The sequence below is a fragment of the Anser brachyrhynchus genome (genome assembly GCF_964034855.1).
Source record: "Anser brachyrhynchus genome assembly, contig: SCAFFOLD_39, whole genome shotgun sequence".
NCBI classification, from domain to species: domain Eukaryota; kingdom Metazoa; phylum Chordata; class Aves; order Anseriformes; family Anatidae; genus Anser; species Anser brachyrhynchus.
This window is the reverse complement of record NW_027663823.1, coordinates 488,860-633,038: the sequence shown is the minus strand read 5'-3', so window position 1 is coordinate 633,038 and position 144,179 is coordinate 488,860.

Genomic DNA, 144,179 nt, shown 5'->3' with positions numbered 1-144,179 from the left:
GCAGTGAGTCCAGAGAGTGCACTGGCACCACTGGGGATGCCCTGCAGTGAGTCCAGAGAGTGCACTGGCACAACTGGGGATGCAGCGCAGTGACTCTAGAGAGTGCACTGGCACCACTGCGGATGCGGTGCAGTGAGTCCAGAGAGTGCACTGGCACCACAGGTGATGCAGTGCAGTGAGTCCAGAGTGTGCACTGGCACCACTGGGGATGCAGTGCAGTGAGTCCAGAGAGTGCACTGGCACCACAGGTGTTGCACTCCAGTGAGTCCAGAGAGTGCACTGGCACCACTGGGGATGCACTGCAGTGACTCGAAAGAGTGCACTGGCACCACTGGGGAAGCAGTGCAGTGAGTCCAGAGAGTGCACTGGCACCACTGGGGATGCACTGCAGTGAGTCCAGAGAGTGCACTGTCACTACTGGGGATGCAGTGCAGTGAGTCCAGAGAGTGCACTGGCACCACTGAGAATGCACTTCAGTGAGTCCAGAGAGTGCACTGGCACCACTGGGGATGCACTGCAGTGAGTCCAGAGATTGCACTGGCACCACTGGGGATGCAGTACAGTGAGTCCACACAGTGCACTAGCACCACTGGGGATGCAGTGCAGTGAGTCCAGAGAGTGCACTGGCACCACTGGGGATGCACTGCAGTGAGTCCAGAGAGTGCACTGGCACCACTGGGGATGCCCTGCAGTGAGTCCAGAGAGTGCACTGGCAGCACTGGGGATGCAGTGCAGTGAGTCCAGAGAGTGCACTGGCACCACTGGGGATGCAGTGCAGTGAGTCCAGAGAGTGCACTGTCACCGTTGGGGATGCACTGCAGTGTCTGCAGAGAGTGCCCTGGCACCACTAGGGATGCAGTGCAGTGAGTCAAGAGAGTGCACTGGCACCACTGGGGATGCAGTGCATTGAGTCCAGAGAGCGCACTGGCACCACTGGTGATGCACTGCTGTGAGTCCAGAGAGTGCTCTTGCACCACTGGGGATGCAGTGCAGTGACTCAAGAGAGTGCACTGGCAGCACTGGGGATGCACTGCAGTGAGTCCAGAGAGTGCTTTGGCACCACTGGGGATGCAGTGCAGTGAGTCCAGAGAGTGCAATGGCACCACTGCGGATGCACTGCAGTGAGTCCAGAGAGTGCACTGGCTCCACTGGGGATGCACTGCAGTGAGTCCAGAGAGTGCACTGGCACCACTGGGGATGCACTGCAGTGAGTCCAGAGAGTGTACTGGCACCACTGGGGATGCACTGCAGTGAGTCCAGAGAGTGCACTGGCACCACTGAGGATGCACTGCAGTGAGTCCAGAGAGTGCACTGGCACCACTGGGGATGCACTGCAGTGAGTCCACAGAGTGCACTAGCACTACTGGGGATGCAGTGCAGTGAGTCCAGAGAGTGCACTGGCAGCACTGGGGATGCAGTGCAGTTACTCCAGAGACTGCACTGGCACCACCGGGGATGCAGTGCAGTGAGTCCAGAGAGTGCACTGGCACCACTGGGGATGCAGTGCTGTGACTCCAGAGAGCGCACTGGCACCACTGGGGATGCAGTGCAGTGAGTCCAGAGAGTGCACTGGCACCACTGGGGATGCACTGCAGTGAGCCCAGAGAGTGCACTGGCACCAGTGGGGATGCACTGCAGTGAGTCCAGAGAGTGCACTGGCAACACTGGGGAAGCAGTGCAGTGAGTCCAGAGAGTGCAGTGGCACCACTGGGGATGCAGTTTAGTGAGTCCAGAGAGTGCACTGGCACCACTGGGGATGCAGTGCAGTGAGTCCAGAGAGTGTACTGGCACCACTGGGGATGCACTGCAGTGAGTCCAGAGAGTGCACTGGCACCACTGAGAATGCACTTCAATGAGTCCAGAGAGTGCACTGGCACCACTGGGGATGCACTGCAGTGAGTCCAGAGAGTGCAGTGGCACCACTGGGGATGCAGTGCAGTGAGTCCAGAGAGTGCACTGGCACCACTGGGGATGCAGTGCATTGAATCCAGTGAGTGCACTGGCACCACTGGGGATGCAGTGCAGTGAGTCCAGAGAGTGCACTGGCACTACTGGGGATGCAGTGCAGTGAGTCCAGAGAGTGCACTGGCACCACTGGGGATGCACTGCAGTGAGTCCAGAGAGTGCACTGTCACTACTGGGGATGCAGTGCAGTGAGTCCAGAGAGTGCACTGGCACCACTGGGGATGCAGTGCAGTGAGTCCTGAGAGTGCACTGGCACCACTGGGGATGCAGTGCAGTGAGTCCAGAGAGTGCTCTTGCACCACAGGGGATGCAGTGCAGTGACTCAAGAGAGTGCACTGGCAGCACTGGGGATGCAGTGCAGTGAGTCCAGAGAGTGCACTGGCACCACTGGAGATGCAGTGCAGTGAGTCCAGAGAGTGCAATGGCACCACTGCGGATGCACTGCAGTGAGTCCAGAGAGTGCACTGGCTCCACTGGGGATGCACTGCAGTGAGTCCAGAGAGTGCACTGGCACCACTGGGGATGCACTGCAGTGAGTCCAGAGAGTGTACTGGCACCACTGGGGATGCACTTCAGTGAGTCCAGAGAGTGCACTGGCACCAGTGGGGATGCAGTGCAGTGAGTCCAGAGAGTGCACTGGCACCACTGGGGATGCACTGCAGTGAGTCCAGAGAGTACACTGGCACCACTGGGGATGCAGTGCAGTGAGTCCAGAGAGTGCACTGGCACCACTGGGGATGCACTGCAGTGAGTCCAGAGAGTGCACTGGCACCACTGGGGATGTGTCCAGTGAGTCCAGTGAGTGCACTGGCACCACTGGGGATGCAGTGCAGTGAGTCCAGAGAGTACACTGGCACCAGTGGGGATGCAGTGCAGTGAGTCCAGAGAGTGCACTGGCACCACTGGGGATGACCTGCAGTGAGTCCAGAGAGTGCACTGGCACAACTGGGGATGCAGCGCAGTGACTCTAGAGAGTGCACTGGCACCACTGCGGATGCGGTGCAGTGAGTCCAGAGAGTGCACTGGCACCACAGGTGATGCAGTGCAGTGAGTCCAGAGTGTGCACTGGCACCACTGGGGATGCAGTGCAGTGAGTCCAGAGAGTGCACTGGCACCACAGGTGTTGCACTCCAGTGAGTCCAGAGAGTGCACTGGCACCACTGGGAATGCACTGCAGTGACTCGAAAGAGTGCACTGGCACCACTGGGGAAGCAGTGCAGTGAGTCCAGAGAGTGCACTGGCACCACTGGGGATGCACTGCAGTGAGTCCAGAGAGTGCACTGTCACTACTGGGGATGCAGTGCAGTGAGTCCAGAGAGTGCACTGGCACCACTGAGAATGCACTTCAGTGAGTCCAGAGAGTGCACTGGCACCACTGGGGATGCACTGCAGTGAGTCCAGAGATTGCACTGGCACCACTGGGGATGCAGTACAGTGAGTCCACACAGTGCACTAGCACCACTGGGGATGCAGTGCAGTGAGTCCAGAGAGTGCACTGGCACCACTGGGGATGCAGTGCAGTGAGTCCAGAGAGTGCACTGGCACCACTGGTGATGCACTGCTGTGAGTCCAGAGAGTGCTCTTGCACCACAGGGGATGCAGTGCAGTGACTCAAGAGAGTGCACTGGCAGCACTGGGGATGCAGTGCAGTGAGTCCAGAGATTGCAATGGCACCACTGGGGATGCAGTGCAGTGAGTCCAGAGAGTGCACTGGCTCCACTGGGGATGCACTGCAGTGAGTCCAGAGAGTGCACTGGCACCACTGGGGATGCACTGCAGTGAGTCCAGAGAGTGTACTGGCACCACTGGGGATGCACTGCAGTGAGTCCAGAGAGTGCACTGGCACCACTGGGGATGCACTGCAGTGAGTCCAGAGAGTGCACTGGCACCACTGGGGATGCACTGCAGTGAGTCCACAGAGTGCACTAGCACTACTGGGGATGCAGTGCAGTGAGTCCAGAGAGTGCACTGGCAGCACTGGGGATGCAGTGCAGTGAGTCCAGAGAGTGCACTGGCACCACTGGGGATGCAGTGCAGTGAGTCCAGAGAGTGCACTGTCACCGTTGGGGATGCACTGCAGTGTCTGCAGAGAGTGCCCTGGCACCACTAGGGATGCAGTGCAGTGAGTCCAGAGAGTGCACTGGCACCACTGGGGATGCAGTGCATTGAGTCCAGAGAGTGCACTGGCACCACTGGTGATGCACTGCTGTGAGTCCAGAGAGTGCTCTTGCACCACTGGGGATGCAGTGCAGTGACTCAAGAGAGTGCACTGGCAGCACTGGGGATGCACTGCAGTGAGTCCAGAGAGTGCACTGGCTCCACTGGGGATGCACTGCAGTGAGTCCAGAGAGTGCAATGGCACCACTGCGGATGCACTGCAGTGAGTCCAGAGAGTGCACTGGCTCCACTGGGGATGCACTGCAGTGAGTCCAGAGAGTGCACTGGCACCACTGGGGATGCACTGCAGTGAGTCCAGAGAGTGTACTGGCACCACTGGGGATGCACTGCAGTGAGTCCAGAGAGTGCACTGGCACCACTGGGGATGCACTGCAGTGAGTCCAGAGAGTGCACTGGCACCACTGGGGATGCACTGCAGTGAGTCCACAGAGTGCACTAGCACTACTGGGGATGCAGTGCAGTGAGTCCAGAGAGTGCACTGGCAGCACTGGGGATGCAGTGCAGTTACTCCAGAGACTGCACTGGCACCACCGGGGATGCAGTGCAGTGAGTCCAGAGAGTGCACTGGCACCACTGGGGATGCAGTGCTGTGACTCCAGAGAATGCACTGGCACCACTGGGGATGCAGTGCAGTGAGTCCAGAGAGTGCACTGGCACCACTGGGGATGCACTGCAGTGAGCCCAGAGAGTGCACTGGCACCAGTGGGGATGCACTGCAGTGAGTCCAGAGAGTGCACTGGCAACACTGGGGAAGCAGTGCAGTGAGTCCAGAGAGTGCAGTGGCACCACTGGGGATGCAGTTTAGTGAGTCCAGAGAGTGCACTGGCACCACTGGGGATGCAGTGCAGTGAGTCCAGAGAGTGTACTGGCACCACTGGGGATGCACTGCAGTGAGTCCAGAGAGTGCACTGGCACCACTGAGAATGCACTTCAATGAGTCCAGAGAGTGCACTGGCACCACTGGGGATGCACTGCAGTGAGTCCAGAGAGTGCAGTGGCACCACTGGGGATGCAGTGCAGTGAGTCCAGAGAGTGCACTGGCACCACTGGGGATGCAGTGCATTGAATCCAGTGAGTGCACTGGCACCACTGGGGATGCAGTGCAGTGAGTCCAGAGAGTGCACTGGCACTACTGGGGATGCAGTGCAGTGAGTCCAGAGAGTGTACTGGCACCACTGGGGATGCACTGCAGTGAGTCCAGAGAGTGCACTGTCACTACTGGGGATGCAGTGCAGTGAGTCCAGAGAGTGCACTGGCACCACTGGGGATGCAGTGCAGTGAGTCCTGAGAGTGCACTGGCACCACTGGGGATGCAGTGCAGTGAGTCCAGAGATTGCACTGGCACCACTGGGGATGCAGTACAGTGAGTCCACACAGTGCACTAGCACCACTGGGGATGCAGTGCAGTGAGTCCAGAGAGTGCACTGGCACCACTGGGGATGCAGTGCAGTGAGTCCAGAGAGTGCACTGGCACCACTGGTGATGCACTGCTGTGAGTCCAGAGAGTGCTCTTGCACCACAGGTGATGCAGTGCAGTGACTCAAGAGAGTGCAGTGGCAGCACTGGGGATGCAGTGCAGTGAGTCCAGAGAGTGCACTGGCACCACTTGAGATGCAGTGCAGTGAGTCCAGAGAGTGCAATGGCACCACTGCGGATGCACTGCAGTGAGTCCAGAGAGTGCACTGGCTCCACTGGGGATGCACTGCAGTGAGTCCAGAGAGTGCACTGGCACCACTGGGGATGCACTGCAGTGAGTCCAGAGAGTGTACTGGCACCACTGGGGATGCACTGAAGTGAGTCCAGAGAGTGCACTGGCACCACTGAGAATGCACTTCAGTGAGTCCAGAGAGTGCACTGGCACCACTGCGGATGCACTTCAGTGAGTCCAGAGAGTGCACTGGCACCACTGGGGATGCAGTGCTGTGACTCCAGAGAGTGCACTGGCACCACTGGGGATGCAGTGCAGTGAGTCCAGAGAGTGCACTGGCACCACTGGGGATGCGGTGCCGGGAGTCCAGAGAGTGCTTTGGCACCACTGGGGATGCACTGCAGTGAGTCCAGAGAGTGCACTGGCACCACTGGGGATGCACTGCAGTGAGTCCAGAGAGTGCACTGTCACCACTGGGGATGCAGTGCAGTGAGTCCAGAGAGTGCACTGGCACCACTGGGGATGCAGTGCTGTGACTCCGGAGAGTGCACTGGCACCACTGAGAATGCACTTCAGTGAGTCCAGAGAGTGCACTGGCACCACTGGGGATGCACTTCAGTGAGTCCAGAGAGTGCACTGGCACCACTGGGGATGCAGTGCTGTGACTCCAGAGAGTGCACTGGCACCCCTGGGGATGCAGTGCAGTGAGTCCAGAGAGTGCACTGGCACCACTGGGGATGCGGTGCCGGGAGTCCAGAGAGTGCTTTGGCACCAGTGGGGATGCACTGCAGTTACTCCAGAGACTGCACTGGCACCACTGGGGATGCAGTGCAGTGAGTCCAGAGAGTGCACTGGCACCAATGGGGATGCACTGCAGTGAGTCCAGAGAGTGCACTGGCACCACTGGGGATGCACTGCAGTGAGTCCTGAGAGTGTACTGGCACCAGTGGGGATGCACTGCAGTGAGTCCAGAGAGTGCACTGGCACCACTGGGGATGCACTGCAGTGAGTCCAGAGAGTGCACTGGCACCACTGGGGATGCACTGCAGTGAGTCCACAGAGTGCACTAGCACTACTGGGGATGCAGTGCAGTGAGTCCAGAGAGTGCACTGGCAGCACTGGGGATGCAGTGCAGTGAGTCCAGAGAGTGCACTGGCACCACTGGGGATGCAGTTCAGTGAGTCCAGAGAGTGCACTGGCACCACTGGGGATGCAGTGCAGTGAGTCCAGAGAGTGCACTGGCACCACTGGGGATGCACTGCAGTGAGCCCAGAGAGTGCACTGGCACCAGTGGGGATGCACTGCAGTAAGTCCAGTGAGTGCACTGGCACCACTGGGGATGCAGTGCAGTGGGTCCAGTGAGTGTACTGGCACCACTGAGAATGCACTTCAGTGAGTCCAGAGAGTGCACTGGCACCACTGGTGATGCACTGCAGTGAGTCCAGAGAGTGCAGTGGCACCACTGGGGATGCACTGCAGTGAGTCCAGAGAGTGCACTGGCACCACTGGGGATGCACTGCAGTGAGTCCAGAGAGTGCACTGGCACCACTGGTGATGCAGTGCAGTGAGTCCAGAGAGTGCACTGGCACCACTGGTGATGCACTGCTATGAGTCCAGAGAGTGCTCTTGCACCACAGGGGATGCAGTGCAGTGACTCAAGAGAGTGCACTGGCAGCACTGGGGATGCAGTGCAGTGAGTCCAGAGAGTGCACTGGCACCACTGGAGATGCAGTGCAGTGAGTCCAGAGAGTGCAATGGCACCACTGCGGATGCACTGCAGTGAGTCCAGAGAGTGCACTGGCACCACTGGGGATGCACTGCAGTGAGTCCAGAGAGTGCACTGGAACCACTGGGGATGCACTGCAGTGAGTCCAGAGAGTGTACTGGCACCACTGGGGATGCACTTCAGTGAGTCCAGAGAGTGCACTGGCACCAGTGGGGATGCAGTGCAGTGAGTCCAGAGAGTGCACTGGCACCACTGGGGATGCACTGCAGTGAGTCCAGAGAGTACACTGGCACCACTGGGGATGCAGTGCAGTGAGTCCAGAGAGTGCACTGGCACCACTGGGGATGCACTGCAGTGAGTCCAGAGAGTGCACTGGCACCACTGGGGATGTGTCCAGTGAGTCCAGTGAGTGCACTGGCACCACTGGGGATGCAGTGCAGTGAGTCCAGAGAGTACACTGGCACCAGTGGGGATGCAGTGCAGTGAGTCCAGAGAGTGCACTGGCACCACTGGGGATGCCCTGCAGTGAGTCCAGAGAGTGCACTGGCACAACTGGGGATGCAGCGCAGTGACTCTAGAGAGTGCACTGGCACCACTGCGGATGCGGTGCAGTGAGTCCAGAGAGTGCACTGGCACCACAGGTGATGCAGTGCAGTGAGTCCAGAGTGTGCACTGGCACCACTGGGGATGCAGTGCAGTGAGTCCAGAGAGTGCACTGGCACCACAGGTGTTGCACTCCAGTGAGTCCAGAGAGTGCACTGGCACCACTGGGGATGCACTGCAGTGACTCGAAAGAGTGCACTGGCACCACTGGGGAAGCAGTGCAGTGAGTCCAGAGAGTGCACTGGCACCACTGGGGATGCACTGCAGTGAGTCCAGAGAGTGCACTGTCACTACTGGGGATGCAGTGCAGTGAGTCCAGAGAGTGCACTGGCACCACTGAGAATGCACTTCAGTGAGTCCAGAGAGTGCACTGGCACCACTGGGGATGCACTGCAGTGAGTCCAGAGATTGCACTGGCACCACTGGGGATGCAGTACAGTGAGTCCACACAGTGCACTAGCACCACTGGGGATGCAGTGCAGTGAGTCCAGAGAGTGCACTGGCACCACTGGGGATGCACTGCAGTGAGTCCAGAGAGTGCACTGGCACCACTGGGGATGCCCTGCAGTGAGTCCAGAGAGTGCACTGGCAGCACTGGGGATGCAGTGCAGTGAGTCCAGAGAGTGCACTGGCACCACTGGGGATGCAGTGCAGTGAGTCCAGAGAGTGCACTGTCACCGTTGGGGATGCACTGCAGTGTCTGCAGAGAGTGCCCTGGCACCACTAGGGATGCAGTGCAGTGAGTCCAGAGAGTGCACTGGCACCACTGGGGATGCAGTGCATTGAGTCCAGAGAGCGCACTGGCACCACTGGTGATGCACTGCTGTGAGTCCAGAGAGTGCTCTTGCACCACTGGGGATGCAGTGCAGTGACTCAAGAGAGTGCACTGGCAGCACTGGGGATGCACTGCAGTGAGTCCAGAGAGTGCTTTGGCACCACTGGGGATGCAGTGCAGTGAGTCCAGAGAGTGCAATGGCACCACTGCGGATGCACTGCAGTGAGTCCAGAGAGTGCACTGGCTCCACTGGGGATGCACTGCAGTGAGTCCAGAGAGTGCACTGGCACCACTGGGGATGCACTGCAGTGAGTCCAGAGAGTGTACTGGCACCACTGGGGATGCACTGCAGTGAGTCCAGAGAGTGCACTGGCACCACTGAGGATGCACTGCAGTGAGTCCAGAGAGTGCACTGGCACCACTGGGGATGCACTGCAGTGAGTCCACAGAGTGCACTAGCACTACTGGGGATGCAGTGCAGTGAGTCCAGAGAGTGCACTGGCAGCACTGGGGATGCAGTGCAGTTACTCCAGAGACTGCACTGGCACCACCGGGGATGCAGTGCAGTGAGTCCAGAGAGTGCACTGGCACCACTGGGGATGCAGTGCTGTGACTCCAGAGAGCGCACTGGCACCACTGGGGATGCAGTGCAGTGAGTCCAGAGAGTGCACTGGCACCACTGGGGATGCACTGCAGTGAGCCCAGAGAGTGCACTGGCACCAGTGGGGATGCACTGCAGTGAGTCCAGAGAGTGCACTGGCAACACTGGGGAAGCAGTGCAGTGAGTCCAGAGAGTGCAGTGGCACCACTGGGGATGCAGTTTAGTGAGTCCAGAGAGTGCACTGGCACCACTGGGGATGCAGTGCAGTGAGTCCAGAGAGTGTACTGGCACCACTGGGGATGCACTGCAGTGAGTCCAGAGAGTGCACTGGCACCACTGAGAATGCACTTCAATGAGTCCAGAGAGTGCACTGGCACCACTGGGGATGCAATGCAGTGAGTCCAGAGAGTGCAGTGGCACCACTGGGGATGCAGTGCAGTGAGTCCAGAGAGTGCACTGGCACCACTGGGGATGCAGTGCATTGAATCCAGTGAGTGCACTGGCACCACTGGGGATGCAGTGCAGTGAGTCCAGAGAGTGCACTGGCACTACTGGGGATGCAGTGCAGTGAGTCCAGAGAGTGCACTGGCACCACTGGGGATGCACTGCAGTGAGTCCAGAGAGTGCACTGTCACTACTGGGGATGCAGTGCAGTGAGTCCAGAGAGTGCACTGGCACCACTGGGGATGCAGTGCAGTGAGTCCTGAGAGTGCACTGGCACCACTGGGGATGCAGTGCAGTGAGTCCAGAGAGTGCTCTTGCACCACAGGGGATGCAGTGCAGTGACTCAAGAGAGTGCACTGGCAGCACTGGGGATGCAGTGCAGTGAGTCCAGAGAGTGCACTGGCACCACTGGAGATGCAGTGCAGTGAGTCCAGAGAGTGCAATGGCACCACTGCGGATGCACTGCAGTGAGTCCAGAGAGTGCACTGGCTCCACTGGGGATGCACTGCAGTGAGTCCAGAGAGTGCACTGGCACCACTGGGGATGCACTGCAGTGAGTCCAGAGAGTGTACTGGCACCACTGGGGATGCACTTCAGTGAGTCCAGAGAGTGCACTGGCACCAGTGGGGATGCAGTGCAGTGAGTCCAGAGAGTGCACTGGCACCACTGGGGATGCACTGCAGTGAGTCCAGAGAGTACACTGGCACCACTGGGGATGCAGTGCAGTGAGTCCAGAGAGTGCACTGGCACCACTGGGGATGCACTGCAGTGAGTCCAGAGAGTGCACTGGCACCACTGGGGATGTGTCCAGTGAGTCCAGTGAGTGCACTGGCACCACTGGGGATGCAGTGCAGTGAGTCCAGAGAGTACACTGGCACCAGTGGGGATGCAGTGCAGTGAGTCCAGAGAGTGCACTGGCACCACTGGGGATGACCTGCAGTGAGTCCAGAGAGTGCACTGGCACAACTGGGGATGCAGCGCAGTGACTCTAGAGAGTGCACTGGCACCACTGCGGATGCGGTGCAGTGAGTCCAGAGAGTGCACTGGCACCACAGGTGATGCAGTGCAGTGAGTCCAGAGTGTGCACTGGCACCACTGGGGATGCAGTGCAGTGAGTCCAGAGAGTGCACTGGCACCACAGGTGTTGCACTCCAGTGAGTCCAGAGAGTGCACTGGCACCACTGGGAATGCACTGCAGTGACTCGAAAGAGTGCACTGGCACCACTGGGGAAGCAGTGCAGTGAGTCCAGAGAGTGCACTGGCACCACTGGGGATGCACTGCAGTGAGTCCAGAGAGTGCACTGTCACTACTGGGGATGCAGTGCAGTGAGTCCAGAGAGTGCACTGGCACCACTGAGAATGCACTTCAGTGAGTCCAGAGAGTGCACTGGCACCACTGGGGATGCACTGCAGTGAGTCCAGAGATTGCACTGGCACCACTGGGGATGCAGTACAGTGAGTCCACACAGTGCACTAGCACCACTGGGGATGCAGTGCAGTGAGTCCAGAGAGTGCACTGGCACCACTGGGGATGCAGTGCAGTGAGTCCAGAGAGTGCACTGGCACCACTGGTGATGCACTGCTGTGAGTCCAGAGAGTGCTCTTGCACCACAGGGGATGCAGTACAGTGACTCAAGAGAGTGCACTGGCAGCACTGGGGATGCAGTGCAGTGAGTCCAGAGATTGCACTGGCACCACTGATGATGCAGTGCAGTGAGTCCAGAGAGTGCACTGGCTCCACTGGGGATGCACTGCAGTGAGTCCAGAGAGTGCACTGGCACCACTGGGGATGCACTGCAGTGAGTCCAGAGAGTGTACTGGCACCACTGGGGATGCACTGCAGTGAGTCCAGAGAGTGCACTGGCACCACTGGGGATGCACTGCAGTGAGTCCAGAGAGTGCACTGGCACCACTGGGGATGCACTGCAGTGAGTCCACAGAGTGCACTAGCACTACTGGGGATGCAGTGCAGTGAGTCCAGAGAGTGCACTGGCAGCACTGGGGATGCAGTGCAGTGAGTCCAGAGAGTGCACTGGCACCACTGGGGATGCAGTGCAGTGAGTCCAGAGAGTGCACTGTCACCGTTGGGGATGCACTGCAGTGTCTGCAGAGAGTGCCCTGGCACCACTAGGGATGCAGTGCAGTGAGTCCAGAGAGTGCACTGGCACCACTGGGGATGCAGTGCATTGAGTCCAGAGAGTGCACTGGCACCACTGGTGATGCACTGCTGTGAGTCCAGAGAGTGCTCTTGCACCACTGGGGATGCAGTGCAGTGACTCAAGAGAGTGCACTGGCAGCACTGGGGATGCACTGCAGTGAGTCCAGAGAGTGCACTGGCTCCACTGGGGATGCACTGCAGTGAGTCCAGAGAGTGCAATGGCACCACTGCGGATGCACTGCAGTGAGTCCAGAGAGTGCACTGGCTCCACTGGGGATGCACTGCAGTGAGTCCAGAGAGTGCACTGGCACCACTGGGGATGCACTGCAGTGAGTCCAGAGAGTGTACTGGCACCACTGGGGATGCACTGCAGTGAGTCCAGAGAGTGCACTGGCACCACTGGGGATGCACTGCAGTGAGTCCAGAGAGTGCACTGGCACCACTGGGGATGCACTGCAGTGAGTCCACAGAGTGCACTAGCACTACTGGGGATGCAGTGCAGTGAGTCCAGAGAGTGCACTGGCAGCACTGGGGATGCAGTGCAGTTACTCCAGAGACTGCACTGGCACCACCGGGGATGCAGTGCAGTGAGTCCAGAGAGTGCACTGGCACCACTGGGGATGCAGTGCTGTGACTCCAGAGAACGCACTGGCACCACTGGGGATGCAGTGCAGTGAGTCCAGAGAGTGCACTGGCACCACTGGGGATGCACTGCAGTGAGCCCAGAGAGTGCACTGGCACCAGTGGGGATGCACTGCAGTGAGTCCAGAGAGTGCACTGGCAACACTGGGGAAGCAGTGCAGTGAGTCCAGAGAGTGCAGTGGCACCACTGGGGATGCAGTTTAGTGAGTCCAGAGAGTGCACTGGCACCACTGGGGATGCAGTGCAGTGAGTCCAGAGAGTGTACTGGCACCACTGGGGATGCACTGCAGTGAGTCCAGAGAGTGCACTGGCACCACTGAGAATGCACTTCAATGAGTCCAGAGAGTGCACTGGCACCACTGGGGATGCACTGCAGTGAGTCCAGAGAGTGCAGTGGCACCACTGGGGATGCAGTGCAGTGAGTCCAGAGAGTGCACTGGCACCACTGGGGATGCAGTGCATTGAATCCAGTGAGTGCACTGGCACCACTGGGGATGCAGTGCAGTGAGTCCTGAGAGTGCACTGGCACCACTGGGGATGCAGTGCAGTGAGTCCAGAGATTGCACTGGCACCACTGGGGATGCAGTACAGTGAGTCCACACAGTGCACTAGCACCACTGGGGATGCAGTGCAGTGAGTCCAGAGAGTGCACTGGCACCACTGGGGATGCAGTGCAGTGAGTCCAGAGAGTGCACTGGCACCACTGGTGATGCACTGCTGTGAGTCCAGAGAGTGCTCTTGCACCACAGGTGATGCAGTGCAGTGACTCAAGAGAGTGCAGTGGCAGCACTGGGGATGCAGTGCAGTGAGTCCAGAGAGTGCACTGGCACCACTTGAGATGCAGTGCAGTGAGTCCAGAGAGTGCAATGGCACCACTGCGGATGCACTGCAGTGAGTCCAGAGAGTGCACTGGCTCCACTGGGGATGCACTGCAGTGAGTCCAGAGAGTGCACTGGCACCACTGGGGATGCACTGCAGTGAGTCCAGAGAGTGTACTGGCACCACTGGGGATGCACTGAAGTGAGTCCAGAGAGTGCACTGGCACCACTGAGAATGCACTTCAGTGAGTCCAGAGAGTGCACTGGCACCACTGGGGATGCACTTCAGTGAGTCCAGAGAGTGCACTGGCACCACTGGGGATGCAGTGCTGTGACTCCAGAGAGTGCACTGGCACCACTGGGGATGCAGTGCAGTGAGTCCAGAGAGTGCACTGGCACCACTGGGGATGCGGTGCCGGGAGTCCAGAGAGTGCTTTGGCACCACTGGGGATGCACTGCAGTGAGTCCAGAGAGTGCACTGTCACCACTGGGGATGCACTGCAGTGAGTCCAGAGAGTGCACTGTCACCACTGGGGATGCAGTGCAGTGAGTCCAGAGAGTGCACTGGCACCACTGGGGATGCAGTGCTGTGACTCCGGAGAGTGCACTGGCACCACTGAGAATGCACTTCAGTGAGTCCAGAGAGTGCACTGGCACCACTGGGGATGCACTTCAGTGAGTCCAGAGAGTGCACTGGCACCACTGGGGATGCAGTGCTGTGACTCCAGAGAGTGCACTGGCACCCCTGGGGATGCAGTGCAGTGAGTCCAGAGAGTGCACTGGCACCACTGGGGATGCGGTGCCGGGAGTCCAGAGAGTGCTTTGGCACCAGTGGGGATGCACTGCAGTTACTCCAGAGACTGCACTGGCACCACTGGGGATGCAGTGCAGTGAGTCCAGAGAGTGCACTGGCACCAATGGGGATGCACTGCAGTGAGTCCAGAGAGTGCACTGGCACCACTGGGGATGCACTGCAGTGAGTCCTGAGAGTGTACTGGCACCAGTGGGGATGCACTGCAGTGAGTCCAGAGAGTGCACTGGCACCACTGGGGATGCACTGCAGTGAGTCCAGAGAGTGCACTGGCACCACTGGGGATGCACTGCAGTGAGTCCACAGAGTGCACTAGCACTACTGGGGATGCAGTGCAGTGAGTCCAGAGAGTGCACTGGCAGCACTGGGGATGCAGTGCAGTGAGTCCAGAGAGTGCACTGGCACCACTGGGGATGCAGTTCAGTGAGTCCAGAGAGTGCACTGGCACCACTGGGGATGCAGTGCAGTGAGTCCAGAGAGTGCACTGGCACCACTGGGGATGCACTGCAGTGAGCCCAGAGAGTGCACTGGCACCAGTGGGGATGCACTGCAGTAAGTCCAGTGAGTGCACTGGCACCACTGGGGATGCAGTGCAGTGGGTCCAGTGAGTGTACTGGCACCACTGAGAATGCACTTCAGTGAGTCCAGAGAGTGCACTGGCACCACTGGGGATGCACTGCAGTGAGTCCAGAGAGTGCAGTGGCACCACTGGGGATGCACTGCAGTGAGTCCAGAGAGTGCACTGGCACCACTGGGGATGCAGTGCAGTGAGTCCAGAGAGTGCACTGGCACCATGGGGATGCACTGCAGTGAGCCCAGAGAGTGCACTGTCACCACTGGGGATGCAGTGCAGTGAGTCCAGAGAGTGCACTGGCACCACTGGGGATGCAGTGCTGTGACTCCGGAGAGTGCACTGGCACCACTGAGAATGCACTTCAGTGAGTCCAGAGAGTGCACTGGCACCACTGGGGATGCACTTCAGTGAGTCCAGAGAGTGCACTGGCACCACTGGGGATGCAGTGCTGTGACTTCAGAGAGTGCACTGGCACCACTGGGGATGCAGTGCAGTGAGTCCAGAGAGTGCACTGGCACCACTGGGGATGCGGTGCCGGGAGTCCAGAGAATGCTTTGGCACCAGTGGGGATGCACTGCAGTTACTCCAGAGACTGCACTGGCACCACTGGGGATGCAGTGCAGTGAGTCCAGAGAGTGCACTGGCACCACTGGGGATGCACTGCAGTGAGTCCAGAGAGTGTACTGGCACCACTGGGGATGCACTGCAGTGAGTCCAGAGAGTGCACTGGCACCACTGGGGATGCACTGCAGTGAGTCCAGAGAGTGCACTGGCACCACTGGGGATGCACTGCAGTGAGTCCACAGAGTGCACTAGCACTACTGGGGATGCAGTGCAGTGAGTCCAGAGAGTGCACTGGCAGCACTGGGGATGCAGTGCAGTGAGTCCAGAGAGTGCACTGGCACCACTGGGGATGCAGTTCAGTGAGTCCAGAGAGTGCACTGGCACCAGAGGGAATGCACTGCAGTGAGTCCAGAGAGTGCACTGGCACCACTGGGGATGCACTGCAGTGAGCCCAGAGAATGCACTGGCACCAGTGGGGATGCACTGCAGTAAGTCCAGTGAGTGCACTGGCACCACTGGGGATGCAGTGCAGTGGGTCCAGTGAGTGTACTGGCACCACTGAGAATGCACTTCAGTGAGTCCAGAGAGTGCACTGGCACCACTGGGGATGCACTGCAGTTAGTCCAGAGAGTGCATTGGCACCACTGGGGATGCACTGCAGTGAGTCCAGAGAGTGCACTGGCACCACTGGGGATGCAGTGCAGTGAGTCCAGAGAGTGCACTGGCACCACTGGGGATGCAGTGCAGTGAGTCCAGAGAGTGCACTGGCACCACTGGGGATGCGGTGCTGGGAGTTCAGAGAGTGCTTTGGTACCAGTGGGGATGCAGTGCAGTTACTCCAGAGACTGCACTGGCACCACCGGTGATGCACTGCAGTGAGTCCAGAGAGCGCACTGGCACCACTGGGGATGCAGTGCAGTGAGTCCAGAGATTGCACTGGCACCACTGGGGATGCAGTGCTGTGACTCCAGAGAGCGCACTGGCACCACTGGGGATGCAGTGCAGTGAGTCCAGAGAGTGCACTGGCACCACTGGGGAAGCACTGCAGTGAGCCCAGAGAGTGCACTGGCACCAGTGGGGATGCACTGCAGTGAGTCCAGAGAGTGCACTGGCACCACTGGGGAAGCAGTGCAGTGAGTCCAGAGAGTGCAGTGGCACCACTGGGGATGCAGTTTAGTGAGTCCAGAGAGTGCACTGGCACCACTGGGGATGCAGTGCAGTGAGTCCAGAGAGTGTACTGGCACCACTGGGGATGCACTGCAGTGAGTCCAGAGAGTGCACTGGCACCACTGAGAATGCACTTCAATGAGTCCAGAGAGTGCACTGGCACCACTGGGGATGCACTGCAGTGAGTCCAGAGAGTGCAGTGGCACCACTGGGGATGCAGTACAGTGAGTCCAGAGAGTGCACTGGCACCACTGGGGATGCAGTGCATTGAATCCAGTGAGTGCACTGGCACCACTGGGGATGCAGTGCAGTGAGTCCAGAGAGTGCACTGGCACTACTGGGGATGCAGTGCAGTGAGTCCAGAGAGTGCACTGGCACCACTGGGGATGCACTGCAGTGAGTCCAGAGAGTGCACTGTCACTACTGGGGATACACAGCAGTGAGTCCAGAGAGTGCACTGGCACCAATGGGGATGCACTTCAGTGAGTCCAGAGAGTGCACTGGCTCCACTGGGGATGCAGTGCAGTGAGTCCAGAGAGTACACTGGCACCAGTGGGGATGCAGTGCAGTGAGTCCAGAGAGTGCACTGGCACCACTGGGGATGCAGTGCAGTCAGTCCAGTGAGTGCACTGGCACCACTGGGGGTGCAGTACAGTGAGTCCAGAGAGTGCACTGGCACCACTGGGGATGCACTGCAGTGAGTCCAGAGAGTGCACTGGCACCACTGGGGATGCCCTGCAGTGAGTCCAGAGAGTGCACTGGCACCACTGGGGATGCAGTGCAGTGAGTCCAGAGAGTGCACTGGCACCACTGGGGATGCACTGCAGTGAGTCCAGAGAGTGCACTGGCACCACTGGGGCTTCAGTGCAGTGAGTCAAGAGAGTGCACTGGCACCACTGGGGATGCACTGCAGTGAGTCCAGAGAGTGCACTGGCACCACTGGGGATGCAGTACAGTGAGTCCACAGAGTGCACTGGCACCAGTGGGTATGCAGTACAGTGAGTCCAGAGAGTGCACTGGCACCACTGGGCATGCAGTGCAGTGAGTCCAGAGAGTGCACTGGCACCACTGGGGATGCGGTGCTGGGAGTCCAGAGAGTGCTTTGGCACCAGTGGGGATGCAGTGCAGTTACTCCAGAGACTGCACTGGCACCACTGGGGATGCAGTGCAGTGAGTCCAGAGAGTGCACTGGCACCACTGGGGATGCAGTGCAGTGAGTCCAGAGATTTGCACTGGCACCACTGGGGATGCAGTGCTGTGACTCCAGAGAGCGCACTGGCACCACTGGGGATGCAGTGCAGTGAATCCAGAGAGTGCACTGGCACCACTGGGGATGCACTGCAGTGAGCCCAGAGAGTGCACTGGCACCACTGGGGATGCAGTGCAGTGAGTCCAGTGAGTGCACTGGCACCAATGGGGAAGCAGTGCAGTGAGTCCAGAGAGTGCAGTGGCACCACTGGTGATGCAGTTTAGTGAGTCCAGAGAGTGCACTGGCACCACTGGGGATGCAGTGCAGTGAGTCCAGTGAGTGTACTGGCACCACTGGGGATGCACTGCAGTGAGTCTAGAGAGTGCACTGGCACCACTGAGAATGCACTTCAATGAGTCCAGAGAGTGCACTGGCACCACTGGGGATGCACTGCAGTGAGTCCAGAGAGTGCAGTGGCACCACTGGGGATGCACTGCAGTTACTCCAGAGACTGCACTGGCACCACTGGGGATGCAGTGCAGTGAGTCCAGAGAGTGCACTGGCACCAGTGGGGATGCAGTGCAGTGAGTCCAGAGAGTGCACTGGCACCACTGGGGATGCACTGCAGTGAGTCCAGAGAGTGCACTGTCACCACTGGGGATGCAGTACAGTGAGTCCACAGAGTGCACTGGCACCACTGGGGATGCAGTGCAGTGAGTCCAGAGAGTGCACTGGCACCACCGGGGATGCAGTGCAGTGAGTCCAGAGAGTGCACTGGCACCACTGGGGATGCAGTGCAGTGAGTCCAGAGATTTGCACTGGCACCACTGGGGATGCAGTGCTGTGACTCCAGAGAGCGCACTGGCACCACTGGGGATGCAGTGCAGTGAGTCCAGAGAGTGCACTGGCACCACTGGGGATGCACTGCAGTGAGCCCAGAGAGTGCACTGGCACCAGTGGGGATGCACTGCAGTGAGTCCAGTGAGTGCACTGGCACCACTGGGGAAGCAGTGCAGTGAGTCCAGAGAGTGCAGTGGCACCACTGGTGATGCAGTTTAGTGAGTCCAGAGAGTGCACTGGCACCACTGGGGATGCAGTGCAGTGAGTCCAGTGAGTGTACTGGCACCACTGGGGATGCACTGCAGTGAGTCCAGAGAGTGCACTGGCACCACTGAGAATGCACTTCAATGAGTCCAGAGAGTGCACTGGCACCACTGGGGATGCACTGCAGTGAGTCCAGAGAGTGCAGTGGCACCACTGGGGATGCACTGCAGTGAGTCCAGAGAGTGCTTTGGCACCAGTGGGGATGCACTGCAGTTACTCCAGAGACTGCACTGGCACCACTGGGGATGCAGTGCAGTGAGTCCAGAGAGTGTACTGGCACCAGTGGGGATGCAGTGCAGTGAGTCCAGAGAGTGCACTGGCACCACTGGGGATGCACTGCAGTGAGTCCAGAGAGTGCACTGTCACCACTGGGGATGCAGTACAGTGAGTCCACAGAGTGCACTGGCACCACTGGGGATGCAGTGCAGTGAGTCCAGAGAGTGCACTGGCACCACCGGGGATGCAGTGCAGTGAGTCCAGAGAGTGCACTGGCACCACTGGGGATGCAGTGCAGTGAGTCCAGAGATTTGCACTGGCACCACTGGGGATGCAGTGCTGTGACTCCAGAGAGCGCACTGGCACCACTGGGGATGCAGTGCAGTGAGTCCAGAGAGTGCACTGGCACCACTGGGGATGCACTGCAGTGAGCCCAGAGAGTGCACTGGCACCAGCGGGGATGCACTGCAGTGAGTCCAGTGAGTGCACTGGCACCACTGGGGAAGCAGTGCAGTGAGTCCAGAGAGTGCAGTGGCACCACTGGTGATGCAATTTAGTGAGTCCAGAGAGTGCACTGGCACCACTGGGGATGCAGTGCAGTGAGTCCAGTGAGTGTACTGGCACCACTGGGGATGCACTGCAGTGAGTCCAGAGAGTGCACTGGCACCACTGAGAATGCACTTCAATGAGTCCAGAGAGTGCACTGGCACCACTGGGGATGCACTGCAGTGAGTCCAGAGAGTGCAGTGGCACCACTGGGGATGCACTGCAGTGAGTCCAGAGAGTGCTTTGGCAGCACTGGGGATGCACTGCAGTTACTCCAGAGACTGCACTGGCACCACTGGGGATGCAGTGCAGTGAGTCCAGAGAGTGCACTGGCACCAGTGGGGATGCACTGCAGTGAGTCCAGAGAGTGCACTGGCACCACTGGGGATGCACTGCAGTGAGTCCAGAGAGTGCAGTGGCACCACTGGTGATGCAGTTTAGTGAGTCCAGAGAGTGCACTGGCACCACTGGGGATGCAGTGCAGTGAGTCCAGTGAGTGTACTGGCACCACTGGGGATGCACTAAAGTGAGTACAGAGAGTGCACTGGCACCACTGAGAATGCACTTCAATGAGTCCAGAGAGTGCACTGGCACCACTGGGGATGCACTGCAGTGAGTCCAGAGAGTGCAGTGGCACCACTGGGGATGCACTGCAGTGAGTCCAGAGAGTGCTTTGGCACCAGTGGGGATGCACTGCAGTTACTCCAGAGACTGCACTGGCACCACTGGGGATGCAGTGCAGTGAGTCCAGAGAGTGCACTGGCACCAGTGGGGATGCAGTGCAGTGAGTCCAGAGAGTGCACTGGCACCACTGGGGATGCAGTGCAGTGAGTCCAGAGAGTGCACTGTCACCACTGGGGATGCAGTACAGTGAGTCCACAGAGTGCACTGGCACCACTGGGGATGCAGTGCAGTGAGTCCAGAGAGTGCACTGGCACCACCGGGGATGCAGTGCAGTGAGTCCAGAGAGTGCACTGGCACCACTGGGGATGCAGTGCAGTGAGTCCAGAGATTTGCACTGCCACCACTGGGGATGCAGTGCTGTGACTCCAGAGAGCGCACTGGCACCACTGGGGATGCAGTGCAGTGAGTCCAGAGAGTGCACTGGCACCACTGGGGATGCACTGCAGTGAGCCCAGAGAGTGCACTGGCACCAGCGGGGATGCACTGCAGTGAGTCCAGTGAGTGCACTGGCACCACTGGGGAAGCAGTGCAGTGAGTCCAGAGAGTGCAGTGGCACCACTGGTGATGCAGTTTAGTGAGTCCAGAGAGTGCACTGGCACCACTGGGGATGCAGTGCAGTGAGTCCAGTGAGTGTACTGGCACCACTGGGGATGCACTGCAGTGAGTCCAGAGAGTGCACTGGCACCACTGGGGATGCACTTCAATGAGTCCAGAGAGTGCACTGGCACCACTGGGGATGCACTGCAGTGAGTCCAGAGAGTGCAGTGGCACCACTGGGGATGCACTGCAGTGAGTCCAGAGAGTGCTTTGGCAGCACTGGGGATGCACTGCAGTTACTCCAGAGACTGCACTGGCACCACTGGGGATGCAGTGCAGTGAGTCCAGAGAGTGCACTGGCACCAGTGGGGATGCACTGCAGTGAGTCCAGAGAGTGCACTGGCACCACTGGGGATGCACTGCAGTGAGTCCAGAGAGTGCACTGTCACCACTGGGGATGCAGTACAGTGAGTCCACAGAGTGCACTGGCACCACTGGGGATGCAGTGCAGTGAGTCCAGAGAGTGCACTGGCACCACTGGGGATGCAGTGCAGTGAATCCAGTGAGTGCACTGGCACCACTGGGGATGCAGTGCAGTGAGTCCAGAGAGTGCACTGGCACTACTGGGGATGCAGTGCAGTAAGTCCAGAGAGTGCACTGGCACCACTGGGGATGCACTGCAGTGAGTCCAGAGAGTGCACTGTCACTACTGGGGATGCAGTGCAGTGAGTCCAGAGAGTGCACTGGCACCACTGAGGATGCAGTGCAGTGAGTCCTGAGAGTGCACTGGCACCACTGGGGATGCACTGCAGTGAGTCCAGAGATTGCACTGGCACCACTGGGGATGCACTGCAGTGAGTCCAGAGAGTGCACTGGCACCACTGGTGATGCAGTGCAGTGAGTCCACAGAGTGCACTGGCACCACTGGTGATGCACTGCTATGAGTCCAGAGAGTGCTCCTGCACCACAGTGGATGCAGTGCAGTGACTCAAGAGAGTGCACTGGCAGCACTGGGGATGCAGTGCAGTGAGTCCAGAGAGTGCACTGGCACCACTGGAGATGCAGTGCAGTGAGTCCAGAGAGTGCAATGGCACCACTGCGGATGCACTGCAGTGAGTCCAGAGAGTGCACTGGCTCCACTGGGAATGCACTGCAGTGAGTCCAGAGAGTGCACTGGCACCACTGGGGATGCACTGCAGTGAGTCCAGAGAGTGTACTGGCACCACTGGGGATGCACTTCAGTGAGTCCAGAGAGTGCACTGGCACCAGTGGGGATGCAGTGCAGTGAGTCCAGAGAGTGCACTGGCACCACTGGGGATGCACTGCAGTGAGTCCAGAGAGTACACTGGCACCACTGGGGATGCAGTGCAGTGAGTCCAGAGAGTGCACTGGCACCACTGGGGATGCACTGCAGTGAGTCCAGAGAGTGCACTGGCACCACTGGGGATGTGTCCAGTGAGTCCAGTGAGTGCACTGGCACCACTGGGGATGCAGTGCAGTGAGTCCAGAGAGTACACTGGCACCAGTGGGGATGCAGTGCAGTGAGTCCAGAGAGTGCACTGGCACCACTGGGGATGCCCTGCAGTGAGTCCAGAGAGTGCACTGGCACCACTGGGGATGCAGTGCAGTGAGTCCAGAGAGTGCACTGGCACCACTGGGGATGCACTGCAGTGAGTCCAGAGAGTGCACTGGCACCACTGGGTCTTCAGTGCAGTGAGTCAAGAGAGTGCACTGGCACCACTGGGGATGCACTGCAGTGAGTCCGGAGAGTGCACTGGCACCACTGGGGATGCACTGCAGTGAGTCCAGAGAGTGCACTGTCACCACTGGGGATGCGGTGCTGGGAGTCCAGAGAGTGCTTTGGCACCAGTGGGGATGCAGTGCAGTTACTCCAGAGACTGCACTGGCACCACCGGGGATGCAGTGCAGTGAGTCCAGAGAGTGCACTGGCACCACTGGGGATGCAGTGCAGTGAGTCCAGAGATTTGCACTGGCACCACTGGGGATGCAGTGCTGTGACTCCAGAGAGCGCACTGGCACCACTGGGGATGCAGTGCAGTGAGTCCAGAGAGTGCACTGGCACCACTGGGGATGCACTGCAGTGAGCCCAGAGAGTGCACTGGCACCAGTGGGGATGCACTGCAGTGAGTCCAGTGAGTGCACTGGCACCACTGGGGAAGCAGTGCAGTGAGTCCAGAGAGTGCAGTGGCACCACTGGTGATGCAGTTTAGTGAGTCCAGAGAGTGCACTGGCACCACTGGGGATGCAGTGCAGTGAGTCCAGTGAGTGTACTGGCACCACTGGGGATGCACTGCAGTGAGTCCAGAGAGTGCACTGGCACCACTGAGAATGCACTTCAATGAGTCCAGAGAGTGCACTGGCACCACTGTAGATGCACTGCAGTGAGTCCACAGAGTGCAGTGGCACCACTGGGGATGCACTGCAGTGAGTCCAGAGAGTGCTTTGGCACCAGTGGGGATGCACTGCAGTTACTCCAGAGACTGCACTGGCACCACTGGGGATGCACTGCTGTGAGTCCAGAGAGTGCACTTGCACCAGTGGGGATGCACTGCAGTGAGTCCAGAGAGTGCACTTTCACCACTGGGGATGCACTGCAGTGAGTCCAGAGAGTGCACTGTCACCACTGGGGATGCAGTGCAGTGAGTCCAGAGAGTGCACTGGCACCACTGGGGATGCAGTGCAGTGAGTCCAGAGAGTGCACTGGCACCACTGGGGATGCAGTGCAGTAAGTCCAGAGAGTGCACTGGCACCACTGGGGATGCACTGCAGTGAGTCCAGAGAGTGCACTGTCACTACTGGGGATGCAGTGCAGTGAGTCCAGAGAGTGCACTGGCACCACTGGGGATGCACTGCAGTGAGTCCAGAGATTGCACTGGCACCACTGGGGATGCAGTACAGTGAGTCCACACAGTGCACTAGCACCACTGGGGATGCAGTGCAGTGAATCCAGTGAGTGCACTGGAACCACTGGGGATGCAGTGCAGTGAGTCCAGAGAGTGCACTGGCACCACTGGGGATGCAGTGCAGTGAGTCCTGAGAGTGCACTGGCACCAGTGGGGATGCAGTGCAGTGAGTCCAGAGATTGCACTGGCACCACTGGGGATGCAGTACAGTGAGTCCACACAGTGCACTAGCACCACTGGGGATGCAGTGCAGTGAGTCCAGAGAGTGCACTGGCACCACTGGTGATGCAGTGCAGTGAGTCCAGAGAGTGCACTGGCACCACTGGTGATGCACTGCTGTGAGTCCAGAGAGTGCTCTGGCACCACAGGGGATGCAGTGCAGTGACTCAAGAGAGTGCACTGGCAGCACTGGGGATGCAGTGCAGTGAGTCCAGAGAGTGCACTGGCACCACTGGAGATGCAGTGCAGTGAGTCCAGAGAGTGCAATGGCACCACTGCGGATGCACTGCAGTGAGTCCAGAGAGTGCACTGGCTCCACTGGGGATGCACTGCAGTGAGTCCAGAGAGTGCACTGGCACCACTGGGGATGCACTGCAGTGAGTCCAGAGAGTGTACTGGCACCACTGGGGATGCACTGAAGTGAGTCCAGAGAGTGCACTGGCACCACTGAGAATGCACTTCAGTGAGTCCAGAGAGTGCACTGGCACCAGTGGGGATGCACTGCAGTGAGTCCACAGAGTGCACTGGCACCACTGGGGTTGCAGTGCAGTGAGTCCAGAGAGTGCACTGGCACCAGTGGGGATGCACTGCAGTGAGTCCGGAGAGTGCACTGGCACCACTGGGGATGCACTGCAGTGAGTCCAGAGAGTGCACTGTCACCACTGGGGATGCGGTGCTGGGAGTCCAGAGAGTGCTTTGGCACCAGTGGGGATGCAGTGCAGTTACTCCAGAGACTGCACTGGCACCACCGGGGATGCAGTGCAGTGAGTCCAGAGAGTGCACTGGCACCACTGGGGATGCAGTGCAGTGAGTCCAGAGATTTGCACTGGCACCACTGGGGATGCAGTGCTGTGACTCCAGAGAGCGCACTGGCACCACTGGGGATGCAGTGCAGTGAGTCCAGAGAGTGCACTGGCACCACTGGGGATGCACTGCAGTGAGCCCAGAGAGTGCACTGGCACCAGTGGGGATGCACTGCAGTGAGTCCAGTGAGTGCACTGGCACCACTGGGGAAGCAGTGCAGTGAGTCCAGAGAGTGCAGTGGCACCACTGGTGATGCAGTTTAGTGAGTCCAGAGAGTGCACTGGCACCACTGGGGATGCAGTGCAGTGAGTCCAGTGAGTGTACTGGCACCACTGGGGATGCACTGCAGTGAGTCCAGAGAGTGCACTGGCACCACTGAGAATGCACTTCAATGAGTCCAGAGAGTGCACTGGCACCACTGGGGATGCACTGCAGTGAGTCCACAGAGTGCAGTGGCACCACTGGGGATGCACTGCAGTGAGTCCAGAGAGTGCTTTGGCACCAGTGGGGATGCACTGCAGTTACTCCAGAGACTGCACTGGCACCACTGGGGATGCACTGCTGTGAGTCCAGAGAGTGCACTTGCACCAGTGGGGATGCACTGCAGTGAGTCCAGAGAGTGCACTTTCACCACTGGGGATGCACTGCAGTGAGTCCAGAGAGTGCTCTGGCACCACAGGGGATGCAGTGCAGTGACTCAAGAGAGTGCACTGGCAGCACTGGGGATGCAGTGCAGTGAGTCCAGAGAGTGCACTGGCACCACTGGAGATGCAGTGCAGTGAGTCCAGAGAGTGCAATGGCACCACTGCGGATGCACTGCAGTGAGTCCAGAGAGTGCACTGGCTCCACTGGGGATGCACTGCAGTGAGTCCAGAGAGTGCACTGGCACCACTGGGGATGCACTGCAGTGAGTCCAGAGAGTGTACTGGCACCACTGGGGATGCACTGCAGTGAGTCCAGAGAGTGCACTGGCACCACTGGGGATGCACTGCAGTGAGTCCAGAGAGTGCACTGGCACCAGTGGGGATGCACTGCAGTGAGTCCACAGAGTGCACTAGCACCACTGGGGATGCAGTGCAGTGAGTCCAGACAGTGCGCTGGAACCACTGGGGATGCAGTGCAGTGAGTCCAGAGAGTGCACTGGCACCACTGGGGTTGCAGTGCAGTGAGTCCAGAGAGTGCACTGGCACCAGTGGGGATGCACTGCAGTGAGTCCTGTGAGTGCACTGGCACCACTGGGGATGCAGTGCAGTGAGTCCAGAGAGTGCACTGGCACCACTGGGGAAGCAGTGCAGTGAGTCCAGAGAGTGCAGTGGCACCACTAGGGATGCAGTGCAGTGAGTCCAGTGAGTGCACTGGCACCACTGGGGATGCAGTGCAGTGAGTCCAGTGAGTGGTGCCAGTGCACTCTCTCGAGTCACTGCACTGCATCCCCAGTGCTGCCAGTGCACTCTCTGGACTCACTGCACTGCATCCCCAGTGGTGCCAGTGCACTCTCTGGACTCACTGCACTGCATCCCCAGTGGTGCCACTGCACTCTCTGGACTCACTGCAGTGCATCCCCAGTGGTGCCAGTGCACTCTCTGGACTCACTGCAGTGCATCTCCACTGCTGCCATTGCACTCTCTGGACTCACAGCAGTGCATCCCCAGTGGTGCCAGTGCACTCTCTGGACTCACTGCACTGCATCCCCAGTGGTGCCAATGCACTCTCTGGACTCACTGCACTGCATCCCCAGTGGTGCCAGTGCACTCTCTGGACTCACTGCACTGCATCCCAAGTGGTGCCAGTGCACTCTCTGGACTCACTGCACTGCATCCCCAGTGGTGCCAGTGCACTCTCTCGAATCACTGCACTACATCCCCAGTGGTGCCAGTGCGCTCACCGGACTCACTGTACTGCATCATAAGTGGTGCCAGTGCACTCTCTGGAGTGACTGCAGTGCATCCCCAGTGGTGCCAGTGCACTCTCTGGACTCACTGCACTGCATCCCCAGTGGTGCCAATGCACTCTCTGGACTCACTGCACTGCATCCCCAGTGGTGCCAGTGCACTCACTGGACTCACTGCACTGCATCCCAAGTTGTACCAGTGCACTCTCTGGACTCACTGCAGTGCATCCCCAGTGGTGCCAGTGCACTCTCTGGACTCACTGCACTGCATCCCCAGTGGTGCCAGTGCACTCACTGGACTCACTGTACTGCATTCCCAGTGGTGCTAGTGCACTCTCTGGACTCACTGCAGTGCATCCCCAGTGGTGCCAGTGCACTCTTTGGACTCACTGAAGTGCATTCTCAGTGGTGCCAGTGCACTCTCTGGACTCACTGCACTGCATCCCCAGTTGTGCCAGTGCACTCTCTGGACTCACTGAAGTGCATTCTCAGTGGTGCCAGTGCACTCTCTGGACTCACTGCAGTGCATCCCCAGTGGTGCCAGTACACTCACTGGACTCACTGCACTGCATCCCCAGTGGTGCCAGTGCACTCTCTGGACTCACTGCACTGCATCCCCAGTGGTGCCAGTGCACTCTCTGGACTCACTGCACTGCATCCCCAGTGCTGCCTGTGCACTCTCTGGACTCACTGCACTGCATCCCCAGTGGTGCCAGTGCACTCTCTGGACTCACTGCACTGCATCCCCAGTGGTGCCAGTGTACACTCTGGACTCACTGCACTGCATCCCCAGTGGTGCCAGTGCACTCGCTGGACTCACTGCACTGCAACCCCAGTGTTGCCAGTGCACTCTCTGGACTCACTGCACTGCATCCCCAGTGGTGCCAGTGCACTCTCTGGACTCACTGCACTGCATCCCCAGTGGTGCCAGTGCACTCTCTGGACTCACTTCAGTGCATCCCCAGTGGTGCCAGAGCACTCTCTGGACTCACTGCACTGCATCCCCAGTGGTGCCAGTGCACTCTCTGGACTCACTGCACTGCAGCCCCAGTGGTGCCAGTGCACTCTCTGGACTCACTGCACTGCATCCCCAGTATTGCCAGTGCACTCTCTGGACTCACTGCACTGCATCCCCAGTGGTGCCACTGCACTCTCTGGACTCACTGCACTGCATCCCCAGTGGTGCCAGTGCACTCTCTGCACTCAATGCACTGCATCCCCAGTGGTGCCAGTGCACTCACTGGACTCACTGCAGTGCATTCCCTCTGGTGCCAGTGCACTCTCTGGACTCACTGAAGTGCATCCCCAGTGGTGCCAGTGCACTCTCTGGACTCACTGCACTGCATCCCCAGTGGTGCTAGTGCACTCACTGGACTGACTGCACTGCATCCCCAGTGGTGCCAGTGCACTCTCTGGTCTCACTGCACTGCATCCCCAGTGGTGCCACTGCACTCTCTGGACTCACTGCAGTGCATCCCCAGTGGTGCCAGTGCACTCTCTGCACTCACTGCACTGCATCCCCAGTGGTGCCAGTGCACTCACTGGACTCACTGCAGTGCATTCCCTCTGGTGCCAGTGCACTCTCTGGACTCACTGAAGTGCATCCCCAGTGGTGCCAGTGCACTCTCTGGACTCACTGCACTGCATCCCCAGTGGTGCTAGTGCACTCACTGGACTGACTGCACTGCATCCCCAGTGCTGCCAGTGCACTCTCTGGACTCACTGCACTGCATCCCCAGTGGTGCCACTGCACTCTCTGGACTCACTGCACTGCATGTCCAGTGGTGCCAGTGCACTCTCTGCACTCACTGCACTGCATCCCCAGTGGTGCCAGTGCACTCACTGGACTCACTGCAGTGCATTCCCTCTGGTGCCAGTGCACTCTCTGGACTCACTGAAGGGCATTCTCAGTGGTGCCAGTGCACTCTCTGGACTCACTGCAGTGCATCCCCAGTGGTGCCAGTACACTCACTGGACTGACTGCACTGCATCCCCAGTGGTGCCAGTGCACTCTCTGGTCTCACCGCACCGCATCCCCAGTGGTGCAAGTGCACTCTCTGGAGTAACTGCAGTGCATCACCAGTGGTGCCAGTGCACTCTCTGGACTCACTGCACTGCATCCCCAGTGGTGCCAGAGCACTCTCTGGACTCACTGCAGTGCATCCCCAGTGGTGCCAGTGCACTCTCTGGACTCACTGCAGTGCATCCCCTGTGGTGCCAGTGCACTCTGTGGACTCACTGCACTGCATCCCCAGTGGTGCCAGTGCACTCTCTGGACTCCCGGCACCGCATCCCCAGTGGTGCCAGTGCACTCTCTGGACTCACTGCAGTGCATCCCCAGTGGCGCCAGTGCACTCTCTTGACTCACTGCACTGCATCCCCAGTGGTGCCAGTGCACTCACTGGATGCACTGCACTGCATCCCCAGTGGTGCTAGTGGACTCTCTGGACTCACTGCACTGCATCCCCAGTGGTACCAGTGCACTCTCTGGACTCACTGAAGTGCATTCTCAGTGGTGCCAGTGCACTCTGTGGACTCACTGCAGTGCATCCCCAGTGGTGCCAGTGCGCTCTCTGGACTCACTGCAGTGCATCCCCTTGGTGCCAGTGCACTCTCTGGACTCACTGCACTGCATCCCCAGTGGTGCCAGTGCACTCTCTGGACTCACTGCACTGCATCCCCAGTGGTGCCAGCGCACTCTCTGGACTCACTGCACTGCATCCCCAGTGGTGCCAGTGCACTCTCTGGACTCACTGCAGTGCATCCCCAGTGGTGCCAGTGCACTCTCTGGACTCACTGCAGTGCATCCCCAGTGGTGCCAGTGCACTCTCTGGACTCACTGCACTGCATCCCCAGTGGTGCCAATGCACTCTCTGGACTCACTGCACTGCATCCCCAGTGGTGCCAGTGCACTCTCTGGACTCACTGAACTGCATCCCCAGTGGTGCCAGTGCACTCTCTGGACTCACTGCACTGCATCCCCAGTGGTGCTAGTGCCTTCTGTGTACTCACTGCAGTGCATCCCCAGTGGTGCCAGTGCACTCTCTGGACTCACTGAAGGGCATTCTCAGTGGTGCCAGTGCACTCTCTGGACTCACTGCAGTGCATCCCCAGTGGTGCCAGTACACTCACTGGACGGACTGCACTGCATCCCCAGTGGTGCCAGTGCACTCTCTGGACTCACCGCACCGCATCCCCAGTGGTGCCAGTGCACTCTCTGGAGTAACTGCAGTGCATCACCAGTGGTGCCAGTGCACTCTCTGGACTCACTGCACTGCATCCTCAGTGGTGCCAGTGCACTCTGTGGACTCACTGCAGTGCATCCCCAGTGGTGCCAGTGCACTCTCTGGACTCACTGCACTGCATCCCCAGTGGTGCCAATGCACTCTCTGGACTCACTGCACTGCATCCCCAGTTGTGCCAGTGCACTCTCTGGACTCACTGAAGTGCATCCCCAGTGGTGCCAGTGCACTCTCTGGAGTCACTGCACTGCATCCCCAGTGGTGCCAGTGCACTCTCTGGACTCACTGCACTGCATCCCCAGTGGTGCCAGTGCACTCTCTGGACTCCCGGCAACACATCCCCAGTGGTGCCAGTGCACTCTCTGGACTCACTGCACTGCATCCCCAGTGGTGCCAGAGCACTCTCTGGACTCACTGCAGTGCATCCCCAGTGGTGCCAGTGCACTCTCTGGACTCACTGCACTGCATCCCCAGTGGTGCCAGTGCACTCTCTGGACTCACTGCACTGCATCCCCAGTGGTGCCAGTGCACTCTCTGGACTCCCGGCACCGCATCCCCTGTGGTGCCAGTGCACTCTCTGGGCTCACTGCACTGCATCCCCAGTGGTGCCAGTGCACTCTCTTGACTCACTGCACTGCATCCCCATTGGTGCCAGTGTACTCACTGGACTCACTGCACTGCATTCCCCAGTGGTGCTAGTGCACTCTCTGGACTCACTGCAGTGCATCCCCAGTGGTGCCAGTGCACTCTCTGGACTCACTGAAGTGCATTCTCAGTGGTTCCAGTGCACTCTGTGGACTCACTGCAGTGCATCCCCAGTGGTGCCAGTGCGCTCTCTGGACTCACTGCAGTGCATCCCCAGTGGTGCCAGTGCACTCTCTCGAGTCACTGCACTGCATCCCCAGTGCTGCCAGTGCACTCTCTGGACTCACTGCACTGCATCCCCAGTGGTGCCAGTGCACTCTCTGGACTCACTGCAGTGCATCCCCAGTGGTGCCAGTGCACTCTCTGGACTCACTGCACTGCATCCCCAGTGGTGCCACTGCACTCTCTGGACTCACTGCAGTGCATCCCAGTGGTGCCAGTGCACTCTCTGGACTCACTGCAGTGCATCTCCACGTCTGCCAGTGCACTCTCTGGACTCACAGCAGTGCATCCCCAGTGGTGCCAGTGCACTCTCTGGACTCACTGCACTGCATCCCCAGTGGTGCCAATGCACTCTCTGGACTCACTGCACTGCATCCCCAGTGGTGCCAGTGCACTCTCTGGACTCACTGCACTGCATCCCAAGTGGTGCCAGTGCACTCTCTGGACTCACTGCAGTGCATCCCCAGTGGTGCCAGTGCACTCTCTCGAATCACTGCACTACATCCCCAGTGGTGCCAGTGCGCTCACTGGACTCACTGTACTGCATCATCAGTGGTGTCAGTGCACTCTCTGGAGTGACTGCAGTGCATCCCCAGTGGTGCCAGTGCACTCTCTGGACTCACTGCACTGCATCCCCAGTGGTGCCAGTGCACTCACTGGACTCACTGCACTGCATCCCCAGTTGTACCAGTGCACTCTCTGGACTCACTGCACTGCATCCCCAGTGGTGCCAGTGCACTCTCTCGAGTCACTGCACTACATCCCCAGTGGTGCCAGTGCACTCACTGGACTCACTGTACTGCATTCCCAGTGGTGCTAGTGCACTCTCTGGACTCACTGCAGTGCATCCCCAGTGGTTCCAGTGCACTCTTTGGACTCACTGAAGTGCATTCTCAGTGGTGCCAGTGCACTCTCTGGACTCACTGCACTGCATCCCCAGTGGTGCCAGTGCACTCTTTGGACTCACTGAAGTGCATTCTCAGTGGTGCCATGCACTCTCTGGACTCACTGCAGTGCATCCCCAGTGGTGCCAGTACACTCACTGGACTCACTGCAGTGCATCCCCAGTGGTGCCAGTGCACTCTCTGGACTCACTGCACTGCATCCCCAGTGGTGCCAGTGCACTCTCTGGACTCACTGCACTGCATCCCCAGTGGTGCCAGTGCAATCTCTGGACTCACTGCACTGCATCCCCAGTGGTGCCAGTGCAATCTCTGGACTCACTGCACTGCATCCCCAGTGGTGCCAGTGCACACTCTGGACTCACTGCACTGCATCCCCAGTGGTGCCAGTTCACTCTCTGGACTCACTGCACTGCAACCCCAGTGTTGCCAGTGCACTCTCTGGACTCACTGCACTGCATCCCCAGTATTGCCAGTGCACTCTCTGGACTCACTGCACTGCATCCCCAGTGGTGCCAGTGCACTCTCTGGACTCACTTCAGTGCATCCCCAGTGGTGCCAGAGCACTCTCTGGACTCACTGCACTGCATCCCCAGTGGTGCCAGTGCACTCTCTGGACTCACTGCACTGCAGCCCCAGTGGTGCCAGTGCACTCTCTGGACTCACTGCACTGCATCCCCAGTATTGCCAGTGCACTCTCTGGACTCTCTGCACTGCATCCCCAGTGCTGCCAGTGCACTCTCTGGACTCACTGCAGTGCATCCCCAGTGGTGCCAGTGCACTCTCTGGACTCACTGCAGTGCATCACCAGTGGTGCCAGTGCACTCTCTGGACTCACTGCAGTGCATCCCCAGTGGTGCCAGTGCACTCTCTGGACTCACTGCAGTGCATCCCCAGTGGTGCCAGTGCACTCTCTGGACTCACTGCACTGCATCCCCAGTGGTGCCAGAGCACTCTCTGGACTCACTGCACTGCATCCTCTGTGCTGCCAGTGCACTCTCTGGACTCACTGCACTGCATCCCCAGTGGTGCCAGTGCACTCTCTGGACTCACTGTACTGCATCCCCAGTGGAGCGCGTGCACTCTCTGGACTCACTGAAGTGCATCCCCAGTGGTGCCAGTGCACTCTCTGGACTCACTGCACTGCATCCCCAGTATTGCCAGTGCACTCTCTGGACTCACTGCACTGCATCCCCAGTGGTGCCAGTGCACTCTCTGGACTCACTTCAGTGCATCCCCAGTGGTGGCAGTGCACTCTCTGGACTCACTGCAGTGCATCCCCCGTGGTGCCAGTACACTCACAGGACTGACTGCACTGCATCCCCAGTGGTGCCAGTGCACTCTCTGGACTCACTGCACTGCATCCCCAGTGGTGCCAGTGCACTCTCTGGACTCACTGCACTGCATCCCCAGTGGTGCCAGAGCACTCTCTGGACTCACTGCAGTGCATCCCCAGTGGTGCCAGTGCACTCTCTGGACTCACTGCAGTGCATCCCCAGTGGTGCCAGTGCACTCTCTGGACTCACTGCAGTGCATCCCCAGTGGTGCCAGTGCACTCTCTGGACTCCCGGTACCGCATCCCCAGTGGTGCCAGTGCACTCTCTGGGCTCACTGCAGTGCATCCCCAGTGGTGCCAGTGCACTCTCTTGACTCACTGCACTGCATCCCCAGTGGTGCCAGTGCACTCACTGGATTCACTGCACTGCATCCCCAGTGGTGCTAGTGCACTCTCTGGACTCACTGCACTGCATCCCCAGTGGTACCAGTGCACTCTCTGGACTCACTGAAGTGCATTCTCAGTGGTGCCAGTGCAGTCTGTGGACTCACTGCAGTGCATCCCCAGTGGTGCCAGTGCGCTCTCTGGACTCACTGCAGTGCATCCCCTTGGTGCCAGTGCACTCTCTGGACTCACTGCACTGCATCCCCAGTGGTGCCAGTGCACTCTCTGGACTCACTGCACTGCATCCCCAGTGGTGCCAGCGCACTCTCTGGACTCACTGCACTGCATCCCCAGTGGTGCCAGTGCACTCTCTGGACTCACTGCAGTGCATCCCCAGTGGTGCCAGTGCACTCTCTGGACTCACTGCACTGCATCCCCAGTGGTTCCAGTGCACTCTGTGGACTCACTGCAGTGCATCCCCAGTGGTGCCAGTGCACTCTCTGGACTCACTGCACTGCATCCCCAGTGGTGCCAATGCACTCTCTGGACTCACTGTACTGCATCATCAGTGGTGCCAGTGCACTCTCTGGACTCACTGAAGTGCATCCCCAGTGGTGCCAGTGCACTCTCTGGAGTCACTGCACTGCATCCCCAGTGGTGCTAGTGCCTTCTGTGGACTCACTGCAGTGCATCCCCAGTGGTGCCAGTGCACTCTCTGGACTCACTGAAGGGCATTCTCAGTGGTGCCAGTGCACTCTCTGGACTCACTGCAGTGCATCCCCAGTGGTGCCAGTACACTCACTGGACTCACTGCACTGCATCCCCAGTGGTGCCAGTGCACTCTCTGGACTCACCGCACCGCATCCCCAGTGGTGCCAGTGCACTCTCTGGAGTAACTGCAGTGCATCACCAGTGGTGCCAGTGCACTCTCTGGACTCACTGCACTGCATTCCCAGTGGTGCTAGTTCACTCTCTGGACTCACTGCAGTGCATCCCCAGTGGTGCCAGTGCACTCTCTGGACTCACTGAAGTGCATTCTCAGTGGTGCCAGTGCACTCTGTGGACTCACTGCAGTGCATCCCCAGTGGTGCCAGTGCGCTCTCTGGACTCACTGCAGTGCATCCCCAGTGGTGCCAGTGCACTCTCTGGACTCACTGCAGTGCATCCCCACTGGTGCCAGTGCACTCACTGGATTCACTGCACTACATTCCCAGTGGTGCTAGTTCACTCTCTGGACTCACTGCAGTGCATCCCCAGTGGTGCTAGTGCACTCTTTGGACTCACTGAAGTGCATTCTCAGTGGTGCCAGTGCACTCACTGGACTCACTGCACTGCATCCCCAGTGGTGCCAGTGCGCTCTCTGGACTCACTGAAGTGCATTCTCAGTGGTGCCAGTGCACTCTCTGGACTCACTGCAGTGCATCCCCAGTGGTGCCAGTACACTCTCTGGACTCACTGCACTGCATTCCCAGTGGTGCTAGTGCACTCTGTGGACTCAATGCAGTGCATCCCCAGTGGTGCCAGTGCACTCTCTGGACTCACTGAAGGGCATTCTCAGTGGTGCCAGTGCACTCTCTGGACTCACTGCAGTGCATCACCAGTGGTGCCAGTGCACTCTCTGGACTCACCGCACCGCATCCCCAGTGGTGCCAGTGCACTCTCTGGACTCACTGCACTGCATCCCCAGTGGTGCCAGTGCACTCTCTGGACTCACTGCACTGCATCCCCAGTGGTGCCAGTGCACTCTCTGGACTCACTGCACTGCATCCCCAGTGGTGCCAGAGTACTCTCTGGACTCACTGCACTGCATCCCCAGTGCTGCCTGTGCACTCTCTGGACTCACTGCACTGCATCCCCAGTGGTGCCACTGCACTCTCTGGACTCACTGCACTGCATCCCCAGTGGTGCCAGTGCACTCCCTGCACTCACTGCACTGCATCCCCAGTGGTGCCAGTGCACTCACTGGACTCACTGCAGTGCATTCCCTCTGGTGCCAGTGCACTCTCTGGACTCACTGCAGTGCATCCCCAGTGGTGCCAGTGCACTCTCTTGACTTACTGCAGTGCATCCCCAGTGGTGCCAGTGCACTCTCTGGACTCACTGCACTGCATCCCCAGTGCTGCCAGTGCACTCTCTGGACTCACTGAAGTGCATCCCCCGTGGTGCCAGTGCGATCTCTGGACTCACTGCACTGCATTCCCAGTGGTGCCAGTGCACACTCTGGACTCACTGCACTGCATACCCAGTGGTGCCAGAGCACTCTCTGGACTCACTGCACTGCATCCCCAGTGGAGCCAGTGCACTCTCTGGACTCACTGCACTGCATCCCCAGTGGTGCCAGTGCACTCTGTGGACTCACTGCAGTGCATCCCCAGTGGAGCCCGTGCACTCTCTGGACTCACTGAAGTGCATCCCCAGTGGTGCCAGTGCACTCTCTGGACTCACTGCACTGCATCCCCAGTGGTGCCAGTGCACTCTGTGGACTCACTGCAGTGCATCCCCAGTGGTGCCAGTGCACTCTCTGGACTCACAGAAGTGCATTCTCAGTGGTGCCAGTGCACTCTCTGGACTCACTGCAGCGCATCCCCAGTGGTGCCAGTACACTCTCTGGACTGACTGCACTGCATCCCCAGTGGTGCTAGTGCAGTCTCTGCACTCACTGCACTGCATCGCCAGTGGTGCCAGAGCACTCTCTGGACTCACTGCAGTGCATCCCCAGTGGTGCCAGTGCACTCTCTGGACTCACTGTACTGCATCCCCAGTGGTGCCAGAGCACTCTGTGGACTCACTGCTGTGCATCCCCATTGGTGCCAGTGCACTCTCTGGACTCACTGCAGTGCATCCCCAGTGGTGCCAGTACACTCACTGGACTTACTGCACTGCATCCCCAGTGGTGCCAGTGCAGTCTCTGCACTCACTGAAGTGCATCCCCAGTGGTGCCAGTGAACTCTCTGGACTCACTGCAGTGCGTCCCCAGTGGTGCCAGTGCACTCTCTGGACTCACTGCACTGCATCCCCAGTGGTGCCAGTGCACTCTCTGGACTCACTGCACTGCATCCCCAGTGGTGCCAGTGCACTCTCTGGACTCACTGCACTGCATCTCCAATGGTGCCAGTGCACTCTCTGGACTCACTGCACTGCATCCCCAGTGGAGCCAGTGCACTCTCTGGACTCACTGAAGTGCATCCCCAGTGGTGCCAGTGCACTCTCTGGACTCACTGCACTGCATCCCCAGTGGTGCCAGTGCACTCACTGGACTCACTGCACTGCATCCCCAGTTGTACCAGTGCACTCTGTGGACTCACTGCACTGCATCCCCAGTGGTGCCAGTGCACTCTCTCGAGTCACTGCACTACATCCCCAGTGGTGCCAGTGCACTCACTGGACTCACTGTACTGCATTCCCAGTGGTGCTAGTGCACTCTCTGGACTCACTGCAGTGCATCCCCAGTGGTGCCAGTGCACTCTTTGGACTCACTGAAGTGCATTCTCAGTGGTGCCAGTGCACTCTCTGGACTCACTGCACTGCATCCCCAGTGGTGCCAGTGCACTCTTTGGACTCACTGAAGTGCATTCTCAGTGGTGCCATGCACTCTCTGGACTCACTGCAGTGCATCCCCAGTGGTGCCAGTACACTCACTGGACTCACTGCACTGCATCCCCAGTGGTGCCAGTGCACTCTCTGGACTCACTGCACTGCATCCCCAGTGGTGCCAGTGCACTCTCTGGACTCACTGCACTGCATCCCCAGTGGTGCCAGTGCAATCTCTGGACTCACTGCACTGCATCCCCAGTGGTGCCAGTGCAATCTCTGGACTCACTGCACTGCATCCCCAGTGGTGCCAGTGCACACTCTGGACTCACTGCACTGCATCCCCAGTGGTGCCAGTTCACTCTCTGGACTCACTGCACTGCAACCCCAGTGTTGCCAGTGCACTCTCTGGACTCACTGCACTGCATCCCCAGTATTGCCAGTGCACTCTCTGGACTCACTGCACTGCATCCCCAGTGGTGCCAGTGCACTCTCTGGACTCACTTCAGTGCATCCCCAGTGGTGCCAGAGCACTCTCTGGACTCACTGCACTGCATCCCCAGTGGTGCCAGTGCACTCTCTGGACTCACTGCACTGCAGCCCCAGTGGTGCCAGTGCACTCTCTGGACTCACTGCACTGCATCCCCAGTATTGCCAGTGCACTCTCTGGACTCACTGCACTGCATCCCCAGTGCTGCCAGTGCACTCTCTGGACTCACTGCAGTGCATCCCCAGTGGTGCCAGTGCACTCTCTGGACTCACTGCAGTGCATCACCAGTGGTGCCAGTGCACTCTCTGGACTCACTGCAGTGCATCCCCAGTGGTGCCAGTGCACTCTCTGGACTCACTGCAGTGCATCCCCAGTGGTGCCAGTGCACTCTCTGGACTCACTGCACTGCATCCCCAGTGGTGCCAGAGCACTCTCTGGACTCACTGCACTGCATCCTCTGTGCTGCCAGTGCACTCTCTGGACTCACTGCACTGCATCCCCAGTGGTGCCAGTGCACTCTCTGGACTCACTGTACTGCATCCCCAGTGGAGCGCGTGCACTCTCTGGACTCACTGAAGTGCATCCCCAGTGGTGCCAGTGCACTCTCTGGACTCACTGCACTGCATCCCCAGTGGTGCTAGTGCACTCTGTGGACTCACTGCAGTGCATCCCCAGTGGTGCCAGTGCACTCTCTGGACTCACTGAAGGGCATCCTCAGTGGTGGCAGTGCACTCTCTGGACTCACTGCAGTGCATCCCCCGTGGTGCCAGTACACTCACAGGACTGACTGCACTGCAACCCCAGTGGTGCCAGTGCACTCTCTGGACTCACTGCACTGCATCCCCAGTGGTGCCAGTGCACTCTCTGGACTCACTGCACTGCATCCCCAGTGGTGCCAGAGCACTCTCTGGACTCACTGCAGTGCATCCCCAGTGGTGCCAGTGCACTCTCTGGACTCACTGCAGTGCATCCCCAGTGGTGCCAGTGCACTCTCTGCACTCACTGCAGTGCATCCCCAGTGGTGCCAGTGCACTCTCTGGACTCCCGGTACCGCATCCCCAGTGGTGCCAGTGCACTCTCTGGGCTCACTGCAGTGCATCCCCAGTGGTGCCAGTGCACTCTCTTGACTCACTGCACTGCATCCCCAGTGGTGCCAGTGCACTCACTGGATTCACTGCACTGCATCCCCAGTGGTGCTAGTGCACTCTCTGGACTCACTGCACTGCATCCCCAGTGGTACCAGTGCACTCTCTGGACTCACTGAAGTGCATTCTCAGTGGTGCCAGTGCAGTCTGTGGACTCACTGCAGTGCATCCCCAGTGGTGCCAGTGCGCTCTCTGGACTCACTGCAGTGCATCCCCTTGGTGCCAGTGCACTCTCTGGACTCACTGCACTGCATCCCCAGTGGTGCCAGTGCACTCTCTGGACTCACTGCACTGCATCCCCAGTGGTGCCAGCGCACTCTCTGGACTCACTGCACTGCATCCCCAGTGGTGCCAGTGCACTCTCTGGACTCACTGCAGTGCATCCCCAGTGGTGCCAGTGCACTCTCTGGACTCACTGCACTGCATCCCCAGTGGTTCCAGTGCACTCTGTGGACTCACTGCAGTGCATCCCCAGTGGTGCCAGTGCACTCTCTGGACTCACTGCACTGCATCCCCAGTGGTGCCAATGCACTCTCTGGACTCACTGTACTGCATCATCAGTGGTGCCAGTGCACTCTCTGGACTCACTGAAGTGCATCCCCAGTGGTGCCAGTGCACTCTCTGGAGTCACTGCACTGCATCCCCAGTGGTGCTAGTGCCTTCTGTGGACTCACTGCAGTGCATCCCCAGTGGTGCCAGTGCACTCTCTGGACTCACTGAAGGGCATTCTCAGTGGTGCCAGTGCACTCTCTGGACTCACTGCAGTGCATCCCCAGTGGTGCCAGTACACTCACTGGACTGACTGCACTGCATCCCCAGTGGTGCCAGTGCACTCTCTGGACTCACCGCACCGCATCCCCAGTGGTGCCAGTGCACTCTCTGGAGTAACTGCAGTGCATCACCAGTGGTGCCAGTGCAATCTCTGGACTCACTGCACTGCATTCCCAGTGGTGCTAGTTCACTCTCTGGACTCACTGCAGTGCATCCCCAGTGGTGCCAGTGCACTCTCTGGACTCACTGAAGTGCATTCTCAGTGGTGCCAGTGCACTCTGTGGACTCACTGCAGTGCATCCCCAGTGGTGCCAGTGCGCTCTCTGGACTCACTGCAGTGCATCCCCAGTGGTGCCAGTGCACTCTCTGGACTCACTGCAGTGCATCCCCAGTGGTGCCAGTGCACTCTCTGGACTCCCGGTACCGCATCCCCAGTGGTGCCAGTGCACTCTCTGGGCTCACTGCAGTGCATCCCCAGTGGTGCCAGTGCACTCTCTTGACTCACTGCACTGCATCCCCAGTGGTGCCAGTGCACTCACTGGATTCACTGCACTGCATCCCCAGTGGTGCTAGTGCACTCTCTGGACTCACTGCACTGCATCCCCAGTGGTACCAGTGCACTCTCTGGACTCACTGAAGTGCATTCTCAGTGGTGCCAGTGCAGTCTGTGGACTCACTGCAGTGCATCCCCAGTGGTGCCAGTGCGCTCTCTGGACTCACTGCAGTGCATCCCCTTGGTGCCAGTGCACTCTCTGGACTCACTGCACTGCATCCCCAGTGGTGCCAGTGCACTCTCTGGACTCACTGCACTGCATCCCCAGTGGTGCCAGCGCACTCTCTGGACTCACTGCACTGCATCCCCAGTGGTGGCAGTGCACTCTCTGGACTCACTGCAGTGCATCCCCAGTGGTGCCAGTGCACTCTCTGGACTCACTGCACTGCATCCCCAGTGGTTCCAGTGCACTCTGTGGACTCACTGCAGTGCATCCCCAGTGGTGCCAGTGCACTCTCTGGACTCACTGCACTGCATCCCCAGTGGTGCCAATGCACTCTCTGGACTCACTGTACTGCATCATCAGTGGTGCCAGTGCACTCTCTGGACTCACTGAAGTGCATCCCCAGTGGTGCCAGTGCACTCTCTGGAGTCACTGCACTGCATCCCCAGTGGTGCTAGTGCCTTCTGTGGACTCACTGCAGTGCATCCCCAGTGGTGCCAGTGCACTCTCTGGACTCACTGAAGGGCATTCTCAGTGGTGCCAGTGCACTCTCTGGACTCACTGCAGTGCATCCCCAGTGGTGCCAGTACACTCACTGGACTTACTGCACTGCATACCCAGTGGTGCCAGTGCACTCTCTGGACTCACCGCACCGCATCCCCAGTGGTGCCAGTGCACTCTCTGGAGTAACTGCAGTGCATCACCAGTGGTGCCAGTGCACTCTCTGGACTCACTGCACTGCATTCCCAGTGGTGCTAGTTCACTCTCTGGACTCACTGCAGTGCATCCCCAGTGGTGCCAGTGCACTCTCTGGACTCACTGAAGTGCATTCTCAGTGGTGCCAGTGCACTCTGTGGACTCACTGCAGTGCATCCCCAGTGGTGCCAGTGCGCTCTCTGGACTCACTGCAGTGCATCCCCAGTGGTGCCAGTGCACTCTCTGGACTCACTGCAGTGCATCCCCACTGGTGCCAGTGCACTCACTGGATTCACTGCACTACATTCCCAGTGGTGCTAGTTCACTCTCTGGACTCACTGCAGTGCATCCCCAGTGGTGCTAGTGCACTCTTTGGACTCACTGAAGTGCATTCTCAGTGGTGCCAGTGCACTCACTGGACTCACTGCACTGCATCCCCAGTGGTGCCAGTGCGCTCTCTGGACTCACTGAAGTGCATTCTCAGTGGTGCCAGTGCACTCTCTGGACTCACTGCAGTGCATCCCCAGTGGTGCCAGTACACTCTCTGGACTCACTGCACTGCATCCCCAGTGGTGCTAGTGCACTCTGTGGACTCAATGCAGTGCATCCCCAGTGGTGCCAGTGCACTCTCTGGACTCACTGAAGGGCATTCTCAGTGGTGCCAGTGCACTCTCTGGACTCACTGCAGTGCATCACCAGTGGTGCCAGTGCACTCTCTGGACTCACTGCACCGCATCACCAGTGGTGCCAGTGCACTCTCTGGACTCACCGCACCGCATCCCCAGTGGTGCCAGTGCACTCTCTGGAGTAACTGAAGTGCATCACCAGTGGTGCCAGTGCACTCTCTGGACTCACTGCACTGCATCCCCAGTGGTGCCAGTGCACTCTCTGGACTCACTGCACTGCATCCCCAGTGGTGCCAGAGTACTCTCTGGACTCACTGCACTGCATCCCCAGTGCTGCCTGTGCACTCTCTGGACTCACTGCACTGCATCCCCAGTGGTGCCACTGCACTCTCTGGACTCACTGCACTGCATCCCCAGTGGTGCCAGTGCACTCCCTGCACTCACTGCACTGCATCCCCAGTGGTGCCAGTGCACTCACTGGACTCACTGCAGTGCATTCCCTCTGGTGCCAGTGCACTCTCTGGACTCACTGCAGTGCATCCCCAGTGGTGCCAGTGCACTCTCTTGACTCACTGCAGTGCATCCCCAGTGGTGCCAGTGCACTCTCTGGACTCACTGCAGTGCATCCCCAGTGGTGCCAGTGCACTCTCTGGACTCACTGAAGTGCATCCCCCGTGGTGCCAGTGCGATCTCTGGACTCACTGCACTGCATTCCCAGTGGTGCCAGTGCACACTCTGGACTCACTGCACTGCATACCCAGTGGTGCCAGAGCACTCTCTGGACTCACTGCACTGCATCCCCAGTGGAGCCAGTGCACTCTCTGGACTCACTGCACTGCATCCCCAGTGGTGCCAGTGCACTCTGTGGACTCACTGCAGTGCATCCCCAGTGGAGCCCGTGCACTCTCTGGACTCACTGAAGTGCATCCCCAGTGGTGCCAGTGCACTCTCTGGACTCACTGCACTGCATCCCCAGTGGTGCCAGTGCACTCTGTGGACTCACTGCAGTGCATCCCCAGTGGTGCCAGTGCACTCTCTGGACTCACAGAAGTGCATTCTCAGTGGTGCCAGTGCACTCTCTGGACTCACTGCAGCGCATCCCCAGTGGTGCCAGTACACTCTCTGGACTGACTGCACTGCATCCCCAGTGGTGCTAGTGCAGTCTCTGCACTCACTGCACTGCATCGCCAGTGGTGCCAGAGCACTCTCTGGACTCACTGCAGTGCATCCCCAGTGGTGCCAGTGCACTCTCTGGACTCACTGTACTGCATCCCCAGTGGTGCCAGTGCACTCTGTGGACTCACTGCTGTGCATCCCCATTGGTGCCAGTGCACTCTCTGGACTCACTGCACTGCATCCCCAGTGGTGCCAGTGCACTCTCTGGACTCACTGCACTGCATCCCCAGTGGTGCAAGTGCACTCTCTGGACTCACTGCAGTGCATCCCAAGTGGTGCCAATGCACTCTCTGGACTCACTGCAGTGCATCCCCAGTGGTGCCAGTACACTCACTGGACTTACTGCACTGCATCCCCAGTGGTGCCAGTGCAGTCTCTGCACTCACTGAAGTGCATCCCCAGTGGTGCCAGTGAACTCTCTGGACTCACTGCAGTGCGTCCCCAGTGGTGCCAGTGCACTCTCTGGACTCACTGCACTGCATCCCCAGTGGTGCCAGTGCACTCTCTGGACTCACTGCACTGCATCCCCAGTGGTGCCAGTGCACTCTCTGGACTCACTGCACTGCATCTCCAATGGTGCCAGTGCACTCTCTGGACTCACTGCACTGCATCCCCAGTGGAGCCAGTGCACTCTCTGGACTCACTGAAGTGCATCCCCAGTGGTGCCAGTGCACTCTCTGGACTCACTGCACTGCATCCCCAGTGGTGCCAGTGCACTCTCTGGACTCACTGCACTGCATCCCCAGTGGTGCAAGTGCACTCTCTGGACTCACTGCAGTGCATCCCAAGTGGTGCCAATGCACTCTCTGGACTCACTGCAGTGCATCCCCAGTGGTGCCAGTACACTCACTGGACTCACTGCACTGCATCCCCAGTGCTGCCAGTGCAGTCTCTGCACTCACTGAAGTGCATCTCCAGTGGTGCCAGTGAACTCTCTGGACTCACTGCAGTGCATCCCCAGTGGTGCCAGTGCACTCTCTGGACTCACTGCACTGCATCCCCAGTGGTGCCAGTGCACTCTCTGGACTCACTGCACTGCATCCCCAGTGGTGCCAGTGCACTCTCTGGACTCACTGCAGTGCATCTCCAATGGTGCCAGTGCACTCTCTGGACTCACTGCACTGCATCCCCAGTGGTGCCAATGCACTCTCTGGACTCACTGCTGTGCATCCCCAGTGGTGCCAGTGCACTCTCTGGACTCACTGCACTGCATCTCCAATGGTGCCAATGCACTCTCTGGACTCACTGTACTGCATCCCCAGTGGTGCCAGTGCACTCTCTTGACTCACTGCACTGCATCCCCAGTGGTGCCAGTGCACTCACTGGATTCACTGCACTGCATCCCCAGTGGTGCTAGTGCACTCTCTGGACTCACTGCAGTGCATCCCCAGTGGTACCAGTGCACTCTCTGGACTCACTGAAGTGCATTCTCAGTGGTGCCAGTGCACTCTGTGGACTCACTGCAGTGCATCCCCAGTGGTGCCAGTGCGCTCTCTGGACTCACTGCAGTGCATCCCCAGTGGTGCCAGTGCACTCTCTGGACTCACTGCACTGCATCCCCAGTGCTGCCAGTGCACTCTCTGGACTCACTGCGCTGCATCCCCAGTGGTGCCAGTGCACTCTCTGGACTCACTGCACTGCATCCCCAGTGGTGCCAGTGCACTCTCTGGACTCACTACAGTGAATCCCCAGTGGTGCCAGTGCACTCTCTGGACTCACTGCACTGCATCCCAAGTGGTGCCAGTGCACTCTCTGGAGTCACTGCACTGCATCCCCAGTGGTGCCAGTGCACTCTCTCGAGTCACTGCACTACATCCCCAGTGGTGCCAGTGCACTCACTGGACTCACTGTACTGCATCATCAGTGGTGCCAGTGCACTCTCTGGACTCACTGCAGTGCATCCCCAGTGGTGCCAGTGCACTCTCTGGACTCACTGCACTGCATCCCCAGTGGTGCCAGTGCACTCTCTGGACTCACTGCAGTGCATCCCCAGTGGTGCCAGTGCACTCTCTGGACTCACTGCACTGCATCCCAAGTGGTGCCAGTGCACTCTCTGGAGTCACTGCACTGCATCCCCAGTGGTGCCAGTGCACTCACTGGACTCACTGTACTGCATCATCAGTGGTGCCAGTGCACTCTCTGGACTCACTGCAGTGCATCCCCAGTGGTGCCAGTGCACTCTCTGGACTCACTGCACTGCATCCCCAGTGGTGCCAGTGCACTCTCTGGACTCACTGCACTGCATCCCCAGTGGTGCAAGTGCACTCTCTGGACTCACTGCAGTGCATCCCAAGTGGTGCCAATGCACTCTCTGGACTCACTGCAGTGCATCCCCAGTGGTGCCAGTACACTCACTGGACTCACTGCACTGCATCCCCAGTGGTGCCAGTGCAGTCTCTGCACTCACTGAAGTGCATCCCCAGTGGTGCCAGTGAACTCTCTGGACTCACTGCAGTGCATCCCCAGTGGTGCCAGTGCACTCGCTGGACTCACTGCACTGCATCCCCAGTGGTGCCAGTGCACTCTCTGGACTCACTGCACTGCATCCCCAGTGGTGCCAGTGCACTCTCTGGACTCACTGCACTGCATCTCCAATGGTGCCAGTGCACTCTGTGGACTCACTGCACTGCATCCCCAGTGGAGCCAGTGCACTCTCTGGACTCACTGAAGTGCATCCCCATTGGTGCCAGTGCACTCTCTGGACTCACTGCACTGCATCCCCAGTGGTGCCAGTGCACTCTCTGGACTCACTGCACTGCATCCCCAGTGGTGCAAGTGCACTCTCTGGACTCACTGCAGTGCATCCCCAGTGGTGCCAATGCACTCTCTGGACTCACTGTACTGCATCATCAGTGGTGCCAGTACACTCACTGGACTCACTGCACTGCATCCCCAGTGGTGCCAGTGCAGTCTCTGCACTCACTGAAGTGCATCTCCAGTGGTGCCAGTGAACTCTCTGGACTCACTGCAGTGCATCCCCAGTGGTGCCAGTGCACTCTCTGGACTCACTGCAGTGCATCCCAAGTGGTGCCAATGCACTCTCTGGACTCACTGCAGTGCATCCCCAGTGGTGCCAGTACACTCACTGGACTTACTGCACTGCATCCCCAGTGGTGCCAGTGCACTCTCTGGACTCACTGCAGTGCATCCCAAGTGGTGCCAATGCACTCTCTGGACTCACTGAAGTGCATCCCCAGTGGTGCCAGTGCACTCTCTGGACTCACTGCACTGCATCCCCAGTGGTGCCAGTGCACTCTCTGGACTTACTGCACTGCATCCCCAGTGGTGCAAGTGCACTCTCTGGACTCACTGCAGTGCATCCCAAGTGGTGCCAATGCACTCTCTGGACTCACTGCAGTGCATCCCCAGTGGTGCCAGTACACTCACTGGACTCACTGCACTGCATCCCCAGTGCTGCCAGTGCAGTCTCTGCACTCACTGAAGTGCATCTCCAGTGGTGCCAGTGAACTCTCTGGACTCACTGCAGTGCATCCCCAGTGGTGCCAGTGCACTCTCTGGACTCACTGCACTGCATCCCCAGTGGTGCCAGTGCACTCTCTGGACTCACTGCACTGCATCCCCAGTGGTGCCAGTGCACTCTCTGGACTCACTGCAGTGCATCTCCAATGGTGCCAGTGCACTCTCTGGACTCACTGCACTGCATCCCCAGTGGTGCCAATGCACTCTCTGGACTCACTGCTGTGCATCCCCAGTGGTGCCAGTGCACTCTCTGGACTCACTGCACTGCATCTCCAATGGTGCCAATGCACTCTCTGGACTCACTGTACTGCATCCCCAGTGGTGCCAGTGCACTCTCTTGACTCACTGCACTGCATCCCCAGTGGTGCCAGTGCACTCACTGGATTCACTGCACTGCATCCCCAGTGGTGCTAGTGCACTCTCTGGACTCACTGCAGTGCATCCCCAGTGGTACCAGTGCACTCTCTGGACTCACTGAAGTGCATTCTCAGTGGTGCCAGTGCACTCTGTGGACTCACTGCAGTGCATCCCCAGTGGTGCCAGTGCGCTCTCTGGACTCACTGCAGTGCATCCCCAGTGGTGCCAGTGCACTCTCTGGACTCACTGCACTGCATCCCCAGTGGTGCCAGTGCACTCTCTGGACTCACTGCAGTGCATCCCCAGTGGTGCCAGTGCACTCTCTGGACTCACTGCACTGCATCCCAAGTGGTGCCAGTGCACTCTCTGGAGTCACTGCACTGCATCCCCAGTGGTGCCAGTGCACTCACTGGACTCACTGTACTGCATCATCAGTGGTGCCAGTGCACTCTCTGGACTCACTGCAGTGCATCCCCAGTGGTGCCAGTGCACTCTCTGGACTCACTGCACTGCATCCCCAGTGGTGCCAGTGCACTCTCTGGACTCACTGCACTGCATCCCCAGTGGTGCAAGTGCACTCTCTGGACTCACTGCAGTGCATCCCAAGTGGTGCCAATGCACTCTCTGGACTCACTGCAGTGCATCCCCAGTGGTGCCAGTACACTCACTGGACTCACTGCACTGCATCCCCAGTGGTGCCAGTGCAGTCTCTGCACTCACTGAAGTGCATCCCCAGTGGTGCCAGTGAACTCTCTGGACTCACTGCAGTGCATCCCCAGTGGTGCCAGTGCACTCTCTGGACTCACTGCACTGCATCCCCAGTGGTGCCAGTGCACTCTCTGGACTCACTGCACTGCATCCCCAGTGGTGCCAGTGCACTCTCTGGACTCACTGCACTGCATCTCCAATGGTGCCAGTGCACTCTCTGGACTCACTGCACTGCATCCCCAGTGGAGCCAGTGCACTCTCTGGACTCACTGAAGTGCATCCCCATTGGTGCCAGTGCACTCTCTGGACTCACTGCACTGCATCCCCAGTGGTGCCAGTGCACTCTCTGGACTCACTGCACTGCATCCCCAGTGGTGCAAGTGCACTCTCTGGACTCACTGCAGTGCATCCCCAGTGGTGCCAATGCACTCTCTGGACTCACTGTACTGCATCATCAGTGGTGCCAGTACACTCACTGGACTCACTGCACTGCATCCCCAGTGGTGCCAGTGCAGTCTCTGCACTCACTGAAGTGCATCTCCAGTGGTGCCAGTGAACTCTCTGGACTCACTGCAGTGCATCCCCAGTGGTGCCAGTGCACTCTCTGGACTCACTGCAGTGCATCCCAAGTGGTGCCAATGCACTCTCTGGACTCACTGCAGTGCATCCCCAGTGGTGCCAGTACACTCACTGGACTTACTGCACTGCATCCCCAGTGGTGCCAGTGCACTCTCTGGACTCACTGCAGTGCATCCCAAGTGGTGCCAATGCACTCTCTGGACTCACTGAAGTGCATCCCCAGTGGTGCCAGTGCACTCTCTGGACTCACTGCACTGCATCCCCAGTGGTGCCAGTGCACTCTCTGGACTTACTGCACTGCATCCCCAGTGGTGCAAGTGCACTCTCTGGACTCACTGCAGTGCATCCCAAGTGGTGCCAATGCACTCTCTGGACTCACTGCAGTGCATCCCCAGTGGTGCCAGTACACTCACTGGACTCACTGCACTGCATCCCCAGTGCTGCCAGTGCAGTCTCTGCACTCACTGAAGTGCATCTCCAGTGGTGCCAGTGAACTCTCTGGACTCACTGCAGTGCATCCCCAGTGGTGCCAGTGCACTCTCTGGACTCACTGCACTGCATCCCCAGTGGTGCCAGTGCACTCTCTGGACTCACTGCACTGCATCCCCAGTGGTGCCAGTGAACTCTCTGGACTCACTGCAGTGCATCTCCAATGGTGCCAGTGCACTCTCTGGACTCACTGCACTGCATCCCCAGTGGTGCCAATGCACTCTCTGGACTCACTGCTGTGCATCCCCAGTGGTGCCAGTGCACTCTCTGGACTCACTGCACTGCATCTCCAATGGTGCCAATGCACTCTCTGGACTCACTGTACTGCATCCCCAGTGGTGCCAGTGCACTCTCTTGACTCACTGCACTGCATCCCCAGTGGTGCCAGTGCACTCACTGGATTCACTGCACTGCATCCCCAGTGGTGCTAGTGCACTCTCTGGACTCACTGCAGTGCATCCCCAGTGGTACCAGTGCACTCTCTGGACTCACTGAAGTGCATTCTCAGTGGTGCCAGTGCACTCTGTGGACTCACTGCAGTGCATCACCAGTGGTGCCAGTGCGCTCTCTGGACTCACTGCAGTGCATCCCCAGTGGTGCCAGTGCACTCTCTGGACTCACTGCACTGCATCCCCAGTGCTGCCAGTGCACTCTCTGGACTCACTGCACTGCATCCCCAGTGGTGCCAGTGCACTCTCTGGACTCACTGCACTGCATCCCCAGTGGTGCCAGTGCACTCTCTGGACTCACTACAGTGAATCCCCAGTGGTGCCAGTGCACTCTCTGGACTCACTGCACTGCATCCCAAGTGGTGCCAGTGCACTCTCTGGAGTCACTGCACTGCATCCCCAGTGGTGCCAGTGCACTCTCTCGAGTCACTGCACTACATCCCCAGTGGTGCCAGTGCACTCACTGGACTCACTGTACTGCATCATCAGTGGTGCCAGTGCACTCTCTGGACTCACTGCAGTGCATCCCCAGTGGTGCCAGTGCACTCTCTGGACTCACTGCACTGCATCCCCAGTGGTGCCAATGCACTCTCTGGACTCACTGCAGTGCATCCCCAGTGGTGCCAGTGCACTCTCTGGACTCACTGCACTGCATCCCAAGTGGTGCCAGTGCACTCTCTGGAGTCACTGCACTGCATCCCCAGTGGTGCCAGTGCACTCTCTCGAGTCACTGCACTACATCCCCAGTGGTGCCAGTGCACTCACTGGACTCACTGTACTGCATCATCAGTGGTGCCAGTGCACTCTCTGGACTCACTGCAGTGCATCCCCAGTGGTGCCAGTGCACTCTCTGGACTCACTGCACTGCATCCCCAGTGGTGCCAGTGCACTCTCTGGACTCACTGCACTGCATCCCCAGTGGTGCAAGTGCACTCTCTGGACTCACTGCAGTGCATCCCAAGTGGTGCCAATGCACTCTCTGGACTCACTGCAGTGCATCCCCAGTGGTGCCAGTACACTCACTGGACTCACTGCACTGCATCCCCAGTGGTGCCAGTGCAGTCTCTGCACTCACTGAAGTGCATCCCCAGTGGTGCCAGTGAACTCTCTGGACTCACTGCAGTGCATCGCCAGTGCACTCTCTGGACTCACTGCAGGGCATCCCCAGAGAGAGCACTGGCAGCACTGGGGATGCAGTGCAGTGAGTCCAGAGAGTGCACTTTCACCACTGGGGATGCACTGCTGTGAGTCCAGAGAGTGCACTTGCACCAGTGGGGATGCACTGCAGTGAGTCCAGAGAGTGCACTTTCACCACTGGGGATGCACTGCAGTGAGTCCAGAGAGTGCTCTGGCACCACAGGGGATGCAGTGCAGTGACTCAAGAGAGTGCACTGGCAGCACTGGGGATGCAGTGCAGTGAGTCCAGAGAGTGCACTGGCACCACTGGAGATGCAGTGCAGTGAGTCCAGAGAGTGCAATGGCACCACTGGGGATGCACTGCAGTGAGTCCAGAGAGTGCACTGGCTCCACTGGGGATGCACTGCAGTGAGTCCAGAGAGTGCACTGGCACCACTGGGGATGCACTGCAGTGAGTCCAGAGAGTGTACTGGCACCACTGGGGATGCACTGAAGTGAGTCCAGAGAGTGCACTGGCACCACTGAGAATGCACTTCAGTGAGTCCAGAGAGTGCACTGGCACCAGTGGGGATGCACTGCAGTGAGTCCACAGAGTGCACTAGCACCACTGGGGATGCAGTGCAGTGAGTCCAGACAGTGCGCTGGAACCACTGGGGATGCAGTGCAGTGAGTCCAGAGAGTGCACTGGCACCACTGGGGTTGCAGTGCAGTGAGTCCAGAGAGTGCACTGGCACCAGTGGGGATGCACTGCAGTGAGTCCTGTGAGTGCACTGGCACCACTGGGGATGCAGTGCAGTGAGTCCAGAGAGTGCACTGGCACCACTGGGGAAGCAGTGCAGTGAGTCCAGAGAGTGCAGTGGCACCACTAGGGATGCAGTGCAGTGAGTCCAGTGAGTGCACTGGCACCACTGGGGATGCAGTGCAGTGAGTCCAGTGAGTGGTGCCAGTGCACTCTCTCGAGTCACTGCACAGCATCCCCAGTGCTGCCAGTGCACTCTCTGGACTCACTGCACTGCATCCCCAGTGGTGCCAGTGCACTCTCTGGACTCACTGCACTGCATCCCCAGTGGTGCCACTGCACTCTCTGGACTCACTGCAGTGCATCCCCAGTGGTGCCAGTGCACTCTCTGGACTCACTGCAGTGCATCTCCACTGCTGCCATTGCACTCTCTGGACTCACAGCAGTGCATCCCCAGTGGTGCCAGTGCACTCTCTGGACTCACTGCACTGCATCCCCAGTGGTGCCAATGCACTCTCTGGACTCACTGCACTGCATCCCCAGTGGTGCCAGTGCACTCTCTGGACTCACTGCACTGCATCCCAAGTGGTGCCAGTGCACTCTCTGGACTCACTGCACTGCATCCCCAGTGGTGCCAGTGCACTCTCTCGAATCACTGCACTACATCCCCAGTGGTGCCAGTGCGCTCACCGGACTCACTGTACTGCATCATAAGTGGTGCCAGTGCACTCTCTGGAGTGACTGCAGTGCATCCCCAGTGGTGCCAGTGCACTCTCTGGACTCACTGCACTGCATCCCCAGTGGTGCCAATGCACTCTCTGGACTCACTGCACTGCATCCCCAGTGGTGCCAGTGCACTCACTGGACTCACTGCACTGCATCCCAAGTTGTACCAGTGCACTCTCTGGACTCACTGCAGTGCATCCCCAGTGGTGCCAGTGCACTCTCTGGACTCACTGCACTGCATCCCCAGTGGTGCCAGTGCACTCACTGGACTCACTGTACTGCATTCCCAGTGGTGCTAGTGCACTCTCTGGACTCACTGCAGTGCATCCCCAGTGGTGCCAGTGCACTCTTTGGACTCACTGAAGTGCATTCTCAGTGGTGCCAGTGCACTCTCTGGACTCACTGCACTGCATCCCCAGTGGTGCCAGTGCACTCTCTGGACTCACTGAAGTGCATTCTCAGTGGTGCCAGTGCACTCTCTGGACTCACTGCAGTGCATCCCCAGTGGTGCCAGTACACTCACTGGACTCACTGCACTGCATCCCCAGTGGTGCCAGTGCACTCTCTGGACTCACTGCACTGCATCCCCAGTGGTGCCAGTGCACTCTCTGGACTCACTGCACTGCATCCCCAGTGCTGCCTGTGCACTCTCTGGACTCACTGCACTGCATCCCCAGTGGTGCCAGTGCACTCTCTGGACTCACTGCACTGCATCCCCAGTGGTGCCAGTGTACACTCTGGACTCACTGCACTGCATCCCCAGTGGTGCCAGTGCACTCGCTGGACTCACTGCACTGCAACCCCAGTGTTGCCAGTGCACTCTCTGGACTCACTGCACTGCATCCCCAGTGGTGCCAGTGCACTCTCTGGACTCACTGCACTGCATCCCCAGTGGTGCCAGTGCACTCTCTGGACTCACTTCAGTGCATCCCCAGTGGTGCCAGAGCACTCTCTGGACTCACTGCACTGCATCCCCAGTGGTGCCAGTGCACTCTCTGGACTCACTGCACTGCAGCCCCAGTGGTGCCAGTGCACTCTCTGGACTCACTGCACTGCATCCCCAGTATTGCCAGTGCACTCTCTGGACTCACTGCACTGCATCCCCAGTGGTGCCACTGCACTCTCTGGACTCACTGCACTGCATCCCCAGTGGTGCCAGTGCACTCTCTGCACTCAATGCACTGCATCCCCAGTGGTGCCAGTGCACTCACTGGACTCACTGCAGTGCATTCCCTCTGGTGCCAGTGCACTCTCTGGACTCACTGAAGTGCATCCCCAGTGGTGCCAGTGCACTCTCTGGACTCACTGCACTGCATCCCCAGTGGTGCTAGTGCACTCACTGGACTGACTGCACTGCATCCCCAGTGGTGCCAGTGCACTCTCTGGTCTCACTGCACTGCATCCCCAGTGGTGCCACTGCACTCTCTGGACTCACTGCAGTGCATCCCCAGTGGTGCCAGTGCACTCTCTGCACTCACTGCACTGCATCCCCAGTGGTGCCAGTGCACTCACTGGACTCACTGCAGTGCATTCCCTCTGGTGCCAGTGCACTCTCTGGACTCACTGAAGTGCATCCCCAGTGGTGCCAGTGCACTCTCTGGACTCACTGCACTGCATCCCCAGTGGTGCTAGTGCACTCACTGGACTGACTGCACTGCATCCCCAGTGCTGCCAGTGCACTCTCTGGACTCACTGCACTGCATCCCCAGTGGTGCCACTGCACTCTCTGGACTCACTGCACTGCATGTCCAGTGGTGCCAGTGCACTCTCTGCACTCACTGCACTGCATCCCCAGTGGTGCCAGTGCACTCACTGGACTCACTGCAGTGCATTCCCTCTGGTGCCAGTGCACTCTCTGGACTCACTGAAGGGCATTCTCAGTCGTGCCAGTGCACTCTCTGGACTCACTGCAGTGCATCCCCAGTGGTGCCAGTACACTCACTGGACTGACTGCACTGCATCCCCAGTGGTGCCAGTGCACTCTCTGGTCTCACCGCACCGCATCCCCAGTGGTGCAAGTGCACTCTCTGGAGTAACTGCAGTGCATCACCAGTGGTGCCAGTGCACTCTCTGGACTCACTGCACTGCATCCCCAGTGGTGCCAGAGCACTCTCTGGACTCACTGCAGTGCATCCCCAGTGGTGCCAGTGCACTCTCTGGACTCACTGCAGTGCATCCCCTGTGGTGCCAGTGCACTCTGTGGACTCACTGCACTGCATCCCCAGTGGTGCCAGTGCACTCTCTGGACTCCCGGCACCGCATCCCCAGTGGTGCCACTGCACTCTCTGGACTCACTGCAGTGCATCCCCAGTGGCGCCAGTGCACTCTCTTGACTCACTGCACTGCATCCCCAGTGGTGCCAGTGCACTCACTGGATTCACTGCACTGCATCCCCAGTGGTGCTAGTGCACTCTCTGGACTCACTGCACTGCATCCCCAGTGGTACCAGTGCACTCTCTGGACTCACTGAAGTGCATTCTCAGTGGTGCCAGTGCACTCTGTGGACTCACTGCAGTGCATCCCCAGTGGTGCCAGTGCGCTCTCTGGACTCACTGCAGTGCATCCCCTTGGTGCCAGTGCACTCTCTGGACTCACTGCACTGCATCCCCAGTGGTGCCAGTGCACTCTCTGGACTCACTGCACTGCATCCCCAGTGGTGCCAGCGCACTCTCTGGACTCACTGCACTGCATCCCCAGTGGTGCCAGTGCACTCTCTGGACTCACTGCAGTGCATCCCCAGTGGTGCCAGTGCACTCTCTGGACTCACTGCAGTGCATCCCCAGTGGTGCCAGTGCACTCTCTGGACTCACTGCACTGCATCCCCAGTGGTGCCAATGCACTCTCTGGACTCACTGCACTGCATCCCCAGTGGTGCCAGTGCACTCTCTGGACTCACTGAACTGCATCCCCAGTGGTGCCAGTGCACTCTCTGGACTCACTGCACTGCATCCCCAGTGGTGCTAGTGCCTTCTGTGGACTCACTGCAGTGCATCCCCAGTGGTGCCAGTGCACTCTCTGGACTCACTGAAGGGCATTCTCAGTGGTGCCAGTGCACTCTCTGGACTCACTGCAGTGCATCCCCAGTGGTGCCAGTACACTCACTGGACTGACTGCACTGCATCCCCAGTGGTGCCAGTGCACTCTCTGGACTCACCGCACCGCATCCCCAGTGGTGCCAGTGCACTCTCTGGAGTAACTGCAGTGCATCACCAGTGGTGCCAGTGCACTCTCTGGACTCACTGCACTGCATCCTCAGTGGTGCCAGTGCACTCTGTGGACTCACTGCAGTGCATCCCCAGTGGTGCCAGTGCACTCTCTGGACTCACTGCACTGCATCCCCAGTGGTGCCAATGCACTCTCTGGACTCACTGCACTGCATCCCCAGTTGTGCCAGTGCACTCTCTGGACTCACTGAAGTGCATCCCCAGTGGTGCCAGTGCACTCTCTGGAGTCACTGCACTGCATCCCCAGTGGTGCCAGTGCACTCTCTGGACTCACTGCACTGCATCCCCAGTGGTGCCAGTGCACTCTCTGGACTCCCGGCAACACATCCCCAGTGGTGCCAGTGCACTCTCTGGACTCACTGCACTGCATCCCCAGTGGTGCCAGAGCACTCTCTGGACTCACTGCAGTGCATCCCCAGTGGTGCCAGTGCACTCTCTGGACTCACTGCACTGCATCCCCAGTGGTGCCAGTGCACTCTCTGGACTCACTGCACTGCATCCCCAGTGGTGCCAGTGCACTCTCTGGACTCCCGGCACCGCATCCCCAGTGGTGCCAGTGCACTCTCTGGGCTCACTGCACTGCATCCCCAGTGGTGCCAGTGCACTCTCTTGACTCACTGCACTGCATCCCCATTGGTGCCAGTGTACTCACTGGACTCACTGCACTGCATTCCCCAGTGGTGCTAGTGCACTCTCTGGACTCACTGCAGTGCATCCCCAGTGGTGCCAGTGCACTCTCTGGACTCACTGAAGTGCATTCTCAGTGGTTCCAGTGCACTCTGTGGACTCACTGCAGTGCATCCCCAGTGGTGCCAGTGCGCTCTCTGGACTCACTGCAGTGCATCCCCAGTGGTGCCAGTGCACTCTCTCGAGTCACTGCACTGCATCCCCAGTGCTGCCAGTGCACTCTCTGGACTCACTGCACTGCATCCCCAGTGGTGCCAGTGCACTCTCTGGACTCACTGCACTGCATCCCCAGTGGTGCCACTGCACTCTCTGGACTCACTGCAGTGCATCCCAGTGGTGCCAGTGCACTCTCTGGACTCACTGCAGTGCATCTCCACGTCTGCCAGTGCACTCTCTGGACTCACAGCAGTGCATCCCCAGTGGTGCCAGTGCACTCTCTGGACTCACTGCACTGCATCCCCAGTGGTGCCAATGCACTCTCTGGACTCACTGCACTGCATCCCCAGTGGTGCCAGTGCACTCTCTGGACTCACTGCACTGCATCCCAAGTGGTGCCAGTGCACTCTCTGGACTCACTGCAGTGCATCCCCAGTGGTGCCAGTGCACTCTCTCGAATCACTGCACTACATCCCCAGTGGTGCCAGTGCGCTCACTGGACTCACTGTACTGCATCATCAGTGGTGTCAGTGCACTCTCTGGAGTGACTGCAGTGCATCCCCAGTGGTGCCAGTGCACTCTCTGGACTCACTGCACTGCATCCCCAGTGGTGCCAGTGCACTCACTGGACTCACTGCACTGCATCCCCAGTTGTACCAGTGCACTCTCTGGACTCACTGCACTGCATCCCCAGTGGTGCCAGTGCACTCTCTCGAGTCACTGCACTACATCCCCAGTGGTGCCAGTGCACTCACTGGACTCACTGTACTGCATTCCCAGTGGTGCTAGTGCACTCTCTGGACTCACTGCAGTGCATCCCCAGTGGTGCCAGTGCACTCTTTGGACTCACTGAAGTGCATTCTCAGTGGTGCCAGTGCACTCTCTGGACTCACTGCACTGCATCCCCAGTGGTGCCAGTGCACTCTTTGGACTCACTGAAGTGCATTCTCAGTGGTGCCATGCACTCTCTGGACTCACTGCAGTGCATCCCCAGTGGTGCCAGTACACTCACTGGACTCACTGCAGTGCATCCCCAGTGGTGCCAGTGCACTCTCTGGACTCACTGCACTGCATCCCCAGTGGTGCCAGTGCACTCTCTGGACTCACTGCACTGCATCCCCAGTGGTGCCAGTGCAATCTCTGGACTCACTGCACTGCATCCCCAGTGGTGCCAGTGCAATCTCTGGACTCACTGCACTGCATCCCCAGTGGTGCCAGTGCACACTCTGGACTCACTGCACTGCATCCCCAGTGGTGCCAGTTCACTCTCTGGACTCACTGCACTGCAACCCCAGTGTTGCCAGTGCACTCTCTGGACTCACTGCACTGCATCCCCAGTATTGCCAGTGCACTCTCTGGACTCACTGCACTGCATCCCCAGTGGTGCCAGTGCACTCTCTGGACTCACTTCAGTGCATCCCCAGTGGTGCCAGAGCACTCTCTGGACTCACTGCACTGCATCCCCAGTGGTGCCAGTGCACTCTCTGGACTCACTGCACTGCAGCCCCAGTGGTGCCAGTGCACTCTCTGGACTCACTGCACTGCATCCCCAGTATTGCCAGTGCACTCTCTGGACTCTCTGCACTGCATCCCCAGTGCTGCCAGTGCACTCTCTGGACTCACTGCAGTGCATCCCCAGTGGTGCCAGTGCACTCTCTGGACTCACTGCAGTGCATCACCAGTGGTGCCAGTGCACTCTCTGGACTCACTGCAGTGCATCCCCAGTGGTGCCAGTGCACTCTCTGGACTCACTGCAGTGCATCCCCAGTGGTGCCAGTGCACTCTCTGGACTCACTGCACTGCATCCCCAGTGGTGCCAGAGCACTCTCTGGACTCACTGCACTGCATCCTCTGTGCTGCCAGTGCACTCTCTGGACTCACTGCACTGCATCCCCAGTGGTGCCAGTGCACTCTCTGGACTCACTGTACTGCATCCCCAGTGGAGCGCGTGCACTCTCTGGACTCACTGAAGTGCATCCCCAGTGGTGCCAGTGCACTCTCTGGACTCACTGCACTGCATCCCCAGTATTGCCAGTGCACTCTCTGGACTCACTGCACTGCATCCCCAGTGGTGCCAGTGCACTCTCTGGACTCACTTCAGTGCATCCCCAGTGGTGGCAGTGCACTCTCTGGACTCACTGCAGTGCATCCCCCGTGGTGCCAGTACACTCACAGGACTGACTGCACTGCATCCCCAGTGGTGCCAGTGCACTCTCTGGACTCACTGCACTGCATCCCCAGTGGTGCCAGTGCACTCTCTGGACTCACTGCACTGCATCCCCAGTGGTGCCAGAGCACTCTCTGGACTCACTGCAGTGCATCCCCAGTGGTGCCAGTGCACTCTCTGGACTCACTGCAGTGCATCCCCAGTGGTGCCAGTGCACTCTCTGGACTCACTGCAGTGCATCCCCAGTGGTGCCAGTGCACTCTCTGGACTCCCGGTACCGCATCCCCAGTGGTGCCAGTGCACTCTCTGGGCTCACTGCAGTGCATCCCCAGTGGTGCCAGTGCACTCTCTTGACTCACTGCACTGCATCCCCAGTGGTGCCAGTGCACTCACTGGATTCACTGCACTGCATCCCCAGTGGTGCTAGTGCACTCTCTGGACTCACTGCACTGCATCCCCAGTGGTACCAGTGCACTCTCTGGACTCACTGAAGTGCATTCTCAGTGGTGCCAGTGCAGTCTGTGGACTCACTGCAGTGCATCCCCAGTGGTGCCAGTGCGTTCTCTGGACTCACTGCAGTGCATCCCCTTGGTGCCAGTGCACTCTCTGGACTCACTGCACTGCATCCCCAGTGGTGCCAGTGCACTCTCTGGACTCACTGCACTGCATCCCCAGTGGTGCCAGCGCACTCTCTGGACTCACTGCACTGCATCCCCAGTGGTGCCAGTGCACTCTCTGGACTCACTGCAGTGCATCCCCAGTGGTGCCAGTGCACTCTCTGGACTCACTGCACTGCATCCCCAGTGGTTCCAGTGCACTCTGTGGACTCACTGCAGTGCATCCCCAGTGGTGCCAGTGCACTCTCTGGACTCACTGCACTGCATCCCCAGTGGTGCCAATGCACTCTCTGGACTCACTGTACTGCATCATCAGTGGTGCCAGTGCACTCTCTGGACTCACTGAAGTGCATCCCCAGTGGTGCCAGTGCACTCTCTGGAGTCACTGCACTGCATCCCCAGTGGTGCTAGTGCCTTCTGTGGACTCACTGCAGTGCATCCCCAGTGGTGCCAGTGCACTCTCTGGACTCACTGAAGGGCATTCTCAGTGGTGCCAGTGCACTCTCTGGACTCACTGCAGTGCATCCCCAGTGGTGCCAGTACACTCACTGGACTGACTGCACTGCATCCCCAGTGGTGCCAGTGCACTCTCTGGACTCACCGCACCGCATCCCCAGTGGTGCCAGTGCACTCTCTGGAGTAACTGCAGTGCATCACCAGTGGTGCCAGTGCACTCTCTGGACTCACTGCACTGCATTCCCAGTGGTGCTAGTTCACTCTCTGGACTCACTGCAGTGCATCCCCAGTGGTGCCAGTGCACTCTCTGGACTCACTGAAGTGCATTCTCAGTGGTGCCAGTGCACTCTGTGGACTCACTGCAGTGCATCCCCAGTGGTGCCAGTGCGCTCTCTGGACTCACTGCAGTGCATCCCCAGTGGTGCCAGTGCACTCTCTGGACTCACTGCAGTGCATCCCCACTGGTGCCAGTGCACTCACTGGATTCACTGCACTACATTCCCAGTGGTGCTAGTTCACTCTCTGGACTCACGGCAGTGCATCCCCAGTGGTGCTAGTGCACTCTTTGGACTCACTGAAGTGCATTCTCAGTGGTGCCAGTGCACTCACTGGACTCACTGCACTGCATCCCCAGTGGTGCCAGTGCGCTCTCTGGACTCACTGAAGTGCATTCTCAGTGGTGCCAGTGCACTCTCTGGACTCACTGCAGTGCATCCCCAGTGGTGCCAGTACACTCTCTGGACTCACTGCACTGCATTCCCAGTGGTGCTAGTGCACTCTGTGGACTCAATGCAGTGCATCCCCAGTGGTGCCAGTGCACTCTCTGGACTCACTGAAGGGCATTCTCAGTGGTGCCAGTGCACTCTCTGGACTCACTGCAGTGCATCACCAGTGGTGCCAGTGCACTCTCTGGACTCACCGCACCGCATCCCCAGTGGTGCCAGTGCACTCTCTGGAGTAACTGAAGTGCATCACCAGTGGTGCCAGTGCACTCTCTGGACTCACTGCACTGCATCCCCAGTGGTGCCAGTGCACTCTCTGGACTCACTGCACTGCATCCCCAGTGGTGCCAGAGTACTCTCTGGACTCACTGCACTGCATCCCCAGTGCTGCCTGTGCACTCTCTGGACTCACTGCACTGCATCCCCAGTGGTGCCAGTGCACTCTCTGGACTCACTGCACTGCATCCCCAGTGGTGCCAGTGCACTCCCTGCACTCACTGCACTGCATCCCCAGTGGTGCCAGTGCACTCACTGGACTCACTGCAGTGCATTCCCTCTGGTGCCAGTGCACTCTCTGGACTCACTGCAGTGCATCCCCAGTGGTGCCAGTGCACTCTCTTGACTTACTGCAGTGCATCCCCAGTGGTGCCAGTGCACTCTCTGGACTCACTGCACTGCATCCCCAGTGCTGCCAGTGCACTCTCTGGACTCACTGAAGTGCATCCCCCGTGGTGCCAGTGCGATCTCTGGACTCACTGCACTGCATTCCCAGTGGTGCCAGTGCACACTCTGGACTCACTGCACTGCATACCCAGTGGTGCCAGAGCACTCTCTGGACTCACTGCACTGCATCCCCAGTGGAGCCAGTGCACTCTCTGGACTCACTGCACTGCATCCCCAGTGGTGCCAGTGCACTCTGTGGACTCACTGCAGTGCATCCCCAGTGGAGCCCGTGCACTCTCTGGACTCACTGAAGTGCATCCCCAGTGGTGCCAGTGCACTCTCTGGACTCACTGCACTGCATCCCCAGTGGTGCCAGTGCACTCTGTGGACTCACTGCAGTGCATCCCCAGTGGTGCCAGTGCACTCTCTGGACTCACAGAAGTGCATTCTCAGTGGTGCCAGTGCACTCTCTGGACTCACTGCAGCGCATCCCCAGTGGTGCCAGTACACTCTCTGGACTGACTGCACTGCATCCCCAGTGGTGCTAGTGCAGTCTCTGCACTCACTGCACTGCATCGCCAGTGGTGCCAGAGCACTCTCTGGACTCACTGCAGTGCATCCCCAGTGGTGCCAGTGCACTCTCTGGACTCACTGTACTGCATCCCCAGTGGTGCCAGAGCACTCTGTGGACTCACTGCTGTGCATCCCCATTGGTGCCAGTGCACTCTCTGGACTCACTGCAGTGCATCCCCAGTGGTGCCAGTACACTCACTGGACTTACTGCACTGCATCCCCAGTGGTGCCAGTGCAGTCTCTGCACTCACTGAAGTGCATCCCCAGTGGTGCCAGTGAACTCTCTGGACTCACTGCAGTGCGTCCCCAGTGGTGCCAGTGCACTCTCTGGACTCACTGCACTGCATCCCCAGTGGTGCCAGTGCACTCTCTGGACTCACTGCACTGCATCCCCAGTGGTGCCAGTGCACTCTCTGGACTCACTGCACTGCATCTCCAATGGTGCCAGTGCACTCTCTGGACTCACTGCACTGCATCCCCAGTGGAGCCAGTGCACTCTCTGGACTCACTGAAGTGCATCCCCAGTGGTGCCAGTGCACTCTCTGGACTCACTGCACTGCATCCCCAGTGGTGCCAGTGCACTCACTGGACTCACTGCACTGCATCCCCAGTTGTACCAGTGCACTCTGTGGACTCACTGCACTGCATCACCAGTGGTGCCAGTGCACTCTCTCGAGTCACTGCACTACATCCCCAGTGGTGCCAGTGCACTCACTGGACTCACTGTACTGCATTCCCAGTGGTGCTAGTGCACTCTCTGGACTCACTGCAGTGCATCCCCAGTGGTGCCAGTGCACTCTTTGGACTCACTGAAGTGCATTCTCAGTGGTGCCAGTGCACTCTCTGGACTCACTGCACTGCATCCCCAGTGGTGCCAGTGCACTCTTTGGACTCACTGAAGTGCATTCTCAGTGGTGCCATGCACTCTCTGGACTCACTGCAGTGCATCCCCAGTGGTGCCAGTACACTCACTGGACTCACTGCACTGCATCCCCAGTGGTGCCAGTGCACTCTCTGGACTCACTGCACTGCATCCCCAGTGGTGCCAGTGCACTCTCTGGACTCACTGCACTGCATCCCCAGTGGTGCCAGTGCAATCTCTGGACTCACTGCACTGCATCCCCAGTGGTGCCAGTGCAATCTCTGGACTCACTGCACTGCATCCCCAGTGGTGCCAGTGCACACTCTGGACTCACTGCACTGCATCCCCAGTGGTGCCAGTTCACTCTCTGGACTCACTGCACTGCAACCCCAGTGTTGCCAGTGCACTCTCTGGACTCACTGCACTGCATCCCCAGTATTGCCAGTGCACTCTCTGGACTCACTGCACTGCATCCCCAGTGGTGCCAGTGCACTCTCTGGACTCACTTCAGTGCATCCCCAGTGGTGCCAGAGCACTCTCTGGACTCACTGCACTGCATCCCCTGTGGTGCCAGTGCACTCTCTGGACTCACTGCACTGCAGCCCCAGTGGTGCCAGTGCACTCTCTGGACTCACTGCACTGCATCCCCAGTATTGCCAGTGCACTCTCTGGACTCACTGCACTGCATCCCCAGTGCTGCCAGTGCACTCTCTGGACTCACTGCAGTGCATCCCCAGTGGTGCCAGTGCACTCTCTGGACTCACTGCAGTGCATCACCAGTGGTGCCAGTGCACTCTCTGGACTCACTGCAGTGCATCCCCAGTGGTGCCAGTGCACTCTCTGGACTCACTGCAGTGCATCCCCAGTGGTGCCAGTGCACTCTCTGGACTCACTGCACTGCATCCCCAGTGGTGCCAGAGCACTCTCTGGACTCACTGCACTGCATCCTCTGTGCTGCCAGTGCACTCTCTGGACTCACTGCACTGCATCCCCAGTGGTGCCAGTGCACTCTCTGGACTCACTGTACTGCATCCCCAGTGGAGCGCGTGCACTCTCTGGACTCACTGAAGTGCATCCCCAGTGGTGCCAGTGCACTCTCTGGACTCACTGCACTGCATCCCCAGTGGTGCTAGTGCACTCTGTGGACTCACTGCAGTGCATCCCCAGTGGTGCCAGTGCACTCTCTGGACTCACTGAAGGGCATCCTCAGTGGTGGCAGTGCACTCTCTGGACTCACTGCAGTGCATCCCCCGTGGTGCCAGTACACTCACAGGACTGACTGCACTGCAACCCCAGTGGTGCCAGTGCACTCTCTGGACTCACTGCACTGCATCCCCAGTGGTGCCAGTGCACTCTTTGGACTCACTGAAGTGCATTCTCAGTGGTGCCAGTGCACTCTCTGGACTCACTGCACTGCATCCCCAGTGGTGCCAGTGCACTCTTTGGACTCACTGAAGTGCATTCTCAGTGGTGCCATGCACTCTCTGGACTCACTGCAGTGCATCCCCAGTGGTGCCAGTACACTCACTGGACTCACTGCAGTGCATCCCCAGTGGTGCCAGTGCACTCTCTGGACTCACTGCACTGCATCCCCAGTGGTGCCAGTGCACTCTCTGGACTCACTGCACTGCATCCCCAGTGGTGCCAGTGCAATCTCTGGACTCACTGCACTGCATCCCCAGTGGTGCCAGTGCAATCTCTGGACTCACTGCACTGCATCCCCAGTGGTGCCAGTGCACACTCTGGACTCACTGCACTGCATCCCCAGTGGTGCCAGTTCACTCTCTGGACTCACTGCACTGCAACCCCAGTGTTGCCAGTGCACTCTCTGGACTCACTGCACTGCATCCCCAGTATTGCCAGTGCACTCTCTGGACTCACTGCACTGCATCCCCAGTGGTGCCAGTGCACTCTCTGGACTCACTTCAGTGCATCCCCAGTGGTGCCAGAGCACTCTCTGGACTCACTGCACTGCATCCCCAGTGGTGCCAGTGCACTCTCTGGACTCACTGCACTGCAGCCCCAGTGGTGCCAGTGCACTCTCTGGACTCACTGCACTGCATCCCCAGTATTGCCAGTGCACTCTCTGGACTCTCTGCACTGCATCCCCAGTGCTGCCAGTGCACTCTCTGGACTCACTGCAGTGCATCCCCAGTGGTGCCAGTGCACTCTCTGGACTCACTGCAGTGCATCACCAGTGGTGCCAGTGCACTCTCTGGACTCACTGCAGTGCATCCCCAGTGGTGCCAGTGCACTCTCTGGACTCACTGCAGTGCATCCCCAGTGGTGCCAGTGCACTCTCTGGACTCACTGCACTGCATCCCCAGTGGTGCCAGAGCACTCTCTGGACTCACTGCACTGCATCCTCTGTGCTGCCAGTGCACTCTCTGGACTCACTGCACTGCATCCCCAGTGGTGCCAGTGCACTCTCTGGACTCACTGTACTGCATCCCCAGTGGAGCGCGTGCACTCTCTGGACTCACTGAAGTGCATCCCCAGTGGTGCCAGTGCACTCTCTGGACTCACTGCACTGCATCCCCAGTATTGCCAGTGCACTCTCTGGACTCACTGCACTGCATCCCCAGTGGTGCCAGTGCACTCTCTGGACTCACTTCAGTGCATCCCCAGTGGTGGCAGTGCACTCTCTGGACTCACTGCAGTGCATCCCCCGTGGTGCCAGTACACTCACAGGACTGACTGCACTGCATCCCCAGTGGTGCCAGTGCACTCTCTGGACTCACTGCACTGCATCCCCAGTGGTGCCAGTGCACTCTCTGGACTCACTGCACTGCATCCCCAGTGGTGCCAGAGCACTCTCTGGACTCACTGCAGTGCATCCCCAGTGGTGCCAGTGCACTCTCTGGACTCACTGCAGTGCATCCCCAGTGGTGCCAGTGCACTCTCTGGACTCACTGCAGTGCATCCCCAGTGGTGCCAGTGCACTCTCTGGACTCCCGGTACCGCATCCCCAGTGGTGCCAGTGCACTCTCTGGGCTCACTGCAGTGCATCCCCAGTGGTGCCAGTGCACTCTCTTGACTCACTGCACTGCATCCCCAGTGGTGCCAGTGCACTCACTGGATTCACTGCACTGCATCCCCAGTGGTGCTAGTGCACTCTCTGGACTCACTGCACTGCATCCCCAGTGGTACCAGTGCACTCTCTGGACTCACTGAAGTGCATTCTCAGTGGTGCCAGTGCAGTCTGTGGACTCACTGCAGTGCATCCCCAGTGGTGCCAGTGCGTTCTCTGGACTCACTGCAGTGCATCCCCTTGGTGCCAGTGCACTCTCTGGACTCACTGCACTGCATCCCCAGTGGTGCCAGTGCACTCTCTGGACTCACTGCACTGCATCCCCAGTGGTGCCAGCGCACTCTCTGGACTCACTGCACTGCATCCCCAGTGGTGCCAGTGCACTCTCTGGACTCACTGCAGTGCATCCCCAGTGGTGCCAGTGCACTCTCTGGACTCACTGCACTGCATCCCCAGTGGTTCCAGTGCACTCTGTGGACTCACTGCAGTGCATCCCCAGTGGTGCCAGTGCACTCTCTGGACTCACTGCACTGCATCCCCAGTGGTGCCAATGCACTCTCTGGACTCACTGTACTGCATCATCAGTGGTGCCAGTGCACTCTCTGGACTCACTGAAGTGCATCCCCAGTGGTGCCAGTGCACTCTCTGGAGTCACTGCACTGCATCCCCAGTGGTGCTAGTGCCTTCTGTGGACTCACTGCAGTGCATCCCCAGTGGTGCCAGTGCACTCTCTGGACTCACTGAAGGGCATTCTCAGTGGTGCCAGTGCACTCTCTGGACTCACTGCAGTGCATCCCCAGTGGTGCCAGTACACTCACTGGACTGACTGCACTGCATCCCCAGTGGTGCCAGTGCACTCTCTGGACTCACCGCACCGCATCCCCAGTGGTGCCAGTGCACTCTCTGGAGTAACTGCAGTGCATCACCAGTGGTGCCAGTGCACTCTCTGGACTCACTGCACTGCATTCCCAGTGGTGCTAGTTCACTCTCTGGACTCACTGCAGTGCATCCCCAGTGGTGCCAGTGCACTCTCTGGACTCACTGAAGTGCATTCTCAGTGGTGCCAGTGCACTCTGTGGACTCACTGCAGTGCATCCCCAGTGGTGCCAGTGCGCTCTCTGGACTCACTGCAGTGCATCCCCAGTGGTGCCAGTGCACTCTCTGGACTCACTGCAGTGCATCCCCACTGGTGCCAGTGCACTCACTGGATTCACTGCACTACATTCCCAGTGGTGCTAGTTCACTCTCTGGACTCACGGCAGTGCATCCCCAGTGGTGCTAGTGCACTCTTTGGACTCACTGAAGTGCATTCTCAGTGGTGCCAGTGCACTCACTGGACTCACTGCACTGCATCCCCAGTGGTGCCAGTGCGCTCTCTGGACTCACTGAAGTGCATTCTCAGTGGTGCCAGTGCACTCTCTGGACTCACTGCAGTGCATCCCCAGTGGTGCCAGTACACTCTCTGGACTCACTGCACTGCATTCCCAGTGGTGCTAGTGCACTCTGTGGACTCAATGCAGTGCATCCCCAGTGGTGCCAGTGCACTCTCTGGACTCACTGAAGGGCATTCTCAGTGGTGCCAGTGCACTCTCTGGACTCACTGCAGTGCATCACCAGTGGTGCCAGTGCACTCTCTGGACTCACCGCACCGCATCCCCAGTGGTGCCAGTGCACTCTCTGGAGTAACTGAAGTGCATCACCAGTGGTGCCAGTGCACTCTCTGGACTCACTGCACTGCATCCCCAGTGGTGCCAGTGCACTCTCTGGACTCACTGCACTGCATCCCCAGTGGTGCCAGAGTACTCTCTGGACTCACTGCACTGCATCCCCAGTGCTGCCTGTGCACTCTCTGGACTCACTGCACTGCATCCCCAGTGGTGCCAGTGCACTCTCTGGACTCACTGCACTGCATCCCCAGTGGTGCCAGTGCACTCCCTGCACTCACTGCACTGCATCCCCAGTGGTGCCAGTGCACTCACTGGACTCACTGCAGTGCATTCCCTCTGGTGCCAGTGCACTCTCTGGACTCACTGCAGTGCATCCCCAGTGGTGCCAGTGCACTCTCTTGACTTACTGCAGTGCATCCCCAGTGGTGCCAGTGCACTCTCTGGACTCACTGCACTGCATCCCCAGTGCTGCCAGTGCACTCTCTGGACTCACTGAAGTGCATCCCCCGTGGTGCCAGTGCGATCTCTGGACTCACTGCACTGCATTCCCAGTGGTGCCAGTGCACACTCTGGACTCACTGCACTGCATACCCAGTGGTGCCAGAGCACTCTCTGGACTCACTGCACTGCATCCCCAGTGGAGCCAGTGCACTCTCTGGACTCACTGCACTGCATCCCCAGTGGTGCCAGTGCACTCTGTGGACTCACTGCAGTGCATCCCCAGTGGAGCCCGTGCACTCTCTGGACTCACTGAAGTGCATCCCCAGTGGTGCCAGTGCACTCTCTGGACTCACTGCACTGCATCCCCAGTGGTGCCAGTGCACTCTGTGGACTCACTGCAGTGCATCCCCAGTGGTGCCAGTGCACTCTCTGGACTCACAGAAGTGCATTCTCAGTGGTGCCAGTGCACTCTCTGGACTCACTGCAGCGCATCCCCAGTGGTGCCAGTACACTCTCTGGACTGACTGCACTGCATCCCCAGTGGTGCTAGTGCAGTCTCTGCACTCACTGCACTGCATCGCCAGTGGTGCCAGAGCACTCTCTGGACTCACTGCAGTGCATCCCCAGTGGTGCCAGTGCACTCTCTGGACTCACTGTACTGCATCCCCAGTGGTGCCAGAGCACTCTGTGGACTCACTGCTGTGCATCCCCATTGGTGCCAGTGCACTCTCTGGACTCACTGCAGTGCATCCCCAGTGGTGCCAGTACACTCACTGGACTTACTGCACTGCATCCCCAGTGGTGCCAGTGCAGTCTCTGCACTCACTGAAGTGCATCCCCAGTGGTGCCAGTGAACTCTCTGGACTCACTGCAGTGCGTCCCCAGTGGTGCCAGTGCACTCTCTGGACTCACTGCACTGCATCCCCAGTGGTGCCAGTGCACTCTCTGGACTCACTGCACTGCATCCCCAGTGGTGCCAGTGCACTCTCTGGACTCACTGCACTGCATCTCCAATGGTGCCAGTGCACTCTCTGGACTCACTGCACTGCATCCCCAGTGGAGCCAGTGCACTCTCTGGACTCACTGAAGTGCATCCCCAGTGGTGCCAGTGCACTCTCTGGACTCACTGCACTGCATCCCCAGTGGTGCCAGTGCACTCACTGGACTCACTGCACTGCATCCCCAGTTGTACCAGTGCACTCTGTGGACTCACTGCACTGCATCACCAGTGGTGCCAGTGCACTCTCTCGAGTCACTGCACTACATCCCCAGTGGTGCCAGTGCACTCACTGGACTCACTGTACTGCATTCCCAGTGGTGCTAGTGCACTCTCTGGACTCACTGCAGTGCATCCCCAGTGGTGCCAGTGCACTCTTTGGACTCACTGAAGTGCATTCTCAGTGGTGCCAGTGCACTCTCTGGACTCACTGCACTGCATCCCCAGTGGTGCCAGTGCACTCTTTGGACTCACTGAAGTGCATTCTCAGTGGTGCCATGCACTCTCTGGACTCACTGCAGTGCATCCCCAGTGGTGCCAGTACACTCACTGGACTCACTGCACTGCATCCCCAGTGGTGCCAGTGCACTCTCTGGACTCACTGCACTGCATCCCCAGTGGTGCCAGTGCACTCTCTGGACTCACTGCACTGCATCCCCAGTGGTGCCAGTGCAATCTCTGGACTCACTGCACTGCATCCCCAGTGGTGCCAGTGCAATCTCTGGACTCACTGCACTGCATCCCCAGTGGTGCCAGTGCACACTCTGGACTCACTGCACTGCATCCCCAGTGGTGCCAGTTCACTCTCTGGACTCACTGCACTGCAACCCCAGTGTTGCCAGTGCACTCTCTGGACTCACTGCACTGCATCCCCAGTATTGCCAGTGCACTCTCTGGACTCACTGCACTGCATCCCCAGTGGTGCCAGTGCACTCTCTGGACTCACTTCAGTGCATCCCCAGTGGTGCCAGAGCACTCTCTGGACTCACTGCACTGCATCCCCTGTGGTGCCAGTGCACTCTCTGGACTCACTGCACTGCAGCCCCAGTGGTGCCAGTGCACTCTCTGGACTCACTGCACTGCATCCCCAGTATTGCCAGTGCACTCTCTGGACTCACTGCACTGCATCCCCAGTGCTGCCAGTGCACTCTCTGGACTCACTGCAGTGCATCCCCAGTGGTGCCAGTGCACTCTCTGGACTCACTGCAGTGCATCACCAGTGGTGCCAGTGCACTCTCTGGACTCACTGCAGTGCATCCCCAGTGGTGCCAGTGCACTCTCTGGACTCACTGCAGTGCATCCCCAGTGGTGCCAGTGCACTCTCTGGACTCACTGCACTGCATCCCCAGTGGTGCCAGAGCACTCTCTGGACTCACTGCACTGCATCCTCTGTGCTGCCAGTGCACTCTCTGGACTCACTGCACTGCATCCCCAGTGGTGCCAGTGCACTCTCTGGACTCACTGTACTGCATCCCCAGTGGAGCGCGTGCACTCTCTGGACTCACTGAAGTGCATCCCCAGTGGTGCCAGTGCACTCTCTGGACTCACTGCACTGCATCCCCAGTGGTGCTAGTGCACTCTGTGGACTCACTGCAGTGCATCCCCAGTGGTGCCAGTGCACTCTCTGGACTCACTGAAGGGCATCCTCAGTGGTGGCAGTGCACTCTCTGGACTCACTGCAGTGCATCCCCCGTGGTGCCAGTACACTCACAGGACTGACTGCACTGCAACCCCAGTGGTGCCAGTGCACTCTCTGGACTCACTGCACTGCATCCCCAGTGGTGCCAGTGCACTCTCTGGACTCACTGCACTGCATCCCCAGTGGTGCCAGAGCACTCTCTGGACTCACTGCAGTGCATCCCCAGTGGTGCCAGTGCACTCTCTGGACTCACTGCAGTGCATCCCCAGTGGTGCCAGTGCACTCTCTGGACTCACTGCAGTGCATCCCCAGTGGTGCCAGTGCACTCTCTGGACTCCCGGTACCGCATCCCCAGTGGTGCCAGTGCACTCTCTGGGCTCACTGCAGTGCATCCCCAGTGGTGCCAGTGCACTCTCTTGACTCACTGCACTGCATCCCCAGTGGTGCCAGTGCACTCACTGGATTCACTGCACTGCATCCCCAGTGGTGCTAGTGCACTCTCTGGACTCACTGCACTGCATCCCCAGTGGTACCAGTGCACTCTCTGGACTCACTGAAGTGCATTCTCAGTGGTGCCAGTGCAGTCTGTGGACTCACTGCAGTGCATCCCCAGTGGTGCCAGTGCGCTCTCTGGACTCACTGCAGTGCATCCCCTTGGTGCCAGTGCACTCTCTGGACTCACTGCACTGCATCCCCAGTGGTGCCAGTGCACTCTCTGGACTCACTGCACTGCATCCCCAGTGGTGCCAGCGCACTCTCTGGACTCACTGCACTGCATCCCCAGTGGTGCCAGTGCACTCTCTGGACTCACTGCAGTGCATCCCCAGTGGTGCCAGTGCACTCTCTGGACTCACTGCACTGCATCCCCAGTGGTTCCAGTGCACTCTGTGGACTCACTGCAGTGCATCCCCAGTGGTGCCAGTGCACTCTCTGGACTCACTGCACTGCATCCCCAGTGGTGCCAATGCACTCTCTGGACTCACTGTACTGCATCATCAGTGGTGCCAGTGCACTCTCTGGACTCACTGAAGTGCATCCCCAGTGGTGCCAGTGCACTCTCTGGAGTCACTGCACTGCATCCCCAGTGGTGCTAGTGCCTTCTGTGGACTCACTGCAGTGCATCCCCAGTGGTGCCAGTGCACTCTCTGGACTCACTGAAGGGCATTCTCAGTGGTGCCAGTGCACTCTCTGGACTCACTGCAGTGCATCCCCAGTGGTGCCAGTACACTCACTGGACTGACTGCACTGCATCCCCAGTGGTGCCAGTGCACTCTCTGGACTCACCGCACCGCATCCCCAGTGGTGCCAGTGCACTCTCTGGAGTAACTGCAGTGCATCACCAGTGGTGCAGTGCACTCTCTGGACTCACTGCACTGCATTCCCAGTGGTGCTAGTTCACTCTCTGGACTCACTGCAGTGCATCCCCAGTGGTGCCAGTGCACTCTCTGGACTCACTGAAGTACATTCTCAGTGGTGCCAGTGCACTCTGTGGACTCACTGCAGTGCATCCCCAGTGGTGCCAGTGCGCTCTCTGGACTCACTGCAGTGCATCCCCAGTGGTGCCAGTGCACTCTCTGGACTCACTGCAGTGCATCCCCAGTGGTGCCAGTGCACTCTCTGGACTCCCGGTACCGCATCCCCAGTGGTGCCAGTGCACTCTCTGGGCTCACTGCAGTGCATCCCCAGTGGTGCCAGTGCACTCTCTTGACTCACTGCACTGCATCCCCAGTGGTGCCAGTGCACTCACTGGATTCACTGCACTGCATCCCCAGTGGTGCTAGTGCACTCTCTGGACTCACTGCACTGCATCCCCAGTGGTACCAGTGCACTCTCTGGACTCACTGAAGTGCATTCTCAGTGGTGCCAGTGCAGTCTGTGGACTCACTGCAGTGCATCCCCAGTGGTGCCAGTGCGCTCTCTGGACTCACTGCAGTGCATCCCCTTGGTGCCAGTGCACTCTCTGGACTCACTGCACTGCATCCCCAGTGGTGCCAGTGCACTCTCTGGACTCACTGCACTGCATCCCCAGTGGTGCCAGCGCACTCTCTGGACTCACTGCACTGCATCCCCAGTGGTGCCAGTGCACTCTCTGGACTCACTGCAGTGCATCCCCAGTGGTGCCAGTGCACTCTCTGGACTCACTGCACTGCATCCCCAGTGGTTCCAGTGCACTCTGTGGACTCACTGCAGTGCATCCCCAGTGGTGCCAGTGCACTCTCTGGACTCACTGCACTGCATCCCCAGTGGTGCCAATGCACTCTCTGGACTCACTGTACTGCATCATCAGTGGTGCCAGTGCACTCTCTGGACTCACTGAAGTGCATCCCCAGTGGTGCCAGTGCACTCTCTGGAGTCACTGCACTGCATCCCCAGTGGTGCTAGTGCCTTCTGTGGACTCACTGCAGTGCATCCCCAGTGGTGCCAGTGCACTCTCTGGACTCACTGAAGGGCATTCTCAGTGGTGCCAGTGCACTCTCTGGACTCACTGCAGTGCATCCCCAGTGGTGCCAGTACACTCACTGGACTTACTGCACTGCATCCCCAGTGGTGCCAGTGCACTCTCTGGACTCACCGCACCGCATCCTCAGTGGTGCCAGTGCACTCTCTGGAGTAACTGCAGTGCATCACCAGTGGTGCCAGTGCACTCTCTGGACTCACTGCACTGCATTCCCAGTGGTGCTAGTTCACTCTCTGGACTCACTGCAGTGCATCCCCAGTGGTGCCAGTGCACTCTCTGGACTCACTGAAGTGCATTCTCAGTGGTGCCAGTGCACTCTGTGGACTCACTGCAGTGCATCCCCAGTGGTGCCAGTGCGCTCTCTGGACTCACTGCAGTGCATCCCCAGTGGTGCCAGTGCACTCTCTGGACTCACTGCAGTGCATCCCCACTGGTGCCAGTGCACTCACTGGATTCACTGCACTACATTCCCAGTGGTGCTAGTTCACTCTCTGGACTCACTGCAGTGCATCCCCAGTGGTGCTAGTGCACTCTTTGGACTCACTGAAGTGCATTCTCAGTGGTGCCAGTGCACTCACTGGACTCACTGCACTGCATCCCCAGTGGTGCCAGTGCGCTCTCTGGACTCACTGAAGTGCATTCTCAGTGGTGCCAGTGCACTCTCTGGACTCACTGCAGTGCATCCCCAGTGGTGCCAGTACACTCTCTGGACTCACTGCACTGCATCCCCAGTGGTGCTAGTGCACTCTGTGGACTCAATGCAGTGCATCCCCAGTGGTGCCAGTGCACTCTCTGGACTCACTGAAGGGCATTCTCAGTGGTGCCAGTGCACTCTCTGGACTCACTGCAGTGCATCACCAGTGGTGCCAGTGCACTCTCTGGACTCACTGCACCGCATCACCAGTGGTGCCAGTGCACTCTCTGGACTCACCGCACCGCATCCCCAGTGGTGCCAGTGCACTCTCTGGAGTAACTGAAGTGCATCAACAGTGGTGCCAGTGCACTCTCTGGACTCACTGCACTGCATCCCCAGTGGTGCCAGTGCACTCTCTGGACTCACTGCACTGCATCCCCAGTGGTGCCAGAGTACTCTCTGGACTCACTGAAGTGCATCCCCAGTGCTGCCTGTGCACTCTCTGGACTCACTGCACTGCATCCCCAGTGGTGCCACTGCACTCTCTGGACTCACTGCACTGCATCCCCAGTGGTGCCAGTGCACTCCCTGCACTCACTGCACTGCATCCCCAGTGGTGCCAGTGCACTCACTGGACTCACTGCAGTGCATTCCCTCTGGTGCCAGTGCACTCTCTGGACTCACTGCAGTGCATCCCCAGTGGTGCCAGTGCACTCTCTTGACTCACTGCAGTGCATCCCCAGTGGTGCCAGTGCACTCTCTGGACTCACTGCAGTGCATCCCCAGTGGTGCCAGTGCACTCTCTGGACTCACTGAAGTGCATCCCCCGTGGTGCCAGTGCGATCTCTGGACTCACTGCACTGCATTCCCAGTGGTGCCAGTGCACACTCTGGACTCACTGCACTGCATACCCAGTGGTGCCAGAGCACTCTCTGGACTCACTGCACTGCATCCCCAGTGGAGCCAGTGCACTCTCTGGACTCACTGCACTGCATCCCCAGTGGTGCCAGTGCACTCTCTGGACTCACTGCAGTGCATCCCCAGTGGAGCCCGTGCACTCTCTGGACTCACTGAAGTGCATCCCCAGTGGTGCCAGTGCACTCTCTGGACTCACTGCACTGCATCCCCAGTGGTGCCAGTGCACTCTGTGGACTCACTGCAGTGCATCCCCAGTGGTGCCAGTGCACTCTCTGGACTCACAGAAGTGCATTCTCAGTGGTGCCAGTGCACTCTCTGGACTCACTGCAGCGCATCCCCAGTGGTGCCAGTACACTCTCTGGACTGACTGCACTGCATCCCCAGTGGTGCTAGTGCAGTCTCTGCACTCACTGCACTGCATCGCCAGTGGTGCCAGAGCACTCTCTGGACTCACTGCAGTGCATCCCCAGTGGTGCCAGTGCACTCTCTGGACTCACTGTACTGCATCCCCAGTGGTGCCAGTGCACTCTGTGGACTCACTGCTGTGCATCCCCATTGGTGCCAGTGCACTCTCTGGACTCACTGCACTGCATCCCCAGTGGTGCCAGTGCACTCTCTGGACTCACTGCACTGCATCCCCAGTGGTGCAAGTGCACTCTCTGGACTCACTGCAGTGCATCCCAAGTGGTGCCAATGCACTCTCTGGACTCACTGCAGTGCATCCCCAGTGGTGCCAGTACACTCACTGGACTTACTGCACTGCATCCCCAGTGGTGCCAGTGCAGTCTCTGCACTCACTGAAGTGCATCCCCAGTGGTGCCAGTGAACTCTCTGGACTCACTGCAGTGCGTCCCCAGTGGTGCCAGTGCACTCTCTGGACTCACTGCACTGCATCCCCAGTGGTGCCAGTGCACTCTCTGGACTCACTGCACTGCATCCCCAGTGGTGCCAGTGCACTCTCTGGACTCACTGCACTGCATCTCCAATGGTGCCAGTGCACTCTCTGGACTCACTGCACTGCATCCCCAGTGGAGCCAGTGCACTCTCTGGACTCACTGAAGTGCATCCCCAGTGGTGCCAGTGCACTCTCTGGACTCACTGCACTGCATCCCCAGTGGTGCCAGTGCACTCTCTGGACTCACTGCACTGCATCCCCAGTGGTGCAAGTGCACTCTCTGGACTCACTGCAGTGCATCCCAAGTGGTGCCAATGCACTCTCTGGACTCACTGCAGTGCATCCCCAGTGGTGCCAGTACACTCACTGGACTCACTGCACTGCATCCCCAGTGCTGCCAGTGCAGTCTCTGCACTCACTGAAGTGCATCTCCAGTGGTGCCAGTGAACTCTCTGGACTCACTGCAGTGCATCCCCAGTGGTGCCAGTGCACTCTCTGGACTCACTGCACTGCATCCCCAGTGGTGCCAGTGCACTCTCTGGACTCACTGCACTGCATCCCCAGTGGTGCCAGTGCACTCTCTGGACTCACTGCAGTGCATCTCCAATGGTGCCAGTGCACTCTCTGGACTCACTGCACTGCATCCCCAGTGGTGCCAATGCACTCTCTGGACTCACTGCTGTGCATCCCCAGTGGTGCCAGTGCACTCTCTGGACTCACTGCACTGCATCTCCAATGGTGCCAATGCACTCTCTGGACTCACTGTACTGCATCCCCAGTGGTGCCAGTGCACTCTCTTGACTCACTGCACTGCATCCCCAGTGGTGCCAGTGCACTCACTGGATTCACTGCACTGCATCCCCAGTGGTGCTAGTGCACTCTCTGGACTCACTGCAGTGCATCCCCAGTGGTACCAGTGCACTCTCTGGACTCACTGAAGTGCATTCTCAGTGGTGCCAGTGCACTCTGTGGACTCACTGCAGTGCATCCCCAGTGGTGCCAGTGCGCTCTCTGGACTCACTGCTGTGCATCCCCAGTGGTGCCAGTGCACTCTCTGGACTCACTGCACTGCATCCCCAGTGCTGCCAGTGCACTCTCTGGACTCACTGCGCTGCATCCCCAGTGGTGCCAGTGCACTCTCTGGACTCACTGCACTGCATCCCCAGTGGTGCCAGTGCACTCTCTGGACTCACTACAGTGAATCCCCAGTGGTGCCAGTGCACTCTCTGGACTCACTGCACTGCATCCCAAGTGGTGCCAGTGCACTCTCTGGAGTCACTGCACTGCATCCCCAGTGGTGCCAGTGCACTCTCTCGAGTCACTGCACTACATCCCCAGTGGTGCCAGTGCACTCACTGGACTCACTGTACTGCATCATCAGTGGTGCCAGTGCACTCTCTGGACTCACTGCAGTGCATCCCCAGTGGTGCCAGTGCACTCTCTGGACTCACTGCACTGCATCCCCAGTGGTGCCAGTGCACTCTCTGGACTCACTGCAGTGCATCCCCAGTGGTGCCAGTGCACTCTCTGGACTCACTGCACTGCATCCCAAGTGGTGCCAGTGCACTCTCTGGAGTCACTGCACTGCATCCCCAGTGGTGCCAGTGCACTCACTGGACTCACTGTACTGCATCATCAGTGGTGCCAGTGCACTCTCTGGACTCACTGCAGTGCATCCCCAGTGGTGCCAGTGCACTCTCTGGACTCACTGCACTGCATCCCCAGTGGTGCCAGTGCACTCTCTGGACTCACTGCACTGCATCCCCAGTGGTGCAAGTGCACTCTCTGGACTCACTGCAGTGCATCCCAAGTGGTGCCAATGCACTCTCTGGACTCACTGCAGTGCATCCCCAGTGGTGCCAGTACACTCACTGGACTCACTGCACTGCATCCCCAGTGGTGCCAGTGCAGTCTCTGCACTCACTGAAGTGCATCCCCAGTGGTGCCAGTGAACTCTCTGGACTCACTGCAGTGCATCCCCAGTGGTGCCAGTGCACTCTCTGGACTCACTGCACTGCATCCCCAGTGGTGCCAGTGCACTCTCTGGACTCACTGCACTGCATCCCCAGTGGTGCCAGTGCACTCTCTGGACTCACTGCACTGCATCTCCAATGGTGCCAGTGCACTCTCTGGACTCACTGCACTGCATCCCCAGTGGAGCCAGTGCACTCTCTGGACTCACTGAAGTGCATCCCCATTGGTGCCAGTGCACTCTCTGGACTCACTGCACTGCATCCCCAGTGGTGCCAGTGCACTCTCTGGACTCACTGCACTGCATCCCCAGTGGTGCAAGTGCACTCTCTGGACTCACTGCAGTGCATCCCCAGTGGTGCCAATGCACTCTCTGGACTCACTGTACTGCATCATCAGTGGTGCCAGTACACTCACTGGACTCACTGCACTGCATCCCCAGTGGTGCCAGTGCAGTCTCTGCACTCACTGAAGTGCATCTCCAGTGGTGCCAGTGAACTCTCTGGACTCACTGCAGTGCATCCCCAGTGGTGCCAGTGCACTCTCTGGACTCACTGCAGTGCATCCCAAGTGGTGCCAATGCACTCTCTGGACTCACTGCAGTGCATCCCCAGTGGTGCCAGTACACTCACTGGACTTACTGCACTGCATCCCCAGTGGTGCCAGTGCACTCTCTGGACTCACTGCAGTGCATCCCAAGTGGTGCCAATGCACTCTCTGGACTCACTGAAGTGCATCCCCAGTGGTGCCAGTGCACTCTCTGGACTCACTGCACTGCATCCCCAGTGGTGCCAGTGCACTCTCTGGACTTACTGCACTGCATCCCCAGTGGTGCAAGTGCACTCTCTGGACTCACTGCAGTGCATCCCAAGTGGTGCCAATGCACTCTCTGGACTCACTGCAGTGCATCCCCAGTGGTGCCAGTACACTCACTGGACTCACTGCACTGCATCCCCAGTGCTGCCAGTGCAGTCTCTGCACTCACTGAAGTGCATCTCCAGTGGTGCCAGTGAACTCTCTGGACTCACTGCAGTGCATCCCCAGTGGTGACAGTGCACTCTCTGGACTCACTGCACTGCATCCCCAGTGGTGCCAGTGCACTCTCTGGACTCACTGCACTGCATCCCCAGTGGTGCCAGTGCACTCTCTGGACTCACTGCAGTGCATCTCCAATGGTGCCAGTGCACTCTCTGGACTCACTGCACTGCATCCCCAGTGGTGCCAATGCACTCTCTGGACTCACTGCTGTGCATCCCCAGTGGTGCCAGTGCACTCTCTGGACTCACTGCACTGCATCTCCAATGGTGCCAATGCACTCTCTGGACTCACTGTACTGCATCCCCAGTGGTGCCAGTGCACTCTCTTGACTCACTGCACTGCATCCCCAGTGGTGCCAGTGCACTCACTGGATTCACTGCACTGCATCCCCAGTGGTGCTAGTGCACTCTCTGGACTCACTGCAGTGCATCCCCAGTGGTACCAGTGCACTCTCTGGACTCACTGAAGTGCATTCTCAGTGGTGCCAGTGCACTCTGTGGACTCACTGCAGTGCATCCCCAGTGGTGCCAGTGCGCTCTCTGGACTCACTGCAGTGCATCCCCAGTGGTGCCAGTGCACTCTCTGGACTCACTGCACTGCATCCCCAGTGGTGCCAGTGCACTCTCTGGACTCACTGCAGTGCATCCCCAGTGGTGCCAGTGCACTCTCTGGACTCACTGCACTGCATCCCAAGTGGTGCCAGTGCACTCTCTGGAGTCACTGCACTGCATCCCCAGTGGTGCCAGTGCACTCACTGGACTCACTGTACTGCATCATCAGTGGTGCCAGTGCACTCTCTGGACTCACTGCAGTGCATCCCCAGTGGTGCCAGTGCACTCTCTGGACTCACTGCACTGCATCCCCAGTGGTGCCAGTGCACTCTCTGGACTCACTGCACTGCATCCCCAGTGGTGCAAGTGCACTCTCTGGACTCACTGCAGTGCATCCCAAGTGGTGCCAATGCACTCTCTGGACTCACTGCAGTGCATCCCCAGTGGTGCCAGTACACTCACTGGACTCACTGCACTGCATCCCCAGTGGTGCCAGTGCAGTCTCTGCACTCACTGAAGTGCATCCCCAGTGGTGCCAGTGAACTCTCTGGACTCACTGCAGTGCATCCCCAGTGGTGCCAGTGCACTCTCTGGACTCACTGCACTGCATCCCCAGTGGTGCCAGTGCACTCTCTGGACTCACTGCACTGCATCCCCAGTGGTGCCAGTGCACTCTCTGGACTCACTGCACTGCATCTCCAATGGTGCCAGTGCACTCTCTGGACTCACTGCACTGCATCCCCAGTGGAGCCAGTGCACTCTCTGGACTCACTGAAGTGCATCCCCATTGGTGCCAGTGCACTCTCTGGACTCACTGCACTGCATCCCCAGTGGTGCCAGTGCACTCTCTGGACTCACTGCACTGCATCCCCAGTGGTGCAAGTGCACTCTCTGGACTCACTGCAGTGCATCCCCAGTGGTGCCAATGCACTCTCTGGACTCACTGTACTGCATCATCAGTGGTGCCAGTACACTCACTGGACTCACTGCACTGCATCCCCAGTGGTGCCAGTGCAGTCTCTGCACTCACTGAAGTGCATCTCCAGTGGTGCCAGTGAACTCTCTGGACTCACTGCAGTGCATCCCCAGTGGTGCCAGTGCACTCTCTGGACTCACTGCAGTGCATCCCAAGTGGTGCCAATGCACTCTCTGGACTCACTGCAGTGCATCCCCAGTGGTGCCAGTACACTCACTGGACTTACTGCACTGCATCCCCAGTGGTGCCAGTGCACTCTCTGGACTCACTGCAGTGCATCCCAAGTGGTGCCAATGCACTCTCTGGACTCACTGAAGTGCATCCCCAGTGGTGCCAGTGCACTCTCTGGACTCACTGCACTGCATCCCCAGTGGTGCCAGTGCACTCTCTGGACTTACTGCACTGCATCCCCAGTGGTGCAAGTGCACTCTCTGGACTCACTGCAGTGCATCCCAAGTGGTGCCAATGCACTCTCTGGACTCACTGCAGTGCATCCCCAGTGGTGCCAGTACACTCACTGGACTCACTGCACTGCATCCCCAGTGCTGCCAGTGCAGTCTCTGCACTCACTGAAGTGCATCTCCAGTGGTGCCAGTGAACTCTCTGGACTCACTGCAGTGCATCCCCAGTGGTGCCAGTGCACTCTCTGGACTCACTGCACTGCATCCCCAGTGGTGCCAGTGCACTCTCTGGACTCACTGCACTGCATCCCCAGTGGTGCCAGTGCACTCTCTGGACTCACTGCAGTGCATCTCCAATGGTGCCAGTGCACTCTCTGGACTCACTGCACTGCATCCCCAGTGGTGCCAATGCACTCTCTGGACTCACTGCTGTGCATCCCCAGTGGTGCCAGTGCACTCTCTGGACTCACTGCACTGCATCTCCAATGGTGCCAATGCACTCTCTGGACTCACTGTACTGCATCCCCAGTGGTGCCAGTGCACTCTCTTGACTCACTGCACTGCATCCCCAGTGGTGCCAGTGCACTCACTGGATTCACTGCACTGCATCCCCAGTGGTGCCAGTGCACTCTCTGGACTCACTGCAGTGCATCCCCAGTGGTACCAGTGCACTCTCTGGACTCACTGAAGTGCATTCTCAGTGGTGCCAGTGCACTCTGTGGACTCACTGCAGTGCATCACCAGTGGTGCCAGTGCGCTCTCTGGACTCACTGCAGTGCATCCCCAGTGGTGCCAGTGCACTCTCTGGACTCACTGCACTGCATCCCCAGTGCTGCCAGTGCACTCTCTGGACTCACTGCACTGCATCCCCAGTGGTGCCAGTGCACTCTCTGGACTCACTGCACTGCATCCCCAGTGGTGCCAGTGCACTCTCTGGACTCACTACAGTGAATCCCCAGTGGTGCCAGTGCACTCTCTGGACTCACTGCACTGCATCCCAAGTGGTGCCAGTGCACTCTCTGGAGTCACTGCACTGCATCCCCAGTGGTGCCAGTGCACTCTCTCGAGTCACTGCACTACATCCCCAGTGGTGCCAGTGCACTCACTGGACTCACTGTACTGCATCATCAGTGGTGCCAGTGCACTCTCTGGACTCACTGCAGTGCATCCCCAGTGGTGCCAGTGCACTCTCTGGACTCACTGCACTGCATCCCCAGTGGTGCCAGTGCACTCTCTGGACTCACTGCAGTGCATCCCCAGTGGTGCCAGTGCACTCTCTGGACTCACTGCACTGCATCCCAAGTGGTGCCAGTGCACTCTCTGGAGTCACTGCACTGCATCCCCAGTGGTGCCAGTGCACTCTCTCGAGTCACTGCACTACATCCCCTGTGGTGCCAGTGCACTCACTGGACTCACTGTACTGCATCATCAGTGGTGCCAGTGCACTCTCTGGACTCACTGCAGTGCATCCCCAGTGGTGCCAGTGCACTCTCTGGACTCACTGCACTGCATCCCCAGTGGTGCCAGTGCACTCTCTGGACTCACTGCACTGCATCCCCAGTGGTGCAAGTGCACTCTCTGGACTCACTGCAGTGCATCCCAAGTGGTGCCAATGCACTCTCTGGACTCACTGCAGTGCATCCCCAGTGGTGCCAGTACACTCACTGGACTCACTGCACTGCATCCCCAGTGGTGCCAGTGCAGTCTCTGCACTCACTGAAGTGCATCCCCAGTGGTGCCAGTGAACTCTCTGGACTCACTGCAGTGCATCGCCAGTGCACTCTCTGGACTCACTGCAGGGCATCCCCAGAGAGAGCACTGGCAGCACTGGGGATGCAGTGCAGTGAGTCCAGAGAGTGCACTGGCACCACTAGAGATGCACTGCAGTGAGTCCAGAGAGTGCACTGGCACCACTGGGGATGCACTGCAGTGAGTCCAGAGAGTGCACTGGCACCACTCGGGATGCAGTGCAGTCACTCCAGAGAGTGCACTGGCACCACTGGGGATGCGGTGCAGTGAGTCCAGAGAGTGCACTGGCACCATTGGGATGCAGTGCAGTGAGTCCAGAGAGTGCACTGGAACCACTGGGGATGCGGTGGCGGGAGTCCAGAGAGTGCTTTGGCACCACTGGGGATGCAGTACAGTGAGTCCAGAGAGTGCACTGGCACCACTGGGGATGCAGCGCAGTGACTCTAGAGAGTGCACTGGCACCACTGGGGATGCGGTGCAGTGAGTCCAGAGAGTGCAGTGGCACCACTCAGGGTGCAGTGCGGTGAGTCCAGAGAGTGCACTGGCACCACTGGGGATGCAGTACAGTGAGTCCAGAGAGTGCACTGGCACCACTGGGAATGCAGTGCAGTGAGTCCAGAGAGTGCACTGGCACCACTGGGGATGCACTGCAGTGAGTCCAGAGTGCACTAGCACCACTGGGGATGCACTGCAGTGAGTCCAGAGAGTGCACTGGCACCACTGGGGATGCAGTGACGCGAGTCCAGAGAGTGCACTGGCACCACTGGGGATGCAGTGCAGTGAGTCCAGAGAGTGCACTGGCACCACTGGGGATGCACTGCAGTCACTCCAGAGAGTGCACTGGCACCACTGGGGATGCACTGCAGTGAGTCCAGAGAGTGCACTGGCACAACTGGGGATGCAGCGCAGTGACTCTAGAGAGTGCACTGGCACCACTGCGGATGCGGTGCAGTGAGTCCAGAGAGTGCACTGGCACCACAGGTGATGCAGTGCAGTGAGTCCAGAGAGTGCACTGGCAGCACTGGGGATGCAGTGCAGTGAGTCCAGAGAGTGCACTGGCACCACAGGTGATGCACTCCAGTGAGTCCAGAGAGTGCACTTGCACCACGGGGGATGCAGTGCAGTGACGCCAGAGAGTGCACTGGCAGCATTGGGGTGCAGTGCAGTGAGTCCAGAGAGTGCACTGGCACCACTGGGGATGCAGTGCAGTGAGTCCAGAGAGTGCACTGGCACCACTGGGGATGCACTGCAGTGAGTCCTGAGAGTACACTGGCTCCACCGGGGATGCCCTGCAGTGAGTCCAGAGAGTGCACTGGCGATGCAGTGCAGTGAGTCCAGAGAGTGCACTGGCACCACTGGGGATGCAGCGCAGTGAGTCCAGAGAGTGCACTGGCACCACTGGGGATGCACTGCAGTGAGTCCAGAGAGTGCACTGTCACTACAGGGGATGCAGTGCAGTGAGTCCAGAGAGTGCACTGGCACCACTGGGGATGCACTGCAGTGAGTCCAGAGAGTGCACTGTCACTACAGGGGATGCAGTGCAGTGAGTCCAGAGAGTGCACTGGCACCACTGAGAATGCACTGCAGTGAGTCCAGAGAGCGCACTGGCACCACTGGGGATGCAGTGCAGTGAGTCCAGAGATTGCACTGGCACCACTGGGGATGCAGTGCTGTGACTCCAGAGAGCGCACTGGCACCACTGGGGATGCAGTACAGTGAGTCCAGAGAGTGCACTGGCACCACTGGGGATGCACTGCAGTGAGTCCAGAGAGTGCACTGGCACCACTGGGGATGCACTGCAGTGACTCGAAAGAGTGCACTGGCACCACTGGGGAAGCAGTGCAGTGAGTCCAGAGAGTGCACTGGCACCACTGGGGATGCACTGCAGTGAGTCCAGAGAGTGCACTGGCAATACTGGGGATGCAGTGCAGTGAGTCCAGAGAGTGCACTGGCACCACTGAGAATGCACTTCAGTGAGTCCAGAGAGTGCACTGGCACCACTGGGGATGCAGTACAGTGAGTCCACACAGTGCACTAGCACCACTGGGGATGCAGTGCAGTGAGTCCAGAGAGTGCACTGGCACCACTGGGGATGCAGTGCAGTGAGTCCAGAGAGTGCACTGGCACCACTGGTGATGCACTGCTGTGAGTCCAGAGAGTGCTCTTGCACCACAGGGGATGCAGTGCAGTGACTCAAGAGAGTGCACTGGCAGCACTGGGGATGCAGTGCCGTGAGTCCAGAGAGTGCACTGGCACCACTGGGAATGCAGTGCAGTGAGTCCAGAGAGTGCAATGGCACCACTGCGAATGCACTGCAGTGAGTCCAGAGAGTGCACTGGCTCCACTGGGGATGCACTGCAGTGAGTCCAGAGACTGCAGTGGCACCACTGGGGATGCACTGCAGTGAGTCCAGAGAGTGTACTGGCACCACTGGGGATGCACTGAAGTGAGTCCAGAGAGTGCACTGGCACCACTGAGAATGCACTTCAGTGAGTCCAGAGAGTGCACTGGCACCACTGGGGATGCACTGCAGTGAGTCCACAGAGTGCACTAGCACTACTGGGGATGCAGTGCAGTGAGTCCAGAGAGTGCGCTGGAACCACTGGGGATGCAGTGCAGTGAGTCCAGAGAGTGCACTGGCACCACTGGGGATGCAGTGCAGTGACTCCAGAGAGTGCACTGGCACCACTGGGGATGCACTGCAGTGAGTCCAGTGAGTGCACTGGCACCACTGGGGATGCAGTGCAGTAAGTCCAGAGAGTGCACTGGCACCACAGGGGAAGCAGTTCAGTGAGTCCAGAGAGTGCAGTGGCACCACTGGGGATGCAGTGCAGTGAGCCCAGAGAGTGCACTGGCACCACTGGGGATGCAGTGCAGTGAGTCCAGAGAGTGCACTGGCACCACTGGGGATGCAGTTCAGTCAGTCCGGAGAGTGCACTGGCACCAGTGGGGATGCAGTGCAGTGAGTCCAGAGAGTGCACTGGCACCACTGAGAATGCAGTGCTGTGACTCCAGAGAGCGCACAGGCACCACTGGGGATGCAGTGCAGTGAGTCCAGAGAGTGCACTGGCACCACTGGGGATGCACTGCAGTGAGCCCAGAGAGTGCACTGGCACCAGTGGGGATGCACTGCAGTCAGTCCAGTGAGTGCACTGGCACCACTGGGGAAGCAGTGCAGTGAGTCCAGAGAGTGCAGTGGCACCACTGGTGATGCAGTTTAGTGAGTCCAGAGAGTGCACTGGCACCACTGGGGATGCAGTGCAGTGAGTCCAGTGAGTGTACTGGCACCACTGGGGATGCATTGCAGTGAGTCCAGAGAGTGCAATGGCACCACTGGGGATGCACTGCAGTGAGTCCAGAGAGTGCAGTGGCACCACTGGGGATGCACTGCAGTGAGTCCAGAGAGTGCACTGGCACCACTGGGGATGCACTGCAGTGAGTCCAGAGAGTGCACTGGCACCACTGGGGATGCAGTGCAGTGAGTCCAGAGAGTGCACTGGCACCACTGGGGATGCAGTGCAGTGAGTCCAGAGAGTGCACTGGCACCACTGGGGATGCGGTGCTGGGAGTCCAGAGAGTGCTTTGGCACCAGTGGGGATGCAGTGCAGTTACTCCAGAGACTGCACTGGCACCACCGGGGATGCAGTGCAGTGAGTCCAGAGAGTGCACTGGCACCACTGGGGATGCAGTGCAGTGAGTCCAGAGAGTGCACTGGCACCACTGGGGATGCAGTGCAGTGAGTCCAGTGAGTGTACTGGCACCACTGGGGATGCACTGCAGTTAGTCCAGAGAGTGCACTGGCACCACTGAGAATGCACTTCAATGAGTCCAGAGAGTGCACTGGCAGCACTGGGGATGCACTGCAGTGAGTCCAGAGAGTGCAGTGGCACCACTGGGGATGCACTGCAGTGAGTCCAGAGAGTGCACTGGCACCACTGGGGATGCACTGCAGTTACTCCAGAGACTGCACTGGCACCACTGGGGATGCAGTGCAGTGAGTGCAGAGAGTGCACTGGCACCAGTGGGGATGCACTGCAGTGAGTCCAGAGAGTGCACTGGCACCACTGGGGATGCACTGCAGTGAGTCCAGAGAGTGCACTGTCACCACTGGGGATGCAGTACAGTGAGTCCACAGAGTGCACTGGCACCACTGGGGATGCAGTGCAGTGAGTCCAGAGAGTGCACTGGCACCACTGGGGATGCAGTGCAGTGAATCCAGTGAGTGCACTGGCACCACTGGGGATGCAGTGCAGTGAGTCCAGAGAGTGCACTGGCACCACTGGGGATGCAGTGCAGTGCGTCCAGAGAGTGCACTGGCACCACTGGGGATGCACTGCAGTGAGTCCAGAGAGTGCACTGTCACTACTGGGGATGCAGTGCAGTGAGTCCAGAGAGTGCACTGGCACCACTGGGGATGCAGTGCAGTGAGTCCTGAGAGTGCACTGGCACCACTGGGGATGCAGTGCAGTGAGTCCAGAGATTGCACTGGCACCACTGGGGATGCAGTACAGTGAGTCCACACAGTGCACTAGCACCACTGGGGATGCAGTGCAGTGAGTCCAGAGAGTGCACTGGCACCACTGGGGATGCAGTGCACTGAGTCCAGAGAGTGCACTGGCACCACTGGTGATGCACTGCTGTGAGTCCAGAGAGTGCTCTTGCACCACAGGGGATGCAGTGCAGTGACTCAAGAGAGTGCACTGGCAGCACTGGGGATGCAGTGCAGTGAGTCCTGAGAGTGCACAGGCTCCACCGGGGATGCCCTGCAGTGAGTCCAGAGAGTGCACTGGCGATGCAGTGCAGTGAGTCCAGAGAGTGCACTGGCACCACTGGGGATGCAGCGCAGTGAGTCCAGAGAGTGCACTGGCCCCACTGGGGATGCACTGCAGTGAGTCCAGAGATTGCACTGGCACCACTGGGGATGCAGTTCAGTGAGTCCAGAGAGTGCACTTGCACCACGGGGGATGCAGTGCAGTGACGCCAGAGAGTGCACTGGCAGCATTGGGGTGCAGTGCAGTGAGTCCAGAGAGTGCACTGGCACCACTGGGGATGCAGTGCAGTGAGTCCAGAGAGTGCACTGGCACCACTGGAGATGCACTGCAGTGAGTCCTGAGAGTACACTGGCTCCACCGGGGATGCCCTGCAGTGAGTCCAGAGAGTGCACTGGCACCACTGGGGATGCAGCGCAGTGAGTCCAGAGAGTGCACTGGCCCCACTGGGGATGCACTGCAGTGAGTCCAGAGAGTGCACTGTCACTACTGGGGATGCAGTGCAGTGAGTCCAGAGAGTGCACTGGCACCACTGATAATGCACTTCAGTGAGTCCAGAGAGTGCACTGGCACCACTGGGGATGCACTGCAGTGAGTCCAGAGATTGCACTGGCACCACTGGGGATGCAGTACAGTGAGTCCACACAGTGCACTAGCACCACTGGGGATGCAGTGCAGTGAGTCCAGAGAGTGCACTGGCACCACTGGGGATGCAGTGCAGTGAGTCCAGAGAGTGCACTGGCACCACTGGTGATGCACTGCTGTGAGTCCAGAGAGTGCTCTTGCACCACAGGGGATGCAGTGCAGTTTCTCAAGAGAGTGCACTGGCAGCACTGGGGATGCAGTGCAGTGAGTCCTGAGAGTACACTGGCTCCACCGGGGATGCCCTGCAGTGAGTCCAGAGAGTGCACTGGCGATGCAGTGCAGTGAGTCCAGAGAGTGCACTGGCACCACTGGGGATGCAGCGCAGTGAGTCCAGAGAGTGCACTGGCCCCACTGGGGATGCACTGCAGTGAGTCCAGAGAGTGCACTGTCACTACTGGGGATGCATTTCAGTGAGTCCAGAGAGTGCACTGGCACCACTGATAATGCACTTCAGTGAGTCCAGAGAGTGCACTGGCACCACTGGGGATGCACTGCAGTGAGTCCAGAGATTGCACTGGCACCACTGGGGATGCAGTACAGTGAGTCCAGAGAGTGCACTTGCACCACGGGGGATGCAGTGCAGTGACGCCAGAGAGTGCACTGGCAGCATTGGGGTGCAGTGCAGTGAGTCCAGAGAGTGCACTGGCACCACTGGGGATGCAGTGCAGTGAGTCCAGAGAGTGCACTGGCACCACTGGGGAAGCAGTGCAGTGAGTCCTGAGAGTACACTGGCTCCACTGGGGATGCCCTGCAGTGAGTCCAGAGAGTGCACTGGCGATGCAGTGCAGTGAGTCCAGAGAGTGCACTGGCACCACTGGGGATGCAGCGCAGTGAGTCCAGAGAGTGCACTGGCCCCACTGGGGATGCACTGCAGTGAGTCCAGAGAGTGCACTGTCACTACTGGGGATGCAGTGCAGTGAGTCCAGAGAGTGCACTGGCACCACTGGGGATGCAGTGCAGTGAGTCCAGAGAGTGCACTGGCACCACTGAGAATGCACTGCAGTGAGTCCAGAGAGTGCACTGGCACCACTGGGGATGCAGTGCAGTGAGTCCAGAGAGTGCACTGGCACCACTGGTGATGCACTGCAGTGAGTCCAGAGATTGCACTGGCACCACTGTGGATGCAGTGCAGTGAGTCCAGAGACTTCACTGGCACCACTGGGAATGCAGAGAAGTGAGCGCAGAGAGTGCACTGGCACCACTGGGGATGCAGTGCAGTGAGTCCAGAGAGTGCACTGGCACCACCTGTGATGCAGTGCAGTGAGTCCAGAGAGTGCACTGGCACCAATGGGGCTGCAGTGCAGTGAGTCCAAAGAGTGCACTGGCACCACTGGGAATGCACTGCAGTGAGTCCAGAGAGTGCACTGGCACCACTGGGGATGCACTTCAGTGAGTCCAGAGAGTGCACTGGCACCACTGGGGATGCACTGCAGTGAGTCCAGAGAGTGCACTGGCACCACTGGGGATGCACTTCAGTGAGTCCAGAGATTGCACTGGCACCACTGGGGATGCAGTGCAGTGAGTCCAGAGAGTGCACTGGCACCACTGGGGATGCAGTGCATTGAGTCCAGAGAGTGCACTGGCACAACTGGGGATGCACTTCAGTGAGTCCACAGAGTGCACTGACACCACTGGGGATGCAGTGCAGTGAGTCCAGAGAGTGCACTGGCACCACTGGGGATGCAGTGCAGTGAGTCCAGAGAGTACACTGGCACCAGTGGGGATGCAGTGCAGTGAGTCCAGAGAGTGCACTGGCACCACTGGGGATGCAGTGCAGTGAGTCCACTGGCACCACTGGGGATGCAGTGCAGTGAGTCCAGAGAGTGCACTGGCACCACTGGGGATGCAGTGCAGTCAGTCCAGTGAGTGCACTGGCACCACTGGTGGTGCAGTACAGTGAGTCCAGAGAGTGCACTGGCACCACTGGGGATGCACTGCAGTGAGTCCAGACAGTGCACTGGCACCACTGGGGATGGCCTGCAGTGAGTCCAGAGAGTGCACTGGCACCACTGGGGATGCAGTGCAGTGAGTCCAGAGAGTGCACTGGCACCACTGGGGATGCAGTGCAGTGAGTCCAGAGAGTGCACTGGCACCACTGGGGCTTCAGTGCAGTGAGTCCAGAGAGTGCACTGGCACCACTGGGGATGCACTGCAGTGAGTCCAGAGAGTGCACTGGCACCACGGGGGATGCACTGCAGTGAGTCCAGAGAGTGCACTGGCACCACTGGGGATGCAGTGCAGTGAGTCCACAGAGTGCACTGGCACCACTGGGGATGCAGTGCAGTGAGTCCAGTGAGTGGACTGGCACCACTGGGGATGCACTGCAGTGAGTCCAGAGAGTGCACTGGCACCACTGAGAATGCACTTCAGCGAGTCCAGAGAGTGCACTGGCACCACTGGGGATGCACTGCAGTGAGTCCAGAGAGTGCACTAGCACCACTGGGGATGCAGTGCAGTGAATCCTGTTAGTACACTGGCACCACTGGGGATGCAGTGCAGTGAGTCCAGAGAGCTCACTGGCACCACTGGGGATGCAGTGCAGTGAGTCCAGAGAGTGCACTGGCACCACTGGTGATGCAGTACAGTGAGTCCAGTGAGTGCACTGGCACCACTGGGGATGCAGTGCAGTGAGTCCAGAGAGTGCACTGGCACCACTGGGGATGCAGTGTAGTGAGTCCAGAGAGTGCACTGGCACCAACGATGATGCAGTACAGTGAGTCCAGAGAGTGCAATGGCACCACTGGGGATGTAGTGCAGTGACTCAAGAGAGTGCACTGGCACCACTGGGGATGCAGTGCAGTGAGTCCAGAGAGTACACTGGCACCACTGGCGATGCACTGCAGTGAGTCCAGCGAGTGCACTGGCACCACTGGGGATGCAGTGCTGTGACTCCAGAGAGCGCACTGGCACCACTGGGGATGCAGTGCAGTGAGTGCAGAGAGTGCACTGGCACCACTGTGATGCACTTCAGTGAGTTCAGAGAGTGCACTGGCACCACTGGGGATGGGTTTCAAGCCAACTGCATTAACCGCTCATGCTTCTTTCTTATGAGACGTTAGTAAACCAATTACATAGCCTTGTCAAGACTAAATCACAGGTAAAAATCCTGTACATCTCATGTGGCCAACCACTCCCAACTAGGATTCCAAGAACCAGGAGGTTCGGTGAAAATAGGGCTAGTGCTATTAGAGGGGTGATTATTAGGGTAAGCCCTAAGCTGTCTTTAATGGAGAAGTATGGGTGGAATGGGATTTTGTCGCAGTCTGATACGATTCCTAGTGGGTTATTTGAGCCTGATTCGTGTAGGAAGGTTAGGTGGACTAGGGTGATTCCTGCAATTAGGAAGGGCAGTAGGAAGTGGATGGCGAAGAATCGGGTTAAGGTTGGATTGTCTACTGAGAATCCTCCTCAGGCTCATTCTACTAGAGTTTGCCCAATGTACGGGATGGCTGAGAATAGGTTGGTGATTACGGTGGCCCCTCAGAATGACATTTGTCCTCATGGTAGGACATACCCTACGAAGGCAGTTGCTATTAGGGTGAGTAGGAGGATTACTCCTGTGTTTCAGGTTTCTTTGTATAGGTAGGAGCCGTAGTAGAGGCCTCGTCCGATGTGTAAGTAGATGCAGATAAAGAAGAGCGAAGCACCGTTGGCGTGGAGGTTGCGGATGAGCCATCCGTACTGGACGTCTCGGCATGTGTGAGCTACTGAGGAGAAGGCGAGTGAAGTGTCTGCGGTGTAGTGTATGGCTAGTAGCAGGCCTGTTAGGATTTGTGTGGCTAAGCAGATGGCTAGAAGGGAGCCGAAGTTTCATCAGGCAGAGATGTTGGAGGGGGCGGGTAGGTCGATTAGGGAGTTGTTGATTATTTTTAGTAGGGGATGGGATTTGCGGATGTTAGGGGCCATTAGTGAGTCTGTGTGTTATTAGGATTATTACCAGGATGGAGAGGGCGAAGGATCCTAGGTAGGCCTTAATTAGCCCTGTGTGTATTGAGGTTGCGGCTTTGCTTGCGGCTACTTGTAGTTCAGCAAGGCCCTCTGGCCCTATTTTTTTGAGTCAGGAGAGGTCGATCAAGTGTAGGGCAATGTTTTGTCCCTTTTCTAGTAGGTTTTTGGAGAAGAATCGGTGTACTAGGGGGTTGAAGTACCCTAATGCAGAGGAGAAGTTTATGAGGGGGTTTGGTTTGGGGTGAGTGAGGGTGTGTGTTATGTTCGATAGTTCTAGGGCTAGGATGATTCCTAGGATTGTTATGAGGATGGCAGCAGTTTTGGTGATAAGGGGTATGGTTATTGGGGGGGTTTTGGTTGGTGTGATGAAAGAGGTAATGATTATTCCTGCTGTAATGCTGCCTAGGGCGAGTCGGGTTAGGGGGGCGGTGATTAGTGGGTTGTTTTCGTTTATTGATACTATTGGGGGGATTCGGGTTTGTCCAGCTTGGACTAGGATGGTTATGCGGATGCTGTAGGTTGCGGTGAATGCTGTGGCTATAAGGGTTAGGAGTAGGGCTCAAGTATTTAGGTATGATGTGTTTAAGCTTTCGATGATGAGGTCTTTTGAGTAGAATCCGGCTAGGAATGGGGTTCCTATCAGCGCCAGGTTTCCGATGGTTAGGCAGGAAGTAGTGACTGGGAGTATTTTCTGTAGGCCTCCTATCTTTCGGATATCTTGTTCTCCGTTTAGGTTGTGGATGATAGACCCTGAGCATAGGAATAGTATGGCTTTAAAGAAGGCATGGGTTGAGATGTGTAGGAAGGCTAGTTGTGGGAGGTTTAGTCCGATAGTGACTATTATTAGTCCTAGTTGGCTGGATGTTGAGAAAGCAATGATTTTTTTGATGTCATTTTGGGTTAGGGCGCATGTGGCAGCGAATAGGGTTGATAGAGCACCTAGGCATAGGCAGGCAGTTAGGGCTGTCTGGTTGGTGGCTAGCAGGGGGTGCATGCGGATGAGCAGGAAGATTCCGGCTACTACTATGGTACTGGAGTGCAGTAGGGCTGATACTGGGGTGGGGCCTTCTATTGCTGCGGGCAGTCATGGGTGGAGTCCAAATTGGGCGGATTTTCCTGCGGCTGCGAGGATTAATCCTATGAGGGGGAGGATTGGGGTTTGGTGGGGGTGTACGGCTTGTTGGATCTCTCAGGTGTTGAATGTTGAAGCTAGTCATGCTATGCTCAGGATCAGTCCGATGTCTCCGATTCGGTTGTAGATTACGGCTCGTAGGGCGGCGGTGTTGGCATCTGCTCGGCCTTGTCATCAGCCGATGAGAAGGAAGGACATGATTCGTACTCCTTCCCAGCCTACGAATAGGAGGAATATGTTGTTTGCGGTTGTTAGGAGGAGTATGGCGACTAGGAATGTCAGTAGGTAGGTGAAAAATTTTGTTACGTATGGCTCTGAGGCCATGTATCATATGGCGAATTGTAGGATTGATCATGTTACAAATAGGGCGATTGGAAGAAATGTTATTGAGTATTGGTCTATTTTTAGGCTCAGGGGGATTTTAAAGTTTATAATGAATTTTCACTCCCAGTGGCAGGTGACAGATTCTACTCCCGAGTAGATGAATGCGGTTGTAGGGGCTAGGCTAATTAGGAATGCGGTTTTAACAGCGCGGGTGGTGGCTTGTGGGGTGTTTTTAAAGTTTTTAAATAGAAATGGCAGGATGATTGGGGTTAGGAGGATTGTCAGCGTGAGTAGTGTGAGGGAGTTGATTAGTAGTGTGGGGTTCACTACTTTTACTTGGATTTGCACCAAGATGGGTGGTTCCTAAGACCAGTGGATTGCTGTTATCCTTTAAAAGTAAGGGGGCTGAGGTTTTAGGCTCAGATGTAAGAGTTAGCAGCTCTTGTTGGTTAAACCCTCCCCTCGGCAGGTAAGAAGGTTTGAACTTCTATTCTTAGAATCACAGTCTAATGTTTGGTTTAAACTATACTTGCATGAGGGGATTCCGGAGATCAGTTCGGGTTTGAGGATTAGGAGGAATATTGGGATAATGTGGAGTGTTATGAGCAGGTGTTCTCGCGTGGTTGAGTTTTGCATAGATGTGATGTGGGAGGGGATTGAGCCTCGTTGGGTCATTAGTAGTATGAATAAGGTGTAGGAGGCGGTTAGTAGGGTTGCGATTCCTGTTAGGATGATCGTGAAGGCAGATCAGTTGAATAAGGTGATTATAATGGTTAGCTCTGCTATGAGGTTTGTTGTTGGGGGTAAGGCTATGTTTGTTAGATTGGCCAGCAATCATCAGGTAGCTATGAGTGGTAGGAGAGGTTGTAGGCCTCATGTGAGTAGTAGAATTCGGCTGTGCGTACGTTCATAGTTTGTGTTGGCTAGGCAGAATAGTATGGAGGAAGTTAGTCCATGGGAAATTATTAGGATCATTGCCCCTGAGAATGATCAGTGGGTTTGGATTATTCCTGCGGCGATAACTAGGCCTATGTGGCTAACGGATGAATAAGCGATTAGTGATTTTAGGTCTGTCTGTCGTAGGCAGATTGAGCTAGTCATTAGGGCGCCTCATAGGGCCAGGGTTAGGAAGGGGTAGTGCAGGAGGTTGGACAGTGGGCCCATAAATAGAGTGACTCGTATAATTCCGTATCCTCCTAGCTTTAGTAGTAGGGCGGCGAGGAGTATTGAGCCTGCGATGGGTGCTTCTACGTGGGCTTTTGGCAGTCAGAGGTGTAGGCCGTATAGTGGGGCTTTTACTATGAATGCTATGAGCAGTGCTAGACCTGATAGTATTCCTGTCCATGAGGTGGATAGGGTTGGGTGGGTTAGTTGTAGGGTTGGCAGGTGCAGGGTGCCAATTTTCACGTATAGGTGTATGATTGTGATTAGCAGGGGTAGAGAGCTTACTGGCGTGTAGAATAGCAGGTAGATGCCAGCGCTTAGGCGTTCTGGTTGGTTCCCCCATCGGGTGATTAAGATTAGGGTGGGAATGAGGGTTGCTTCAAATGAGATGTAAAATAGTGCTAGTTCTGTGGTGGAAAAGGCTAGTAGGATGAATGGCTGGACTGCGACTAAGGTTGAGATAAAGATTCGTTTGCGTTGTAGGGGTTCTTGTTGCAGGTGGTTTTGGCTTGCTATGATTATGAGTGGGAGTAGTCAGCAGGATAGTACTAGGAGGGGGGATGAGATTTGGTCAATTCCTGTTCAGTTGGATAAAAATTTGTAGGGGTAGTAGGTTGGGATTAATCACTGTAGGCTTAGGGCAGCGATTAGGAGGCTGTATAAGGTGGTGTTAGTCCATAGAAATTTTGGTGGAGACAGCAGGGCTGTTGGAAGAAGTATGATTGTGGGTAGGATGATTTTTAGCATTGCAGGAGGTTTAGGTTGTGTAGATGGTCGGAGCCATGTGTGCGGGTGGAGGCTACTAGGATGGCCAGGCCTGTGCCCGCCTCACACGCTGAGAAGGTTAGCATGAGAATTGGTACCATGGTGAATGAGGAGACTTGGTTTTCGATGGATCATATTGATAGGCCTACGAATATCGATAATATTATGCTTTCAAGGCATAGTAGGGCGGATACTAGGTGGGTTCGGTGGAAGGCTAGTCCTAGTCCGCTGAAAATGAAGGCTGAGTAGAAGCTTAAATGTAGGGGCGACATAAGAAAGTTACAGGGTTGGCTGTAATCTGCTGGGTCGAAACCAGCTATCTTTTTGGTTAGACTAACTTTCTGTTATTCTGCTCATTCTAGGCCCCCTTGAATTCACTCGTAGGCCAGTCCGAGTGTTAGGAGAAGGAGGATCACTACAGTTCAGGTGAGGGTCATTAGGGGGGATTGGAGTTGGACGGCTCATGGCAGGGGGAGTAGGAGGGCGATTTCTAGGTCGAATAGGACGAACAGGATGGCTACTGAGGAAGAATCGGACTGAGAATGGTAATCGAGCAGATCCAAGTGGGTCGAATCCACATTCGTACGGTGAGAGTTTCTCTGAGTCGGGGTTTATTTGGGCGAGTCAGAAGTTTAATGCGGTTAGGGCGGCGCTTAGGATTGATGATAGGGCGAATATGAACATGAGTGCGTTCATTGTTCTCCTCTGGGTTTATACCAGATTCTAGAGATTGGAAGTCAATTGTAATTAATATACTAGAAGAGCAAGATCCTCATCAGTAGATGGTTATGTAGAGGAATAGTCAGATGACGTCTACGAAGTGTCAGTATCAGGCTGCTGCCTCGAATCCGAAGTGGTGGTCTGATGTAAAGTGGAACTTGATCAGTCGGAAGAGGCAGACGGTCAGGAAGGAGGATCCGATGATTACGTGGAGTCCGTGGAATCCAGTGGCAACGAAGAAGGTAGATCCGTAGACGCTATCGGCGATTGAGAATGGGGCTTCGTGGTATTCTATTGCTTGTAGGGCTGTGAAGTAGAATCCCAGGAGGATCGTTAGGGTTAGGGCGTGGATGGCGTGTTTTCGGTTTCCTTCTGTGATGCTGTGATGGGCTCACGTTACAGTAACGCCTGAGGCTAGTAGGATGGCTGTGTTTAGTAGGGGGACTTCTATCGGGTTGAGTGGTTTAATTCCTGTTGGGGGTCATTGGCCTCCTAGTTCTGGGGTTGGGGCCAGGCTCGAGTGGAAGAACGCTCAGAAGAACCCTAAGAAGAAGAATGCTTCGGATGTGATGAAAAGGATTATGCCGTATCGTAGGCCTTTTTGGACTGTGGGAGTGTGATGGCCTTGGAAGGTGCTTTCTCGTACAATGTCTCGTCATCATTGGCGTATTACTAGGAGTATTGAGATGAGGCCTAGGGTTAGTAGTATGGATGAGTTGTAGTGGAATCACATGATTAATCCTGAGGTTGTGAGTAGGGCGGCGGCTGCCCCGAAGATTGGTCAAGGGCTTGGGTCAACTATGTGGTATGAGTGTGCTTGGTGTGCCATTAGATGTTTTCTTGTAAGTATAGGCTTAGAAGGAGCACGAAGACGTAGGCCTGGATTATGGCTACTGCTACTTCTAGGATGGTTAGGAGTAGTAGGATGATTATTGTTAGGATGGATACTGCAGGAAGGGTGGGTATTAATGCAATGGAGGCTGTAGAGACGAGTTGGATGAGTAAGTGTCCTGCTGTAAGGTTGGCTGTAAGGCGGACTCCGAGGGCTAGGGGGCGGATTAGTAGGCTGGTTGTTTCGATCAGGATTAGTGCGGGGATTAGGGGTGTAGGGGTACCTTCGGGTAATAGGTGGGCTAAAGAGGCTGATGGTTGGTTTCGTAGGCCTGTTAGTAGTGTGGCGAGCCATAGTGGGAAGGCTAGGGCTATGTTCATAGATAGTTGGGTGGTTGGGGTGAATGTATATGGAAGGAGGCCTAGAAGGTTGATTGTAAGAAGTATGATTATTAGGGATGTAAATATTATGGCTCATTTGTGGCCATTTTTGTCGAGTGGGACTATTAGTTGTTTTGTGATTAGGTGAAGGAGTCATGTTTGGATAGTAGAAAGGCGGTTGTTGATTCATCGGTTGTTTGGGGACGGGAATAGTAGGGCTGGGAAGAGTAGGGATAGTAGGATTAAGGGGATGCCGAATAGATTGGGGCTGGAAAATTGGTCAAAGAAGCTTAGGTTCATGGTCAGGATCATGGTGTGGGTTTGGTAGTGAGGGAGGTCTTATTTGATGGGGGGTTGGTTGTGGTGAAGGCTAGTAGTTTTGGTTGGATGAGGAGTGCTAGGGTTAATCAGGTTATAATTATGATTGAAAATCATGGTGCGGGGTTAAGCTGTGGCATATCATTAAGGAGGGGGAAGTCCCTCTTTGGCTAGCTTAAAAGGCTAGTGCCGTTGCATAGCTTCTTAATGATTAGGATGATGATAGAAGGGACGATCAGGCCTCGAAATGTGGGAGTGGGGTTGATTCTACTACAATGGGTATGTAGCTGTGATTAGCCCCGCAAATTTCTGAGCATTGTCCGTAAAAAATCCCAGGCCGGGTGGTAATGAATGAAGTTTGGTTTAGTCGGCCTGGGATTGCGTCTGTTTTAACTCCGAGCGTTGGGACTGCTCAGGAGTGGAGTACGTCTCCTGCAGTAATGATCACGCGGATGGGGGATTCTATTGGGATAACTACGCGGTGGTCAACTTCTAGCAGTCGGAAGTGGCCGTTGGGTAAGTCTGGGGTGGGCACTATGTACGAGTCGAATGATAGGTCTTTGAAGTCTGTGTATTCGTAGCTTCAGTATCATTGGTGGCCGATGGCTTTTAGGGTGAGGTCTGGTTCATCGATTTCGTCCATTATGTAGAGGATTTGTAGGGATGGGAGGGCGAGGAGTACCAGGACGATAGCAGGTAGGATTGTCCAGATCAGCTCTACTTCTTGGGCGTCTACAGCATTGGATGAGAGTTTTTCTGTTAGTATGTGGGCTAAAAGGTAGAGAACTAGGCTGCAGATAGCTAGGGCAACGATTAGGGCGTGGTCGTGGAATTCAACGAGTTCTTCTATGATGGGTGATGAGGCGTCTTGGAATTCTAGTTGGGAGTGGTTGGCCACATGAGATGTACAGGATTTTTACCTGTGATTTAGTCTTGACAAGGCTATGTAATTGGTTTACTAACGTCTCATAAGAAAGAAGCATGAGCGGTTAATGCAGTTGGCTTGAAACCAGCATGTGAGGGTTCGATTCCTTCCTTTCTTGTACTTGGACGAAGGCCGGTTCCTCGAAAGTATGGTATGGGGGAGGGCAGCCGTGGATTCATTCAACGTTTGTGGTAGTTAGTTCTGGTTGTAGGACTTTTCGTTTGGCCGAAAAGGCTTCTCAGATGATGAATATTAGTATGATTACGGCTACTATTGAGATTAGGGAGCCGATGGAGGAAATGGTGTTTCATAGTGTGTAGGCGTCGGGATAGTCCGAGTATCGTCGGGGTATTCCTGCTAGGCCTAGGAAGTGCTGGGGGAAGAACGTTAGGTTTACTCCTGTAAATATTACCCCGAAGTGGGCTTTTGCTCATGTTTGGTGTAGGGTAAACCCAGTGAGTAGTGGGAATCAGTGAGTAAATCCTGCTAGAGGCCATCCTAGTATAGGTAGAAGGTAAGTAAGGCCAATTTGGGGCTGTAAACTAGGATGATGGTGATTCAGCCTAAGTGGGAGATGGACGAGAAGGCTAGGATTTTGCGTGTTTGTGTTTGGTTCAGTCCTATTCAGCCTCCTAGTGCTGTTGAGGCTAGGGCCATGGCGGTGAGTAGAGCTGGGTCGAGGGATTTGGATGTTAGTAGGAGCAGGGTTAGTGGGGGGAATTTTATGAGGGTCGAGAGTAGCAGGGCTGTTATTAGTGGCGATCCTTGTAGTACTTCTGGGAATCAGAAGTGAAATGGCACTAGGCCCAGTTTAATAGCGATTGCTGCTGTCAGTAGTAGACAGGAGGTTGGGTGGTTTATTTGTGTGATGTCTCATTGGCCGGTGACTCAGGCATTGGTTATGCTAGAGAATAGGACCAGGGCGGAAGCAGCTGCTTGGGTTAGGAAGTATTTCGTTGCGGCTTCTACTGCTCGTGGGTGGTGGGATTTGGCAATTAGGGGAATGATGGCTAGTGCGTTGATCTCCAGTCCTGTCCAGGCCAGAACTCAGTGGTTGCTGGAAATTGTGATTGTGGTGCCCAAGATGAGGCTGAAGGTTATGATTGGGGTCGCGTAAGGGTTCATTAGTAGAGGAGGGGGTTAAACCATCATTTTCGGGGTATGGGCCCGATAGCTTGATTAGCTGACTCTACTAGAAAATAATATAAGGGAAGTATGGAGAATTTTGATTTCTCTTGTGTGGGTTCAATTCCTACTTTTCTAAGGTCAACAGGAAATGAGAGGGCTGTTATACCTCTATGTTCACTTTATCATAGTGACCCTTTGTAGTTCAGGCACATTTCCTTATGTAAGGAGGTAGGCCTGCATAGCAGATAGGTATGCTGATGTGTCAGAGGCACAGAGCTAGTGTGAGGGGTAGGAAGTTTTTTCATAGTAGGTGCATTAGTTGGTCATATCGGAATCGTGGGTATGAAGCTCGGACCCATAAGAAACCAGAAGATAGTAGGAGGACTTTTGTGGCTAGGATGACGGGGAATAGTTCTGTGGGTGGCCCTAGGGCGCTTGGGTTTAGGAATATGATGGCTGTAAGTGTATTTATTAGCATAATGTTCGCATATTCAGCTAGGAAGAATAAGGCGAAGGGTCCTGCGGCGTATTCAACGTTAAACCCTGAGACTAGCTCAGATTCACCCTCTGTGAGGTCAAAAGGAGCTCGGTTTGTCTCTGCTAGGGTGGATACGTATCATATTATTGCTAGGGGTCATGAGGAGAAAATGAAGTATAGAGGCTCCTGTGCGACGGCAAAGGAGCTGAGTGTGTAGCTTCCGCTTAGTATGATTATTGATAGCAGGATTATGGCCAGTGTCACTTCGTATGAAATGGTCTGTGCTACTGCCCGTAGGGCTCCGATTAGTGCGTATTTTGAGTTCGAGGCTCAGCCTGATCATAGGACTGAGTAGACGGCTAGGCTTGACATGGCTATTAGGAAGAGAACTCCGAGGTTTAGATCTGCTAGGGGAAATGGGAGTGGTAGTGGTGCTCAAGTGGTGAGGGCTAGGACAAGGGCTAGTATTGGTATCAGAATGAATAGAAGTGGGGAAGAGGTAGAGGGTCGGATGGGCTCTTTGGTAAATAGTTTCAGTCCGTCCGCAAATGGTTGAAGTAGGCCAAAAGGCCCGACAACATTAGGGCCTTTGCGGGATTGTATGTAGCTTAGGATTTTCCGTTCTACTAGGGTTAGGAAGGCTACGGCAATCAGGATTGGGATGATGTATAGGAGGGATATAATGAGGCAGCTTAGTGTTGTTATTTGAATCATGGGTGAAGCTAGGGAGAGGATTTGAACCTCTGGGGAAAGGGCTTAAGCCTTCTGCACTTGCCGGGCTCTGCCACTCTAGCTGGTCCTTTTCTAGGATTGAAAGTGGTGGGGGAAGGCCCTCTTCACGGTTTAGTTGGTTTCACTGCTTAGAGGGGGGGGGCGTGCTTGTGGTATTGGCCCCACTTTCCCGGTCCTTTCGTACTGGGGAGAGTGTGTCATAGATAGAAACCGACCTGGATTGCTCCGGTCTGAACTCAGATCACGTAGGACTGTTAATCGTTGAACAAACGAACCCTTAATAGCGGCTGCACCATTAGGATGTCCTGATCCAACATCGAGGTCGTAAACCCCCCTGTCGATATGGGCTCTTGAGGGGGATTGCGCTGTTATCCCTGGGGTAGCTTGGTCCATTAATCAATTATATTGGGTCTGGTCACTGTTAGCACTTTGAGGGGTAGCTCTAGGTAAAGAGGTATGGTCTTGTTTTTGGAGGATTTGTTCTCCTCCAAGGTCGCCCCAACCGAAAAATATCGACCAGGCTCTGCGATGGTAGTGGCCCCAGTGGGGTTGATTGAGGATTCGCGGTGGTCGTTGATTTTTAAGTTCCACAGGGTCTTCTCGTCTTATGTTCACATCCCCGCTTTTGCACGGGGAGATCAATTTCACTGATTATCTGTGAGAGACAGTTAAGACCTCGTTTAGCCATTCATACAAGTCTCGATTTATGGGACAATTGATTGCGCTATCTTTGCACGGTTAGGATACCGCGGCCGTTAAACCTAAGTCACCGGGCAGGCATCACCTTCAATACTTGTTTAATTTGCTGAAGGCTATGTTTTTGGTAAACAGTCGGGCCTTATTAATTTGCCGAGTTCCTTTCACAGATTTTAATCGCTCTTATAGGCGCTCCTGAGTCGGGTTAACAGGGTTAGTTAATACGTGGTCTTGTAGGGGTTTTTGTATCTGTCTAGGTCTGTTAATAATGTTTCTATGTAAGCTTGCGCCGTTAGAGGGGTGTGGCCCTGAGTTACTTATTTTAGCATTAATTCTCCTATATTCATAGGTTGACCTGTTTGTGATAAGGGAATCATCTTATTTTGGTATTTTTAGGTGGTGGAGCTTTGACGCACTCTTTTTTGATGGCTGCTTTAGGGCCCACGGTAGGATCAGTAGTAAGAATTATCCGCTAGTCGAGGTTGTGTCCTTTTTTAATGGAGCTGTCCCTCCATTAAATAGCTCTTAATCATCTCATTAGGGTTCAGGATGTCCGGTAGGGAGGATTAAGGGGGAACTTAGATTCGTTTCACAGGTAACCAGCTATCACCCAGCTCGGTTGGCTTTTCACCTCTACTGACAAGTCATCCCACTCTTTTGCAACAGAGACGGGTTCGCTCTCTTTAACTGCTTGAAAGTAGCTCGCTTGGGTTTCGGGGGGGCAAACTTTAGTTCACTTTGCTTGGTTGTTCTCGCTAAACCATGATGCAAAAGGTACAAGGGTTGATCTTTGCTGTCTGTCGCTTTGATTGTTTCACTGCTATTTCATCTTTCCCTTACGGTACTGGGGTCTCTATCGCGTCTAAGTGTCTTTTCTATCGCCTATACTAAGACTGTAAAATGCTTTAGTTTAATTAGTTTAGTAAATTCTTTAGTTTTGGTGTACTATTTGTGTGGTTGAGCTAGAGGGGGGGCTTCAAGACGATCCGGTCTAGTAGATATCTTTCAGGTGTAAGCTGAGTGCTTTGGTGTTATAGCTACGTCTTGATATTCTAAGTACACCTTCCGGTACACTTACCTTGTTACGACTTACCTCATCTTCAGCGTATTTATGGTATTAGTTATGTGGGATGTGGCTTTTGAGGAGGGTGACGGGCGGTATGTACGTGCCCCAGGGCCGGCTTAAAGTAGGCTCTATTGTCCCACTTTACTGCTAAATCCGCCTTCCAGAAGTGGTTTCACGCTTCTTTCCGTGTGCCCTATGAATAGGGAATGTAGCCCATTTCTTCCACTCCATAGGCTATACCTTGACCTGTCTTATTAGCGGGGTGCTATTGTGTCCACTGTTGTGCTCTCATTCGAGGTGGGCTGGCGACGGCGGTATGTAGGCTGTGTTGGCAAGGGGTGGTTGGGTTAATCGGGGATTATCGATTGTAGAACAGGCTCCTCTAGGTGGGTTTGGGGCACCGCCAAGTCCTTAGAGTTTTAAGCGTTTGTGCTCGTAGTTCTCTGGCGGATACTTCGGTAAAGTAAGTATCAAGATTTAGGGCCAGGCATAGTGGGGTATCTAATCCCAGTTTGGGCCCTGGCTTTCGTGGGTTTAAATCAGTCGTTAGTTCCTAAGATCATCTTAATGGTGTGTTTAGGTGCATCTTGGGCTTATGACAGCTCAGTTGCATTTTGATCTTAGTTAGCTAGGATAGGCATTTTACCACTCTTTACGCCGTGTCAATAGGACGGTTGATTTGGGTTTCTTGTATGACCGCGGTGGCTGGCACAAGATTTACCAACCCTTGAAGTTAGGCTGTTGCTATAACTAAGTCAAGTTTGCACTCATTGCTTAATGTTAATTACTGCTGAATACCCGTGGGGGCGTGGCTTAGCGAGGCGTCTTGGGCTACTACTTGGGTGTGCCTGATACCCGCTCCTCAAGGCCTGTATGGGGGTAGGTGGTCGAGGGCGTTTACACTGGGGCGCGGATACTTGCATGTATATATTTAGCAAAAACCAACCGTAAGGTTAGGACTAAGTCTTTTGTCCGCAGGCATGTTTTATGCCATCTTGGCAACTTCAGTGCCATGCTTTGTGTTAAGCTATGTGGACGGGGGTGTGGTTAGCTGATAGTTGAGTGGTGAGTGAGAGTGAAGTATATGAAATTATTGCTTGTGTTTACTATTTTTAGTACTGGAGTTTCTCTAATAAGTTTAAGTTATTTTGTATGTGTTTGTGTGTATATGTACATCGTTCCGATGATGTCATGGAAGGGATGATTAATGGAGTTTTAGAGGTAGTTTGCTGGGATTGGGCGATGAAGGTTTATGCTACATGGTGGTTAGCGAAAGTTTACTGGTTTAGTTTGTGAAGCGCAGGGGTTGCGCTTAATGATTTGTTGTTTTGTGCTATGTCCAACGAGCATTCATCCAATAGCCCCATTTAACCCGGAGGGTGGAGGTAACATTAACTGAATGTGGTCAAAGTGCATCAGTGTCAGGATGATTCCCCATATACGCCAACCGTCTCATCGAGGGACCCTTGAAATATAGGATAGGCCGTGAGGCAGGTGTGTCCAGGCTTAGATTGTGGGACCCCCGAGATCACTGGGAATAGCCACCTGTGAGGTAACCCCGGAAAAAATAAGAGGAACCAGAGGCGCCAAAAAGCTGGAACATGCCGCGATTACGCATTGAGAAGGTGAAAGTACTCACAGATGCCACTTTGAAGGGCAAGGAGGGGTGAGTGAACCCAATGGATGGCCCTGACCGAGGAACCAGAGGCGCAAAAATGTGAGGAGGGCGAGGGGTTTAGGGGGAACGTATGGGCCTGAAGCTAGTCATACCGGACATTATGTGCAACGGGTTGCTGATTTCACGTGAGGAGTACGATTAATAAATCCGTCTGATACGAACTGCATGAGATATGTGGTGGAGAGTTGTTGTTGGAGCATGTCCTGTGAGCATTCATTAAAATGGGGTCTTGTTATGCGCTTGAGTGGAGTTGTATTGGGTGTTGTGGGGTATGGTCCTAGAACATTCATGCCGGGTGGTTTGGTAGGAGTGTGTTTAAGGGTTTAATGGCCGTGTACATGTATGGGTTTAGCACCTGCTTATAAGATAGTCCGTATATAATGTATATTACTGGTACTATAGTATGTATGTATATGGGGTATATAAATTTATGCACGAATATGCATAACCAAATACCCCCGCCTCGGGGGGGGAGGGGGGGGGGGTTAAGCATAATGGCATAGATGGGGTAGAATTATTGGGGGCTTGCGGTTAGTTCCTGTAGTTGAGAACAATGGCGGCTTTTCGAGCCGCAGGCCTCGGGTAGTGTCCGGGCAGGAATAATGACTTATTTTATGTTTTTTTTAGGGATTTGCTTTGCGGTGGGTGTTTTGGGTGTGGCGTCGAATCCTTCGCCGTATTATGGGGTTGTTGGTTTGGTGTTAGCGTCTGTGGCGGGGTGCGGGTGGTTGCTGGGCCTTGGGGTTTCGTTCGTGGCTTTAGTGCTGTTTATGGTGTATTTGGGGGGTATGCTGGTGGTGTTTGTTTATTCAGTAGCTTTAGCAGCGGAGCCTTTCCCTGGGGCTTGGGGGGATTGACGGGTGATTGGATGTGCAGTAGCGTTTGTGGCAATTGTTTTTGGGGGGTTGGTGTTTGGGGGGTTTATGGGGGCTTGGAAGTTCGGGGTTTCTACTGTGAATAATGTTGGGGTGTTTGTTGTTCGGTCGGATTTTAGTGGAGTTTCCATGTTTTATTCACATGGGGCAGGGATGTTTTTAGTGGCGGGTTGGGGGCTGTTGTTGACTTTGTTTGTTGTATTGGAGCTTGTGCGGGGGTTGTCGCGGGGTGCTATTCGGGCGGTTTAGGGGTTAGGGTCAGAGAATAGTTTATTGAAAATGCCAGCTTTGGGAGCTGGAGATAAAGGTTTGAGTCCTTTTTTTCTGAGTTTGGGGTACTCTAAGAAGTGGTAAGTCTTCAATCTTTGGTTTACAAGACCAATGTTTTTATAAACTATTAGAGTATTTAGCAGTTGAGTATTTTGTTTTCTAGGGCGCTTGCGGCGGGGAGGAGAAATAGGAGGATAGTGAAGTAGGCGATTGAAGCGAGTTGGCCGATGATGATGAATGGGTGTTCGACGGGTTGGCTTCCTACTCATGTTAGGACGAGGAGGTCGGCGACTAGTACTCAGAATAGGAGCTGGGAGAGTGGTCGGAATGTTATTGCTCGTTGTTTTGATTTGTGCAGGAATGGGATTAGGAATAGGATCAGTACGGAGGCGGCCAGTGCTAATACGCCTCCTAGTTTATTTGGGATTGAACGTAGGATGGCGTAGGCGAATAGGAAGTATCATTCTGGCTTGATGTGTGGTGGGGTTACTAGCGGGTTTGCTGGGGTGAAGTTTTCTGGGTCTCCCAGGAGGTTAACCGCTCATGCTTCTTTCTTATGAGACGTTAGTAAACCAATTACATAGCCTTGTCAAGACTAAATCACAGGTAAAAATCCTGTACATCTCATGTGGCCAACCACTCCCAACTAGGATTCCAAGACGCCTCATCACCCATCATAGAAGAACTCGTTGAATTCCACGACCACGCCCTAATCGTTGCCCTAGCTATCTGCAGCCTAGTTCTCTGCCTTTTAGCCCACATACTAACAGAAAAACTCTCGTCCAATGCTGTAGACGCCCAAGAAGTAGAGCTGATCTGGACAATCCTACCTGCTATCGTCCTGGTACTCCTCGCCCTCCCATCCCTACAAATCCTCTACATAATGGACGAAATCGACGAACCAGACCTCACCCTAAAAGCCATCGGCCACCAATGATACTGAAGCTACGAATACACAGACTTCAAAGACCTATCATTCGACTCCTACATAGTGCCCACCCCAGACTTACCCAACAGCCACTTCCGACTGCTAGAAGTTGACCACCGCGTAGTTATCCCAATAGAATCCCCCATCCGCGTGATCATTACTGCAGGAGACGTACTCCACTCCTGAGCAGTCCCAACGCTCGGAGTTAAAACAGACGCAATCCCAGGCCGACTAAACCAAACTTCATTCATTACCACCCGGCCTGGGAATTTTACGGACAATGCTCAGAAATTTGCGGGGCTAATCACAGCTACATACCCATTGTAGTAGAATCAACCCCACTCCCACATTTCGAGGCCTGATCGTCCCTTCTATCATCATCCTAATCATTAAGAAGCTATGCAACAGCACTAGCCTTTTAAGCTAGCCAAAGAGGGACTTCCCCCTCCTTAATGATATGCCACAGCTTAACCCCGCACCATGATTTTCAATCATAATTATAACCTGATTAACCCTAGCACTCCTCATCCAACCAAAACTACTAGCCTTCACCACAACCAACCCCCCATCAAATAAGACCTCCCTCACTACCAAACCCACACCATGATCCTGACCATGAACCTAAGCTTCTTTGACCAATTTTCCAGCCCCAATCTATTCGGCATCCCCTTAATCCTACTATCCCTACTCTTCCCAGCCCTACTATTCCCGTCCCCAAACAACCGATGAATCAACAACCGCCTTTCTACTATCCAAACATGACTCCTTCACCTAATCACAAAACAACTAATAGTCCCACTCAACAAAAATGGCCACAAATGAGCCATAATATTTACATCCCTAATAATCATACTTCTTACAATCAACCTTCTAGGCCTCCTTCCATATACATTCACCCCAACCACCCAACTATCTATGAACATAGCCCTAGCCTTCCCACTATGGCTCGCCACACTACTAACAGGCCTACGAAACCAACCATCAGCCTCTTTAGCCCACCTATTACCCGAAGGTACCCCTACACCCCTAATCCCCGCACTAATCCTGATCGAAACAACCAGCCTACTAATCCGCCCCCTAGCCCTCGGAGTCCGCCTTACAGCCAACCTTACAGCAGGACACTTACTCATCCAACTCGTCTCTACAGCCTCCATTGCATTAATACCCACCCTTCCTGCAGTATCCATCCTAACAATAATCATCCTACTACTCCTAACCATCCTAGAAGTAGCAGTAGCCATAATCCAGGCCTACGTCTTCGTGCTCCTTCTAAGCCTATACTTACAAGAAAACATCTAATGGCACACCAAGCACACTCATACCACATAGTTGACCCAAGCCCTTGACCAATCTTCGGGGCAGCCGCCGCCCTACTCACAACCTCAGGATTAATCATGTGATTCCACTACAACTCATCCATACTACTAACCCTAGGCCTCATCTCAATACTCCTAGTAATACGCCAATGATGACGAGACATTGTACGAGAAAGCACCTTCCAAGGCCATCACACTCCCACAGTCCAAAAAGGCCTACGATACGGCATAATCCTTTTCATCACATCCGAAGCATTCTTCTTCTTAGGGTTCTTCTGAGCGTTCTTCCACTCGAGCCTGGCCCCAACCCCAGAACTAGGAGGCCAATGACCCCCAACAGGAATTAAACCACTCAACCCGATAGAAGTCCCCCTACTAAACACAGCCATCCTACTAGCCTCAGGCGTTACCGTAACGTGAGCCCATCACAGCATCACAGAAGGAAACCGAAAACACGCCATCCACGCCCTAACCCTAACGATCCTCCTGGGATTCTACTTCACAGCCCTACAAGCAATAGAATACCACGAAGCCCCATTCTCAATCGCCGATAGCGTCTACGGATCTACCTTCTTCGTTGCCACTGGATTCCACGGACTCCACGTAATCATCGGATCCTCCTTCCTGACCGTCTGCCTCTTCCGACTGATCAAGTTCCACTTTACATCAGACCACCACTTCGGATTCGAGGCAGCAGCCTGATACTGACACTTCGTAGACGTCATCTGACTATTCCTCTACATAACCATCTACTGATGAGGATCTTGCTCTTCTAGTATATTAATTACAATTGACTTCCAATCTCTAGAATCTGGTATAAACCCAGAGGAGAGCAATGAACGCACTCATGTTCATATTCGCCCTATCATCAATCCTAAGCGCCGCCCTAACCGCATTAAACTTCTGACTCGCCCAAATAAACCCCGACTCAGAGAAACTCTCACCGTACGAATGTGGATTCGACCCACTTGGATCTGCTCGATTACCATTCTCAGTCCGATTCTTCCTCAGTAGCCATCCTGTTCGTCCTATTCGACCTAGAAATCGCCCTCCTACTCCCCCTGCCATGAGCCGTCCAACTCCAATCCCCCCTAATGACCCTCACCTGAACTGTAGTGATCCTCCTTCTCCTAACACTCGGACTGGCCTACGAGTGAATTCAAGGGGGCCTAGAATGAGCAGAATAACAGAAAGTTAGTCTAACCAAAAAGATAGCTGGTTTCGACCCAGCAGATTACAGCCAACCCTGTAACTTTCTTATGTCGCCCCTACATTTAAGCTTCTACTCAGCCTTCATTTTCAGCGGACTAGGACTAGCCTTCCACCGAACCCACCTAGTATCCGCCCTACTATGCCTTGAAAGCATAATATTATCGATATTCGTAGGCCTATCAATATGATCCATCGAAAACCAAGTCTCCTCATTCACCATGGTACCAATTCTCATGCTAACCTTCTCAGCGTGTGAGGCGGGCACAGGCCTGGCCATCCTAGTAGCCTCCACCCGCACACATGGCTCCGACCATCTACACAACCTAAACCTCCTGCAATGCTAAAAATCATCCTACCCACAATCATACTTCTTCCAACAGCCCTGCTGTCTCCACCAAAATTTCTATGGACTAACACCACCTTATACAGCCTCCTAATCGCTGCCCTAAGCCTACAGTGATTAATCCCAACCTACTACCCCTACAAATTTTTATCCAACTGAACAGGAATTGACCAAATCTCATCCCCCCTCCTAGTACTATCCTGCTGACTACTCCCACTCATAATCATAGCAAGCCAAAACCACCTGCAACAAGAACCCCTACAACGCAAACGAATCTTTATCTCAACCTTAGTCGCAGTCCAGCCATTCATCCTACTAGCCTTTTCCACCACAGAACTAGCACTATTTTACATCTCATTTGAAGCAACCCTCATTCCCACCCTAATCTTAATCACCCGATGGGGGAACCAACCAGAACGCCTAAGCGCTGGCATCTACCTGCTATTCTACACGCCAGTAAGCTCTCTACCCCTGCTAATCACAATCATACACCTATACGTGAAAATTGGCACCCTGCACCTGCCAACCCTACAACTAACCCACCCAACCCTATCCACCTCATGGACAGGAATACTATCAGGTCTAGCACTGCTCATAGCATTCATAGTAAAAGCCCCACTATACGGCCTACACCTCTGACTGCCAAAAGCCCACGTAGAAGCACCCATCGCAGGCTCAATACTCCTCGCCGCCCTACTACTAAAGCTAGGAGGATACGGAATTATACGAGTCACTCTATTTATGGGCCCACTGTCCAACCTCCTGCACTACCCCTTCCTAACCCTGGCCCTATGAGGCGCCCTAATGACTAGCTCAATCTGCCTACGACAGACAGACCTAAAATCACTAATCGCTTATTCATCCGTTAGCCACATAGGCCTAGTTATCGCCGCAGGAATAATCCAAACCCACTGATCATTCTCAGGGGCAATGATCCTAATAATTTCCCATGGACTAACTTCCTCCATACTATTCTGCCTAGCCAACACAAACTATGAACGTACGCACAGCCGAATTCTACTACTCACATGAGGCCTACAACCTCTCCTACCACTCATAGCTACCTGATGATTGCTGGCCAATCTAACAAACATAGCCTTACCCCCAACAACAAACCTCATAGCAGAGCTAACCATTATAATCACCTTATTCAACTGATCTGCCTTCACGATCATCCTAACAGGAATCGCAACCCTACTAACCGCCTCCTACACCTTATTCATACTACTAATGACCCAACGAGGCTCAATCCCCTCCCACATCACATCTATGCAAAACTCAACCACGCGAGAACACCTGCTCATAACACTCCACATTATCCCAATATTCCTCCTAATCCTCAAACCCGAACTGATCTCCGGAATCCCCTCATGCAAGTATAGTTTAAACCAAACATTAGACTGTGATTCTAAGAATAGAAGTTCAAACCTTCTTACCTGCCGAGGGGAGGGTTTAACCAACAAGAGCTGCTAACTCTTACATCTGAGCCTAAAACCTCAGCCCCCTTACTTTTAAAGGATAACAGCAATCCACTGGTCTTAGGAACCACCCATCTTGGTGCAAATCCAAGTAAAAGTAGTGAACCCCACACTACTAATCAACTCCCTCACACTACTCACGCTGACAATCCTCCTAACCCCAATCATCCTGCCATTTCTATTTAAAAACTTTAAAAACACCCCACAAGCCACCACCCGCGCTGTTAAAACCGCATTCCTAATTAGCCTAGCCCCTACAACCGCATTCATCTACTCGGGAGTAGAATCTGTCACCTGCCACTGGGAGTGAAAATTCATTATAAACTTTAAAATCCCCCTGAGCCTAAAAATAGACCAATACTCAATAACATTTCTTCCAATCGCCCTATTTGTAACATGATCAATCCTACAATTCGCCATATGATACATGGCCTCAGAGCCATACGTAACAAAATTTTTCACCTACCTACTGACATTCCTAGTCGCCATACTCCTCCTAACAACCGCAAACAACATATTCCTCCTATTCGTAGGCTGGGAAGGAGTACGAATCATGTCCTTCCTTCTCATCGGCTGATGACAAGGCCGAGCAGATGCCAACACCGCCGCCCTACGAGCCGTAATCTACAACCGAATCGGAGACATCGGACTGATCCTGAGCATAGCATGACTAGCTTCAACATTCAACACCTGAGAGATCCAACAAGCCGTACACCCCCACCAAACCCCAATCCTCCCCCTCATAGGATTAATCCTCGCAGCCGCAGGAAAATCCGCCCAATTTGGACTCCACCCATGACTGCCCGCAGCAATAGAAGGCCCCACCCCAGTATCAGCCCTACTGCACTCCAGTACCATAGTAGTAGCCGGAATCTTCCTGCTCATCCGCATGCACCCCCTGCTAGCCACCAACCAGACAGCCCTAACTGCCTGCCTATGCCTAGGTGCTCTATCAACCCTATTCGCTGCCACATGCGCCCTAACCCAAAATGACATCAAAAAAATCATTGCTTTCTCAACATCCAGCCAACTAGGACTAATAATAGTCACTATCGGACTAAACCTCCCACAACTAGCCTTCCTACACATCTCAACCCATGCCTTCTTTAAAGCCATACTATTCCTATGCTCAGGGTCTATCATCCACAACCTAAACGGAGAACAAGATATCCGAAAGATAGGAGGCCTACAGAAAATACTCCCAGTCACTACTTCCTGCCTAACCATCGGAAACCTGGCGCTGATAGGAACCCCATTCCTAGCCGGATTCTACTCCAAAGACCTCATCATCGAAAGCTTAAACACATCATACCTAAATACTTGAGCCCTACTCCTAACCCTTATAGCCACAGCATTCACCGCAACCTACAGCATCCGCATAACCATCCTAGTCCAAGCTGGACAAACCCGAATCCCCCCAATAGTATCAATAAACGAAAACAACCCACTAATCACCGCCCCCCTAACCCGACTCGCCCTAGGCAGCATTACAGCAGGAATAATCATTACCTCTTTCATCACACCAACCAAAACCCCCCCAATAACCATACCCCTTATCACCAAAACTGCTGCCATCCTCATAACAATCCTAGGAATCATCCTAGCCCTAGAACTATCGAACATAACACACACCCTCACTCACCCCAAACCAAACCCCCTCATAAACTTCTCCTCTGCATTAGGGTACTTCAACCCCCTAGTACACCGATTCTTCTCCAAAAACCTACTAGAAAAGGGACAAAACATTGCCCTACACTTGATCGACCTCTCCTGACTCAAAAAAATAGGGCCAGAGGGCCTTGCTGAACTACAAGTAGCCGCAAGCAAAGCCGCAACCTCAATACACACAGGGCTAATTAAGGCCTACCTAGGATCCTTCGCCCTCTCCATCCTGGTAATAATCCTAATAACACACAGACTCACTAATGGCCCCTAACATCCGCAAATCCCATCCCCTACTAAAAATAATCAACAACTCCCTAATCGACCTACCCGCCCCCTCCAACATCTCTGCCTGATGAAACTTCGGCTCCCTTCTAGCCATCTGCTTAGCCACACAAATCCTAACAGGCCTGCTACTAGCCATACACTACACCGCAGACACTTCACTCGCCTTCTCCTCAGTAGCTCACACATGCCGAGACGTCCAGTACGGATGGCTCATCCGCAACCTCCACGCCAACGGTGCTTCGCTCTTCTTTATCTGCATCTACTTACACATCGGACGAGGCCTCTACTACGGCTCCTACCTATACAAAGAAACCTGAAACACAGGAGTAATCCTCCTACTCACCCTAATAGCAACTGCCTTCGTAGGGTATGTCCTACCATGAGGACAAATGTCATTCTGAGGGGCCACCGTAATCACCAACCTATTCTCAGCCATCCCGTACATTGGGCAAACTCTAGTAGAATGAGCCTGAGGAGGATTCTCAGTAGACAATCCAACCTTAACCCGATTCTTCGCCATCCACTTCCTACTGCCCTTCCTAATTGCAGGAATCACCCTAGTCCACCTAACCTTCCTACACGAATCAGGCTCAAATAACCCACTAGGAATCGTATCAGACTGCGACAAAATCCCATTCCACCCATACTTCTCCATTAAAGACAGCTTAGGGCTTACCCTAATAATCACCCCTCTAATAGCACTAGCCCTATTTTCACCGAACCTCCTGGTTCTTGGAATCCTAGTTGGGAGTGGTTGGCCACATGAGATGTACAGGATTTTTACCTGTGATTTAGTCTTGACAAGGCTATGTAATTGGTTTACTAACGTCTCATAAGAAAGAAGCATGAGCGGTTAATGCAGTTGGCTTGAAACCCATCCCCAGTGGTGCCAGTGCACTCTCTGAACTCACTGAAGTGCATCACAGTGGTGCCAGTGCACTCTCTGCACTCACTGCACTGCATCCCCAGTGGTGCCAGTGCGCTCTCTGGAGTCACAGCACTGCATCCCCAGTGGTGCCAGTGCACTCGCTGGACTCACTACAGTGCATCGCCAGTGGTGCCAGTGTGCTCTCTGGACTCACTGCACTGCATCCCCAGTGGTGCCAGTGCACTCTCTTGAGTCACTGCACTACATCCCCAGTGGTGCCATTGCACTCTCTGGACTCACTGTACTGCATCATCGTTGGTGCCAGTGCACTCTCTGGACTCATTACACTGCATCCCCAGTGGTGCCAGTGCACTCTCTGGACTCACTGCACTGCATCCCCAGTGGTGCCAGTGCACTCACTGGACTCACTGTACTGCATCACCAGTGGTGCCAGTGCACTCTCTGGACTCACTGCACTGCATCCCCAGTGGTGCCAGTGAGCTCTCTGGACTCACTGCACTGCATCCCCAGTGGTGCCAGTGTACTAACAGGATTCACTGCACTGCATCCCCAGTGGTGCTAGTGCACTCTCTGGACTCACTGCAGTGCATCCCCAGTGGTGCCAGTGCACTCTCTGGACTCGCTGAAGTGCATTCTCAGTGGTGCCAGTGCACTCTCTGGACTCACTGCAGTGCATCCCCAGTGGTGCCAGTCCACTCACTGGACTCACTGCACTGCATCCCCAGTGGTGCCAGTGCACTCTGTGGACTCACTGCACTGCATCCCCAGTGGTGCCAGTGCACTCTCTGGACTCACTGCAGTGCATCCCCCGTGGTGCCAGTGCACTCTCTGGACTCACTGCAGTGCATCCCCAGTGGTGCCAGTGCACTCTCTGGACTCACTGCACTGAAGCCCCAGTGGTGCCAGTGCACTCTCTGGACTCACTGCACTGCATCCCCAGTGGTGCCAGTGCACTCTCTGGACTCACTGCACTGCATCCCCAGTGGTGCCAGTGCACTCTCTGGACTCACTGCAGGCCATCCCCAGTGGTGCCAGTGCACTGTCTGGACTCACTGCAGTGCATCCCCAGTGGTGCCAGTGCACTCTCTGGACTCACTGTACTGCACCACCAGTGGTGCCAGTGCACTCACTGGACTGACTGCACTGCATCACCAGTGGTGCCAGTGCACTCTCTGGACTCACTGCACTGCATCCCCAGTGGTGCCAGTGGACTCACTGCACTGCATCCCCAGTGGTGCCAGTGCACTCTCTGGACTCACTGCACTGCATCCCCACTGGTGCCAGTGTACTCTCTGGACTCACTGCACTGCATCCCCAGTGGTGCCAGTGCACTCTCTGGACTCACTGCACTGCATCCCCAGTGGTGTCAGTGCACTCTGTGGACTCACTGAAGTGCATCCCCAGTTGTGCCAGTGCACTCTCTGGACTCAATGCACTGCATCCCCAGTGGTGCCAGTGCACTCTCTGGACTCACTGCACTGCATCCCCAGTGGTGCCAGTGCAATCTCTGGACTCACTGAAGTGCATCCCCAGTGGTGCCAGTGCACTCTCTGGACTCACTGCAGTGCATCCCCAGTGGTGCCAGTGCACTCTCTGGACTCACTGAAGTGCATCCCCAGTGGTGCCAGTGCACTCTCTGGACTCACTGCAGTGCATTCCCAGTGGTGCCAGTGCACTCTTTGGACTCACTGCACTGCAGCCCCATTGGTGCCAGTGCACTCTCTGGACTCACTGCACTGCATCACAGGTGGTGCCAGTGCACTCTCTGGACTCACTGCACTGCATCCCCAGTGGTGCCAGTGCACTCTCTGCACTCACTTCTCTGCATTCCCAGTGGTGCCAGTGAAGTCTCTGGACTCACTGCACTGCATCCACAGTGGTGCCAGTGCAATCTCTGGACTCACTGCAGTGCATCACCAGTGGTGCCAGTGCACTCTCTGGACTCACTGCACTGCATCCCCAGTGGTGCCAGTGCACTCTCTGGACTCACTGCAGTGCATTCTCAGTGGTGCCAGTGCACTCTCTGGACTCACTGCACTGCATCCCCAGTGGTGCCAGTGCACTCTCTGGACTCACTGCACTGCATCCCCAGTAGTGACAGTGCACTCTCTGGACTCACTGCAGTGCATCCCCAGTGGGGCCAGTGCACTCTCTGGACTCACTGCGCTGCATCCCCAGTGGTGCCAGTGCACTCTCTGGACTCACTGCACTGCATCGCCAGTGCACTCTCTGGACTCACTGCAGGGCATCCCCAGTGGAGCCAGTGTACTCTCAGGACTCACTGCAGTGCATCCCCAGTGGTGCCAGTGCACTCTCTGGACTCACTGCACTGCATCCCCAGTGGTGCCAGTGCACTCTCTGGACTCACTGCACTGCACCCCAATGCTGCCAGTGCACTCTCTGGCGTCACTGCACTGCATCCCCCGTGGTGCAAGTGCACTCTCTGGACTCACTGTACTGCATCCCCAGTGGTGCCAGTGCAATCTCTGGACTCACTGCAGTGCATCCCCAGTGGTGCCAGTGCACTCTCTGGACTCACTGAAGTGCATTATCAGTGGTGCCAGTGCACTCTCTGGACACACTGAAATGCATCCCCAGTAGTGACAGTGCACTCTCTGGACTCACTGCAGTGCATCCCCAGTGGGGCCAGTGCACTCTCTGGACTCACTGCGCTGCATCCCCAGTGGTGCCAGTGCACTCTCTGGACTCACTGCACTGCATCGCCAGTGCACTCTCTGGACTCACTGCAGGGCATCCCCGGTGGAGCCAGTGTACTCTCAGGACTCACTGCACTGCATCCCCAGTGCTGCCAGTGCACTCTCTTGAGAAACTGCACTGCATCCCCTGTGGTGCAAGAGCACTCTCTGGACTCACAGCAGTGCATCACCAGTGGTGCCAGTGCACTCTCTGGACTCACTGCACTGCATCCCCAGTGGTGCTAGTGCACTGTGTGGACTCACTGTACTGCATCCCCAGTGGTGCCAGTGCAATCTCTGGACTCACTGCAGTGCATCCCCAGTGGTGCCAGTGCACTCTCTGGACTCACTGAAGTGCATTATCAGTGGTGCCAGTGCACTCTCTGGACTCACTGCACTGCATCCCCAGTAGTGACAGTGCACTCTCTGGACTCACTGCAGTGCATCCCCAGTGGGGCCAGTGCACTCTCTGGACTCACTGCGCTGCATCCCCAGTGGTGCCAGTGCACTCTCTGGACTCACTGCAGGGCATCCCCGGTGGAGCCAGTGTACTCTCAGGACTCACTGCAGTGCATCTCCAGTGGTGCCAGTGCACTCTCTGGACTCACTGCACTGCATCCCCAGTGGTGCCAGTGCACTCTCTGGACTCACTGCACTGCACCCCAATGCTGCCAGTGCACTCTCTGGCGTCACTGCACTGCATCCCCCGTGGTGCAAGTGCACTCTCTGGACTCACTGAACTGCATCCCCAGTGGTGCCAGTGCAATCTCTGGACTCACTGCAGTGCATCCCCAGTGGGGCCAGTGCACTCTCTGGACTCACTGCGCTGCATCCCCAGTGGTGCCAGTGCACTCTCTGGACTCACTGCACTGCATCGCCAGTGCACTCTCTGGACTCACTGCAGGGCATCCCCGGTGGAGCCTGTGCACTCTCAGGACTCACTGCACTGCATCCCCAGTGCTGCCAGTGCACTCTCTTGAGTCACTGCACTGCATCCCCTGTGGTGCAAGAGCACTCTCTGGACTCACAGCAGTGCATCACCAGTGGTGCCAGTGCACTCTCTGGACTCAGTGCACTGCATCCCCAGTGGTGCCAGTGCACTCTCTGGACTCACTGCACTGCATCCCCAGTGGTGCTAGTGCACTGTGTGGACTCACTGTACTGCATCCCCAGTGGTGCCAGTGCAATCTCTGGACTCACTGCACTGCATCCCCAGTGGTGCCAGTGCACTCTCAGGACTCACTGCACTGCATCCCCAGTGGTGCCAGTGCACTCTCTGGACTCACTGCACTGCATCCCCAGTAGTGACAGTGCACTCTCTGGACTCACTGCAGTGCATCCCCAGTGGTGCCAGTGCACTCTCTGGACGCACTGCACTGCATCCCCAGTGGTGCCAGTGCACTCTCTGGACTCACTGCACTGCATCCCCAGTGGTGCCAGTGCACTCACTGGATTCACTGCACTGCATCCCCAGTGGTGCCAGTGCACTCTCTGGACTCACTGCACTGCATCCCCAGTGGTGCCAGTGCACTCTGTGGACTCACTGTACTGCATCCCCAGTGGTGACAGTGCACTCTCTGGACTCACTGCAGTGCATCCCCAGTGGTGCCAGTGCACTCTCTGGACTCACTGCAGTGCATCCCCACTGGTGCCAGTGCACTCTCTGCACTCACTGCACTGCATCCCCAGTGGTGCCAGTGCAGTCTCTGGAGTAACTGCAGTGCATCCCCAGTGGTGCCAGTGCACTCTCTGGACTCACTGCAGTGCATCCCCAGTGGTGCCACTGCACTCTCTGGACTCACTGCAGTGCATCCCCAGTGCTGCCAGTGCACTCTCTGGACTCATTGAAGTGCATTCTCAGTGGTGCCAGTGCACTCTCTGGACTAACTGCAGTGCATCCCCAGTGGTGCCAGTACACTCACTGGACTCACTGCACTGCATCCCCAGTGGTGCCAGTGCACTCTCTGGACTCACTGCACTGCATCCCCAGTGGTGCCAGTGCACTCTCTGGACTCACTGCACTGCATCCCCGGTGGTGCCAGTGCAGTCTCTGGAGTAACTGCACTGCATCCCCACTGGTGCCAAAGCACTCTCTGGACTCCCAGCACCGCATCCCCAGTGGTGCCAGTGCACTCTCTGGACTCACTGCACTGCATCCCCAGTGGTGCCAGTGCACTCTCTGGACTCACTGCACTGCATCCCCAGTGGTGCCAGTGCACTCTCTGGACTCACTGCAGTGCATCCCCAGTGGTGCCAGTGCACTCTCTGGACTCACTGCAGTGCATCCCCAGTGGTGCCACTGCACTCTCTGGACTCACTGCAGTGCATCCCCAGTGGTGCCATTGCACTCTCTGGACTCACTGCAATGCATCCCCAGTGGTGCCAGTACACTCACTGGACTCACTGCACTGCATCCCCAGTGGTGCCAGTGCACTCTCTGGACTCACTAAACTGCATCACCAGTGGTGCCACTGCACTCTCTGGACTCACTGCACTGCTTCCCCAGTGGTGCCAGTGCACTCACTGGACTGACTGCAGTGCATCCCCACTGGTGCCAGTGCACTCTCTGGGCTCACTGCAGTGCATCCCCAGTGGTGCCAGTGCACTCTCTGGACTCACTGCACTGCATCCCCAGTGGTGCCTGTGCGCTCTCTGGAGTCACAGCACTGCATTCTCAGTGGTGCCAGTGCACTCTCTGGACTCACTGCACTGCATCCCCACTGGTGCCAGTGCACTCTCCGGACTGACTGAACTGCATCCCCAGTGGTGCCAGTGCACTCTCTGGACTCACTGCACTGCATCCCCAGTGGTGCCAGTGCACTCTCTGGGCTCACTGCACTGCATCCCCAGTGGTGCCACTGCACTCTCTGGACTCACTGAACTGCTTCCCCTGTGGTGCCAGTGCACTCTCTGGACTTACTGCACTGCATCCCCAGTGGTGCCAGTGCACTCACTGGACTCACTGCAGTGCATCCCCATTGGTGCCAGTGCACTCTCTGGAGTCACTGCACTGCATCCCCAGTGGTGCCAGTGCACTCTCTGGACTCACTGCACTGCATCCCCAGTGGTTCCAGCGCACTCTCTGGACTCACTGCACTGCATCCCCAGTAGTGCTAGTGCACTCTGTGGACTCACTGCAGTGCATCCCCAGTGGTGCCAGTGCACTCTCTGGACTCACTGAAGTGCATTCTCAGTGGTGCCAGTGCACTCTCTGGACTCACTTCAGTGCATCCCCAGTGGTGCCAGTACACTCTCTGGACTCACTGCAGTGCATCCCCAGTGGTGCCACTGCAGTCTCTGGACTCACTGCAGTGCATCCCCAGTGGAGCCAGTGCACTCTCTGGACTCACTGCAGTGCATTCGCAGTGGTGCCATTGCACTCTCTGGACTCACTGCACTGCATTCCCAGTGGTGCCAGTGCACTCTCTGGACTCACGGCACTGCATCCCCAGTGCTGCCAGTGCACTCTCTTGAGTCACTGCACTGCATCCCCTGTGGTGCAAGAGCACTCTCTGGACTCACAGCAGTGCATCACCAGTGGTGCCAGTGCACTCTCTGGACTCACTGCACTGCATCCCCAGTGGTGCCAGTGCACTCTCTGGACTCACTGCACTGCATCCCCAGTGGTGCTAGTGCACTGTGTGGACTCACTGTACTGCATCCCCAGTGGTGCCAGTGCACTCTCTGGACTCACTGAAGTGCATTCTCAGTGGTGCCAGTGCACTCTCTGGACTCACTGCACTGCATCCCCAGTATTGCCAGTGCACTCTCTGGACTCACTGCAGTGCATCCCCAGTGGTGCCAGTGCACTCTCTGGACTCACTGCACTGCTTCCCCAGTGGTGCCAGTGCACTCTTTCGAGTCACTGCAGTGCATCCCCAGTGGTGCCAGTGCACTCTCTGGACTCACTGCAGTGCATCCCCAGTGGTGCCAGTGCACTCTCTGGACTCACTGTACTGCATCCCCAGTGGTGCCAGTGCGCTCTCTGGAGTCACAGCACTGCATCCCCAGTGGTGCCAGTGCAATCTCTGGACTCACTGCACTGCATCCCCAGTGGTGCCAGTGCGCTCTCTGGACTCACTGCAGTGCATTCTCAGTGGTGCCAGTGCACTCTCTGGACTCACTGCACTGCATCCCCAGTGGTGCCAGTGCACTCTCTGGACTCACTGAACTGCATCCCCAGTGGTGCCAGTGCAATCTCTGGACTCACTGCAGTGCATCCCCAGTGGTGCCAGTGCACTCTCTGGACTCACTGAAGTGCATTATCTGTGGTGCCAGTGCACTCTCTGGACTCACTGCACTGCATCCCCTGTAGTGACAGTGCACTCTCTGGACTCACTGCAGTGCATCCCCAGTGGTGCCAGTGCACTCTCTGGACTCACTGCGCTGCATCCCCAGTGGTGCCAGTGCACTCTCTGGACTCACTGCACTGCATCGCCAGTGCACTCTCTGGACTCACTGCAGGGCATCCCCGGTGGAGCCAGTGTACTCTCAGGACTCACTGCAGTGCATCCCCAGTGGTGCCAGTGCACTCTCTGGACTCACTGCACTGCATCCCCAGTGGTGCCAGTGCACTCTCTGGACTCACTGCACTGCACCCCAATGCTGCCAGTGCACTCTCTGGCGTCACTGCACTGCATCCCCCGTGGTGCAAGTGCACTCTCTGGACTCACTGGAGTGCATCACCTGTGGTGCCAGTGCACTCTCTGGACTCACTGCACTGCATCCCCAGTGCTGCCAGTGCACTCTCTGGACTCACTGCACTGCATCACCTGTGGTGCCAGTGCACTCTCTGGACTCACTGCACCGCATCCGCAGTGGTGCCAGTGCACTCTCTAGAGTCACTGCGCTGCATCCCCAGTTGTGCCAGTGCACTCTCTGGACTCACTGCAGTGCATCCCCAATGGTGCCAGTGCACTCTCTGGAGTGACTGCAGTGCATCCCCAGTGGTGCCAGTGCACTCTCTGGACTCACTGCACTGCATCCCCAGTGGTGCCAGTGCACTCTCTGGACTCGCGTCACTGCATCCCCAGTGGTGCCAGTGCACTCTCTGGACTCACTGCAGTGCATCCCCAGTGGTGCTAGTGCACTCTGGACTCACTGCAGTGCATCCCCAGTGGTGCCAGTGCACTCTCTGGACTCACTGCACTGCATTCCCAGTGGTGCCAGTGCACTCTCTGGACTCACTGTACTGCATCCCCAGTGGTGCCAGTGCACTCTCTGGACTCACCGCACTGCACCCTGAGTGGTGCCACTGCACTCTCTGGACTCACTGCACCGCATCCCCAGTGGTGCCAGTGCACTCTCTAGAGTCACTGCGCTGCATCCCCAGTGGTGCCAGTGCACTCTCTGGACTCACTGTACTGCATCCCCAGTGGTGCCAAAGCACTCTCTGGACTCCCGCCACCGCATCCCCAGTGGTTCCAGTGCACTCTCTGGACTCACTGCACTGCATCCCCAGTGGTGCCAGTGCACTCTCTGGACTCACTGCACCGCATCCCCAGTGGTGCCAGTGCACTCTCTGGAGTGACTGCACTGCATCCCGAGTGGTGCCAGTGCACTCTCTGGACTCACTGCAGTGCATCCCCAGTGGTGCCAGTGCACTCTCTGGACTCACTGCAGTGCATCTCTAGTGGTGCCAGTGCACTCTCTGGACTCACTGCACTGCATCCCCAGTGCTGCCAGTGCTCTCTCTGGACTCACTGCACTGCATCCCCAGTGGTGCCAGTGCAGTCTCTGGAGTAACTACAGTGCATCCCCACTGGTGCCAAAGCTCTCTCTGGACTCCCGGCACCGCAATCCCAGTGGTGCCAGTGCACTCTCTGGACTCACTACACTGCATCCCCAGTGGTGCCAGTGCACTCTCTGGAGTCACAGCACTGCATCCCCAGTGGTGCCAGTGCACTCTCTGGACTCACTGCACTGCATCCCCAGTGGTGCCAGTACTCTCACTGGACTCACTGCACTGCATCCCCAGTGGTGCCAGTGCACTCTCTGGACTCACTGAACTGCATCACCAGTGGTGCCTCTGCACTCTCTGGACTCACTGCACTGCATCCCCAGTGGTGCCAGTGCACTCACTGGACTCACTGCAGTGCAACCCCCCTAGTGCCAGTGCACTCTCTGGGCTCACTGCAGTGCATCCCCAGTGGTGCCAGTGCACTCTCTGGACTCACTGCACTGCATCCCCAGTGGAGCCTGTGCGCTCTCTGGAGTCACAGCACTGCATCCCCAGTGGTGCCAGTGCAATCTCTGGACTCACTGCACTGCATCCCCAGTGGTGCCAGTGCACTCTCTGGACTCACTGAAGTGCATTCTCAGTGGTGCCAGTGCACTCTCTGGACTCACTTCAGTGCATCCCCAGTGGTGCCAGTACACTCTCTGGACTCACTGCAGTGCATCCCCAGTGGTGCAAGTGCACTCTCTGGACTCACTGCACTGCATCCCCAGTGGAGCCAGTGCACTCTCTGGACTCACTGCAGTGCATCCGCAGTGGTGCAAGTGCACTCTCTGGACTCACTGCACTGCATCCCCAGTGGTGCCAGTGCACTCACTGGACTCACTGCAGTGCATCCCCAGTGGTGCAAGTGCACTCTCTGGACTCACTGCACTGCATCCCCAGTGGTGCCAGTGCACTCTCTGGACTCACAGCACTGCTTCCCCAGTGGTGCCAGTGCACTCTTTCGAGTCACTGCAGTGCATCCCCAGTGGTGCCAGTGCACTCTCTGGACTCACTGAAGTGCATTCCCTCTGGTGCCAGTGCACTCTCTGGACTCACTGCACTGCATCCCCAGTGCTGCCAGTGCTCTCTCTAGACTCACTACACTGCATCCCCAGTGGTGCCAGTGCAGTCTCTGGAGTAACTGCAGTGCATCCCCACTGGTGCCAAAGCTCTCTCTGGACTCCCGGCACCGCATCCCCAGTGGTGCCAGTGCACTCTCTGGACTCACTACACTGCATCCCCAGTGGTGCCAGTGCACTCTCTGGAGTCACAGCACTGCATCCCCAGTGGTGCCAGTGCACTCTCTGGACTCACTGCAGTGCATCCCCAGTGGTGCCAGTACTCTCACTGGACTCACTGCACTGCATGCCCAGTGGTGCCAGTGCACTCTCTGGACTCACTGAACTGCATCACCAGTGGTGCCTCTGCACTCTCTGGACTCACTGCACTGCATCCCCAGTGGTGCCAGTGCACTCACTGGACTCACTGCAGTGCAACCCCCCTAGTGCCAGTGCACTCTCTGGGCTCACTGCAGTGCATCCCCAGTGGTGCCAGTGCACTCTCTGGACTCACTGCAATGCATCCCCAGTGGTGCCTGTGCGCTCTCTGGAGTCACAGCACTGCATCCCCAGTGGTGCCAGTGCAATCTCTGGACTCACTGCACTGCATCCCCAGTGGTGCCAGTGCACTCTCTGGACTCACAGATGTGCATTCTCAGTGGTGCCAGTGCACTCTCTGGACTCACTGAAGTGCATTCTCAGTGGTGCCAGTGCACTCTCTGGACTCACTTCAGTGCATCCCCAGTGGTGCCAGTACACTCTCTGGACTCACTGCAGTGCATCCCCAGTGGTGCCAGTGCACTCTCTGGACTCACTGCAGTGCATCCCCAGTGGAGCCAGCGCACTCTCTGGTCTCACTGCAGTGCATCCGCAGTGGTGCCATTGCACTCTCTGGACTCACTGCACTGCATCTCCAGTGGTGCCAGTGCACTCTCTGCACTCACTGCACTGCATCCCCAGTGGTGCCAGTGCACTCTCTTGAGTCACTGCACTGCATCCCCAGTGGTGCTAGTGCACTGTGTGGACTCACAGTACTGCATCCCCAGTGGTGCCAGTGCAATCTCTGGACTCACTGCACTGTATCCCCAGTGGTGCCAGTGCACTCTCAGGACTCACTGTACTGCAACCCCAGTGGTGCCAGTGCACTCTCTGGACTCACTGCACTGCATCCCCAGTAGTGACAGTGCACTCTCTGGACTCACTGCAGTGCATCCCCAGTGGTGCCAGTGCACTCTCTGGACTCACTGCACTGCATCCCCAGTAGTGCCAGTGCACTCTCTGGACTCACTGCACTGCATCCCCAGTGGTGCCAGTGCACTCACTGGATTCACTGCACTGCATCCCCAGTGGTGACAGTGCACTCTCTGTTCTCACTGCAGTGCATCCCCAGTGGTGCCAGTGCACTCTCTGGACTCACTGCAGTGCATCCCCACTGGTGCCAGTGCACTCTCTGGACTCACTGCACTGCATCCCCAGTGGTGCCAGTGCAGTTTTATGGAGTAACTGCAGTGCATCCCCACTGGTGCCAAAGCACTCTCTGGACTCACTGCAGTGCATCCCCAGTGGTGCCAGTGCACTCTCTGGTCTCATTGAAGTGCATTCTCAGTGGTGCCAGTGCACTCTCTGGACTCACTGCAGTGCATCCCCAGTGGTGCCAGTACACTCACTGGACTCACTGCACTGCATCCCCAGTGGTGCCAGTGCACTCTCTGGACTCACTAAACTGCATCCCCAGTGGTGCCACTGCACTCTCTGGACTCACTGCACTGCATCCCCAGTGGTGCCAGTGCACTCTCTGGACTCACTGCAGTGCATCCCCACTGGTGCCAGTGCACTCTCTGGGCTAACTGCAGTGCATCACCAGTGGTGCCAGTGCACTCTCTGGACTCACTGCACTGCATCCCCACTGGTGCCTGTGCGCTCTCTGGAGTCACAGCACTGCATTCTCAGTGGTGCCAGTGCACTCTCTGGACTCACTGCACTGCATCCCCAGTGGTGCCAGTGCACTCTCTGGACTCACTGCACTGCATCCCCAGTGGTGCCAGTGCACTCTCTGGACTCACTGCACTGCATCCCCAGTGATGAGAGTGCACTCTCTGGACTCACTGCACTGCATCCCCAGTGGTGCCAGTGCACTCTCTGGACTCACTGCACTGCTTCCCCAGTGGTGCCAGTGCACTCTCTGAACTTACTGCACTGCATCCCCAGTGGTGCCAGTGCACTCACTGGACTCACTGCAGTGCATCCCCAGTGGTGCCAGTGCACTCTCTGGACTCACTGCACTGCATCCCCAGTGGTTCCAGCGCACTCTCTGGACTCACTGCACTGCATCCCCAATAGTGCTAGTGCACTCTGTGGACTCACTGCAGTGCATCCCCAGTGGTGCCAGTGCACTCTTTGGACTCACTGAAGTGCATTCCCAATGGTGCCAGTGCACTCTCTGGACTCACTTCAGTGCATCCCCAGTGGTGCCAGTACACTCTCTGGACTCACTGCAGTGCATCCCCAGTGGTGCCAGTGCACTCTCTGGACTCACTGCAGTGCATCCCCAGTGGAGCCAGTGCACTCTTTGGACTCACTGCAGTGCATCCGCAGTGGTGCCATTGCACTCTCTGGACTCACTGAACTGCATCCCCAGTGGTGCCAGTGCACTCTCTGGACTCACTGCACTGCATCCCCAGTGCTGCCAGTGCACTCTCTTGAGTCACTGCACTGCATCCCCTGTGGTGCAAGAGCACTCTCTGTACTCACAGCAGTGCATCACCAGTGGTGCCAGTGCACTCTCTGGACTCACTGCACTGCATCCCCAGTGGTGCCAGTGCACTCTCTGGACTCACTGCACTGCATCCCCAGTGGTGCTAGTGCACTGTGTGGACTCACTGTACAGCATCCCCAGTGGTGCCAGTGCAATCTCTGGACTCACTGTAGTGCATCCCCAGTGGTGCCAGTACACTCTCTGGACTCACTGAAGTGCATTCTCAGTGGTGCCAGTGCACTCTCTGGACTCACTGCACTGCATCCCCAGTATTGCCAGTGCACTCTCTGGACTCACTGCACTGCATCCCCAGTGGTGTTAGTGCACTGTGTGGACTCACTGTACAGCATCCCCAGTGGTGCCAGTGCAATCTCTGGACTCACTGCAGTGCATCCCCATTGGTGCCAGTGCACTCTCTGGACTCACTGCACTGCATCCCCAGTGGTGTCAGTGCACTCTCTGGACTCACTGCACTGCATCCCCAGTGGTGCAAGTGCACTCTCTGGACTCACTGCACTGCTTCCCCAGTGGTGCCAGTGCACTCTTTCGAGTCACTGCAGTGCATCCCCAGTGGTGCCAGTGCACTCTCTGGACTCACTGCAGTGCATCCCCAGTGGTGCCAGTGCACTCTCTGGACTCACTGCAGTGCATCCCCAGTGGTGCCAGTGCGCTCTCTGGAGTCACAGCACTGCATCCCCAGTGGTGCCAGTGCAATCTCTGGACTCACTGCACTGCATCCCCAGTGGTGCCAGTGCGCTCTCTGGACTCACTGCAGTGCATTCTCAGTGGTGCCAGTGCACTCTCTGGACTCACTCCACTGCATCCCCAGCGGTGCCAGTGCACTCTCTGGACTCACTGCAGTGCATCCCCAGTGGTGCCAGTGCACTCTCTGGACTCACTGCACTGCAGCCCCAGTGGTGCCAGTGCACTCTCTGGACTCACTGCACTGCATCCCCAGTGGTGACAGTGCACTCTCTGGACTCACTGCAGTGCATCCCCAGTGGGGCCAGTGCACTCTCTGGACTCACTGCGCTGCATCCCCAGTGGTGCCAGTGCACTCTCTGGTCTCACTGCACTGCATCGCCAGTGCGCACTCTGGACTCACTGCAGGGCATCGCCGTTGGAGCCAGTGTACTCTCAGGACTCACTGCAGTGCATCCCCAGTGGTGCCAGTGCACTCTCTGGACTCACTGCACTGCATCCCCAGTGGTGCCAGTGCACTCTCTGGACTCACTGCACTGCACCCCAATGCTGCCAGTGCACTCTCTGGCGTCACTGCACTGCATCCCCGGTGGTGCCAGTGCACTCTCTGGACTCACTGCACTGCATCCCCAGTGCTGCCAGTGCACTCTCTGGACTCACTGCACTGCATCACCTGTGGTGCCAGTGCACTCTCTGGACTCACTGCACCGCATCCGCAGTGGTGCCAGTGCACTCTCTAGAGTCACTGCGCTGCATCCCCAGTTGTGCCAGTGCACTCTCTGGACTCACTGCAGTGCATCCCCAGTGGTGCCAGTGCACTCTCTGGAGTGACTGCAGTGCATCCCCAGTGGTGCCAGTGCACTCTCTGGACTCGCGTCACTGCATCCATATTGGTGCCAGTGCACTCTCTGGACTCGCGTCACTGTATCCCCAGTGGTGCCAGTGCACTCTCTGGACTCAATTAAGTGCATCCCCAGTGGTGCCAGTGCACTCTCTGGACTCACTGCAGTGCATTCCCGGTGGTGCCAGTGCACTCTCTGGACTCACTGCAGTGCATCCCCAGTGGTGCTAGTGCACTCTGGACTCACTGCAGTGCATCCCCAGTGGTGCCAGTGCACTCTCTGGACTCATTGAAGTGCATTCTCTGTGGTGCCAGTGCACTCTCTGGACTCACTGCAGTGCATCCCCAGTGGTGCCAGTACACTCACTGGACTCACTGCACTGCATCCCCAGTGGTGCCAGTGAACTCTCTGGACTCACTAAACTGCATCCCCAGTGGTGCCACTGCACTCTCTGGACTCACTGCACTGCATCCCCAGTGGTGCCACTGCACTCACTGGACTCACTGCAGTGCATCCCCAGTGGTGCCAGTGCACTCACTGGACTCACTGCAGTGCATCCCCACTGGTGCCAGTGCACTCTCTGGGCTCACTGTACTGCATCCCCACTGGTGCCTGTGCGCTCTCTGGAGTCACAGCACTGCATTCTCAGTGGTGCCAGTGCACTCTCTGGACTCACTGCACTGCATCCCCAGTGGTGCCAGTGCACTCTCTGGACTCACTGAACTGCATCCCCAGTGGTGCCAGTGCACTCTCTGGACTCACTGCACTGCATCCCCAGTGCTGCCAGTGCACTCTCTGGACTCACTGCACTGCATCCCCAGTGGTGCCACTGCACTCTCTGGACTCACTGCACTGCTTCCCCAGTGGTGCCAGTGCACTCTCTGAACTTACTGCACTGCATCCCCAGTGGTGCCAGTGCACTCACTGGACTCACTGCAGTGCATCCCCAGTGGTGCCAGTGCACTCTCTGGAGTCACTGCACTGCATCCCCAGTGGTTCCAGCGCACTCTCTGGACTCACTGCACTGCATCCCCAGTAGTGCTAGTGCACTCTGTGGACTCACTGCAGTGCATCCCCAGTGGTGCCAGTGCACTCTTTGGACTCACTGAAGTGCATTCCCAGTGGTGCCAGTGCACTCTCTGGACTCACTTCAGTGCATCCCCAGTGGTGCCAGTACACTCTCTGCACTCACTGCAGTGCATCCCCAGTGGTGCCAGTGCACTCTCTGGACTCACTGCAGTGCATCCCCAGTGGAGCCAGTGCACTCTCTGGACTCACTGCAGTGCATCCGCAGTGGTGCCATTGCACTCTCTGGACTCACTGCACTGCATCCCCAGTGGTGCCAGTGCACTCTCTGGACTCACTGCACTGCATCCCCAGTGCTGCCAGTGCACTCTCTTGATTCACTGCACTGCATCCCCTGTGGTGCAAGAGCACTCTCTGGACTCACAGCAGTGCATCACCAGTGGTGCCAGTGCACTCTCTGGACTCACTGCACTGCATCCCCAGTGGTGCCAGTGCACTCTCTGGACTCACTGCACTGCATCCCCAGTGGTGCTAGTGCACTGTGTGGACTCACTGTACAGCATCCCCAGTGGTGCCAGTGCAATCTCTGGACTCACTGCAGTGCATCCCCAGTGGTGCCAGTGCACTCTCTGGACTCACTGAAGTGCATTCTCAGTGGTGCCAGTGCACTCTCTGGACTCACTGCACTGCATCCCCAGTATTGCCAGTGCACTCTCTGGACTCACTGCAGTGCATCCCCAGTGGTGCCAGTGCACTCTCTGGACTCACTGCACTGCATCCCCAGTGGTGCTAGTGCACTGTGTGGACTCACTGTACAGCATCCCCAGTGGTGCCAGTGCAATCTCTGGACTCACTGCAGTGCATCCCCAGTGGTGCAAGTGCACTCTCTGGACTCACTGCACTGCATCCCCAGTGGTGCCAGTGCACTCTCTGGACTCACTGCACTGCTTCCCCAGTGGTGCCAGTGCACTCTTTCGAGTCACTGCAGTGCATCCCCAGTGGTGCCAGTGCACTCTGTGGACTCACTGCAGTGCATCCCCAGTGGTGCCAGTGCACTCTCTGGACTCACTGCAGTGCATCCCCAGTGGTGCCAGTGCGCTCTCTGGAGTCACAGCACTGCATCCCCAGTGGTGCCAGTGCAATCTCTGGAATCACTGCACTGCATCCCCAGTGGTGCCAGTGCGCTCTCTGGACTCACTGCAGTGCATTCTCAGTGGTGCCAGTGCACTCTCTGGACTCACTCCACTGCATCCCCAGCGGTGCCAGTGCAATCTCTGGACTCACTGCAGTGCATCCCCAGTGGTGCCAGTGCACTCTCTGGACTCACTGCACTGCATCCCCAGTGCTGCCAGTGCACTCTCTGGACTCACTGCACTGCATCCCCAGTGGTGACAGTGCACTCTCTGGACTCACTGCAGTGCATCCCCAGTGGGGCCAGTGCACTCTCTGGACTCACTGCGCTGCATCCCCAGTGGTGCCAGTGCACTCTCTGGTCTCACTGCACTGCATCGCCAGTGCACTCTCTGGACTCTCTGCAGGGCATCCCCTTGGAGCCAGTGTACTCTCAGGACTCACTGCAGTGCATCCCCAGTGGTGCCAGTGCACTCTCTGGACTCACTGCACTGCATCCCCAGTGGTGCCAGTGCACTCTCTGGACTCACTGCACTGCACCCCAATGCTGCCAGTGCACTCTCTGGCGTCACTGCACTGCATCCCCATTGGTGCCAGTGCACTCTCTGGACTTGCTGCACTGCATCCCCAGTGGTGCCAGTGCACTCTCTGGACTCACTGCACTGCATCACCTGTGGTGCCAGTGCACTCTCTGGACTCACTGCACCGCATCCGCAGTGGTGCCAGTGCACTCTCTAGAGTCACTGCGCTGTATCCCCAGTTGTGCCAGTGCACTCTCTGGACTCACTGCAGTGCATCCCCAGTGGTGCCAGTGCACTCTCTGGAGTGACTGCAGCGCATCCCCAGTGGTGCCAGTGCACTCTCTGGACTCGCGTCACTGCATCCCCAGTGGTGCCGGTGCACTCTCTGGACTCACTGAAGTGCATCCCCAGTGGTGCCAGTGCACTCTCTGGACTCACTGCAGTGCATTCCCGGTGGTGCCAGTGCACTCTCTGGACTCACTGCAGTGCATCCCCAGTGGTGCTAGTGCACTCTGGACTCACTGCAGTGCATCCCCAGTGGTGCCAGTGCACTCTCTGGACTCACTGCACTGCATCCCCAGTGGTGCCAGTGCACTCTCTGGACTCACTGTACTGCATCCCCAGTGGTGCCAGTGAACTCTCTGGACTCACTGCACTGCTTCCCCAGTGGTGCCAGTGCACTCTCTGGACTCACTGCACTACTCCAGCCGCGGCAGTCGCTCCAGCCGCGGTAGCCCTCCAGCCTCGGCAGCCGCGGCAGCCGCGGCAGCCGCGGCAGCCGCTCCAGCCGCGGCAGCCGCTCCTTCCGCGGCATAAGCGGCAGACTCTCCAACCGCGGCAGCCGCACCAGCCGCGGAAGCCGCGGCAGCCGCTCCACACGCGGCAGGCGCTCCAACCGCGGCAACCGCTCCAGCCGTGGCAGCCGCTCCACTCGGTAGCGCCTGGAGCGGCTGCCGCGGCTAGGGCGGCTGGAGCGGTTACCGCGGCTGGAGCGGCTGGAGCGGCTGCCGCAGCAGGAGCGGCTGCCGCGGCTGGAGGGGCTAACGCGGCTGGAGCGGTTGACGCGGCTGGAGCGGAAACCGAGGCTGGAGCGCCACTCTCTGGACTCACTGCACTGCATCACCAGTGGTGCCAGTGCACTCACTGGACTCACTGCAGTGCATCCCCAGTGGTGCCAGTGCACTCTCTGGACTCACTGCACTGCATCCCCAGTGGCGCTAGTGCACTCTCTGGACTCACTGCAGTGCATCCCCAGTGGTGCCAGTGCACTCTCTGGACACACTGAAGTGCATTTTCAGTGGTGCCAGTGCACTCTCTGGACTCACTGCACTGCATCCCCAGTGGTGCCAGTGCACTTTCTGGACTCACTGCAGTGCATCCCCAGTGGTGCCAGTGCACTCTCTGGACTCACTGCAGTGCATCCCCAGTGGTGCCAGTGCACTCTCTGGACTCACTGCACTGCAACCCCGGTGGTGCCAGTGCACTCTGTGGACTCAGTGCAGTGCATCCCCAGTGGTGCCAGTGCGCTCTCTGGACTCACTGCAGTGCATCCCCCGTGGTGCAAGTGCACTCTCTGGACTCACTGCACTGCATCCCCAGTGCTGCGAGTGCACTCTCTGGACTCACTGCACTGCATCCCCAGTGGTGCCAGTGCGCTCTCTGGACACACTGCAGGGCATCCCCAGTGGTGCCAGTGCACTCTCTGGACTCACTGCACTGCATCCCCAGTCCTGCCAGTGCACTCTCTTGACTCACTGCACTGCATCCCCAGTGGTGCCAGTGCACTCTCTGGTCTCACTGAAGTGCATTCTCAGTGGAGCCAGTGCACTCTCTGGACTCACTGCACTGCATCCCCAGTGGTGCCAGTACACTCACTGGACTGACTGAAGTGCATCCCCAGTGGTGTCAGTGCACTCTCTGGAGTCACTGCGCTGCATCCCCAGTGGTGCCAGTGCACTCCCTGGACTCACTGCACTGCTACAGCCGCGGCAGCCGCTCCAGCCGCGGTAGCCCTCCAGCCGTGGCAGTCGCTCCACTCGGTAGCGGCTGGAGCGGCTGCCGCGGCTGGAGCGGCTGGAGCGGCTGCCGCGTCTGGAGCGGCTGCCGCGGATGGAGAGGCTGGCGCGGCTGGAGGGGCTGGAGCGGCTGCCGCGGCTGGAGCGGCTGGAGCGGCTGCCGCGGTTGGAGCGTCTGCCGCGGCTGGAGGGGCTACCGCGGTGTTGACTCGGCTGGAGCGGATGCCGAGGCTGGAGCGGCACTCTCTGGACTCACTGAAATGCATTCTCCGTGGTGCCAGTGCACTCTCTGGACTCACTGCTCTGCATCCCCAGTGGTGCTAGTGCACTCTGGACTCACTGCAGTGCATCCCCAGTGGTGCCATTGCACTCTGTGGACTCACTGCACTGCATCCCCAGTGGTGCCAAAGCACTCTCTGGACTCCAGGCACCGCATCCCCAGTGGTGTCAGTGCACTCTCTGGACTCCCGGCACCGTATCCCCAGTGGTGCCAGCGCATTCTCTGGATTCACGGCACTGCATCCCCAGTGGTGCCAGTGCACTCTCTGGACTAACTGCAGTGCATCCCCAGTAGTTCCAGTGTACTCTCTGGAGTCACTGCAGTGCATCCCCAGAGGTGCCAAAGCACTCTCTGGACTCCCGGCACCGCATCCCCAGTGGTGCCAGTGCACTCTCTGGACTCGCGGCACTGCATCCGCAGTGGTGTCAGTGCAGTCTCTGCAGTCACTGTAGTGCATTCCCAGTGTTGCCGGGGCACTCTCTGGACTCACAGCACTGCATGCCCAGTGGTGCCAGTGCACTCTCTGGACTCACTGCATTGCATCCCCAGTGGTGCCAGTGCACTCTCTGGACTCACTGCACTGCATCCCCAGTGGTGCCAGTACACTCTCTGGACTCACTGCACTGCATCCCCAATGGTGCCAGTGCACTCTCTTTACTCACTGCACTGCATCCCCAAGGTGCCAGTGCACTCTCTGGACTCACTGCACTGCTCCAGCCTCGGCATCCGCTCCAGCCGCGTTAACCGCTCCAGACGCGGTAGCTCCTCCAGCCGCGCCAGCCGCTCCAGCCGCGGCAGCCGCTCCAGCCGCTCCAGCCGCGGCAGCCGCTCCAGCCGCTCCAGCCGCGGCAGCCGCTCCAACCGCGGCAGCCGCTCCAGCCGCGGCAGACGCTCCAGCCGCTCCAGCCGCGGCAGCCGCTCCAGCCGCTACCGAGTGGAGCGACTGCCACGGCTGGAGGGCTACCGCGGCTGGAGCGGCTGCCGCGGCTGGAGCAGTGCAGTGAGTCCAGGGAGTGCAAAGGCACCAGTGGGGATGGAGTGCAGTGAGTCCAAAGACTTCACTGTCACCACTGGGAATGCAGTGCAGTGAGTCCAGAGAGTGCACTGGCACCACTGGGGATGCAGTGAAGTGAGTGCAGAGAGTGCACTGGCACTACTGGGGATGCAGTGCAGTGAGTCCAGAGAGTGCACTGGCACCACTGGGGATGCCCTGCAGTGAGTCCACAGAGTGCACTGGCACCACTGGGGATGCACTACAGTGAGTCCAGGGATAGCACTGGCACCACTGGGGATACAGTGCAGTGAGTCCAGAGAGTGCACTGGCACCACTGGGGATGCCCTGCAGTGAGCCCAGAGAGTGCACTGGCACCACTGGGGATGCACTGCAGTGAGTCCACAGAGTGCACTAGCACCACTGGGGAAGCAGTGCAGTGAGTCCAGAGAGTGCACTGGCACCACTGGGGATGCAGTGCAGTGAGTCCAGAGAGTGCACTGGCACCACTGGGGATGCAGTGCAGTGAGTCCAGAGAGTGCACTGGCACCACTGGGGATGCACTCCAGTGAGTCCAGAGAGTGCACTTGCAGCACGGGGGATGCACTGCAGTGAGTCCAGAGAGCGCACTGGCACCACTGGGGATGCACTGCAGTGAGTCCACAGAGTGCACTGGCACCACTGGGGATGCAGTGCAGTGAGTCCAGAGAGTGCACTGGCACCACTGGGGATGCAGTGCAGTGAGTCCAGAGAGTGCACTGGCACCACTGGGGATGCAGTGCAGTGAGTCCAGAGAGTGCACTGGCACCACTGGGGATGCAGTGCAGTGAGTCCAGAGAGTGGTGCTCCAGCCTCGGTTTCCGCTCCAGCCGCGTCAACCGCTCCAGCCGCGGTAGCCCCTTCAGCCGCGGCAGCCGCTCCAGCCGCTCCAACCGCGGTAACCGCTCCAAACGCGGCAGGAGCTCCAGCTGCGGCAGCCGCTCCAGCCGCTCTAGCCGCGGCAGCCGCTCCAGCCGCTACCGAGTGGAGCGGCTGCCACGGCTGGAGCGGTTGCCGCGGTAGGAGCGCCTGCCGCGTTTGGAGCGGCTGCCGCGGCTTCCGCGGCTGGAGCGGCTGCCGCGTTTGGAGAGTCTGCCGCGTATGCCGCGGACGGAGCGGCTGCCGCGGCTGGAGCGGCTGCCGCGGCTGCCGCGGCTGCCGAGGCTGGAGGGCTACCGCGGCTGGAGCGACTGCCGCGGCTGGAGTAGTGCAGTGAGTCCAGAGACTGCACTGGCACCACTGGGGATGCAGTGCAGTGAGTCCAGAGAGTGCACTGTCACCTTTGGGGATGCACTGCAGTGTCTGCAGAGAGTGCCCTGGCACCACTAGGGATGCAGTGCAGTGAGTCCAGAGAGTGCACTGGCACCACTGGGGATGCAGTGCAGTGAGTCCAGAGAGTTCACTGGCACCACTGGAGATGCACTTCAGTGAGTGCAGAGACTGCTCTGGCACCACTGGGGATGCAGTGCAGTGAGTCCAGTGAGTGTACTGGCACCACTGGGGATGCAGCGCAGTGAGTCCAGAGAGTGCACTGGCACCACTGAGAATGCACTTCAGTGTGTCCAGAGAGTGCACTGGCACCACTGGTGATGCACTGCAGTGAGTCCAGAGAGTGCACTGGCACCACTGTGGATGCAGTGCAGTGAGTCCAGAGAGAGCACTGGCAGCACTGGGGATGCAGTGCAGTGAGTCCAGAGAGTGCACTGGCACCACTGGGGATGCACTGCAGTGAGTCCAGAGAGTGCACTGGCACCACTCGGGATGCAGTGCAGTGAGTCCAGAGAGTGCATTAGCACCACTGGGGATGCATTGATGCGAGTCCAGAGAGTGCACTGGCACCACTGGGGATGCACTGCAGTCAATCCAGAGAGTGCACTGGCACCACTTGGGATGCGGTGCAGTGAGTCCAGAGAGTGCACGGGCTCCACTGGGGTGCACTGCAGTGAGTCCAGAGAGTGCACTGGCACCACTGGGGATGCACTGCAGTGAGTCCAGGGATAGCACTGGCACCACTGGGGATGCAGTGCAGTGAGTCCAGAGAGTGCTCTGGCACCACTGGGGATGCCCTGCAGTGAGTCCAGAGAGTGCACTGGCACCACTTGGGATGCAGTGCAGTGAGTCCAGTGAGTTCACTGGCACCACTGGGGATGCAGTGCAGTGAGTCCAGAGAGTGCACTGGCACCACTGGGGATGCAGTGCAGTGAGTCCAGAGAGTGCACTGGCACCACTGGGGATGCACTACAGTGAGTCCAGAGAGTGCACTTGCACCACGGGGGATGCAGTGCAGTGACGCCAGAGAGTGCACTGGCACAACTGGGGTGCAGTGCAGTGAGTCCAGAGAGTGCACTGGCACCACTGGGGATGCACTGCAGTGAGTCCTGAGAGTACACTGGCTCCACCGGGGATGCCCTGCAGTGAGTCCAGAGAGTGCACTGGCAGCACTGGGGATGCACTGCAGTGAGTCCAGAGAGTGCACTGGCAACACTGGGGATGCCCTGCAGTGAGTCCAGAGAGTGCACTGGCACCACTGGGGATGCACTACAGTGAGTCCAGGGATAGCACTGGCACCACTGATGATGCAGTGCAGTGAGTCCAGAGAGTGCACTGGCACCACTGAGAATGCACTTCAGTGAGCCCAGAGGGTGCACTGGCACCACTGGGGATGCAGTGCAGTGAGTCCAGTGAGTTCACTGGCACGAGTGGGGATGCACTGCAGTGAGTCCAGAGAGTGCACTGGCACCACTGAGAATGCACTTCAGTGAGTCCAGAGAGTGCACTGGCACCACTGGGGATGCAGTGCAGTTAGTCCAGAGAGTGCACTGGCACCACTGGGGATGCACTACAATGAGTCCAGGGATAGCACTGGCACCACTGGGGATGCAGTGCAGTGAGTCCAGAGAGTGCACTGGCACCACTGATGATGCAGTACAGTGAGTCCAGTGAGTGCACTGGCTCAACTGGGGATGTAGTGCAGTGACTCGAGAGAGTGCACTGGAACCACTGGGGATGCAGTGCCGCGAGTCCAGAGAGTGCACTGGCTCCACTGGGGATGCGGTGCCGGAGGTCCAGAGAGTGCATTGGCACCACTGGGGATGCAGTGCAGTGAGTCCAGAGAGTGCACGGGCTCCACTGGGGATGCAGTGCAGTGAGTCCAGAGAGTGCACTGGCAACACTGGGGATGCAGTGCAGTGAGTCCAGAGAGTGCACTGGCACCACTGGGGATGCAGTGCAGCAAGTCCAGAGAGTGCACTGGTACCACTGGGGATGCAGTGCATTGAGGCCAGAGAGTGCCCTGGCACCAATGGTGATGCAGTGCAGTGAGTCCAGAGAGTGCACTGGCACCACTGGGGATGCACAGCAGTGAGTCCAGAGAGTGCATTGGCACCACTGGGGATGCAGTGCAGTGAGTCCAGAGAGTGCACAGGCACCATTGGAGATGCAGTGCAGTGAGTCCAGGGAGTGCACTGGCACCACTTGGGATGCAGTGCAGTGAGTCCAGAGAGTGCACTGGCACCACTGGGGATGCAGTGCAGTGAGTCCAGAGAGTGCACTGGCACCACTGGGGTGCACTGCAGTGAGTCCAGAGAGTTCACTGGCACCACTGGAGATGCACTTCAGTGAGTGCAGAGACTGCACTGGCACCACTGGGGATGCACTGCAGTGAGTCCAGTGAGTGTACTGGCACCACTGGGGATGCACTGCAGTGAGTCCAGAGAGTGCATTGGCACCACTTGGGATGCACTGCAGTGAGTCCAGAGAGTGCACTTGCACCAGTGGGGATGCAGTGCAGTGAGTCCAGAGAGTGCACTGACACCACTGGTGATGCAGTGCAGTGACTCCAGAGAGTGCACTGGCACCAATGGGGATGCACAGCAGTGAGTCCACAGAGTGCTCTGGCACCACTGGGGATGCAGTGCAGTGAGTCCAGAGAGTGCACTGGCACCACTGGGGATGCAGTGCAGTGAGTCCAGAGAGTGCACTGGCACCACTGGGGATGCACAGCAGTGAGTCCAGAGAGTGCATTGGCACCACTGGGGATGCAGTGCAGTGAGTCCAGAGAGTGCACTGGCACAATTGGAGATGCAGTGCTGGGAGTCCAGAGAGTGCACTGGCACCACTGGGGATGCAGTGCAGTGAGTCCAGAGAGTGCACTGGCATCACTGGGGATGCAGTGCAGTGAGTCCAGAGAGTGCACTGGCACCACTGGGGATGCACTGCAGTGAGTCCAGAGAGTTCACTGGCACCACTGGAGATGCACTTCAGTGAGTCCAGAGAGTGCACTGGCACCACTGGGGATGCACTGCAGTGAGTCCAGAGAGTGCACTGGCAGCATTGGGGTGCACTGCAGTGAGTCCAGAGAGTGCACTGGCACCACTGAGAATGCACTCCAGTGAGTCCAGAGAGTGCACTTGCACCACGGGGGATGCAGTGCAGTGACGCCAGAGAGTGCACTGGCACAACTGGGGTGCAGTGCAGTGAGTCCAGAGAGTGCACTGGCACCACTGGGGATGCACTGCAGTGAGTCCTGAGAGTACACTGGCTCCACCGGGGATGCCCTGCAGTGAGTCCAGAGAGTGCACTGGCAGCACTGGGGATGCACTGCAGTGAGTCCAGAGAGTGCACTGGCAACACTGGGGATGCAGTGCAGTGAGTCCAGAGAGTGCACTGGCACCACTGGGGATGCCCTGCAGTGAGTCCAGAGAGTGCACTGGCACCACTGGGGATGCACTACAGTGAGTCCAGGGATAGCACTGGCACCACTGATGATGCAGTGCAGTGAGTCCAGAGAGTGCACTGGCACCACTGAGAATGCACTTCAGTGAGGCCAGAGAGCGCACTGGCACCACTGGGGATGCAGTGCAGTGAGTCCAGTGAGTTCACTGGCACGAGTGTGGATGCACTGCAGTGAGTCCAGAGAGTGCACTGGCACCACTGAGAATGCACTTCAGTGAGTCCAGAGAGTGCACTGGCACCACTGGGGATGCAGTGCAGTGAGTCCAGAGAGTGCACTGGCACCACTGGGGATGCACTACAATGAGTCCAGGGATAGCACTGGCACCACTGGGGATGCAGTGCAGTGAGTCCAGAGAGTGCACTGGCACCACTGGGGATGCACTACAATGAGTCCAGGGATAGCACTGGCACCACTGGGGATGCCCTGCAGTGAGCCCAGAGAGTGCACTGGCACCACTGGGGATGCACTGCAGTGAGTCCACAGAGTGCACTAGCACCACTGGGGAAGCAGTGCAGTGAGTCCAGAGAGTGCACTGGCACCACTGGGGATGCAGTGCAGTGAGTCCAGAGAGTGCACTGGCACCACTGGGGATGCAGTGCAGTGAGTCCAGAGAGTGCACTGGCACCACTGGGGATGCAGTGCAGTGAGTCCAGAGAGTGCACTTGCAGCACGGGGGATGCACTGCAGTGAGTCCAGAGAGCGCACTGGCACCACTGGGGATGCACTGCAGTGAGTCCACAGAGTGCACTGGCACCACTGGGGATGCAGTGCAGTGAGTCCAGAGAGTGCACTGGCACCACTGGGGATGCAGTGCAGTGAGTCCAGAGAGTGCACTGGCACCACTGGGGATGCAGTGCAGTGAGTCCAGAGAGTGCACTGGCACCACTGGGGATGCAGTGCAGTGAGTCCAGAGAGTGGTGCTCCAGCCTCGGTTTCCGCTCCAGCCGCGTCAACCGCTCCAGCCGCGGTAGCCCCTCCAGCCGCGGCAGCCGCTCCAGCCGCTCCAACCGCGGTAACCGCTCCAAACGCGGCAGGAGCTCCAGCCGCGGCAGCCGCTCCAGCCGCTCTAGCCGCGGCAGCCGCTCCAGCCGCTACCGAGTGGAGCGGCTGCCACGGCTGGAGCGGTTGCCGCGGTAGGAGCGCCTGCCGCGTTTGGAGCGGCTGCCGCGGCTTCCGCGGCTGGAGCGGCTGCCGCGTTTGGAGAGTCTGCCGCGTATGCCGCGGACGGAGCGGCTGCCGCGGCTGGAGCGGCTGCCGCGGCTGCCGCGGCTGCCGAGGCTGGAGGGCTACCGCGGCTGGAGCGACTGCCGCGGCTGGAGTAGTGCAGTGAGTCCAGAGACTGCACTGGCACCACTGGGGATGCAGTGCAGTGAGTCCAGAGAGTGCACTGTCACCTTTGGGGATGCACTGCAGTGTCTGCAGAGAGTGCCCTGGCACCACTAGGGATGCAGTGCAGTGAGTCCAGAGAGTGCACTGGCACCACTGGGGATGCAGTGCAGTGAGTCCAGAGAGTTCACTGGCACCACTGGAGATGCACTTCAGTGAGTGCAGAGACTGCTCTGGCACCACTGGGGATGCAGTGCAGTGAGTCCAGTGAGTGTACTGGCACCACTGGGGATGCAGCGCAGTGAGTCCAGAGAGTGCACTGGCACCACTGAGAATGCACTTCAGTGTGTCCAGAGAGTGCACTGGCACCACTGGTGATGCACTGCAGTGAGTCCAGAGAGTGCACTGGCACCACTGTGGATGCAGTGCAGTGAGTCCAGAGAGAGCACTGGCAGCACTGGGGATGCAGTGCAGTGAGTCCAGAGAGTGCACTGGCACCACTGGGGATGCACTGCAGTGAGTCCAGAGAGTGCACTGGCACCACTCGGGATGCAGTGCAGTGAGTCCAGAGAGTGCATTAGCACCACTGGGGATGCATTGATGCGAGTCCAGAGAGTGCACTGGCACCACTGGGGATGCACTGCAGTCAATCCAGAGAGTGCACTGGCACCACTGGGGATGCGGTGCAGTGAGTCCAGAGAGTGCACGGGCTCCACTGGGGTGCACTGCAGTGAGTCCAGAGAGTGCACCGGCACCACTGGGGATGCACTGCAGTGAGTCCAGGGATAGCACTGGCACCACTGGGGATGCAGTGCAGTGAGTCCAGAGAGTGCTCTGGCACCACTGGGGATGCCCTGCAGTGAGTCCAGAGAGTGCACTGGCACCACTTGGGATGCAGTGCAGTGAGTCCAGTGAGTTCACTGGCACCACTGGGGATGCAGTGCAGTGAGTCCAGAGAGTGCACTGGCACCACTGGGGATGCACTGCAGTGAGTCCAGAGAGTGCACTGGCACCACTGGGGATGCACTACAGTGAGTCCAGAGAGTGCACTTGCACCACGGGGGATGCAGTGCAGTGACGCCAGAGAGTGCACTGGCACAACTGGGGTGCAGTGCAGTGAGTCCAGAGAGTGCACTGGCACCACTGGGGATGCACTGCAGTGAGTCCTGAGAGTACACTGGCTCCACCGGGGATGCCCTGCAGTGAGTCCAGAGAGTGCACTGGCAGCACTGGGGATGCACTGCAGTGAGTCCAGAGAGTGCACTGGCAACACTGGGGATGCAGTGCAGTGAGTCCAGAGAGTGCACTGGCACCACTGGGGATGCCCTGCAGTGAGTCCAGAGAGTGCACTGGCACCACTGGGGATGCACTACAGTGAGTCCAGGGATAGCACTGGCACCACTGATGATGCAGTGCAGTGAGTCCAGAGAGTGCACTGGCACCACTGAGAATGCACTTCAGTGAGCCCAGAGGGTGCACTGGCACCACTGGGGATGCAGTGCAGTGAGTCCAGTGAGTTCACTGGCACGAGTGGGGATGCACTGCAGTGAGTCCAGAGAGTGCACTGGCACCACTGAGAATGCACTTCAGTGAGTCCAGAGAGTGCACTGGCACCACTGGGGATGCAGTGCAGTGAGTCCAGAGAGTGCACTGGCACCACTGGGGATGCACTACAATGAGTCCAGGGATAGCACTGGCACCACTGGGGATGCAGTGCAGTGAGTCCAGAGAGTGCACTGGCACCACTGATGATGCAGTACAGTGAGTCCAGTGAGTGCACTGGCTCAACTGGGGATGTAGTGCAGTGACTCGAGAGAGTGCACTGGAACCACTGGGGATGCAGTGCCGCGAGTCCAGAGAGTGCACTGGCTCCACTGGGGATGCGGTGCCGGAGGTCCAGAGAGTGCATTGGCACCACTGGGGATGCAGTGCAGTGAGTCCAGAGAGTGCACGGGCTCCACTGGGGATGCAGTGCAGTGAGTCCAGAGAGTGCACTGGCAACACTGGGGATGCAGTGCAGTGAGTCCAGAGAGTGCACTGGCACCACTGGGGATGCAGTGCAGCAAGTCCAGAGAGTGCACTGGTACCACTGGGGATGCAGTGCATTGAGGCCAGAGAGTGCCCTGGCACCAATGGTGATGCAGTGCAGTGAGTCCAGAGAGTGCACTGGCACCACTGGGGATGCACAGCAGTGAGTCCAGAGAGTGCATTGGCACCACTGGGGATGCAGTGCAGTGAGTCCAGAGAGTGCACAGGCACCATTGGAGATGCAGTGCAGTGAGTCCAGGGAGTGCACTGGCACCACTTGGGATGCAGTGCAGTGAGTCCAGAGAGTGCACTGGCACCACTGGGGATGCAGTGCAGTGAGTCCAGAGAGTGCACTGGCACCACTGGGGTGCACTGCAGTGAGTCCAGAGAGTTCACTGGCACCACTGGAGATGCACTTCAGTGAGTGCAGAGACTGCACTGGCACCACTGGGGATGCACTGCAGTGAGTCCAGTGAGTGTACTGGCACCACTGGGGATGCACTGCAGTGAGTCCAGAGAGTGCATTGGCACCACTTGGGATGCACTGCAGTGAGTCCAGAGAGTGCACTTGCACCAGTGGGGATGCAGTGCAGTGAGTCCAGAGAGTGCACTGACACCACTGGTGATGCAGTGCAGTGACTCCAGAGAGTGCACTGGCACCAATGGGGATGCACAGCAGTGAGTCCACAGAGTGCTCTGGCACCACTGGGGATGCAGTGCAGTGAGTCCAGAGAGTGCACTGGCACCACTGGGGATGCAGTGCAGTGAGTCCAGAGAGTGCACTGGCACCACTGGGGATGCACAGCAGTGAGTCCAGAGAGTGCATTGGCACCACTGGGGATGCAGTGCAGTGAGTCCAGAGAGTGCACTGGCACAATTGGAGATGCAGTGCTGGGAGTCCAGAGAGTGCACTGGCACCACTGGGGATGCAGTGCAGTGAGTCCAGAGAGTGCACTGGCATCACTGGGGATGCAGTGCAGTGAGTCCAGAGAGTGCACTGGCACCACTGGGGATGCACTGCAGTGAGTCCAGAGAGTTCACTGGCACCACTGGAGATGCACTTCAGTGAGTCCAGAGAGTGCACTGGCACCACTGGGGTTGCACTGCAGTGAGTCCAGAGAGTGCACTGGCAGCATTGGGGTGCAGTGCAGTGAGTCCAGAGAGTGCACTGGCACCACTGGGGATGCACTGCAGTGAGTCCTGAGAGTACACTGGCTCCACCGGGGATGCCCTGCAGTGAGTCCAGAGAGTGCACTGGCAGCACTGGGGATGCACTGCAGTGAGTCCAGAGAGTGCACTGGCAACACTGGGGATGCAGTGCAGTGAGTCCAGAGAGTGCACTGGCACCACTGGGGATGCCCTGCAGTGAGTCCAGAGAGTGCACTGGCACCACTGGGGATGCACTACAGTGAGTCCAGGGATAGCACTGGCACCACTGATGATGCAGTGCAGTGAGTCCAGAGAGTGCACTGGCACCACTGAGAATGCACTTCAGTGAGCCCAGAGGGTGCACTGGCACCACTGGGGATGCAGTGCAGTGAGTCCAGTGAGTTCACTGGCACGAGTGGGGATGCACTGCAGTGAGTCCAGAGAGTGCACTGGCACCACTGAGAATGCACTTCAGTGAGTCCAGAGAGTGCACTGGCACCACTGGGGATGCAGTGCAGTGAGTCCAGAGAGTGCACTGGCACCACTGGGGATGCACTACAATGAGTCCAGGGATAGCACTGGCACCACTGGGGATGCAGTGCAGTGAGTCCAGAGAGTGCACTGGCAACACTGATGATGCAGTACAGTGAGTCCAGTGAGTGCACTGGCTCAACTGGGGATGTAGTGCAGTGACTCGAGAGAGTGCACTGGAACCACTGGGGATGCAGTGCCGCGAGTCCAGAGAGTGCACTGGCTCCACTGGGGATGCGGTGCCGGAGGTCCAGAGAGTGCATTGGCACCACTGGGGATGCAGTGCAGTGAGTCCAGAGAGTGCACGGGCTCCACTGGGGATGCAGTGCAGTGAGTCCAGAGAGTGCACTGGCAACACTGGGGATGCAGTGCAGTGAGTCCAGAGAGTGCACTGGCACCACTGGGGATGCAGTGCAGCAAGTCCAGAGAGTGCACTGGTACCACTGGGGATGCAGTGCATTGAGGCCAGAGAGTGCCCTGGCACCAATGGTGATGCAGTGCAGTGAGTCCAGAGAGTGCACTGGCACCACTGGGGATGCACAGCAGTGAGTCCAGAGAGTGCATTGGCACCACTGGGGATGCAGTGCAGTGAGTCCAGAGAGTGCACAGGCACCATTGGAGATGCAGTGCAGTGAGTCCAGGGAGTGCACTGGCACCACTTGGGATGCAGTGCAGTGAGTCCAGAGAGTGCACTGGCACCACTGGGGATGCAGTGCAGTGAGTCCAGAGAGTGCACTGGCACCACTGGGGTGCACTGCAGTGAGTCCAGAGAGTTCACTGGCACCACTGGAGATGCACTTCAGTGAGTGCAGAGACTGCACTGGCACCACTGGGGATGCACTGCAGTGAGTCCAGTGAGTGTACTGGCACCACTGGGGATGCACTGCAGTGAGTCCAGAGAGTGCATTGGCACCACTTGGGATGCACTGCAGTGAGTCCAGAGAGTGCACTTGCACCAGTGGGGATGCAGTGCAGTGAGTCCAGAGAGTGCACTGACACCACTGGTGATGCAGTGCAGTGACTCCAGAGAGTGCACTGGCACCAATGGGGATGCACAGCAGTGAGTCCACAGAGTGCTCTGGCACCACTGGGGATGCAGTGCAGTGAGTCCAGAGAGTGCACTGGCACCACTGGGGATGCAGTGCAGTGAGTCCAGAGAGTGCACTGGCACCACTGGGGATGCACAGCAGTGAGTCCAGAGAGTGCATTGGCACCACTGGGGATGCAGTGCAGTGAGTCCAGAGAGTGCACTGGCACAATTGGAGATGCAGTGCTGGGAGTCCAGAGAGTGCACTGGCACCACTGGGGATGCAGTGCAGTGAGTCCAGAGAGTGCACTGGCATCACTGGGGATGCAGTGCAGTGAGTCCAGAGAGTGCACTGGCACCACTGGGGATGCACTGCAGTGAGTCCAGAGAGTTCACTGGCACCACTGGAGATGCACTTCAGTGAGTCCAGAGAGTGCACTGGCACCACTGGGGATGCACTGCAGTGAGTCCAGAGAGTGCATTGGCACCACTTGGGATGCACTGCAGTGAGTCCAAAGAGTGCACTTGCACCACTGGGGATGCAGTGCAGTGAGTCCAGAGAGTGCACTGGCACCACTGGGGATGCAGTGCAGTGAGTCCAGTGAGTTCACTGGCACCACTGGGGATGCAGTGCAGTGAGTCCAGAGAGTGCACTGGCACCACTGGGGATGCACTGCAGTGAGACCAGAGAGTGCACTGGCACCACTGGGGATGCACTACAGTGAGTCCAGAGAGTGCACTGGCACCACTGGGGATGCAGTACAGTGAGTCCAGAGAGTGCACTGGCAGCATTGGGGTGCACTGCAGTGAGTCCAGAGAGTGCACTGGCACCACTGAGAATGCACTCCAGTGAGTCCAGAGAGTGCAATTGCACCACGGGGGATGCAGTGCAGTGACGCCAGAGAGTGCACTGGCACCACTGAGAATGCACTTCAGTGAGCCCAGAGGGTGCACTGGCACCACTGGGGATGCAGTGCAGTGAGTCCAGTGAGTTCACTAGCACGAGTGGGGATGCACTGCAGTGAGTCCAGAGAGTGCACTGGCACCACTGAGAATGCACTTCAGTGAGTCCAGAGAGTGCACTGGCACCACTGGGGATGCACTACAATGAGTCCAGGGATAGCACTGGCACCACTGGGGATGCAGTGCAGTGAGTCCAGAGAGTGCACTTGCACCACTGATGATGCAGTACAGTGAGTCCAGTGAGTGCACTGGCTCAACTGGGGATGTAGTGCAGTGACTCGAGAGAGTGCACTGGAACCACTGGGGATGCAGTGCCGCGAGTCCAGAGAGTGCACTGGCTCCACTGGGGATGCGGTGCCGGAGGTCCAGAGAGTGCATTGGCACCACTGGGGATGCAGTGCAGTGACTCCAGAGAGTGCACTTGCACCACTGAGAATGCACTTCAGTGAGTCCAAAGAGTGCACTGGCACCACTGGGGATGCACTGCAGTGAGTCCAGAGAGTGCACTGGCACCACTGGGGATGCAGTGCAGTGAGTCCAGAGAGTGCACTGGCACCACTGGGGATGCCCTGCAGTGAGTCCAGAGAGTGCACTGGCACCACTGGGGATGCACTACAGTGAGTCCAGGGATAGCACTGGCACCACTGATGATGCAGTGCAGTGAGTCCAGAGAGTGCACTGGCACCACTGAGAATGCACTTCAGTGAGCCCAGAGGGTGCACTGGCACCACTGGGGATGCAGTGCAGTGAGTCCAGTGAGTTCACTGGCACGAGTGGGGATGCACTGCAGTGAGTCCAGAGAGTGCACTGGCACCACTGAGAATGCACTTCAGTGAGTCCAGAGAGTGCACTGGCACCACTGGGGATGCAGTGCAGTGAGTCCAGAGAGTGCACTGGCACCACTGGGGATGCAC